Raw genomic sequence first — 144,179 nt, forward strand, 5'->3', positions numbered from 1 at the left:
AAGCAAAGGGAGGATAAAGAAGCGAACATTTACAGTGATGCTACATAATCAAACAGCAATGAGTGTAAGTATGCTGACAAAGGGCAAGAGGTACTGACAAGAGCAATGCAGACCCCAGTATTGTCGTGAGATCCTATGATCCTTTGAGCAAGGAGATTCATCTGAAATTAGTTTTCATAGAAGAGAGAAGGTAAGGCACATGCAGAAATTTAGGAGTTCAAATTTTGAATTGATATCGTAGATAGTACCTGACGCTGGGCTGTCAGCAGTTGTAATAGGGGTTTGGCCACTGGAGTAGGGGGAAAGTCTATTACAGTTGGGCCTGTGTTTTCTGTGGCTGCTGATCTATCTGATTTAACAGGTATCACTACCTTTTCCAAATACCTAGTTTGTACTCCTTGAGGATCTGCACTCACCCTCTTCCTTTTGGACATCTATTACGAAAGAACAACATTTGACTGGAAAAACATAGTATGACGACACATGGAATAGGTACAGAAAATGGATAGGTATGGCATATACTCTTATATGATGCTTAAACTAAGCAGATGGTGTAACAAAGTAGAAGTAATGCAAGAGGTCAGATGCAAAATATGTGCGACCAATACAACCTTGCCAAGTTAGAGCATGCACCTTGATGGGTGAATAAGATAGGCCATCCTCCACCATGCCAAGTTTGTTAGCCAGTGGATTGTTCCGCAATATTCCTCTCATGAGCCCATTCTCATATTCATTTTGATAATGTTGAATACCTGACATGCATGAAAACATAAAAACAAGTGAGATTATCTTTGTAATGCAGATGTGATTCTAATCCAATACTTCCTCCCCGTAAACCCCTTTGTGCTATCTCGGCAATTCTTCTAAGAGTTGCCATGCATGCTGTAATTTGGTGTGTGCATTAATATAATGTGGCCTACTACTCAAAACGTGAGAGCTCCAGAAGTGATGATACTTCGCAGATGACAGCTTCAACATATAATAAAGAAGAACAAGTCAACCTGACCTGACAGATTTAAAATATAGTAAGGGAGAATAACTCGACCTGACCAGTCGACCGCAAGAGAAGAGGATCATAATAAAGAATAGCAGAAGAGCAAGCAGATTGAAGATATTACAAGTCTTTCTATACAATGTCGGTTGGCCACCCATGATGAACCAGAGCGCACAGAGAAATACTATTCCTTCCGGTCTCTCCATATGTGGCTCACATGCATTTCGAAACTAAAGTAGGAACATTTAGCTGACCAATTAAACATCTCTCAGTTTTACTAATATTAGCATAATATCAGATTTGAATTTGTACAACTAAGCTTGTTTAGCTCGATGGGTGGAGCAGTGCTATTACGACACGAACCACGTAGGCTGATCGTGGTCATCATAAAATGGGGAAACCGTAAGCATGATGAGTATAGTGTTGACCGTGGCAGTGGGATGGCAGATCTGAAGCTGCAAACCGCACAAAGGGTAGTTAGCAACCGATATTTGCTTTGAAATAACAACTAAGATTTGGTATGGACAAGAAAGTACAATCAACAAGTGACAAAGAAATGCAATTCTGCTGTCTCTCTATATGTCGCGACATGCATTTGGAAACTCAAGTAGGACATTTAGCTAACCATTTAAATGTGTCTGTTAACTAATATCCGTATCATATCACAATCATATTTTAACAACTAAGCTTTGGAATTTTGAGTGTTGTGTTGTTTAGCTTGAAGGGTGGAGTAATGCTAGTATGACAGAAAGCACCTATGCAGATCATAGTAGAGTAGATAAAAGGGGAAAACCATAAGCATCAAGAGTAAAATCAGGAAAGTGGAACTAGCTGGACCGGTGGGTGGCGCACATGCTTTTCGAAACGAATATAGGAACATTAGGTGACCAATTAAAAGTTCTCTGTTTAGTAATATGAGCATCATATCAGATTCGTATTTCAACACGTAAGCTTTGGAATTATGAGTGGCATGCTGTTTCGCTTGATGGGTTGAGGTCTTGAGGAGTAGTGCTAGCACGACACGAAGCAGTGAAGCACCTACGATGATGGTAGTGAATATAAAGGGGGGAAACCATAAGCTTTACGAGTATAGTTACCGTGACATGGCGGATCTGAAGGTGCAAACCGGACAAAGCTACTTCGCAACCAATGTTTGCATACAACTAGGCACTATGATTTGGTACGGACAACAAAAGTACAGTAAACAATTTAAGATCTATTTTCCGGGTGAGATCAATAACTTAAGCACATATGGAAGAGTACCACCTCTCTTGCGATGCCGTGTAGGCCCCTGCTGATACGTTGAGGGTGCTGCGGGTGCGATGGCTGTCGGCGGCGGGGAAGAAGACTTTAGATGGTAGACGGCCGGGTCGGGGGATAAATCCTATTGCCGTGGACGAGGCGGTTGTAGGAGAGGCAACGACAAAGTGGACGGCAGCGCCGATGAGGCGAGACGACGCGATGAAAGGATCTTGGTCCGACGCCGTGGATGAGAGACGTCCATCTCTTGCAGTGGACGACGGGGTAGGGGTAGCAGCTCCGGCAAGGTGGAGGATGGGGTGCCGTCAGAGGAGGCTGGCTGCTGTGGGGAGGTTGTCGTGGCGCCGACGGTGTATGAATGGGGAAATGGAGGGGGAGGGGGGATCTCAAACTTTGGGATGCACTTGTCTGAAATGTGGGAAAGTTATGAACTTATCCCCCATTTAAAATTTCGGACAACACGTCGGTTGGGGATAGGACGGTAATCTCGCATCTCCCAAATATTTGCTGGTAACGATTTCACGCGAGGAGAGGGTGTTTTGCCGCCCACGGTTGGCGCCCACGGTGTATGAGCGGGGCTGACAGGTAGGGCGGTTGTGTCACGTCTGAGGGAAGTTACACATCTGTCCCTATTTAAAATATTAGCCTACATCGATTTCGGATGAGGAGAGTTTGTTTTGCCGCCCACCATGGATGAATGGGGAAATGGAGGGAGAGACATATGTCTTTCGGACAAGCTTGAATCAAATGTGTTTTGCCGCCCACATTTGGCGCCCACCGTGTCTGAATGGTCTCAGAGGCCGTCGTGTCACGTCTGATTGAAGTTACTAGTCTACCCCTATCGATAGCAGTACAAATCCGGTCGATAAGGATGTCAAATGTCAGGGGTAGACAGTAATTTCCATCTCGCAAACACTTGCTTCGGGCATCCCACAAATGATAGTGGCTGTTTAGCCGCTTCATTCAAAACTTGGGAGAATTAGCATGCACGTTTGCCCTGGGCCCTAGCAACTAAATCCAAATCCAATTTTTATTCGATTACGAATATCCATAGATAATTCTACATTTTGTTATTTATTTCTTCAAAACCACAACAAAGATTTATTCCACCTTTATATATGATTATGATTTAGAAATGTCGTGATCTTCGAATTCAGTAGGTTGGACACACTTTGAGTCAAACAGTTATATCATCCAATACAATATGCTCACATGAAAAACAGTTCACCTTAGTTAATCATACAAGTACTGAGGATTACCTCGCCTAAAAAATACGGATCATTACAACACATGGACAACATAGGGGGTCTTACAACATAATCCATTCAGAGACATGACACAACATGCAAGTACAATAATCTAATGACAATTTCAACTGCTATCTAAAGAAGAACTGGGATTACCCTGGGCTTCAGATAGCAGAAGCAGCAGGACCTCCTCCATCTTCAAATGCAACATTCTTACTTCCTCCAATTCCTGGGTTGCTTGCATAATGCGTGCAGCTAATTGCATAATTTCCAGCTTCAAGATTGAGATTACCTCATTCATGGCAGCCACAACATCTCTTTCTGCCTCTTGTAGAGCCTCAAGAACTATAATATCTGTGCTGAGACTGCTCTCCGGCGGTGTTGCCTCTGAACTGCTACCATCTGGTAACATGGATGGCGCACTACTTCCACAAATAGATTCTAGGGTTGTACATTGTGTACTAGTGTGAACGGGATCCTGAAAGGTTTCCGCTGGACATAAGTAAGTGATACTTATCGCATGATCCAGGCAGTAAGCTTACATGGTAAACGACATACGAATTATTGTCGAGCATGGCAAGCTATATTTAAATGGTTCGAAGCAGCATCAGCCGAAAAGAAATTAAAATGGTAAGATGAAACTAGGGATGTAATTGGCAAATAAACGACATCCGCCAGTCCCATCTAGTTAGTTTTTGCGAGCTCAAAAAACAAAACTCTTTTGAATTATCATACCACTAGTGGACTTTAATTGGGATTAAACGGGACCCAGTTGACATCCCTAGTTGAAAGGGAGTGTACCTCCGTTATATTTAAGTTGCCAAGGCATCTAAGCAGTTGAAATAATTTGAGAAAGCACTTAACAGTGTGGCCTCATATAAACTACGAAGACAGTCTTGTGATGAAGTTCAGAAGAAAAGTTAAGGACTCAAATGTACTAGGCATGCATTTCTTTACGATAGTAGAGCAGACACTGCTGACATATTGGCCAACTCAGGTATAGCGTAACAAGTAACAAACAAGCATTCGAATCAAGCAATACAGCAAAGCAGACAACTGAACTATTTGTTATTCTGTAGGATTACAGGTTGAGGGCACAAGCCAAGAAAGCAGCCCACACGCATTACATTTCACATGTACTAAAACACACTAGCTTACCATATGTTGCTGTGAAGCCTCACTGATGTTGCAATGTTCTTTGAAGATATCGTCAGCATCCCGTGGTTGCAAATCTACTTGTTGTAGTTTACACTGCACCCTCTATTTAGGTAAAATTAATTTTAATCGCATGCACTGGTTCGAATTTATCATCAATGGTTCATCTAAACTAATGAAAGAAAGGTGTGTGCATACACGACATTATATCTGCTTCCCTCTTTTTTTATGCTTGTTCGAGGTGACAGCCCCAAAAGAACAAATATTTTGCTTGATGGGGTTGGCAGCTCCATAATTAATAGTAGCATCAAATTAGTCATGCAACTTGGGAAGAGCAAGAACACACAAAAAAGTAATGAACAGAGGCTCGTAGCAGTGATGTAATAGCTAGCATCAGAAAATGTAGGGTAAAACGAACAAAAACCAGCAGAACCACATGCTACTTTGCTGATGTGTAATTAAGCATAGAGAACATGAAGCAGTCTGATGGAACCAACATGTGGCATTAGAACAACACCATTATCATAAATATAGCATGCAAGAAGTAAAATAGTAGGCAGTGATATCTATTAAGTACAGTAATACTTAGGACAAAACTAAAGTATATTAACTATATGTGCACTGGTATGTAATTTAGCACATGTAACATGTTCACTGCCAGAAGAATGGCCCTACAGGTGCAATCAGAGTAACGAGTCTCATGAAAAACAGAATGATGCCTGAAGAAATTCAAAGGTGCGGTGCTTATGCTAAGAAAGTGAACGTAGGCGCCGGCCGTTGGATAATAATACCTGATTCTTGGCGGCGTATGGGTATCATTGGCATACTTGATAGCTAAGGATCGTCGATGGTGCTCGTGTTGCGGTTGAGTTTGGGCCGGCTGTCGCCGTCGCTGAAGTGGCTCTGGTGCTACGGTTGCGGCGCCCGTCGACATACAAGAAAGCTCATCTGTGGTAAGTGAACAATTGCATGATAAAGAGAAAAACCTAAGGAGTACAGATCAAAATAACCTGATGAGGCTGCGGTGTCGGTAAAGCAGGGCCGGTGGAGTTGAATATGGCGTCCGTGGAGCAGGTCTGGTGTAGTTGACGAAGGCTTCGGCGGGCGCGTTGTACAGTGCTTTCGGTGAGGCGGATCTGTTGCGGCGGACGAGGTCTTGTATGAAGGGCTAGCGAAGGGATGGACGAGGGAGTCAGTGAAGGGTCTACACTATGGTGGACGAGGGCACCGGTTAAGCAGATCCGGTGCGGTGGACCATGATGGTGTACAAGCCAGTCGCTGAAGCAGCTCCGGTGAAATGGTGAGTTGGCAGTTGGGGGTTCCAAGGTGCGGAAAGTAGATCCGTCAGGGTGTGAGGTCCACCGCTGCGGCAGAGGACTAGATTCGGCGGCTTGCCATGGTTGGGGGGGTCGGGGAGGGGAAGGGGAGGGGCTCTGGGGAAGAATGTTGGGGGCAAAGAGGGGAAAACAATGGAGTTAGCAAAGCAGCCCTTTTCCGTTCATGTGGCAGGGGTAAAACAGGAATATCGCAGGGCCAAACTTTCGGGCGCGAGATATTTCGATGTGAGCGGGAAGTTTGAAAGCTTTTGGTGCCTGAAATTATATTCTGCTCTTGTACGGACGACTATGACATCAAGGCCGAGAATTTGTTTGTTTTGCACGCAAAAAAGTGCAAGTTTTGAAAATCAATGTCTCCAACTCGAAACTTAGATTGTCCATTCAATTCAAATATAGATCATTGAGCTACTACAAGCAAATACCATCATACGGTCCAATTCAAATGAAACTCCAAATGTGTTTATCCTAAATATGATGACAAAAGCAAAAATGTGTATGTTTATTAATAAAGTGGATGATTATAAAGTTTGAACATGCCCGTATGTGTATATCTCTAGGTTTGATATATGAATTTGAAATCACAAAATCCTGGCTTAAAAAATGTACCTCCCTTTAAATGAATTACAAAATCTAATGATGGAGTCGAATTCCAAAATTCCAATATTAGGTTTGTAATTCTGGTACATCAAAGTATATCACGCATGTTCAAAAGTATTGTTATCTCATAGTCCAAACTGTGAAACAAATTGATCAACCTTGAGTGCACACACTATTGACCATGTAGATCTCAATTACGCTAAAGTCCCTCAAATATAGACACCTCACTCTTTATCTGAAGCCAACCCCCCTTGTCGCCCACCCCCACCCTCGTCGACCCCCCCCACACACAGAAGTCATTCTCTCCCCCAAACACCAACACACGAGCACATTAACACCCCTCTCTCTTCTAAAGTCCGGACCCCAATATAGGTCTCTATCACTTTGTCTCCTGGGCATGCGCACATCTCTTCCCCCACTCTCTAGCTAGGTCTCCCGGCATCTCTCTTTCCCAAGCACACACACTATGTAGAGTATATCTTTCCCATACACACAAAACGTCGCCCCCAAACGTCTATCTCGCTAGTTATGTGGTTCTCGCACACTCACCTCACACACCACCCCCACTGCAAAACAAGCACACTTTGTCTCCTTGTGCACCACTCTCCTCTTTTTATCTCTCCCACATGCGGACCCGCCCCAGCTCCTCCCTGTATACATGTATGTCGTGACTCTTTCCATAGCTCCCTAATGTATCATCATTCTCGATCTCGCACAATGTTCTCTACACCATCTATTCTAGATCTCTCATGAAGTCCCTATCACACACAGGATGACTCGCTTCCCTTGCGTCTCCGTACATAGGCCAATTTCAAACAACATCAACATTGTCTCCCTATCTATACGCCATTTATGGACACAAACGCTCCCTCTCTCGCCCCCTCTCTTCCTCTCTCTCTCTCTCTCTCTCTCTCTCTCTCTCTCTCTCCGTCGCTAGCTCTCTCTCTCTCTCACACCCCTCTCCCACACACACTCGATGTCTCTTCCAAATAGTCTGCTCCCCCCGCCCGCACCCATGCTATCCCGCTACTACACATGTCACACCATTCCCCCTTCCATTATAGTAGGTTTACATCATTAGTGGTCTCTCTACTCCACATACACACACTCCCTCTCACACACAAACGCGCGCACAAACACACACAGACAAGCACAAACACCCATTAATCTGGATCCTCATCTCTCACCATGTCCGCATGTGTATCTCGCACACTCACTCTTTAATTATGTATATGTGTCTCCACGTTACACAACACAAAGCCCCATGTACATGTCTCTCTCTATCCTCCACACACATAGACACAAAGAATCTGTTATCATTGCCTCAGTCTCTAGACATATCACACACGCACACTATCTCTCTCTCTCTCGCAAACACGCTCAACAAGGGTTTCCCCGTGAATAACTTACCGTCTATTCATCAACAGCCGTGGCAGTATGGCGAACACGAGACGTGAAAAAGAATAAATCTACACGCTTAGACCACCTAGTGTGACTACTAGGACTAGAGCAAGCCAAAAAGCGCGCCACCATCACCCCCTCCTTATCGGCGACGGGAAAACCTTTGTTTTACACAGTCGAGAAGTCATTGTGCTAAGGCCTCACATGCTGAGGCGTTGAATAGAATGTAGATGCTAGTTTACGGAAACAAGTATCGATAATACGTTTGTATCTCCATACTTATGTTTCGTCTCTTATAAAAAACCGAGTTGGTGATGATGGTACGCGTGCCATCTTGCAATATAGACCGTCCACATTTGCCGAGAAGGCCTTCCCTCGTTCATCCTTATCTCCAACAACCTCATTGTTGAGCAATTAAGAAAGGAAGCCTCTGGAACAAACTGGCCTGGTGGCCGCTGCCGGCGTCGTCAATCCCCATGCCTCCGGTCAGTCCGACCACCAATCACCACCACGCCCCACTCCTCTTCACCTTATCTCCTATTTCTCAAGTTATCATTAGTTTTTACACATGGGATTACTCCCGCGTGGGTCAATCACAATGAGTGTTTTTAAAAAAAAATGCATCTTGATGTTCCGTGCAATGCACGGATCTTGCTAGCACTCCTATAGAAGACTAAGTTGGTGGTGATGGTGTGTCTGCCATCCGTCGTTTGTGACCATTAGATCTACATCTTACGACTGTGAGGTAAGTTGTTGCCTTTTCTCACAAACATCCCACTTGTCTACCAATTTGCAGAAAAACCCATAATTAGTATCTTAAAACCAACCACATCCCTCCCTGACCTCACCAAAACAGCCCAAGGAATATATTCTAATTGAAACATAATATATCTCTAGTGATATATGTATATCAAAATTAGAGTGTTTTGTATCAAGTTTGTGAATAAGTATTATTCTAGTTATGATTCGTTGCAACGCACATGAACATTGCTAGTATTTCCAACCATGCAATTGTTTTCCCTAGTATTCCATAGTTTCGAGTTTTCCATCAAGATATTAGTCACTCATGGTTGATATTTACTTTCAATCATGTACACAAATGCACTATGTAACTAGCCTTGCTTATTGGGTTCCAAAGCTTAACTTTCACTCCTACTTACAATATGTAGAGTATTTAACAAAAAACTACCACTTTCAACCAGCCCTAGGAAGAATCTATTCTACAAAAAATAGCAAAACCATACCCAAAATTTCTTAATCCATGCCAAAAACTACTACCTACCGATTAGGTTAGTCTAAACCCATTTATGACATGGTTGGCCCACACGCCCGTGCTAACGAGGCAGCTTAAACCAACACATTTTGTTTGACCGTTGACACGAGGGACCCACATCTGACCTTCTATCCTGTTATTCCCCCTCAAATCATTATTTTTCCTGAACATTACTTCAAACAGTACTGATGCGCGTTCGTCGGTGGCGCCGGTGATGAGCGAGTTGGCCGCCGCTCCACCAGACGGGCCGGACACCGCGCTCGCCTCCGCACGGGTTGGCAGGCTGGCCCGAGCGTGACTCACAAGCGAGCAAGCCGCCGCGCTGGCCTTCACTCGAGCCAGATGGCTGGCCTTAGTGCGGCGCGCGCGAGCAAGCCGCCGCGCCGCCGTGCCAATCTAGCTAGCAAACCTTGCAGACAAGTAGCTGGACGGAGCTATCTTGGCTAGCTAGCGGCCGCGAGTGCCGGACGGAGCTAGCATCCGGGCTGCCGCAAGATGGGCTCCGCACCGCCGGCGGTTTTGACCTTGCCTTCTGCCGGCGGTGGTAGCTGCGTCCCATGGCCGAGGATGACTAGGTGGACGGGCCGGAGGTAGGAGGTCACTCAGGGATTTTTGTGCAGACTTACAAGTAGGTCCCAGAAGTCATAACGCCTAGTCGAATAGAAGGCGTTGACTTAATGGGCGACATGGGCCCTTTTTGGATACTCTAAGTCAGAGGTTAGATTCTAACCCTGAACTAACTCTAACCAAAGTGGTGTTTGGATGGCAGGGTTAGATTGACAACAAATGTATCCAAACAGGGCCATGGGTTGAAACATGCCTATAACGGCACTTTGTAGAGTAGTCGTTTCTTGGTAGGGCTAGTTGGTAAGAGCATGTACAATGGTTGATAAGGTAGTCTTATCTTAAGTCTGCCACGTATGCAAGTGGTAGTAGTTTCTTGGCATTCATAGTGGTTTCTTGCATTATTAGGGGTTTCTTGTTAGGAACAATGTACTACTAGCGACAAAAGGCGATTCTAGGTTGCATTGTACTCCAACGAGTACTACTAGTGGTCGCTGGAGTCTATACTTTGTTTTGTGGGTTCGATCCCGGTCGAACGCACGACGGCCTTTTTTTAAATAGTAACTTCGCTACGAGCCAATATTATACATGGGTAGTTTGAGTTTTGAAGTCAAACGGACGTGCGGCACCACAATCTGGGTGCACTGGATAGCCTAGCCACGTGAACGGGTTTTCCTTCCCAGCATCTCGTGGCTCGCATGCTCACCCTAGCCGCACCTCGCTTGCAGCTTCCTCATCAGCTAGTAGCATATTTAAACTAGCGCCTCCCAATTAAGCCCGAGGAGCCGGAAAAGCCTGGCGAGGCATTGGGAACTGTGCAGTATCTATTTTTATTTTGAGATAGAGTTCGATCCTCAACTATTTCTCGCGATAGTATGTAAAGTTCTCTACTACTATTTTGTAGCTTGTGGCGTTGCATGCATGGACTTCACTCCATTATCGGCTCTACTATAAAAGAAATTCCTATCGACGTGTTTTTTTTGAAACGGAGGCAAAAGCTTTGCTTCATCTCATTCATAAAGAAGGAACTACTAACAAAGTTTGACGAGATCCATTACACCTCCACAAATGGAAGCAAAAAGCCTAGTCTCGCTGTATCAAATAACTCAAATGTTCTGCCCCCGCAGTAACCGTCGCTAATAAACAGGCTGCTAGTGTGTGCATGAGAGGAGCGGCTGAGTAGGCCAGCTACGTGAGAGGAGCGACTGAATAGAGCACCGAGAGTACCCACTAGGCCAGTACGCAGGTGTACTTGCCCTGCATTGATAGTACATCGATGGTTCTAGAGAACAGTAGTACCCTCCACTTCCAACTGTAGCTCCTTGGCCCTGAGATTCAAGAGTTCAAAACTGGTGCACTATACTAGAAGTACAGTACATAAAACTATTAGTTGAGAAAGTAGTACTAGTACTGCTACAGTACGAGTACGTACTCCTCCGTCACATAATGTAAGCCGTTTTTTGACACTAGTCGGCGTGTACAAAAAATAGCAAAAACATACCCAGAATTTTTAATCCACGCCAAAAACTACTAGCTAGTGCCAAAAATTTCTTACTAGTGCTATTATTTACGGTATAATGCAATCCCATAACGTCCCATAATGCTAGTACTAGTAGTAAATAATAGCCTCACCCCTTCGCTAAGGAACGATCTACAGTTGGAAGGGACGAGGCCCTGCGGTTACTACACTCTTATCTCCTCCTCGCCAGTTCCCCTACCCCCCGAAGAGAAGGCAGTTCGTCGCCGCTCCCATGGATTCGCCAGGCGGTTCTCCTCCTCGTCGCGGCTGGGATACCTTGGATGACGATCCTCTGCGAGAAATCGCACGCCGCTCCGACGTCCTCACCGCTGCAAGACTCGGTGCTTCCTCGACCAACTTTTTCAAGACGATGCTTAAAATGGCTTGGGAAAAGGCCATGCTTGTTGGTCTTCCATGCATCCTCGAGGAGAAGGTTCTTCTATGGGACAATCCTTCGAACAGTCCACCGCTCCCTGGCCATGGTTGCACGTTGACTCCGCTAGAGGTGCCGACGTTGAGAGGTAGTCGGATTTTGTCCGATGAGCATGTCAGTAATGGAGTTTGATCATGTAGTACTTAGTTATTCCATTTCCATCCCGTAATTTCTCCGCTGCCCACCGTCTTATATATAGGTCTGGGTCGGTGCCAACGAAGATTGGCTTGCATATCTCCGGCCGGATACCACCATCATTTTGCACAACAACCACAGCAGTGCGGCCGTTCCGGTAGACCCCTTCTCAACCATTAGGATCGGCCTTCCGAACTGGCTGGGCTTGAATACGTATGATGATGCCTACATGAGATTGAAGAAGATAGCAATTGCGAACCCGCCGACAAAGCGACACGGCTACGACGATTACTTTCTCATCACGGTGTTCGACATAAGGATTGCCGTCAATGCAAGAGGCAGTAACGGCAGAGGCTGGCGCATGTTGGTGGCGGCAGATTTGTACCCCTACACGTTTGAAGACGCCGTACGCCATCTAGGCCGCATCTTCGCGGTGACAAGCCAGGGGACTTGTTTCATCTGGTTGCCATCCTACGGTACGGGAGATTACAAACGGAATGCACAAACCATCATTTGCATCCATAACGGTACTCCATTATTTTGCAGGGACCAGTCATCCTGGATGTACATTTGCATCCGCGATTCGGTCTAACCTAGAACCTTGTAGCTGACTTTGGCATATTGGGATCAACTATCTTAGCAGTCATTACCCATGGTACCACTGATGTGCAACATGGTCACACAATCTACCATGATCAGACCGTCACCATCTACCCAGGTATTCCATTTTTTAACCCTCTCACCTTCTCTTTCATTGTTGTACTAGTACTCTACTTACGTACTAGTAGGAGTACTTTTTCCCTTGGAGGACGCGTATTGCTAGCTAGGCCCTTGAAGACTTAAACCCACTAGCTGCCACCATTTTTGTTATTCCATGTCTTACTATCTCATCCATGTATCCAAGAGTGGCTATATATAATAAGCCGGTTATTTTACTTCCTCTATATTGGAGTAGTACTATTTGTTGCACAGTATTACTGACCGCCATATTTGAGCACAACATTATTATGCATGGACCTTGACTATGTACGTCACCATGTGTCCAGATCTGAGATGCCGCGTGTACCAGATGAACGGCGCCGAGTTCGACCCCCGTGATGCTACGTGGGTGCCGAGGAACACTCTTGGAGAGTACTCGCTTTTCATTGGGGACAGCTACCCCATTGTGAAGCGGATGCCACCTTCCGTGCACGACACGGAAGGCCTGCCGTTCATGAAGCATGGTTGTGTCTTCAGTGCGCACCGCTGGATGAACGACATGCTGGGACATGTTATCCCTGATTTATGCCGCTTCAGTTTGGATGAGTTTCCATCATGTGGAACCGGACTAGAAAGCTGCGACAATGATTCCCGTTACCCACTTCTATGGATCGTGCCATCCATGAAGAACACCTGGGACTGGAACCTGGAGGAGGACATGTAGCCCATCTATAACGTGTAAGTGGAGTACGGGAAATTGTGAACGTTAGCGCTGTGAATATATGTAGACTACTCGTGCACAAATTTATCACATGAATTGGAGATGAACTTGTGTGGCATACTGGCATTTGTCCTTTAGAATTTATTACTAGTAAATGTGTTATGTGTACGTGCAACTTGTGTGGTTGTTGCATGGGCTCCAGCTCTTGGAGAAAAAAAGGTGGCACAGCTTTGGATATATGTGACATGGCGGCATCATACAGTAGCATCGTTCGCTATAGTTGTACTACGCTCCTACTAGGACGACAACTCCTATAAAACCTTGCGCTTGGCTCTTTGCCTCTTCGGGAGGTTCAACAGTTCGTACTCGTGTGAACCTTGCACTTGGCTCTTCGCCTCTTCGGAAGGTCCAACAATGATGATACTAAAGTACACATTATGCTTCTGGCAATCTCACACCGATTGAACTACTCCACGTCCACCGCGAGGGCGAGGGTGAGGGAGAGGGAGAGGGAGAGGGTGCTGTAGTCAAAACCCTCTCCTCGTCCTGCGAACCACCGCGCGCGTGGGCGAGGGAGAGGCGTAGTAAGCAAGCTTCTCCTCGTTCGGTGAGTTGACAGGACACATCAAAGCAGTACTAGTACTTGTCCATACTGCGCCTTTCCGGTTAATATGGCTTAATTTGAAACGAGAAAAATACACTGGCGGTCAACGTATGTAACAATACGCTCTTTACAGTCACTATATATAGTTTTGCGGCGATTATACGATCACTAGCTCATCGTAGAGCACCTTATTGCACCCTACTGACTGGCCACATAGTCGATGTGGCACTTTGTTGACTGGTTAAATTGTCACGTAGTTGGCAGAGCAATGAAACCTGTCCTTCATGTGCGTCCACTACTGGGCGGGCATGAAGGCCAACTGGATCGTCCTCATCCACCAATCCGGTAGTCCGTGGCGTCTCGTGGATATCTACACCCAGCGAGAGATCACCCTTCCATCTTTGGATATCGCGGCCATCGAGCCTCGTGGCCCGCCGGACACTCCTGCCTACTACGCACGAGACGCGTCGAGCTTTTGGCTCGACCTCTGTTTGCTGAAGGTTGTAATCTGCAAAGTGCCCACACCATCAGAAGACTACATGGATTACAAGCTCATTGTCGTCTTCAACATGGGATTAGTCTATCTCGAATCCGGTCGCCATACATGGTTATGGCTCATCGTCGATCCTCTTTACCCAACACTTATGTCTGATGCTATAGTGCACGATGGCATCGTTTATGCGGTCGACGCACAGATTGGCTGCCTATACTGGTGGAATCTATCGTCGTGTAATTGTTCTATCTCATCTCATCTTTACCTTAAGAATACGACTGCCTGTTCATTGTTACAAATTTAGAATATATAGTATGTCTATAACCACATCATTGCTATATGTTCCTCTCATTTCCTAGATTTTTATGACCACACATGTTATTGTTAGAGTTTATATGAGAACAATTGGTATCTTATGATTGTTAGAATAGATATTATGAGTATAACCTCATGATTGCTATATGTTACGCTCATTTCCAGGATTTTTATAACAACGCATGTTATTGCTTAGAGTTGATATGATAACTGTAGTAAGTGCTATGGTAAATATGTGTAGGCCCTGTCATATATGTTTTCCTCTCATTGTTACATGATGTTTGAACCATGATATATTGCTAGAATATGAAAGCCATTGGCTTATTATTTTTAACTTGGGGTATGATTATGACCACGTCATTGCAATTCTCTGTCTATGATATGTGTCACTGTTATAATAATCTTAATTCCACACATACTCTGAACATGATTGTTTATTTTTGTCCTTTTGGTCTCCAATTTGAATTGTTGCAGCAGACGCAAATGCGCTGGCATTCATGATTCCAGGACCTGGAATCATACTAGCCAATGGGTGGTGGTTTATCGCTCGTTCAGCTGATGGTGGTCATATGATGCTCATTTGCACGTACCAAATTGACCAAACCATTTCATCTAACCACATCCAGTACAATGCCTGGGGCGTTCGTGACATTGATGGCTATGGCCGCTTCGTGTTCGAGAAAGATCCCAGCTCCGTTGGGCCAGGCGTATTCAACTAAGGCGGGGTTACAGCCTCGGCAACCACTTCATGTTCCTCCGGCTCAATTATCCGATCATCCAACCAATCATTGATCATATCACCGGCGATGATTACCGTGCTATGCAACTTCCATTCGCCAGGGGGGACTGTGTTTACACATCATACCATGGGTTTCATGAATCACCATATCCAGAGATTCGTCGACACAGCTTGTTGCCAGATAAACTTCAGTGTGTGAAAGGCATCAAGCTTCCATGCGATGGATGGCTTTTGCGAACCCGACATGCGGCGATGCGGTTCATGCCAACATGCTTCGTACTGATATGTATTCTGCTGCTGTAGCACGACCCTCTTTTGTTGGATATTATGTATTGTTGTTAGTTTGAAGCACTCCTCTAGTTTGATGGATAGATACCTTTCTGGGATCAAGTGCATCCTAACTCACCTACGCAGGATGTACTGATAATGATGATGTATATATATATATATATCACTTAGGCTTCAAGTGTGTACTTGTTAGTTAAACCTACGGTTAAAATGTGACAATAAATACGACTAGTAAGTAGTACAGTAGCAGTACTAGTATACGTCGGTCAAATTATTCATCAGGTCCACACATTGAATTGACGTGACAACACGCTGCGTGTGAGGTGACACAAGAATCCCGGCGGCGTGTTCGGGTATTCTGGACTTCAGATTTGGAGTACCACTTATCTGTCGAAATATTTCATCATTCACTTAAAACAGTTGATTGATCATACATTGAGTACCATATAACTGGAATTAACCCATGCAAGTCGAAGAATGATTGGCCGATGCTGTTGGCTGGTGTCAAGTTCGATCCCACGGATCAGGAGCTGATCGAGCACCTTGAGGCCAAAGTGAGTGCTAATAGCGCGAGATCTCACCCTCTCATCAATTTGTTCATACCAACCATCGCCAGCGAGCACGACATATGCTACACCCATCCTAAGAAACTTCCAGGTAAGACACCGATCGGCCGTCTACTTGTACAAACATATTCCTTTGTTTATAGCTCTATTTTTCTTTTTAGACGCATACCTGGTGAAGCAATTACAATTTGACAGTTAATAAAAAGTGAAGCAAGTGACTGCAACATGCCAAAGATGTTATGAAAATGCCAACTACGTACACTAAAACATGTATTCGACAATACTGCAGGTATCACACTGAGTGGCCTAAGCAAACATTTCTTTCAGCGCAATTCCAGGGCGTTCAAAAGGGGCATGTGGACGCGTTGCAAGATATAGTCGGAGTGCGGCAAGCACGCGATGTAGCACAACACCGGCAATACCTTGTCGGTGATGGTCAACGGCCAACAGACGGGCAGCAAAAAGGTTCTGGTGCTGCACACCAACAAGAACTTCGACCAGCAGAGGACCAACTGGGTGATGCACCAGTACCACCTCGGGGACCTAGAGCAAGAGAAGGAGCGGGAGCTGGTCCTCTGCAAGATTTTCTACCAGACGAACACTAGGGCCAGGAGTAAAAAGATTATAAGTTAGTTTGGTACTTGTACTACCTTGTCGTCCGCACGTTGGTATTGTTGTTAACGATCTTTTGGTATGAACTTGGCATTTGCTTCTAACCATCATGCCGAGGGTCAACGTGGATATAAAGCTGAATCATTTGTTTCGAAACGAATTTTCACGCCTGATTTTTATTTGATGGGTAGCATAAGCACCTGCTGTTCAAATTCCCCGTTCTCCAAATTTGTTGAAACAAGTGCATGCTCTTATTATCATGATGAAAAAAAATATACCTGCCGCATCCCAGTTATCAGTCTGTACTAGCAGAATTCTCTTGTTTATTGAGCACGTATATTGTTTTTTCAGGTCGAGCAAGTTTCAACTGGGCTGTAGACTGCCCAGGCTTGGTTTTCTTTTTAATAGGCCCAACCCATGACGACAACGGGGCGCAAAGATCCAACAGGTATCTACTAGCCTCTGGCCCGCCAACGTCAGTTATATTTCGTCTTACAACATCCGCAGGCAGTTTTTTTACTGAATCAAACACACAGCCCAGTTCTATTTTCCTCTTGAAACGCATGTCCTACATCCATTTTCTAATCTCTACCTATAGTTTTACTAGTTCATATACACGTATCATTGTATTGAAAATACATAAAATTCCCTTTTCATATTTACATCCTTATTTTTGTTGTTGTTTTCCCTACCAGCGCTGATTTTTTTTACCACTGGTTTTCCCTTAAACCAACTCAATTGTCCCACGTCTTATTTGCTTACAAAAACAAAACAATTTTTCTGGCACATCAATAAGTTCTTAAAAAAATGTTTATCATTTCGGGATTACAAAAGTTTGGACTCCACCGAAGTATGCAAAATAAGGTTGAACTTTTTGACCGTGGTCCTGGGTAGAAAATGGGCTGTAATAAATTACTTAAGAATTAGCAAATGGGCTGCAAATTATTAAAAAATAGCAAATGGGCTCTATGTTGTCTGCCACAGATTTGGAGGCTGACTTCTGGGCCTACTAAGTTCATGCGTACACAAGGTTTATCAAAAAAGAAACTTAGTCAAGAATTGACACTACCAGCATCAGACCGTTAGATGTCAATCTAACGGCAATCGTGCTTCTTTAGTCTCTGATCTTCCCGCCCCAGCCGCCCAAACCAGCGCCATCGGAACCGCCTGCTCCCGCCTCCCTTGGACGGCTGTGTTGCCGGGCAGGCCTCACGGCCCCATCATATACTCGCATCCCTGGCCTGTCTATCCTTCTACTCACCCACACCTCCTGTTATTTTCCGGCGATGGCAGCCGAACCAGTCAACCCTCGTACTCTCCACTGAGTGGGCAGCCACTGCCGTGTCTTCCCCGGCTCCGTGTCGTTCCCTTCGTAGGCCTCGCCGTCGTCCACCGCCCTGGTGCTCTCGGCGCGGCGTGGTCAACGAACGACATCTATCGGAAGTGGACTCTATGTGGAGAGGCTGACAGCTGGGTCCACGGCTGCACACAAGGAAATGCCTCCTTATTACTCGCAAAATAATGATTCCTCCACCTGACATCTGGGACCCGCCAGAAGGGCCTCTGTATTTCGCGAAAAAACGTTCCCTCCGCTGACAGGTCGGACCCACCAACTATATCTTCGCACGCAAGGAAGTGCCTCCTTATTGCCCACAAAAAAATGAATACCCCCTGCCAGCTGGGACCCACCACAGTGGGAGGCTGACTTGTGGGCCTACTAAGTTGACGGGGATGGAGGGCTTTGTCAACTTAGTCAATATGAACGATTCTAGCTCCAGTGACCGTACGATGTCCATCCAACGGCCTTAGTGCTTCTTCAACCTCTGGTCTTCTTGCTCCAGCTGCCCAAAGCAGCGCCGGTCGTGACGCCTGCTCCAGCCTCCCGTGGCCGGCTGTGCTGTCGCGGACGCCTCACCGCCCCCATAGTACTCCCACCGCTGGCCAGGCCATCCCTCCACTCACCCACACCGCCTGTTATTCTGCGGCGACGGCAGCCTCACACCGCAGCCGAACCAGTGAACCCTCGTACTCCTCTCTGCGTGGGCATCCAGTGCCGCGTTTTCCCCGGCTCCGTGTCGTCCCCTTCCTAGGCCTCGCCGTCATCCACCGCCTTGGTGCTCTCGGCGAGGCGTGGTCAATGTGGTCAACGACCGACTTCCATCGGAAGAGTACTGTACGTGGAGAGGCTGATAGCTGGGTCCACGGCCACAGCCCAGTTTTTTTGTGATTTGCCAAGTAAGTCGCTTTGTCAGGCCTGTTGGGCTGCAAATCTTTCAAGACGAGGAGAGCTTCATTCGGCTGGCCAAGAAAATGGCCTATCAGTAATGAGAAATGGGTTGTACATTTTTTAAACACATCAAACCGGCAATTAGTTTCAAATTTCTTTTTTTCATTTCGAGATTTTAAATTGCATTGATTTTTATGCGTGGACAATTTGTTGGATTTTATATTGATATACATTTATTTTTAAAATCAGTTTGAATGTGACTCGAAATTTCGGGATTAAAAACAGTTCGGACCGCACCGAAATATGCAAAATTTCGTATAATTTTTTAACCGTGGCCACAATATGGGCTGTAATGCTAACAAAAAGAATATGGGCTCCAAAAAAACCTTAAGTATTAGCAAATGGGCTGTAAATTATTAGAAATAATGGCAGATGGGATGTATGATGTTTTCCACAGATTTGAGGCTTTCCTAAAAAAAAGGTTGATGCACAAGCAGCGACTGTTGGATGTCCATCCAACGGCCGTCGTGCTTCTTCAATCTCTGCTCTTCCTGCTCCAGCCGCTCAAACAAGCGCCGGTGGGACTGCCTGCTCTCTCCTCCCCGCGGCCGGCTGTGCTGCTGCGCAGGCCTCACCGCCCCACCGTACTCCCATCGCTGGCCTAGCCATCCCTCTACTCACCCACACCTGCTGTTATTCTCCAGCGACCGCAGACGAACCAGTAAACCCTCGTACAGTCGTACTCCCCTCCGCGTGGGAAACAACTGCCGAGTCTTCGCTGCCTCTGTGTCGTTCCCTTCCTAGGCCTCGCCATCGTCCACCGCCCTGGTGCTCTCGGCGCGGCCTGGTCAGCATGGTCAACGGCCGACATGCATCTGAAGTGGACTGTACGTGGAGAGGCTGACAGCTGGGTCCACGGCCGCACGCAAGGAAATGCCTCCTTATTACGCACAAAATAATGATTCCTCCACCTGACATCTGGGACCCACCGAAAGGGCCTCTGTATTTTGCAAAAAAACATTATTTCCGCTGACAGCTCGGACCCACCAGCTATATCTTCGCACGCAAGGAAGTGCCTCCTTATTCCGCACAAAAAATGAATACTCCCCCTGCTAGCTGGGACCCAGTATAGTGGCAGGCTGACTTGTGGGCCTACTAAGTTGACGGAGACGGAGGGCTTTGTCAACTTAGTCAATATGCATGATTCTAGCTCCAGTGACCGTACGATGTCCATCCAATGGCCGTAGTGCTTCTTCAACCTCTGGTCTTCTTGCTGCAGCCGCCCAAAACAGCGTCGGTCGTGCCTCGTGCTCCTGCCTCTCGTGGCCGGCTGCGATGCGGCAGAGGCCTCACCGCCCCCCTACTACTCCCACCGTTGGCCAGGCCATCCCTCTACTCACCACACCCCCTATTATTCTGCGGCGACGGTAGCCTCACACCGCAGCGAACCAGTGAACCCTCATACTCCTCTACGCGTGGGCATCTACTGTCGCGTCTTCCCCTGGCTCCGCGTCGTCCCCTTCCTAGGCCTCGCCGTCGTCCACCGCCTTGGTGCTCTCGGCGCGGCGTCGTCAGTGTGGTCAACGACCGACTTCCAGCGGAAGCATACTGTATGTGGAGAGGCTGACAGCTGGGTCCATGGCAGCCGCAAGGAAGTGCCTCCTTATTACGCGCAAAATAATTATTCCTGCGCCTGACAGCGGGGACCTACCAGACGGGCCACCGTATTTCACGAAAAAAGCGTTTCCCCCTTACTGCTGGGACCCACCAGCTACATCTTCGCACGCAAGGAAGTGCGTCCGGGAAAAAAAAAGATTCGCCCCTGACTGATGGGACCCACCAGCTATATCTTCGCATGCAAGGAAGTGTGTGACAGTCGGGACCCACCTAGTCGAAGTGTACATAGCGTTGTCATTCTGGTCGCAAACGTGTACATACATACTGGTCGGTACAGCGCGCACGTGTCGTAGTAGAGGCGCGCATGTAGCATGTACACGTACGTACAGCAGCCAGTGTGCAAGAAAGAAAATACTGCCAGGTACATACATACGGGCGGGGTCTCGAACGCCTACGCGCGCATACGTACGGCCAGGGCTCGTGTACATAGCTGGGTCGGAACGGAGAAACTGCATTGTCGTCGTGTTCATTGGGAGGCAACAGAATGCGTGGGAGCCAACCGGCTTGGACGGAACAACCGATGGAAACGAGGCCTGGCGTACCACAGAACGGAGCAAACGGCCTTGTGTTCGACCGGCCACAGTCAAAACGGGATCCTGTTCATCGGGAGGGGTCTGGCGTACTGCAAAACGGAGGAAACGGACCTCCTACAGTCGAAACGGGGGTCCTGTTGATCGGGAGGGGTGTGGCGTACCGCAAAACGGAGGAAACAGACTTGTGTTGGAGCGCTACGGTCAAAACGGGGGTCCTGTTCATCGGGAGGGGTGTGGCGTACCGCAAAATGGGACTCCACGGGATACTGTTCATCTCCACCGTCGACCCCCTCCAGCCTCCACGTGCTACTGTTCATCCACGGTCGACCTCCTCCAGCCTCCACCTGTGACTGTTCATCCACGGGCTCCTGTTCATCCAGGCTCCACCGCGCGCTACTTCAGCGGCTACTGTTCAACCACCCCTCTCCACGGGCTCCTGTTCAACCACCTCTCCACGGGCTATTGTTCATCCAGCCCTCCACCATCTACTGTTCATCCAGCCCTCCACAGGGTGGTCTTGTTCATCCAGCCCTCCACGGGGTCCTGTTCGTCCAGCCCCAACCGGCTCGATCGATCGGGTCATGTTCATCCAGAGGCAACACCATGGGGTCCTGTTCATCCACCCCCACCGGGAACTGTTCATCCAAACCCCCCAGCAACGCTCACTGTTCATCCAGAGGCAACACCATGGGGTCCTATTCATCCACCCCCACCGGGAACTGTTCATCCAAACCCCCCCGAGCAACACTCACTGTTCATCCAGAGGCAGCATCGATCGGCTTCAGTTAGCAGCAGTAGCGAAGGAATCGATCGAGCGGGTTCAGTTAACAGCCATCGATCGATCGCTCGGGTTCAGTAACGCGTAGCCTGCAGTGCAATCGCTCGGGTTCAGTTAGAGCCCAACGCCTCGCACCCATGCGCGTGCGTGTACGAGAGAAACACGCATCGCTCGGCCCCGACCACCCACCGTAACCGGGAACACCCCGATATTTTCCTCGCCCTCGCTTCTACCACGGTTTTTTCCGTCATGGACAGCCCAAAGAATGACATGCAGCTGCGTCTCCGGCCCGCCCAGGACGAAAATCCCATTTTCTGTCTTGATTTTTTGTCAAAGAAGTAGGACCCCACCACATCTACGATGATATCGGGTTCTCTCACAATTATCGTCATAGAAGTGTCATAAGTATGACAGAAAAAATTTCGTTCGGCCCAAAATGTCACAGATGTGTCTTTTTTTTGTAGTGCATGGATAAGTTGTACGGGGACGAAATCACTATAGATGCCGCCGAAGCTATCGCTCCTGCCAAGGAAAGCATGAAAGGGAATAAAGCTAGCAAGGACGCCAGCAAGGAATCCGGGAAGCGTACCTCTTCGGAGTTCGCTACACCTGTTGATGACTTGCCGGAGAGTTCTAACAGTAAGAGATCCAAGGCTGCTGCACCTGCTGTGAAGAAGGTACCGGCAGGCCTGGCTGGCACTGATGGTACATTTACTATCAGTGCCACCCTCGACGATATATAGGAAAGCACGCTCGTTGCCTCGCTCCGGGTGAATGTTGATGTGTTTGCTTGGCAACCATCTAACATCCCTGGTGTTCCCAGGGAGGTAATCGAGCACCACCTAGCTGTCTGCCCACATGACCAGGCCGGTCAAGCAGAAGGTCCAGAAGCAAGCTTTGGAGTGGCAGCAGTTTATTGCCGAAGAGATCAAGAAACTTGAGGCAGCTGGTCTGGTAAGAGGAGTATTGTATCCAACATGGTTAGCAAATCCGGTGGTGGTGCGCAAGGCGAATGGGAAGTGGAGGCTTTGCATAGATTTCATGGATCTATATAAAGCATGCCCGAAGGACCCATTCCCCTTGTCGTGCATCAACCAGATTCTGGATTCCACCTCCGGGTGTGATCTGCTTTCCTTCCTGGATGCCTACTCCGGATACCACCAGATCTTCATGTCCAGGGAAGATGAAGAGAAGACTGCGTTCATAAACCCATGTGGTACATGCTGTTTTGTACGGATGCCCTTCGGGTTGAAGAGCGTCGGAGCAGTATGATACGTCTCCAACGTATCTATAATTTTTGATTGTTCCATGCTATTATATTATCTGCTTTGGATGTTTTATATAGATTAATATGCTGTTTTATATTATTTTTGGGACTAACTTATTAACCTAGAGCCTAGTGTCACTTTTTGTTTTTTCGTTGTTTTTGAGCTTCGCAAAAAAGGAACACGACACGGAGTCCAAACGGAATAAAACTTTCGCGATGATTTTTCTTGGACCAGAAGACACCCCGGAGACTTGGAGATGAAGCCGGAAGAGTCGTGAGGCGGCAACAAGGGGGAGGGCCCGCCCAGGGGGTAAGACGCGCCCCTGCCTTGCCGCCTCCTCGGGACTCCTCTGACTTAACCCTTGGCCCTATATATTCACATATATTCCCAAACCACCAGAAGCATCCACGAAAACACTTTTCCACCACCGCAACATTCTGTTCCTGTGAGATCCCATCTTGGGGCCTTTTCCGACATCCTACCAAAGGGGGATACGATCACGGAGGGCTTCTACATCAACTCTATTGCCCTTCCGATGAAGCGTGAGTAGTTTACCCCAGACGTACGGGTCCATAGCTAGTAGCTAGATGGCTTCTAATCTCTCTTTGATTCTCAATACCATGTTCTCCTCGATGTTCTTGGAGATCTATCCAATGTAATCTTCTTTTGCGGTGTGTTTGTCGAGGTCCGATGAATTATGGATTTATGATCAGCTTATCTATGAATATTATTTGAATCTGCTTTGAATTCTTTTATGCATGATTTGATATCTTTGTAATTCTCTTCGAACTATGGTTTAGTTTGGCCAACTAGATTGATTTTTCTTGCAATGGGAGAAGTGCTTAGCTTTGGGTTCAATCTTGCGGTGTCCTCTCCCAGTGACGGAAGGGGCAGCAAGGCACATATTGTATTGTTGACATCGAGGATAAAAAGATGGGGTTTACATCATATTGCTTTAGTTTATTCCTCTACATCATGTCATCTTACTTAAAGCGTTACTCTGTTCTTCATGAACTTAATACTCTAGATGCAGGCTGGAGTCGGTCGATGTGTGGAGTAATAGTAGTAGATGCAGGCAGGAGTCGGTCTACTTGACACGGACATGATGCCTATATTTCATAATCATTGCCTTAGATATCATCATAACTTTGCGCTTTTCTATTAATTGCTCGACAATAATTTGTTCACAAACCGTATTATTTGCTATCTTGAGAGAAGCCTCTAGTGAAACTATGGCCCCCGGGTCTATTTTCCATCATATAAGTTTCTGATCTACTCTTTTGCAATCTTTTACGTTCCAATCTATAAACCAAAAAAACCCAAAAATGTTTACTTTCTCTTTTGTTTAGTTTTATCTATGTCTATCAGATCTCACTTTTGCAAGTGACCGTGAAGGGATTGACAACCCCTTTATCGTGTTGGGTGCAAGCCTTTGATTGTTTGTGTAGATATTGGTGATTTGTGCGTTGTCTCCTACTGGACTGATACCTTGGTTCTCTAATTGAGGGAAATACTTATCTCTACTTTGCTGCATCATCCTTTCCTCTTCAAGGGAAAAATCAACACAAGCTGAAGAAGTAGCACAATACAGATTGACTTTGAATCCCAGCTGCACAGGAATATTGAAGCCTACATGGATGATATAGTGGTCAAAACCAAGGATAGATTGACTCTCATTCAGGACTTGGAAGAGACATTTGCAAATCTGCGCAGGATCAACTTGAAGCTGAACCCAGAGAAGTGTGTGTTCGGCGTTCCTTCGGGCATGCTACTTGGATTCTTTGTGTCCCATCAGGGGATAGAGGCCAACCCCGACAAGATCAAGGCTATCGAGCAGATTCAAGCACCGAAGACAGTTAAAGACGTGAGGCGTTTGACTGGATTTGTTGCCACGCTGAGCAGGTTCATTTCCAAGTCCGCTGAGCGCGCCCTACCATTCTTCAAAATCTTGAAGAAAGCAGGGACCATGGAGTAGACCCCGGAGGCGGACACTGCGCTGCAAGATTTGAAGATCTATCTTTCCCATGTGCTCACCTTAGTTGCTCCCAAACCACAAGAGCCGTTGCTGCTATACTTGGCGGCAACCAATCAAGTGATTAGTGTAGCACTGGTAGCGCAGCGGGAAGTAGATGAAGCAGCAGCTGTCGGTGTCAAAGCTGGCCGATCTCGGGTAGGTGGTCCCGAACTGAGCGTTTGAGGATCGAAGGTAACAAGAGACAAAGGGGACACGATGTTTACCCAGGTTCGGGCCCTCTTAATGGAGGTAAAACCCTACTTCCTACTTGATTGTCTTTGATGAGTATAGGGGTTACAAGAGTTGATCCACCTCGAGATTGTAATAGCTAAACCCTACATGTCTAGCCTGTATGAATTCTGATAGCCTCTACGGACTAAACCCTCCAGTTTATATATACATCGAAGGGGCCTAGGGTTGTACAGAGTCGGCTTGCAGAAGAAGGAAATTACAGATCTGGATGCCGATCTTGCCATCCATGCATAGGAGAGTCCGATTCGGACACGGGGGAAGGCCTTCTACCTTGTATCTCCACGGCCCATCTGTCCGGCCCATATCACACAACCCGGACACCCGAGGACCCCCTAATCCAGGACTCCCTCAGGAGCCCCTGAACCAGTCTTCAATGATGATATGTTCGATACGCAGATTATCTTCGGCATTGCAAGGCAGGTTCCTCCTCCCGAATACTTCAAAGCAATCTTTTGAATAAAAGAATTGTATCCAGCTCTGCACGACAGTCACAACCCTCAACCACGGAGGCAAAATATTCAACCAAAATAATGTCTGACAACTAACAACTTTTTCGACGAAATGCCACGCCTGGCCTATTTAATGTTTCGAACCATTTTTCGCCTCCCGCTTCGCGTTTCGAGGCGCGACCTCTTGAAAGTGCGTTAAGTCGACTAAAGGGGGGTGAATAGGCGATTTTTACAATTTTGTCACTGAGGAATTTCAGGGTGAGGAAATTTCTAAGTCACGAACGACTAGCAGCGGAATAAGTACTCAGCTGCAAACATAACAGAAAAGAAGCACAGTCATCATGGTGAAATGAAGACAAGCATAGAGTACACAAAGCATAAACACATGATAAGCAGGCTGAAGAAAAACTGACAGAAGAAATTGAACTGAGGAAATTGAGAAAGTCTTTAGTCAATGTCTTCATACAGTAATGATCAAGCAGACAACACAGTAATGAAGAAAAGAAAGGGTTGAGGAAATAGAACCAGTTAGCTCGGTGAAGACAGTGATTTGATAGACCAGTTCCAACTGTTGTGGCAGTTGTACGTCTGGTTAGAGCGGCTATGTATTTAAACCTGAGGACACACAGTCCGGGACAAATAGTCCTCACGGTATTCTCCTTGAGCTAAGGTCACCCAGACCTCACCCAATCACTCATGGTAAGTCTTTAGGTGACTTCCAAACCTTCACAAACTCGGTCACTTGGCGGTCCACAATTTCCTGTTGGATGCTCTATACCATGACGCCTAACCGTCTGGAAGATGCACAGTCTTCAAAGGTAACAGGCGTTGGATCCACACAGGAACAATCTCTACAGTGATGCTCAATCACTTTGGGTTTGTAGGTGTTGGGGTTTGAGTTTTCCTCACTTGATGATTTTCGCTCAAAGTCCTCGAAGGATGGGATGCTCTCAATGACAAGTTTCAGTTTCTCTCGGAGCAGCCAACCTGCTAGTGGTTGTAGGGGGCAGCTATTTGTATCCCAGGGTGCAGCCCGACATGATAAGACATAAATTCCTTTCAATGATATGACTGTTAGGTGGATAAGATATTTTGGGCAGCTAGCGCATAGCACAACAACGGTCGGAAATTTCAGGTTCAAATTCCTCAGGGCTATCATGTTCCTCACTTGTAGGCAATCCGCACTAGCGAATTCCTAACTCCTTTGTCTGAAAAAATTCCTCAGAGACCAGAAGAACTTCATCTCTACCACTAAAGAAATTGACTGAACTGTATGAGATTTCCAATGGCTTCACTCGAATTGATAGGTAGTTGTAGGATTTTGAGATGAGCATCACTTGGAAAGTTTTCCTTAGTTTTTCCTCGACCCCATTTAACAGTACGGTGTTTCCTATGACTCAAGAAAGAGAAAATGAAACTACGAAAACAAAAGTCTTCACGCTTCATGTTCCTCGCATGAATATCAAGTCTTCATGGTCACACCAATTTCTTCACTTTCAAAGTCTTCAGAAAGCCAAAGTCTTCAGTTGAAGACATTCATTTTTAGGGGCCGACTTTCACTGTAAATATCAAACTCCTCATAGACTTATAGACCTGTGTACACTCACAATCACATTAGTCCCTTAACCTATAAGTCTTCAATAGACCAAAATCACTAAGGGGCACTAGATGCACTTACACGTCTCCTTGGGAACAGGCGAGTTTTAAGGCTTTGGGAGGGGGGCGCTTGACATTCACCGCCTATATAAGTGGATAAAGATCCCTCTTTTCACCCCACGCCTTCTTCCTTCTCCTGTTTCCCCATCCTCAAGGTCCAGCGCCCAAGCTTCAACCTTTCCCACCGCCACCAACCTCTCCAGCCATGTTTGGATATGGCTCGAAGGGCAAGTGGGAGGCTTCCTCCGTCACGGAGAAGGACGTAAAAGACCTCCGGGAGGCTGGGTACTTGTCTGCGGACATCGCACACAGGTTCCCTGCGAAGGAGCAAGTCATCCCACCCCAGAGCCCGGCGAAAGGGTGGTCTTCATCCCTCACTTCCTCCGCGGGCTAGGGTTTCCCCTTCACCCCTTTTTCCGCGGCCTCATGTTCTACTACGGTCTAGATTTCCATGAACTAGCCCAAATTCTTTCCTCCATATCTCGGCGTTTATCGTCGTGCGCGAGGTGCTACTCTGCATCCCCCCACACTTCGGCCTATGGCTAAAAGTCTTTAATGTGAAGCCGAAGGTGATCGACGGGCAGCACGCGGACTGCGGCGGCGCCATGGTGAGCAAGCTCCCCAACACCATTGGGCCTAAAGGGGCCTTCGTGGAGACCGTCAAGGTGTGGCAGCAGGAGTGGTTCTACAGCACCGAACCCCACGGCGCCAGATAGGCGGCCACTCCTGAGTTTAGATCTGGACCCCCTATGCGGCTCGCGTTGTGGACCAACAAGGGTCTAGACTGGGGGTCAACTGCGGAAGTGCTAACGCTGCAAAAGCGCATTAAAAACAAGATAAGCAAGAACAACAGTCTCACTGATGTGATTCAGGTGATGCTCTTCCATCGGATCCTCCCTTGACAACTCCGGCCGCTCCATATGTGGGAGTTCAATCTAGAAGGTCCCCGGACCCTGCAGTGCTTCTTCGGCACAACGCTCGAAGAGATCGGGAAGCTGCTCTTCAAGGCCCAGAAGACGTGGGCGAAGAAGACTGAGGACATCGGCCTCGACAGCGTGAATCTGGCCACTCTGATAAGCGTGTTATTCGAACATACACTTGGTCCATCAATTCTTAGGCATAATGAGTTTTCTGTCCCTCTCACAGGGCTGGACAACAAAGGCGGAGCGGATCAAGTGTTCGGCACCGCCGCCTGAAGATCCGGCCACACCCCAGCTCACGAAGATGCTGGTCCGGGTCCCTATCAGGCACTAGAGAAGAAGACCAAGAAGAAGAGCAAGGAGGCCAAGGGAGGCCTCCGCCGTAAGGGTACTTCGGATGCCATGTCCAGAGAGACGGAAGTCCCCTCCTCCCACGAGGTAGATGAAGACGAAGAGGAGGAGGAGGTGGAAAGTGGCTCTCCCCTCAAGGGGAGACAAAAGAAAAGGGCAGCCTCCACAGACCTGGAGGAGGGGGTGTCCAAGAGGGGGAAGATAACCCTCTCGGATGGTTCGGATTCGGATGCCGAACAGATCCCCAAGAGGCGCCCCAGGGCAAAGCCCCTGGCCACATTGTAAGTATCAAAGGATACTTTACAAATATCTAGTCTTTTATATTTCTAATATAATATATTATGTTGTGTGTATTTCATTCCTGCCCGCGAGCTCCCCCAACCATCGCTATCTGAGGGGAACTCTCTGGCACCAGAGATGGTAGAGAGCGAGACGCCTCCGCAAGCCTCTCCGCCAACCATCGCGGATGACACCAAGGTGTTGTCCTGAAGGGCCTCTCCGGGCCACGGAGAGGTGAGGGAGGCTGCCAGTATGGCGCATGAGGGTGAGGCCTCGGCTGCCGAGAACATGGGGGGTGCAACCCCCATGGAGACCGACGGCGGGGCCCTGACCAGTCCGGTCCCCAGTCGAACACTATTCCAGAGACCCATGTGGCTCCGGAATCAAGCGATCAACCCCCTTCGGAGGAGGGGGAGCGTCGACTCCGACGGCGACCTCCACTAATCCGGAGGCGCCGAATACTCTGGTGGAGGCACTATGACATGCTGCCATCATCGAGGAGCACCGCACCCTGATGGGTGCGGTGGTTTAGAAGGTTCAGTCTGCAAAGAGCGGGCTGAACGAAGCCTTCACCAGCCTGCTAACAGGCTTTGTGGTATGCGGCATAATATTCTTAGATGCTTTTCATATGAAGGAAATATGCCTGTATATAGATAGTAGCCCCTGAGACTCTGTTCGGTTTTGAAAAAGGCCGAATAGAGGATCAAGTATTAATCACAGGCGTCCCTATTGGCGGCGACCGCCCAGGCTGCTGAAGTTTCTGAACTCAAGCGGAAGCTGAAGCTGGCTGATGATGATATCGACCGCATTAACAAGCGGTTCGATGAGGCGCAAGGTATGTTTAAAAGATCTCTTACATGCCTGAAGTGATATGCAAATTAGGAGTTAATCTCATGCATTGCTATAATCATGATTGCAGGCAGTGCGGCCAAGGTCGAGACGCTCAAGAGCGCCCTTGCCCAAGCCGAGGAGTAGGTGAAGGCGAGCAAAGCGGCCGCTGATAAAGCGGTCGTGGATTTAAAGACCGAAAGGTCGTCCGCCGCCAGTACGAGGAGATGTTAGCCGAGGTAGAGCAAGAGCTCAAGGATGCCATTGGCAAGTGCGAAGCCTTGGAGGAGAAGAGTGCGGCCCAAGCGGCCGATCTCACCAAGGCCCTCCAAGAGGCCAAGGAGGCACGGTCTGAGTCCCCTCCAGACGCCTTTGTGGGCCTTCCGAAGAGTGCTGCCAACATTGCGCAATTTATCCGGGCCCAGGAGGGGCACACGACGGAGAACCTCTTCTGGTCACAGTTCCTAGCGCCGGAGCATCTGGCGCTATTGAACAACCAGATGATGCAATTGGCAGAGCTGCATAGGATGTCCGACTTGGAAATGAAGGAAGTCATAATCTGGCTTTGGCCAACCGAACCCATTCCGAGCAGCTACATTGGCCTGGTGAAGTGACTCGCCGACGCACTGCCCCGAGTTGAAGCTGTAAAGCGCTCGGCGTGCATAGAGGGTGCGCGGATGGCCTTTAGTCGTGTCAAGATGCACTGGGCGAAGATGAAGGCCACCATCGTGGCGACCGAGGGTCCACCTGAAGGCAAGGACCACCGCAAGCCGGAGCGGTATTTTGACGACGTCCTGGAGGGTGCCCGAATAGTAGAGGGCCAATGCTCAAAAGATATCATGTTTGAGTAAATGTAATATATTTATCCAGACTTGGCGGTATGAACCAGGGCCTGTAGTATATGTATGCTTTTGTCTGAAATTACTTTCCTCACGTGCGGTCATTTTTTAATTCTGAGAGTTTGCCAGTTGTTGGCTTCAGCCCCCATATAGATGCTACGGGGGTGTTCGGAATAGCACACAATCACATTTGACCAACGTCTTGGTCCGCAAAGGAGGTGTCTGCGCAGCGAACCAGGCAATCAGACTATGCGGCTTTATCACTTTCACTTAGCCATAGGAGTTGTCTGGACGAAGCCTACTCCTTCGTATAATACGGAAGAAAATGCAAGAGATTTATAGCAAGTCGCCGAATCACTGACCAGCTCTCGTCGTATCATGACAGTCAGTTTTCGGCTTTCTTTACTGAGGTGTTTGACTGGACGAACCAGAAACACAATCGCAGTAGTTCTCCCTTTACTACCCTAGCCGAACAAGTGGAACGTAAGGTAGTAATCACAGGAGTCGGGCAACCCAACTATTGACCAAAGACATGATTCGGAGCTGATGCATATAATGAAATATTCGGGACGCCGAAGTATACTCTAGAAGGGTTCAGACTTTTTGAAAATATATGTGGCATAATAGAGCCCCTGGAATTTAAGCCGTACCAAAGTATATATGGCTAACTGACGCAAAGAGGGAATACAGATTATGAAATAAACTAATACCGAACAAGGGTTGGTGAAAAACTGTTTCCATTATAATCTGATTGATACGTCAAAACGTGCTATTACAGATAATGCCATAAACATCAAGGCTATTTTACATGTCGAGAATTTGTTAAGCAAGGGAAAGATGTATACAGGGCCTAAAAAGAAAAGGTAGTCTTGAAGATCGCATGGACACCCTGCTGCATGTCTGCACCGCTTTCGCCTTGGTGCAAGATCCTTTGAGAGGAGCAATCGACGATCGTTTATATAAAAGGGGCCTAGGAAAGACCCCTTGTACGAACATAAAGCGATTAGCTTTTAACTAACCTGTAATATGAGAGGGGAAAAAAGGAAGGGGAAAGAGGTTAAGGTCCAAATAGGGTCGATCCACACTATGAACCTCGTCCGCAATGTGCCTCCATCATTGCCCAAGGTATTTTAAGTGCGTAGTTATGCACACGCGATACATATGCCGCTGTTAGATGGGGAGATTGACGGAGGCGGAACTGCTAGTCCAGCTCTGGATTCACCAAGCTGTCGTTCTACAGTGTAGGCCGAACTCGTTTAACAGTGTCCGGGGGCTTGATGGCCGATGAAGTGTTCGGCTTGATGAGGCCGCTCTGTACCTCAGGCGCCAGGGCCGCGGTATGCTCCTCGGTATGGAGGGAGCGCTCCATGTTGCCATTTATTGTGATGACTCTGCGCGGTCCGGGCATCGTGAGCTTTAAGTAAGCATAGTGCGGGACTGCATTGAAGCGGGTGAAGGCGGTTCGTCCGAGCAGTGCGTGATAGCCACTGCGGAAGGGGACAATGTCAAAGATCAAGTCTTCGCTTCGGAAGTTATCCGATGAACCGAAGACTACTTCCAACGTTAAAGATCCCGTGTAGCGGGCCTCTACGCCAGGTATCACTCCTTTAAAGGTGGTGTTACTAGGCTTGATTCTTGACGGGTCAATACCCATTTTACGAACAGTGTCTTGATAAATCAAGTTAAGACTACTCCCGCCGTCCACAAGGACTCTAGTGAGATGGAATACATCAATGATTGGATCGAGGACTGGGGCTGCCGAACCTCCATGACGGGTATTGGTCGGGTGGTCCCTGCGATCGAAGGTGATCGGGCAAGCCGACCCAGGATTGAAATTTGGGGCGACCGGCTCTACAGCGTAGACGTCCCTTAGGGTGCGCTTGCACTCCCTGTTGGGGATATGAGTGACGTATATCATATTCACTGTTTTTACCTCGAGGGAATTTCATTTGCCCCCGTGTGTTCGGTGGGCGGGGCTCATCATCATCCTCGCTTGGCGGCACTTTACCCTTATGTTCGTTATTTAACTTACCAGCTTGTTTGAAGACCCAACAGTTTCTGTTGGAATGATTTGCAGGCTTGTCCTGGGTACCATGAATCTGGCAAGGCCGATCGAGTATTTTGTCTAAATTGGATGGGCCGTCCCTGTTTCCTTTGAATGGCTTCTTCCGCTGACCGGGTTTAGAGCCGCTGAATCCGGTGTTGACCGTTATGTCTTCGCTTTCTTCATTGTTGTTCCGACGCTTGTGCTTGTTACGTCGCGGCCGTTCATTGCCATCCCTGGCTTCGCACGTGCTGGGATCGCCGGTATTGTTGCTTCTATGAGCTAACCAGCTGTCTTCTCCCGCGTAGAAGTGGGTCATGAGTGCGGTAAGAGCTGCCATAGATTTCGGCTTTTCTTGGCCGAGGTGTCGAGCAAGCCATTTGTCGCGGACACTATGTTTAAAGGCTGCTAGGGCTTCGGCGTCCGGACAGTCGACGATTTGGTTCTTTTTAATTAAGAACAGAGTCCAGAGTTTGCGGGCTGACTCTCCGGGTTGCTGGACTATGTGGCTAAGGTCATCGGCGTCCGGTGGCCGGATATAAGTACCTTGGAAGTTGTCTCAAAATGCATCCTCAAAATCCTCCCAGCTGCCAATAGAGTTCTCTAGGAGGCTATTTACATAGTGTCGTGCTGGTCCTTTTAGCTTTAGGGGAAGGTATTTAATGGCGTGGAGATCGTCACAGCGAGCCATGTGAATATGGAGAAGAAAATCTTCAATCCATACCGCGGGATCGGTCATTCCATCGTATGCTTCAATGTTTACGGGTTTAAACCTTTCTGGGAACTGGTGTTGCGTTACCTCATCGATAAAGCATAAGGGGTGTATGGCGCCTCTGTATCGGGCACGGTCGCGACGAAGTTTGGATGACATCCGTGTTCGGTTTTCTGCCCGGGTGAGGTTATGCTTATCACGCCAGACTTGATGGCAGTCGTCGCGCGTTGGAGCACACCCCCTTGATCCATAAACTGATCTGGCCTCACCGGCTTTATTGTACAGGTCATGGCGTAAGTCGTAGGTGTAGCCTAGAGCTGCTACCTCTTTGCCTCGATGGCAAGGTGGTGCGGGCTGGTGTTTAGCATAAGTAGCTGCTTTTGTCTCGCCCACTGTGGCACCCCGGCTCAGAGAAACCGGAACGCCCCGTATTCCAGCCCAGAGATCGAGGAGAAGTCTTCTGGAATACGGCACTTCTTAGCATAGAACAAATTAGCTCTTTATTACAAGCTATAATGATACAAGGGTTACATCGGCACGACGACACTACGCCTGCCACGGTTGCTCCATGCAAGCAGCAGAACAACACGATGCAGCGGAATAACTCTAGCAGCGGAACAACGACGACGGTGGTGAACTCCACTCCGCAGGGAGTCTAGCGGGAATGCTTATCCTAGCTCACAAACAAGGAATCCACGGCAAACAAGCAATCGAGTCCGGCATGACCTTCAAGTTGGCATGACACGCCAGGTCAGTACATTGAATGTACTTGGAAGCTCACAATAACCAGAAGCATTCAAGACAAACAGCATCATGGCAATTATAGGTTAAGCAGGAATTATCATGAGATCATCAGGGTAACATGGCATGAACAACATGAACGTGATACAACTAGAACAATATGAGCATGGCATGAACATATAAATCTGACGATACGAGCATGCAACATGGTGACACTATATGCACCACTTCTGCTCGGGTTACCTCGTAACCATCACATGCATCACTTGCCAACCTCGGACATCGGACGATCATCTCAGGATCAAATCAAGCTTGGTATAAACAATATCGTAGTAATCATTAAATGACCACAAGGAGCTTGATCTTTACCCACGATTCTCGCATAGCATCATGAATATCCAACAACTCGGTATCCTGGATACCATGGTGATCATTCATGGATCACAAACGGAACCACTCTTGGCCTGACGAGATACCTCGTAACCAAACGGTGATCATTCACGGATCACGTAACAAACTTATCTCATCATCGAACCAGGGTTGTTATTAAGCACATTATTATTATTACTATTGACCCATAGTGTGACCAAGTACAAACTGGGCCCTTATCCGCGGGTGCGTCTATCGATGGATTTTATACACACTCTGCAGAGGTTAGCACACTATACCCATACCGCGGAACCCATGGCCTCGCACTCCCATTCGGGTGGACCAACGGTGTTCCTACAAAACCGTCCTACTGCCATGACACTCTCCCGGCCACTCAGACCAACTCCTCTTTGGGCTAAGCCCTGGGTGGCCCCGTGCCTACCAAAGGCACCAAAGGCCACCGTCGTGGCAAAACATAAACGGTCCCAAACAGGGACAAGGTACAATAACAACAACAACGGGCACACAAAGCTTATGTCCGCCTACCTGATCAGGGTAGCACGTGCCCATAACCTTCCCTCGTTGGAGGCACCGACGATAGGCATGACAATAGACCCACTTAGGACCATCCCATAAAGGTAAGCGTGGTTGCACTGGTCAGCTCGATATGGTGGCACCATGACTCAGCCAACAGTTGTTCAAGTTCAATTTAATCTGGTTAAACTTGAATGCAATATGCTGAGCCATGATAAAATAACATGATGCAATTACAATGCATGAGCAAGATATCAACATGAGCATGCGGGTACAACAAAACTATCAACCATATCAGCAATGAATCATATCCAACTGAGCATGGCATAGTGGTGAGCATGAATATCACAAGTACAACACTACTCATAATATGACATGACCACTAACATCAACAAGAAATACCATGCAATAACACATCAACAGTATTACTGAGTAAACACTTAACCAACTAACAGCAAAGGAACAATGCATATCAACGGTACTCGGTAACCGACGTTAGTCATGCACCAAAGAACATGACCAACCCAACATATACTACTAACAAGCATGGCAATATGAAAGTAATACTAGCAAGTAGAATATGATAACAGAGTGCAAGAAAACATAGCATGACGGTAGTCACCGATGCATAAGCATAACCGAAATAACGACAGCATTAGCAAAACAAACATACAGATATTAAAGATTCAAGTTGAAAACCAATGCTACTGCATAGCATGCAAATGGTGGTTGTGGCTTGCCTGGGGGTGACGGAGACTCCGGGAAGAAGTGCTGTGAAGCCGCGGAACGAAACGTCGGACGGTTCTGTCTCGAAGGGGGCTGATTAGAGGCAAGGGAAAATGGTCATTTCCACTGTGGGACCACCTAGTGAAAATGTTACCAACAGAAAGATCTCGATGAGGCGAAGAAGTAGGCTTTGGAATCACCTCAAACGGAGTTACGGTTGCGGAGTTATGAGGTGTAGAAGATGAAGGACCAGTCTGTGAATATTTTCATCACCAACGGGTCCCCGAGAGGAAAAATAGAAAGCGCCTTCGGGCAAACACGTTTTCTGTAAGGGAAAGCGCATTTAGAGCCGCAGTAGAGGAAAATACGTTTCCAGAAGAGAAAACACATTCTTCCCAAAGAAGGAAAGTTATACGTTTTCATCAAACAAAAACGTACTAAGCAGAAACCGTTTCCACTTGCCACGTGGGATGAGGCGCCTGGGCCACTGGTGCATGGGGCCCAGGGGCAGGGGGAGGGGGTCGGGCGCATGTCATCTTCCTCCCTCTTTTCGCTCACGCGAGGAACAGAGGAGGAACGAGGCCAGGCAGGGGCACTCAGGCGAGGGGGCCAGCCGGCTCCGGCCATCTCCGGCCGAGCCGAGGCCACCAGCGGGTGCGGAGGCCATGGCACACCTGTTTGGAGGGTAAGGCAGCACCGGGGAGGAGTGTAGAGGAAGGGAGGGCGGCGCCAACAGAGGCGGTGGCGCTGGTCTTGGGGATGCGCGGCCCGGGCACTCCGGCGACGGGCTGAGGGGGTGGGGCGGATGAGTGGAGCGAGGGGAAATCGGTGGACGTTGTGGGAGGAGGAGAGGAGGCTCGGGTTGGCCGGAATCAAGCTGAGGCCGAGGCGGCCATGGAGGATGACGGCGAACAACGGCGAGATGAGGTGACTCCGGAGGGCAAATGAGGCGAGGGAGAGATGGTTGAGGTGCGGAGGGACTCGGGGCACGCTTATATAACCGAGGGGAAGGCTCTGGAGCATCGCTAGTGAGCTCGAGCGGTGCTCTAATGGTGGACAGTGGTTGGGCATCGCACGGGCATGGCGCTAGCAGCTCATTTATTGTGAACCACGACGAGGCACCAATGCAGGGCGACGCTGTCGAGCACGGGCGAGCTCCTGGACAACATTTGAGGTCGAGACGAGGAGGGAGACGACGAGCATAGTGGCCGGAATGAGCCAGAGCGTGAGTTTGCCATGACGCAAGCGTGATCACCGCGCGCACTGGAGCAAGCGGCATGCTTTGGCGTGGCCGACCATTTCCAGTAGAATGACCTTAGTGCCCTAGTTCTAAGTGAAGAAATAATTGGGTCCAGGGGCAAAGAAGAGATTTGCACTTAGCTCCAAAGTAAATCAACAGGAAGGTGTTTGTAACTTGTTGTCGTGACACCAGCTTGGTAACGTGGTAAATAATTTGTCTGGTGAGGATCACACGCTAAGGTGATTAGGATGGCAAAGTTTCAGCTTAAGAAGAGGAGTTTAGCTAGTGGTTGCTGTAGAAACCACCAGACTAGACAGAATTTGAAATTAGGATGATGCACTCATATGGAGAGGCAAGTTGAGCTGAAATTGTGCATGGCCCAATTATTTGAAGATATGAGGATTCCCAAAAAGTTTCATGCCATTTGGATGAACCAAAATAGCACTTGCTTCATATAGCTTTGCTCTAGACAGAAACTTGGAAAATTTGCACAGGGCAAATGGTGATATGGATTGAGCCAAATTTTGGTGGAGGGAGCTTATATGGATAGGAGAATGCCCTGGAAAAGTTTCAACATAATTGAAGCAATAGAAAAATATAGTGGCTTCACAAACTGAAAATCTGACCAAAAACTAGGATTTGGAGCCGGGCTCACCTAGATGAGTTACATGAGCTCATATTTGGTGGAGGGTCATGATTTGATCATATGATGGATCTGGCAAAAATTCAACTCATTTGGATATGCCTAGCTTGTACTTCCTTCACTATCATTCCCTCAGGCAGGAACTTTAAACAATTGCTCAGGAATATTTACTAGGCAAATTAAGTTGAATTTTGGCATGAGGCAATTATTAGGACATGAAAAGGTGTCCAAAAAGTTTGGGGTCAACTGGGCAAAGATAAATGGCACTTGCTTCACAATCTGCCACTCAGGACAAAATAGGAAAATAATTAATTGGGCATGATGGGAAACATGGCAAATGAAATATTTTGCCATATTTGAGAAAGTTATGAGCCAAACATTTTATGAGAATTATTTGGGAATTCTGGGAGTGATAGAAATATAGGTTGCTTCACAACCTAGGGGAAATTGGGTTATTCATTTAATATAAAAAGGAATATTCCCAATAAGAAGGATATTGGGTTAGGTCAAGGATGGAAATGACAAGGTCTTGGGAAGGGTTTGGGGATGACAAGCCACTCTGGAAAGAAAGAAGAGGTCATCTTCTTCAGTTTCCAGACCACCTAGCCACGGAAAAAGAAAACTCATGCAAAAAACCTCAGAAAATCAAAAGAAAAAGAAAGGGCCAAAAATCAGGCTGTGACAACTCTTCCCCGCTTAAAGAAATCTCATCCTCGAGATTTGGTTGCTGAAGGAACAAGTATGAATATACTGACTTAAGGAAACCGTTTCCAACTCGGGTATCCTTTTTCCTTAATACACTATTCCTACTGACTTCTTCATCCGACTTGACTGGCTAGCTCTAGGGAGGTTTGCTTTATTATATCCATATCTGACAGAACTTACCTTACATGTTCATGCCTATACTGGCTCCAATTCTTTTCGTATTTGCTGACTTTGCTAAGTGTGATTTGTTATCATGACTGAAATATATGTTCGTCTCACAAATCCGAGATTGATTTTCGATTGGTGTGGCTATACTGTCAAATCTTCCATAAATTGGTGATCAGATTATTCCTGATGAACGCGCAAGCTCTTACTCCTTGCATTGGGTTGCTCAAATTGATGCATTTCCTCCGGGCTCAAAATAGTGTTGTGGATCATAACCGTTCATTTGAATGATACTGATTTCCCGCGGAGTTTCTGAATCATCTTGACTGACTCCACTGTTTTGAGTTTTAGATTCATACCAAATATTTGATTGTCGTCTGATGTGATCAGCATAAGGGGTAAAATCATATATATGTTAATATCTGTAGACTTGACTGACGGTGGTTCTGGCAAAAGAATTTGGTTCATGACTGGTTGCCCTTTGATGTTTCACATAAGTGAGGGCACATGCTTCGAGACTGTTCTTCACCCTTCTGATTATTCATTTTGTCGGTATATCCATGGGGGTAGTAGGCTGTGTGAGGCTTTACTATGGTTGACGGGGTCAAACTGTTGAATGGCCCCTTGGTCTGACTTGTCGGACTCAAATATTCGATACTCACAAATCTGAGCACATATTGTTGACTGAGCGGGTTTTCTAGATATGGGGTCCTTACCAAAATTGAGTAGACCCCTTTGGTGAATATTCATGGTGATCAATACTGACTCAGACTGTCCGGGGTAACTACATCATGTGGTTCATGCAACAATTTTTATACCTACATCACCGGTCTTGCTCCTTCATTATTGTTTTCTTTGTCAAGATCCTTAGCTGAAAGAGCTTGGTAAAATTGCTTCTTCGTGTGGCCATAGATACTGTCGGGTGCAATATCCCGGCAGGCGTATTTTTTATCCTCATCTCCTGATATGATATCATCATTTAAATGGCAGGTTCATCATCTCTCAAGTATTAACCGTAGGGAACTGATCATCCGAACCCTTGCAAGAAATCAGCAAATAAATCAGTAGCCACCAGAACGGTCTTTACAACTTAGATCTGGGACATCACTGAAATAACTCAACCACGGCTCAAGACGGCCAAAAATCAGCTCAGAGCATGAGACCGTGTTGATAAGAAGAAAGTGGCAGTTCCCTAAGACAGCTGAAAAACAACTTAGAGCAAAGGGCCACTGTCACAAAAAAGAAACTCAACAGCTGTACGAGATGGCCGGAAAGCAGCCCAGAACTCATGACAGTTGTTGAATAGAGAAAAATAAAGTCGGCATCCACCCTGGTCGGCCAAAAACAGCTCAGAACACAGGCGTGGTGCCGTCACGAGAGAAATGTAGACACGGGCTCATCAGGATCATATTCCAGGTTCACAGGTACTTGTACAGGGCTCACTGTTGTCGTCAATCTTCAAAGTCCTTTGTCACACTGAGGTGTATATATGGCTTCCTTCGCATATATTTGGGAATCTGATTCCCGAGGCAGATTGGTGTTCTGACTGATTCTTGCTTCTGACCAAACTATTGCGGATATGGTTCTTGGGATTCACTGCCAAATGCTATCAATTTACAGTGTACTATCTTGCACCAGTGCCGTACTGAGGACGATTGGATGGCTTATTATGGGACCCCTTGACAGTTCGCCTTGAATAAAACTCCTCCAGCAAGGCCCAACCTTGGTTTTACCATTTGCCACCTAAGCCTTTTCCCTTGGGTTTTCGCGAGCCCGAGGGTCATCTTTATTTAAACCCCCGGGCCAGTGTTCCTCTGAGTGCTGGTCCAAACTAGAGCCACTTGTAGCGCCACCTTGGGGAAAATCGAGGGCTGGTTCTAGTTGTACGTAGTGTTCATCCGGTGTGCCCTGAGAACGAGATATGTGCAGCTCTTATCGGGATTTGTCGGCACATCGGGCGGCTTTGCTGGTCTTGTTTTACCATTGTCGAAATGTCTTGTAAACCGGGATTCCAAGACTGATCGGGTCTTCCCGGGAGAAGGTTTATCCTTCGTTGACCATGAGAGCTTATAATGGGCTAAGTTGGGACACCCCTGCAGGGTATTATCTTTCGAAAGCCGTGCCCGCGGTTATGAGGCAGATGGGAATTTGTTAATGTCCGGTTGTAGAGAACTGATCATTTGATTTAACTAAAATACATCAACCGTGTGTGTAGCCGTGATGGTCTCTTCTCGTCGGAGTCCGGGAAGTGAACACGGTTTGAGTTATGCATGAACGTAAGTAGTTTCAGGATCACTTCCTGATCATTTCTAGCTTCGCGACTGTTGCGTTGTTTCTCTTCTCGCTCTCATTTGCGTATCTTAGCCACCATATATGCTTAGTGTCTACTGTAGCTCCACCTCATTACACCTTCCTTTCCTATAATCTTAAATAGTCTTGATCTCACGGGTGTGACTTGTAACGCCCACGATGCGGCTATATCTCCCACGTGTCGAGGCACGACTTAGAGGCATAAAAGCATTGTAGGTATTGTCGCAAGAAGGGTCATCTTCACACAATCCCATGTAATGAACAAGAATGGGATAACGAGAGTTGGCTTACAATCGCCACTTCACACAATACATAAATATAATTCATACATCATCCAAAATCCACACATAGACCGACTACGGTCAAATCCAAATGAAAATAAGATAACCCCAAATGCTAGATCCCCGATCGTCCCAACTGGGCTCCACTACTGATCATCAGGAAAAGAAACATAGTAACGACCACGTTCCTCGTCGAACTCCCACTTGAGCTCGGTTGCGTCATCTGCACTGGCATCGTCGGCACCTGCAACTGTTTTGGTAGAATCTGTGAGTTGCCTATCTGTCTATCAAGATGCTAACGGATGTCACCCTCTTCAGGATGGCTCCGCCAACGCGTCAGAATCCGGAACACAATGAAGGGAGTCAGGCGAACCCTCCGCCACCACCTCCGCCCCCGGAGGCATGGCAAGCTATCATGGCAGCCACCAACGCCAATGCTCAGATGATTTTGCAACTCTTGCAAGAACGCACCCAAGGGCAAGGCAATCAAGGAAATCAAGGCCAAGGCAACAATCAACCTCACTTCTCTACCCTCAACCAGTTTCTCGCAAAGCAGCCCAAGTCTTTCAGCTACTGTGCCGAGGCCACAGACGCCGATGATTGGCTCATGGACATCAACAAGCATTTTGAATGTAGCAATGTCAGGCCTGAGGACTTTGTCAAGTTCGCTTCTTTTCAACTCAAGGATCAAGCTGCCGAGTGGTATCAACAATACAAAGATTCCGGAGGAGGTCGTGTGATTACCTGGGATGATTTCCGCCGAGACTTCAAAGCTCACCACATTCCACAAAGTGTTGTTGAGAGCAAGCGTGAGGAGTTCCGCAATCTCAAGCAAGGCAGCATGTCCATGTATCAATACAATACTCAATTTCAGAAACTCGCTCACTTCGCTAAGCAAGACGTTCCTGATGAAAAGAGCATGATCTATCAATTCAGAGGTGGCCTCAGAGAAGATCTGCAATTACCTCTCGTGCTTTTTGAGCCGACCAAGTATGATGATTTCTACAATATGGCACTGAAGCAAGAGGCTGCTCAGCTCAAGTGTGAGGCTTCTAAGAAGAGAGTCAGGGACGCAGTTCAATCTTCTTCTTCCTCACTAGTGGCTGCTAAGCAACAGAAGTTCTGGTTGCCTCCTCCTCCTCCGTTTCGTCAGCCTTACCAGCAGAAGAACAAAGGTGGCCATGGATCTTCCCACTCACCCAACCCTGGCTATCAGAACAAGTCTCAGAATCAAGCTTCAAAGTCGAATGCTCCTTATCATCGTCCACTCTCAGAGGTGGCTTGCAACAAGTGTCAGCAGAAAGGTCACTATGCTAACAAGTGCTTCAATCAAAGGCGCCTTCCGCCTCCTCCTCCTGTGAGATCTTCCAGCAATGAAGTGGTCAAGCATAATCCCAAGTCTGCAAAGGTGAACATGATGAATGCAGCTCAAGCGGAGGAATCTACTGATGTGATAATGGGTAATCTCTCAGTTAATGATATTCCTGCAGAAGTCTTATTTGATACTGGTGCTTCGCTTTGTTTCATGTCAAGACCGTTTTTTGCCAAGCATGATTTCACTTGTTCACATTTGGGTAAACCCATGGATGTCGTTTCTCCGGGTAAACGTTTGAGTTCTAGTTTGGTGGTTCCGGATGTTTCCATCAAGATGGGAAACTATAAATTTCTGTCTAAACCAATTGTCCTTGGTGACTCGGATATTGATCTAATTCTCGGGATGGACTGGCTTTCTAAGCACAAGGCTCAACTTGATTGTGATGCCAGGGAAATTCAATTGACACACTCTTCTGAGGATGTTATCATCTATGCCGCTCATGATGAAACCATTCGGTTATTTTCTCTCAATGAGAAGGGCGAGTTGAATGCCATCTCTCAGATTCCAGTCGTTTGTGAGTACCAAGATGTCTTTCCAGAAGAGCTTCCGGGTATGCCTCCTCAACGGCCAGTTGAGTTCGTTATCGATCTAGAGCCTGGCACTGAACCCGTTTGCAAGCGTCCATACAAGCTTGGACCCAAGGAGCTGAAGGAATTGAAGAAACAGCTCGATGAACAAGAGCGTCTGGGTTTGATCAGACCGTGTTCATCTCCATGGGGTTGTGGTGTTCTTTTTGTCTAGAAGAAGGATGGCACGGACCGACTTTGTGTCGATTGCCGTCCATTGGACAAGACAATCAAGAACAAGTATCCACTTCCCAACATCAATGAGCTATTCGAGCAACTTAAGGGTGCTAAAGTATTCTCCAAGCTTGACCTTCGTATGGGTTATCATCAAATTCGCATTCGTGAAGAGGATATTCCCAAGACAGCATTCAGAACAAGCTTTGGTTCTTATGAATATACTGTCATGTCTTTCGGCCTTGTCAATGCTCCTCCAACATTCTCTCGGATGATGAATTTCATCTTCAACCCCTATACCAATGAATTCCTCCTGGTGTATCTCGATGATATCTTGGTCTTCTCCAAGAATAAGAAGGATCATGCCAAACATTTGCGATTGGTGCTCGACAAGCTCAGAGAGTATCAATTCTATGCGAAGTTTTCCAAATATGAGTTTTGGCTTGATGAAGTTCTTTACCTTGGTCATATCATCTCTGCCAAGGGCATCGCTATTAATCCCGAGAAGGTGTCTGCAATTGTGAATTGGGAACCTCCTCAGAATGTCAACCAGCTTCGCAGTTTTCTTGGTCTTGCAAGCTATTGCAGAAGATTCATCGAGAATTTCTCTAAGATTGCAAAGCCTCTTTCCAACCTCCTCCAGAAGCATGTGAAGTATGTCTGGACTCCAGAGTGTGACGTTGCTTTCAATACTCTCAAAGAGAAACTCGTCACAGCTCCTGTCTTAACTCCTCCTGACGAATCCAAGCCATTCGAAGTTTTCTGTGATGCTTCTCTTCAAGGTCTCGGTGTTGTGTTAATGCAAGAGAAGAAAGTTGTGGCCTATACCTCTCGTCAGTTGAAGCCCAACTAAAAGAACTACCCCACTCACGATCTTGAGTTGGCGGCAGTTGTCCATGCATTAATAACATGGAGACATCTCTTGTTGGGAAGAAAAGTGGACATTTTCACCGATCACAAGAGTCTCAAGTACATCTTCACTCAACCCAACCTCAACCTCAGGCAAACTCGATGGGTCGAAATGATTCAAGAGTACAATCCGAGTATTGAATATACTCCAGGCAAGGCCAATGTCATTGTAGATGCTTTGAGCAGGAAGGCTTATTGCAACAACTTAATCCTCAAGCCATTCCAACGGGATCTTTGTGAAGCTTTCCGCAAGCTGAATCTCCAAGTTATTCCTCAAGGCTTTCTTGCCAACCTCATAGTCTCTCCTACTTTGGAAGATCAAATTCGTGAGGCACAACTCCTGGATACCATGGTGAAGAAGGTGAAACGTGGTATCGACAAGGGTCTTTCCAAATACAAGTGCTATCGCATTGATGACAGAGACACTTTATTCTTCGAGGACCGGATTGTGGTTCCTAAAGGTGATCTAAGGAAAGTCATTATGAACGAGGCGCACAATTCTCTTCTTTCCATTCATCCTGGAAGTACGAAGATGTACCATGACCTCAAGCAGTCGTATTGGTGGACTAGAATGAAGCGAGAAATCGCTCAGTTCGTGAATGAATGTGATGTCTCTCGAAGGGTGAAAGCAGAACACCAACGACCAGCTGGTCTCCTCCAACCTCTTGCTATTCCAGAATGGAAGTTTGATCATATCGAAATGGACTTCGTGACTGGATTTCCAAAGTCCAAGCGCGGAAATGATGATATCTTCGTTGTCATTGACAAGCTTACAAAAGTGGCTCATTTCCTTCCAATCAAAGAATCTATCACAGCAACTCAGTTGGCAGAGCTATACACCTCCAGGATTGTCTCCTTGCACGGCATTCCACAATTGATTTCTTCAGATCATGGAAGCATCTTCACTTCTATGTTCTGGGACACCTTCCAGAAGGCCATGGGCACCAACATTCGCTTCGGCACAGCTTTCCATCCTCAAACTAGTGGCCAAGTCGAGCGAGTCAATCAAATTCTTGAAGATATGCTCAGGGCTTGTGTCATTTCCTTTGGCATGAAATGGGAAGATTGTCTTCCATATGCCGAATTCTCCTACAAGAACAGCTTCCAAGCGAGTTCGGGCAAGGCCCCATTCGAAATTCTATATGGCAGAAAGTGCCGTACTCCTCTCAATTGGTCAGAGATGGGTGAACGCCAACTTCTTGGCAATGACTTAATCACAGAGGCTGAAGAAATGTGTAAAGTCATCCGTGAAAATCTCAAAGCCGCGCAATCGCGCCAGAAGATTTACTATGATAGCAAGCACCGTGATGTGGCTTTCCAGATCGGAGACCATGTCTACCTCCGCGTCTCTCCAATGAAAGGCACTCGTCGCTTCGGTATCAAAGAGAAGCTTGCCCCTAGATACGTGGGTCCTTTCAAGATCATTGGAAAAAGAGGCGACCTCGCCTATCAACTTGAGCTTCCCTCCAACTTCGCGAATGTGCACGATGTGTTCCACGTGTCATAGCTTCGCAAGTGCTTCAAGACTCCTGAGCGCACCATCAACTTCGAAGAGATTGATCTCCAAGAAGATCTGTCTTATCATGAGCACCCCGTTGCTATTCTTGAAGAAACTAAGCGCAAGACTCGCAACAAGTCAATCAAATTCCTGAAAGTGAGGTGGTCGCACCATTCAGGCCGAGAAGCCACATGGGAGCGTGAGGACCACCTCCGTTCCGAATATCCGGAGTTCTTTCAGTCCTATATCTCGGGACGAGATCCTCTCGTAGTGGTGGAGTGTTGTAACACCCCGGATGTAACTTTCCATATTTGTAACTCCAACTTTTGCCATTTTCGGCTATGTGTTATGATATTCCCTTCATGGTCGGGTTTTGTTTTTAGTTTTGCATTTTGTTCATGTCATGCATCTCATATCATGTCATCATGTGCATCTCATTTGCATACGTGTTCGTCTCATGCATCCGAGCATTTTCCTCGTTGTCCGTTTTGCAATCCGACACTCCCACGTGCACCGGCGCACCCCTCTTGTTTCTTCTCGTGAGCGGGTGTTGAATGTTCTCGGAATGGGCCGAGTCTTGTCAAGTGGCCTTGGTATACCACCGGTAGACCAGCTGTCAAGTTTCGTTCCATTTGGAGGTCGTTTGATGCTCCAACGGTTAACCGGGTAACCGCAAAGTCCTTTTGTGTGTTGCAGCAAAACCCCCCTCCAAACTGACCATTAACCCCTCTAAGTCACCTCCATGCTCTTGGTCGTTCGATCATGATCGTGTGGGCGAAAAGCGCACTCCATTTGGAGTCTCCAAGCCCCCTCTACCTATAAAAACACCTCCCCCTCCAAAATTTCGGGCAAAACCACCCCTAACCCTAGCAAATCGCCCTCCGCCGCCACCGGACACGTCGACCGCCGCCGGACGAACAGCGCCGCCGCCCCGAGCCAATGGGCGCCTGCCACGTGGCAGCGCCGCTGCCCGCCGACCGCAAGCCCGCCAGGCCCGGGGCCGGCCCCCGGGCCCGTACGCCGCCGCCCGTGCGCGCCTCCGCCTCCTCCCGCGCGGGACCCCGCGCCCGCCGCCGAACGCCGCCGCCTCCGCCGACCATCGCCGTCCGCCCCGACGCCGGCGCGCTGCCTCCCCGCGCCCGAGGACGCCGGCGACCGCGCGGCCTCGTGCTCCTCTGCCGCGGTCCCAACTCCGGCGCCTCCCCCGTTCGGTCGCCGCCTCCCTCCCCCGTCTCGTCTCCGCTCCGGCCGCCCTGCGCCCCGACTCTGGCCAGCTCCATCTCCGGCGAGCCTCGATCTGGCGAGCGCCAGATCCAGATCGGGCTAGGTTGACCCCCCCCCCCGCGAAACTCTTCCAAGCCCCGAAGATTTTTACAATATGTGGCTTTGTTCATTGCATCATATCTCATCGCACACTGCTCCGTTTTACGTGCATGATATATCGAAATGTTCGTCTTGTGATGCTCTTCATTTTGTTCATGGTGCTATGCTCGTTTGAGTCCATCCTGATGCCCAAATCTCGGGTGCAAGAATGCTATATGACGTTTTCTGCTGTTACTTATCAGAAGTTGGTGATTTGTTATTTTTGTTGCAATTGATGGGTGCATCTTATGAGCATGAGCTCTACAAGTGTTTTGATCTATGCCATGCCATCTTTACAGAGGTTTATGCCATGTATTTTTGTGATCTATGTGGTGACTAGCACAAGCATGCAAACTAGGCTTCGTGATGTTTCTGTTTCCAGGGACTTAGAATTTTGCTAAGTCTGTGTCTGCTGTTATTTTGTTGCTATGTATCCATGTGGCTACAGTGAGATCCATGCTTATTTTGGGCATGTTCACTAAGGATGTTTTGTAGATATAGTTGTGTCCTATCCATCCATGCCCTTGTTTGCAATTATGGAGTGCCATAGCATGTCTTACTCTTGCTCTACTTTTGCTATAAAATATTTTCTGGCAGAATGTTAACATGATATTCAATTTTGCCAAGGTTGTTGTAGTTGATCCATACATGCTATGAACATGCTCTTGCCATGGTTAGCTTCATAAACAAGCCATCGTGTTGTAGGTATACTTTTTTTGTCATGCTTTGCTTCGTGGTGAGTGAATCAAGCTCACCAAGATGCCCTCATAATTTTTGTTACTGCCATGCTCTGTTTTCTGCCAAGTCTGAAACCTGTTAACGAAAGTTGCTATGTTTACATGGTTGCCATCATATCTTCTGATCCTTTTTGGCTTATGGCCACTAATGGATTTTTGTCATATGCATTTCATAGATTCATGCCATGCCTTGTCTTGCTATGTTAACTTCCTGTAGCATGTCTTTTGCTTGCTCTGAACATTGCTACCTGATGCTGTTTATGCCATGTCTGTGAACCTGATATCTTTTGCACTTTTGCCATGCTTGTTTGAACCTGTTATGTTGTGATCTAGCCGTAGCTCAGTGTTCATCTTTTGTCAAGAATCTCCTGTAGATTACTGCCATATGCTTTTTTGCTATGTTGGCGTGTTGTAGCATAGTTACTTGATGTATTCTAAGTGCTATGGTGCTGTTAATTGCAAACCGTGCATCCGTTTCCGGTGATCTTTATATTGATTTCAACCGAAATCATCTAATCTTTCCAGTGGCATACTTGGTTTGCCAAGTTACTACCTTGTTCATCCTTTTTATTCCAGAGCACGCATATGCATCGCATATCATATCTCGCATATCATTCATGTATTGCATCATGTCGCTTGTGCATTTCCCGTGATTGATTGTGGTTCCGTTGCTTGTGTTCTTGCTGTGGGTAGAGCCGGGAGACGAGTTCGTGAACGAAGAACCTGTTGAGTACGCTTACGAGGATCAAGCTTTCGACAACTCTGAGAACCTTGCAGGCAAGATGACCATACCCTCAAAATCACTTCTATCTTTGCTTTGCTAGATGTTCGCTCTATAGCTTTGCTGCGCTACCTACCACTTGCTATATCATGCCTCCCATATTGCCATGTCAAGCCTCTAATCATCCTTTCCTAGCAAACCATTGTTTGGCTAAGTTACCGCTTTTGCCCAGCCCTTCTTATAGCGTTGCTAGTTGCAGGTGAAGTTGAAGTTGGTTCCATGCTGGAACATGGATATTTTTTTGGAATATCACAATATCTCTTATTTAATTAATGCATCTATATATTTGGTAAAGGGTTGAAGGCTCGGCCTTATGCCTGGTGTTTTGTTCCGTCATATCGGTATTATGTTCCTTGAGTTTGCGTTCCTTACGCGGTTGGGTGATTTATGGGACCCCCTTGACAGTTCGCCTTGAATAAAACTCCTCCAGCAAGGCCCAACCTTGGTCTTACCATTTTCCACCTAAGCCTTTTCCCTTGGGTTTTCGCGAGCCCGAGGGTCATCTTTATTTAAACCCCCGGGCCAGTGTTCCTCTGAGTGCTGGTCCAAACTAGAGCCACTTGCAGCGCCACCTTGGGGAAACTCGACGGCTGGTTCTAGTTGTACGTAGTGTTCATCCGGTGTGCCCTGAGAACGAGATATGTGCAGCTCCTATCGGGATTTGTCGGCACATCGGGCGGCTTTGCTGGTCTTGTTTTACCATTGTCAAAATGTCTTGTAAACCGGGATTCCGAGACTGATCGGGTCTTCCTAGGAGAAGGTTTATCCTTCGTTGACCATGATAGCTTATAATGGGCTAAGTTGGGACACCCCTGCAGGGTATTATCTTTCGAAAGCCGTGCCCGCGGTTATGAGGCAGATGGGAATTTATTAATGTCCGGTTGTAGAGAACTAGTCACTTGATTTAACTAAAATACATCAACCGTGTGTGTAGCCGTGATGGTCTCTTCTCGGCGGAGTCCGGGAAGTGAACACGGTTTGAGTTATGCATGAACGTAAGTAGTTTCAGGATCACTTCTTGATCATTTCTAGCTTCACGACCGTTGCGTTGTTTCTCTTCGCGCTCTCATTTGCGTATGTTAGCCACCATATATGCTTAGTGTCTACTGCTGCTCCACCTCATTACACCTTCCTTTTCGATAAGCTTAAATAGTCTTGATCTCGCGGGTGTGAGATTGCTGAGTCCTCGTGACTCATAGATTCTACCAAAACAGTTGCAGGTGCCGACGATGCCAGTGCAGATGACGCAACCGAGCTCAAGTGGGAGTTCGACGTGGAACGTAGTCGTTACTATGTTTCTTTTCCTGATGATCAGTAGTGGAGCCCAGTTGGGACGATCGGGGATCTAGCATTTGGGGTTATCTTATTTTCATTTGGATTTGAGGTAGTCGGTCTATGTGTGGATTTTGGATGATGTATGAATTATATTTATGTATTGTGTGAAGTGGCGATTGTAAGCCAACTCTCGTTATCACATTCTTGTTCATTACATGGGATTGTGTGAAGATGACCCTTCTTGCGACAATACCTACAATGCGGTTATGCCTCTAAGTCGTGCCTCGACACGTGGGAGATATAGCCGCATCGTGGGCGTTACACTTATGTTGGAAACCATCGAGAGTATCTTGCTGAGGAAGACTGGATATCGTGCTTCAGAAGCTTCCCCCCTTAAAGGCCTGTCTAGGGGAAAACTCGATGCCCTATACTGGAAGCTTTTTGGGGTTGCTTACTGCAGAAGACAAAGTACCTTGCATGGGAAGTCATCCATGTATCATACTGAGGAAGATAGAGGAATCTTGCATTGGAAGCTCCTCTGGTAGCTTGCGAGGAAAGACTGGGTTGCTTACACCAGAAGCTTCTCCTTGTGATAGTCGGACTGAATGCCACATATATATACCATCTTAATATTTCTGATGTTGATTACTTTTATGAAACGGGGTTTTGCTGGACTATCCTCCTCTCTGAATATTGAATACATGGCACATTCTTGCTTTCTTCCAGGTATATCGGGTTTCAAAGTCATCCTCAACAAAGAGACAACATTTGCATCTGAATTATACCTTTGACTGAGAATATTTCATCGAGCTTGCACATACTTTATCTTCTTCCTGATTTGATCATTTATGCTATGAAGGGTGCACACTGAGGGAGACTTTAGTATCCATACCGTTGTGAGAAGTGCATATTAATGCAAACTTGATTATCACCATCACAATCAGATATTTCTCATTTCACTGCGGTCGGTGGAGAATTCCATTCTGTTCAGCTGAATTTCCAAATATATGCACTCCTTGCTGACTCTTTGGGACCAACGTCGGTTGACGAGCAACTTTAATGAGGGAAAAAATATGTAACACCAAGGGCCCAAAGAAAGAAGCAAAAGAAACGACGGAAACAAAAACACATGGAGCATATAAATAATCAAGCAACATCACATATTAATGCTACTCACAACAATAATATGCATGCACACCTAAGCACACAAACCTCACGGAAACTCCGATATTACGGTCTAATATGTTGTGGCGGTGTGCACAAAAATGAATTTACATGTGGAAGGAGTTGGCGTAACCAAGGCTACACCAAACGCTGGTTGAACACCGGTCGCAACCAGATGGATACGGAGGCGAGGACGGACTTGGTGATTAAGTAGTGAGACACCAGGTCACGACCACATCATCAAGCGTACAAAAGGGAATCGTACATGTCCAAAGAAGGGAATGACGGGGCAATATAGGGGAGGAAAAGCAAGGCTTGCTGGCATTGCCCTTTTCTGATAACAAATAGCAGTAAGGGTTGTTGAAAGGACGAGATGGATGGCATGATTCGGGATAGAGACAAGTCTGTCACCGAAATAATAGGTGTGGGTGATGGAAAGATATCGATGCGATACCTGAGCATAACTCCTGCGAATGGTGTCTGGAACACTTGGCACCAGGGCATCACTCTGATGGGACAGAGATGATGCCAAATACCAAAGAGCAGGCATGCTAAGAAGGAGGGTGCAGGTAGTGGATCGAAACCGATGCCACCTACACTCACCATATTAACTGTTAGCGACTAAATAATAATCTATATGCATGCTATGCAACAAACAAATGCAGCAAACAAGTGCAACACACCAACGAGACTCCATACTACCGCTTTCTAACGTTCGCACGGGCTAGGGCATCCTACAGCCAGACCTGCTCTGATACCAATCCTGTGGCACCCCGGCTTAGAGAAACTAGAACACCCCATATTCCAGCCCAGAGATCGAGGAGAAGTCTTCTGGAATACGGCACTACTTAGCATAGAACAAATCAGCTCTTTATTACAAGCTATAATGATACAAGGGTTACATCGGCACAGCGACACTACGCCTGCCACGGTTTCTCCATGCAAGCAGTAGAATAACACGATGCAGCGGAATAACTCTAGCAGCGGAACAACGACGACATTGTTGAACTCCACTCCGCAGGGACTCTGGCTGGAACGCTTATCCTAGCTCGCAAACAAGGAATCCACAACAAACAAGCAATCAAGTCCCGCATAACCTGCAAACTGGCATGACACGCCAGGTCAGTACATTGAATGTACTGGCAAGCTCACAATAACCAGAAGCATTCAAGACAAACAACAACATGGCAATTACAGGTTAAGCGGGAATTAACATGAGATCATCAGGGTAACATGGCATGAACAGCATGAACGTGATACAGCTAGAACAATATGAGCATGGCATGAACATATAAATCTGACGATACGAGCATGCAACATGATGACACTATATGCACCACTGGCCTCGCACTCCCATTCGGGCGGACCAAAGCGTTTCGACAAAACCGTCCTACTGCCATGACACTGTCCCGGCCACTCCGACCAACTCCCCTTTGGGCTAAGTCCTGGGTGGCCCCGTTCCAACCAAAGGCACCCATGACCACCGTCGTGGCAAAACGGTCACAAACGGGGACAAGGATCCATACTCAACAATGGTCACACAAGGCTTATGCCGTCCTACCTGATCAGGGTAGCGCCCGCGCATAACCTTCCCTCGCGGGAGGCACCGACGAGAGGCATGACAATAGACCCAGTTAGGACCCCCCCCCATAGGGTAAGCGTGGTTGCACTGGTCAGATCGATATGGTGGCACCATGACTCAGCCAACAGATGTTCAAGTTTAATTTAATCTGGTTAAACTTGAATGCAATATGCTGAGCCATGATAAAAATAACATGATGCAACTACAATGCATGAACATGATATCAAAATAAGCATGGAGGTGCAACATAATCAACGAGTATAACAACAACATTTAATCATTTATCTAGATGAGCATGGCATACTGACGAGCATGAACATCACAACTAGAGCACTACTCATAGCATAACATGACCACTAGCATCAACAATAAATACCATGCAATAACATAACGATAAACTAGCATGCAAGCATTTAACCAACTGGGTTCAAAGGAACATGCATAACAGCGGTACTCGGGAAAGACGATAGTCGTGCACCGAAGACCATCACCAACATGTACTATTACCAAGCATTGCCAATATTAGCGTAATACAAGCATGAAGAACATAATAACAGAGTTCAAGAAAACATAGCATGACTCACCGATCCATAAGCATAACCGAAATACCGACAACAGTAGCAAAACGAAAAGGCAGTTATTAAAGATTCAAGTTGGAAACCAATGCTTCTGCATGGCTATCATGCAAATGGTGGTTGTGGCTTGCCTGGGTATGAAGAAGGCTCCGGGGAGGAATGCGGAAAGGTCGCGGAAGGAATCGCCGGAAAGGGTACTCTCTCGGACGGGGCTGATTAGGGGCAAGGGTAAAATGGCTATTTCCAGTATGTCAAACCATAGTGAAAATGGTACCAAAATTCCGGGCCTGAAGAGACGAAGAAGTACGCATTGGATTCACCTCAATCGGAGTTACGGTTGCAGAGATATGTGGTGTAGAAGATCAGGGACTTTCTATAAAAATAATATTCACAGCCGGGTCCCTGAGTGGATAAGACAGAGGCGTAAAATTAGAAATACGCTTTCTTACCAAGAAAACGTATTCTGGGCTGAAACAGAGAGGAATACGCTTTCAGAATAACGAAAACGTATTCTAAGCTGAAGCACCTAGAGAATACGCTTTCAGCTTATGAAGACGTACTCGCCGGAACTGTGCGTCCACTTATCCACGTCAGCTGGCGCCTCGTGCGACCGACAGGTGGGACCCGTGTTGACCTTATCTCTCTCCTCCTGGCCTCCTCCTTCCTCGCGCGCGCCCGCAGAGCAGAGGTGAGGCCCGACGCCGGTGACCGTGCTCGCAGCTCCGGCCACCAACGGCGACGACCGACCTACCGTTCGAATCAGCAGGCCGAGGGGGTCCCGTTCAGGTAGGATACAACCGCGGAGGAGAGCTCGGCGGAGCGGAACGCGAGCCACAGCGGACGGTGACCTCGGGCAGAAGGGGGCACGTGGCCATAGGCCACCGGAGGAGGAGCTGGTGGCCTGGAGAGGAGAGGTGTGACTAGAGAAGCGCCATGGTGAGGTTAGGAAGGTGAGTGAGCACTCGGTTCGCCGGAATCGGAGATGACTGAGGCAGCGACCATGATGGCGATGGTGAGGCAGAGGGGCTCCTCGAGCTCGCGGAAGTGGATGAGGAGGGAGATGGGAGTGTGCGGAGGCTGCTGGTGAGCTTGGAGGGCTCGGGGACGGGCTATTTATAGCCGAACAACGAGGGGTGGGAGAGCACGGCCGCGGGACACGTCGCCGGAGTCACGGACGCGTGTGCACGCGAGCTTGCTTGGAGGTAGGAGACGAGGGAGGCACAGGGGAGAGCTCACTGGGAGGTAGACGATGCCACGGTCACGAGGAGGAAACGGCCGAGCGCATTAATGCTATGTCGGCTACTGTGTTCTCGTGGGCGTTCGGCGGGGAGCACCGTCGAGGAAGCGGATGGAGGAGGCAAGGGCTCCAGAGGGACGGCGACAACGCGGGGAACACACTGGACATGGCTAGGCTCCGAGGGGACAAGTGCATAGACGGGGAGAAGGGGACAAAGACGCCAGAGCACGATTACTGCAGCCAGAGCACGTGCACGGGGAAAAAATCCATGCGGTCACCACATGACATGGCACAGGGAGGTCATGATGGGCTGGCAAAACTTGTCTGGTGGCTAGTCCTTGATCCCCAAGGCATCACAGAAGTTAAATACAACTAGAAGGAGCCAAGGAGATTAATGAGGGATCGTCTGAAGTTTGCTGCATCAGTTTTGGATGAGCACTGGTGATCAACAGGGACTTGATTGGGTCAAATGGTGTTGTCTGGGATTTAGGATAGGAAGTACTATGGTCCTGGAAAGTTTGGAGGGATTTGGACCACTAATTAATATAGTTGCTTTACAACTAAGTAATCTGGTCCAGAATGAAGATCACGATGATGCTCTCAAATGGAGAAGCCACTTGAGCTGAAATTTGGCAAGGCAGGGTTATTTGGCCATATGAAGATGCTGCAAAAGGTTTCACACCAATTGGATAAACCAAAATGGTACTTGCTTCACAAGCATTTCCACTAACCACAAACTTGCAAAAAATTTAGAGGGAAAATGGCTAGATGAAATATGCCCAAATTGGTTGGATATAGGTTATATAGATAGGAGAAGGCCTAGGAAAATTTTCAGACATAATGGAGCAAGATAAAATATACTTGCTTCATTAACTGAAAATTTGGACAGAACCAAAGAATTGATGCTCATCTCACATGGATGCATTGCATGAGCTCAAATCTTGTGGAGATATTTTATTTGATGATATGAAATACCATGCAAAAATTCAGCTCAATTGGATTAACCTAGCTAGTACTTCCTTCACAACCAATTCCCTCAGACATGAACTTTGAAAAATTGGTCAGGAATACATACTAGGCAAATTAAGTTGAAATTTGTCATGAGGCATTTATTTGGGCATGAAAAGGTGTCCAAGAAGTTTGGAGTCAATTGGGCAAAGATAAATGGCACTTGATTCACAATCTGCCATTCAGGACAGAATAGGAAAAGAATTATTTGAGCATGATGGGAAACATGGCTAATGAAATTTTTGCCATATTTGATAAAGATATGACCCAAACAATTTATGAGAATTATTTGGGAATTTTAGGAGTGATGGAAATATAGGTTGCTTCACAACCTAGGGCAAATTGAGTTATTCCTTTAATAAAAAAGGAATACCCCCAATAAAAAGAATATTGGGATTTGGGCTAGGATGAAAATGGCAAGGTCTAGGGAAGGATTTGAGGTTGACAAGCCACTCTGGAAGCAAAGAAGAGGTCATCTTCTTCCGTTTCCAGACCACAAAGCCACAGAAAAAGAAAACTCAAGCAAAAATCTCAGAAAAGCAAAACAAAAAGAAAGGGCCAAAAATCAGGCTGTGACATGGTATCGCCTACGTGGTCTCTCACTAGGGTTGGGACCGCGGGCGGCCCAGCGACGAGCACACCGAAGCTGCTACCTCCAACGCTGCTGCCGTGCCGCCCGCGCACCCACCTAAGGCCTTTTCCACTCGTGCAAAGCATCCAGGGCGGAAGCTTTGTGCGGGGACGGGTAGGGGACCCTATCTCAACAAAGGTGTGGCCACGCCCTTCTTCCCCTCCCCTCGCCATGACAAAGGCACAACACCAGAAGACAGGGGAGGGGAGAGGGGGGATCGGTGTGAGCCTGCACCCCAGCCCACATCCCTTTTTTATAGGGAGAACGAAGCCGGGGGCTGGCTCCCCCTCAGGGAAAAACAACCGCCGTCCCTCTCCACCAATCCAAGAAGACGGGGCCCCTGCCATGACGCTCTCCCGCACCACGTTCCTCTGTTACCTACCCCACCCAATCCATGCAGCATAGGTGGCAAGTGATAAGAACGTGGTGGGAAGAGTGAATTGGCGGTTACTCCCCGTGCGTTAAAGTCATTCACGGGCCATTACAGAGATGGTCCCACTATAATTGGCGTTACGCGACACGCGGGAAAACCGGAAATCGATCCGAGCTCATATTAATGAAGAAGCAAAGAAGATCTCAAATGACGAACTACCGCAGCCTCCTCGCATGTGTACTAGACAGGGCCTACCCCGACGATGCTCGGCAACGCGTTCAGGCCAGGCCCAGCAGCTCCTGTCGGTGCAACAAACCCCAGGTGTGTTGCCCAAACTGTACAGAGGCTCAAGAGCAAGGTTGCAGCATCCAAGACCAAGCTAAGCAGAAGAGATATGCTCTTTGAGAAATCAAAGGGCGGATCAAGAAGACTAAGACCAGCTAAAGGAGCAAGATACTGATGGAAATATGCCCTGGAGGCAATAATAAAGTTGTTATTTATATTTCCTTATATCATGATAAATGTTTATTATTCATGCTAGAATTGTATTATTCGTAAACTTAGTACATGTGTGAATACATAGACAAAACAGTGTCCCTAGTATGCCTCTACTTGAATAGCTCGGGTGGCACCCCAGCTCAGAGCAACCGGTTTACCGTGCATTGCCAGCCCAGAGACCATCTCTTCTGGCAACACACAACATCTTGGTACAGAAAACGACCACTTTATTGATGCTAGCGGATCAAAGTTTATATTACAACAGGTAGCGAGGCCAAGCAGCACCCACGGTGCGGCTGAACAATATGTACATTATTTAGTGAACATAAAGGGGCCTCGATCATAACAACTACACGGCAGCGGAACAACGTCGTAGCGGAACTCCATAGCACAGGGACCCCGATGTGGACACGATCTAGACTCGGACAGCACTCCTTTCCAACGAGACTTTCCTGAAATCTGGCATGACACGCCAGGTCAGTACATTGAATGTACTTGCAAGCTCACAACAAACATAAGCATAATGACAAACAATATCATGATAATTAACCAATTATTAATAATGCAACAATATAGCCAACATGCTGTGATCATGCTCATGTGAGAAAAATCCTCCGGACTGGCTTACCAACGGTGATCGCTCTTGGATCACAAATGTACCACTCTCATGGTCTTAACTAGGGATATCTCGTGATCTTTCCGGTGACCACAACCACGACCAATATTTGGTCTCACACGGTGATCCTTCCGGCGATCACAACCCCGACCAACACTCGGTTTTAAACAACAAGATGACCTTCCCGCCATCATCAAAAGTGCAAAGTTCATAACTTAGTGTGCAAGATTTATTAAACGTTGACCCATGGTGTGACCTACTTTCGAGTGTGTCCGTAACCATGGACTCGGCTATCGATATATTAATACACTCTGCAGAGGTAGCGCACTGTACCCACACCATGGAACCCATGGCCTCGCACTCCCAATCGGGTGGACCAACGACATTCCGACAAAACCCCTCTAGTGCCATGACACTCTCCCGGCCACTCCGACTCTCTCCCCACTGGGCTAGCCTGGGTGGCCCCGTGTCTACCAAAGACACAACGACCACCGTTGTGGCCAAAACAAAAACTGCCCCACACGGGGACACGGTACCAAAAATCTCAACAACGGGCACACAAGGTTATGTCTGCTTACCGGGCCAGGGTACCGCACGCCCATAACCTTCCCTCGTTGGAGGCACCGACCAAAGGCATGACAACGGACCGAATAAAGGCCTTCCCATAAAGGCAAATGTGGTAGCACTGGGAAAAACTCGATTCAGTGGCACCATGACCCGATCAATGGTATATATTCAAGTTGAGTTATTATCAGGTTCAACTTAAAGTGAAAATAACCGGTGTCATAGTATGCCATGAAATGCAACACTAACATATGCATCACATATCAACGGAAATGACTGAGTCAACTATATCCACACTAAGCATAAACATCAACAACTCATGACACTTCTCTGGTTAGGATTAAACCTTACTTCAAACAGAATCTTTTCTAGAAACTTTATTATTTTTCTCATGCAAGAAAAATAACTCCATATAATTACTTATATCCATAACTATATTACTCTTTCATAAAAAAATTAATTCTAGTTTCTTTACAAACGTACTTAGCTTTAAACTTTCTGTAAATCAAGCATATTAACTTAAACAAGCAACTAACAGAATATAAATAACATAATAGTGATTTAAATGCATGGATTAAATCATTCATTCAAGTAGGAAAATCACAAATATTGTAATGGCACCATGAAAATGTTGCTCTCGCTTGCCTTAGTGCAGATGAGATTCACAAGCCTCCTGGTGATCCTCAAGACAAGCCTCACCCTCTAAAAATATTTATAAACACAAAAAGAAACCATCAAGAACCCTTCTAAAATTCACCAGAAAATCTAGACAGCTGGGAAAAATCCCATTTTTGGTGAGCTGCTAGATTTCTTTACAAAGACCACAATGCAAAAAGAATCAATTCATTTGGACTTATGGTTAAAGAGTTTTGGCTGTTTGAAGCTCTCTGGAAAAATATGAAATTTGAATTTAAATAAAAACAGACTGGGGGTGACGTCGAAGGCGTAAAGCCTCGGGGCGCCACCACTTGTACCGCTTCGCGCGCGTCGTGAGTGGCTGACTAGCGGACCCCGCTAGTCAGGTGAGGGGGAGAGGGAGAAGGAAACAGAGGACGGCGTGGCTTCGCCGGAGCACAAGCCGGCGACGACACTACTAGGAAAAGGCTAATTAGTGGCGCACCTGTTTTTGCCATTAATGGCGCACTATAGGTGCGCCACTATTATCACGCCATTAGTAACAAAATAGTAATGGCGCACCTCTGGTGCGCCATTAGTATCCCAGATAGTAATGGCCATTACTATGCCTATCTGGTGCGCCATTACTAAGTAGTAATGGTGCACCACATAGAAGTGTGCCATTACTAACAAAAAATTTTCAAAAAAAATTTCAGAATTTTTTCTTTCAATTTTTTTTTTAAATTAATTTTTTTCATTTTTTTCTTAATCTCACGTCACTATGGCTTAATCTCAGGTCAATATGCTTTAATCTCAAGTCTAATCGCACTCCGTGGTCAATCTTCCCCAAAGGTTACCCATCCTAATCCAACTCGAGCACGCTTAACTTGACAGTTCTATCCAACCCCAGCACCATCTCACTTCACATGCACTTGTTGATATATCTATCATATCAATCCTATTAAACCTTGTTGATGTCTAGGACTTTGTTCATGTTCATGACTGTGATGAAATTCTGAAAAAATATTTCAAACTTCCCGGTCATATTACGTATCATATTTTGAAAAAAAAACTTCCAAAAAAAATATTTTTGAAACCAATTTTTTTCTGTTACTAGTGGCGCAGCTAGCAAATGGTGCGCCACTAGTAAGTTTGAATTTTTTTTCATTTTCCCCCCTCTAGATCTTAAAAGCCCCGTATCTTTCGTTCTGTTAGGTTTTTGGGGATTTTGAAGATGTTGAACGGGGTTCAATTCGTATGTAACTTTTCGAGTAGATGATTTTTCATATAAAAAACTTAATAATCTGAGTTCGTATGCAAAAGTTATGCCCATTTTACTAAATTCCAGAGAGATTTTGCAAATAAAGTCGAAATTCATATTTGTAAATTTTCCCAACAACTAGACCACATATCACATGGGAAACTTATTTTCTTTTATTTTTTGACATTTCCATCATTTTCTTTTATTTTTTTAAACTGAAAAGGCGGTCCATGGGGGGGGTGCATTTAGCACCAGGGTTACTAATGGCGCACCTGGTGTGTGGTGCGCCATTAGTAGTTTTGAAAAAAAATGTTAGTAGTGGCGCACCATGGGATAGTGCGCCATTACTAGTTTTTTATATGATATGTGGGTGTGGTGCGCCATTACTATGTCAACTAGTAATGGCGCACTATCCCCTGGTGCGCCACTGCTAACAATTTTTTTATTTGTTTTTCAAAACTACTAATGGCGCACCACACACCAGGTGCGCCATTAACAATATGTCAATAATGGCGCACCTGTATCTGGTGCGCCACTGCTATATAGCAGTGGCGCACCACATACATGGTGCGCCATTAATGTCCATATCAGCTATAGCCCTTTTCCTAGTAGTGCGAGGGCTTCTTGGCCAAAGCTAGAGGGAGGGATCGAGAGAGGAGACGGAGGCGCACCTGCCCGTACCCGTAGAGTAGCTAGGGGTGGTCGGACGGCGTCAGAATCAACCTCTCTAGCGGAGGCAGAGAGCGGAGGTCGCCGGAGATGAAGATGACGGTGAACAAAGGTGACTCCAGGGTCTCCAACCAGGCGGAACAGCACCATCGTAGAGCGGCGGAGGCCCTGGAAGGGTTGCCCAGGCCTGGGAGAGGCTGGAGCTATGGAGATGATCCGAGGGGATCGCCGGCGAGCTCAAGCTCGGGGACGGCGGCCCGCGGCCTGCCCGGCCGAGCTACGGCTTCTGCAAGATCGTGGAGTGTGTGGGAGGTGTGGATGGTGCTCGAGGAGGCTGGGAAGGGCGCCAATTATAGCCGAGCATCAAGGGGGGTTCGGGCTCCGCTGGTGGACACCAGGACACGGCGCCCGGCGACAAACGGCGTCAGTGAGAGGGGGAGAAGGCGACGCAGCTCACGCGGGGACTGTGGGCGAACGGGGACGAGCACAGGGGCACTGGGGTGACGGCGAGCACAGTGCGCACCGCACTGTTACGTTGGCCGGACCGTGCCGTGCCCGTGCTCGCTGCGGCGAGCTCCGGCGTCGGCGAGCGCCAGGAGGGAGTTAAGAGAGCTTGGACGAAGAATTTGGCGAAGTTTGGCAAGCTTAGGCAGTCGGGGCAGCGAGCACGCGAGCAACAGAAGCTCGGGCGTGACGCAGAGCGCGTCGACCCGCAGGTTGGCATCGTGTACACGCGTGGTCACAGCGTGAACTCTTCCCTCAGGCCGACCTAAGTCCAAATTTCATGTCTGGCTTGTTGTTCATGGTAGTTTTGAAGATGACCACGCTTTGGTTTGGACCCAGACGCAGTAGGATAGATTTCAACTGCCTAGTAAGTTTCTGATCAGTAACTTTGAGAGCTTACTGTGCTTAAACTACTGGGAGTTGAGAGCGGGGCTTTGGAGGTTAGCAATCATCTACTAAGGTGATGATGCACAAGAAAAATCAGCCACAATGGAGCAAGTAAAATGGTAGTTGTTGTAGAAACCACCATTTTTGTCCAGAACGGAAAATATTTTCTGTAGCAAAAATATTCCAAAAAGTGATGAAATATTTTTGCTCAGAAAGGTGCCCTAGGGTTCAAAGAATATTTGTGAATTTTCTCAGATTTTTGTGGGCAAGAAAAATTGGTGTTGCTTTGGAGCACATCGAGCTAGCTAGGGTTTAAGAGAGGGAAATGAATATTTTTCATTTAAGAAAAATATTCCAAATATTATTTTGAGGTGAACCAGAGTGGGAATGATGCTTAGAGAGGGAAATGGGACACTTGGGTGAAAGCCAAGGGGTATCCAAGTGTTTAAGTCCATATGAAAAGATTCAAAACTCCAAATTTCAAATTCAAACCAACTGAAAATCAGGCAAAGAAAAGAGGGCAAAAACCAGGCTGTCACAAACCTCCCCCACTTAGAATGAATCTCGTCCTCGAGATTCGGTTGCTTGGGAAAACCATTCTATATAATGTGACTTTAGAAATTCTTCCTGTTCCCACGTTGATTCTGACTCTGTGTGATGCTCCCACTGAACCTTGTAGAACTTCCTTACTTTACTACGAGTGACCCTTTCCATCTGATCCAAAATTTTAACTGGTCCCTCTTCATATGTTAAGTCCTTTGCCAACTCTATTTCAGTCATAGCAGTCTTTTTCTCAGGCGGCGAGATGCATCGCCTCAACTGTGAAAAATGAAACACGTTGTGCATGTCTGACAATTCAGGGGGCAGTTCCAACTGATATGCAACAGTACCCACTCGTGACATAACTAGAAATGGACCAATAAATCTGGGTGCCAACTTTCCACGAGTCTGGAATCTCTTGATTCCTTTCATAGGAGTGACTCGGAGGTATACGTGTTCTCCGGGTTCAAAACTGATATGTCGGTGCTTTGCATCATAATAACTCTTCTGTCGAGATTTGGCCAATTGCAATCTGTCTCTGATTTCCTTAACTTGTTTCTCAGCTTCCATCGTGAGATCTGTTATGAAGATACGGCTATCTCTAGTTTGAGACCAATTTAAAGGAGTGCGACACTTACGGTCATACAAAGCCTCATATGGTGACATCTTTAGACTGGTCTGGAAACTATTGTTGTAAGAGAACTCGGCATACGGCAGACAGTCTTCCCATTTAGGTCCTTGGGCCAAAGCACAGGCTCGCAGCATATCTTTGAGTATTTGGTTTACCCGCTCTGTCTGTCCATCAGTCTCAGGATGATAAGCGGTACTGTATTTCAGTGCTGTCCCCAAGGCTTGATGGAGACGTGACCAAAAAGCGGAGGTAAAAAGTGAACCTCGGTCAGAAGTGATGGTTCGGGTACTCCATGCAGACTGACTATTCTGGATACATACAGTTGTGCAAGTTGACCCGCTCTTTATGTGGTTCTGACCGGGATAAAGTGAGCAACCTTGGTTAAGGTGTCCACTATGACCCAGATTGCATCACTGCCTCGCTAAGTCTTAGGTAGTCCTGTGATGAAATCCATGCAGACATTATCCCATTTCCATTGTGAAACTGGCAATGGTTGGAGAAGTCCGGCTGGCTTCTGATGCTCCGCCTTCACCTTGTTGCATATGTCGCAACAGGCCGCAAAATAGGCAATGTCTTTCTTCATTCCATCCCACCAGAATATTTGTCGAAGGTCTTCATGCATTTTCGTACCTCCAGGGTGAATGGAATATGAAGATTCGTGTGCTTATGATAGGATTTTCTGCTTTAAATCCGCTTGATTGGGTACACAAATCCTTCCAGGGAAGCGGAGGGTACCAAATTGATCCTTCGAGGAATCTGAAGTCTGTCCTGCTACCATATTCTTGGCACGTTTCTGCAGGACGGTGTCAGCTGGCTGGGCCTTGCGGATCTCTTCCTCAAGTGTGGGGGCCACTTCCAAAATATTAGCAAGGCTGACATCAACTATGACCAGGTTGAGCTAATCAATCTCCTCTTGAAGTTCAGGAGGCAAGGCTTTCAATATGACATTTAGGCTGACAGGCTTTCGACTGAGTGCATCGGCAAACACGTTGGCCTTACCCGGGTGGTAATTTATTCCAAGATCATAATCCTTGACTAACTCAAGCCATCTTCGTTGACAGAGATTTAAATCTAGCTGAGTAAATATATACTTGAGACTTTTGTGATCGGTAAAAATTTGGCACCTCTTCCCGATGAGATAGTGTCTCCAAATTTGTAGAGCATGAACCACCGCGGCCAATTCCAAATCATGAGTAGGATAATTTCCCTCGTGGGGTCGTAGCTGTCGCGATGCATAGGCTACTACCTTGCCGTCTTGCATAAGTACACATCCAAGTCCTTGTCTGGAGGCGTCACAGTACACATCAAAACTGCGGTAGATATCAGGAAGAGTCAACACAGGTGCAGCCGTCAGCCGTATCTTTAGCTCATTGAAAATTTTCTCACAGTCCTCAGTCCATTCAAACTTCTTATCCTTTTTGAGTAGCTCTGTCATGGGTTTAGCAAGCTTGGAAAACCCTTCAATGAAACGACGGTAGTAACCAGCTAATCCAAGAAAACTCCGGTTCTGTGATACGGTTGTGGGTGGCAACCAATCGAGCACATCCTTTACTTTGCTTGGGTCCACGGCTATACCTTCGGCGGATAGCACATGTCCAAGAAATCCAACTTGCTTGAGCCAAAATTCGCATTTACTGAATTTGGCGTATAGCTGATGGTCGCGGAGTCGTTGTAACACTGCTCGGAGGTGTTCTTTGTGATCTTCTTCACTTCTTGAGTAAATAAGTATGTCATCGATGAAGACTACCACGAACTTATCAAGGAAGTCCATGAATACTTTGTTCATCATATGCATGAAGAAGGCAGGTGCGTTGGTGAGACCAAAGGACATAAGTGTATATTCATAAAGACCGTATCGAGTGGTGAATGCGGTCTTAGGAATATCTTCCTTTTTAATCTTGAGCTGATGATATCATGTCCGTACATCAATCTTGGAGAATACCTTGGCCCCACTGAGTTGATCAAACAAGTCATCAATCCTTGGCAGCGGATATTTGTTTCGATGGTGACATCATTCAGCTGACGGTAATCCACACACATGTGGAGGCTGCCATCCTTTTTGTCCACGAAGATAGCAGGTGATCCCCATGGTGAAGAGCTGGGACGGATATATCCTTTCTGGAGCATTTCATCAAGCTGTTTCTTTAGCTCCACTAATTCTGATGAGGGCATCCGGTAATACTTCTTGTATAATGGTGCGGTTCTGGGCAAAAGTTCTATTGCAAACTCAAGCTCTCGATCTGGTGGCATGCCTGGCAGCTCTTCTGGAAATACATCAGGAAACTCACTGACCACAGGAATTAATTCCAATTCAGCCACAGCGGTGAAGACCATTTCTTTCTTGGGTATGCTTCTGCGAGCATAGAATTTGGTAGTCTGCCCCTTCTGACTGGTCAAAGTGACTTCTCGGGTCGCGCAATTTATGCATACTTGATATTGAGTCAGCCAATTTATATCCAAAGATAACATCCAACGTAGCAGACTCAATGATTATCAAGTTGGAAAACAGACTCCGTTGATATTGATTTCCAGATTACAGCAGACCAGATTGCTCTTGATTAAGGATCCCGGGGTTTGTACCAGCATATTCTTGCCCAAAAGTGAACAAGGAAATTTGTTTTGGGCAACAAAACTCCGAGAAATAAAAGAGTGGGAAGCCCAGAGTCAAATAAAATTACTACAGGTATGTTATTAACAGAAAACATACCAATGACGACTTCGGGGTTCTCTTGTGCTTCATCGGCGGAGAGGTGATGAACGTGTCCAGTGATGTTTTGCTGGTTCGGGCATGATTCCATAAAGTTGACTTGTTGCCTGAATAGAGCATTCGCCTTGCTGTTCTTGGGACACTGTCTGGCATAATGTCCAGTTTGCCCACAACTGAAGCAAGAATTGTTGCGCTGGCGCTCTTTGTGCACTGGGTTGGTCACGACATTCTTGACTTGGGTGGTGGTCTTGTTAACATTATGTTGCCAATTGGGCTTGTATTCCACCTGAGTCTGCTGCCAGGTACGAGCCTTTTGCACGGGTTGCCCATCCTTCTTTGTCTCAAACGTATGCTTGTGGTCGTTGTTAGCAGGCCTATTATCCGATACAAGCTTGTTTTCCTTTCAGCAATGAAAGCCTTGTTCACCAGAGTTTGGAAATCTGGGAAATCAAACATACTGAGGGTACACCGGAGTTGCGGGTTTAATCCACCAAGAAATCTGTCCATCTTTCTTTCTTCAGTGGCCACGTCATAAAGGGAGTAACGTGACAGATGATTGAATTTTTGCAAATATTCACCCACAGACTGATTTCCTTGGAGGAGTGCGAGAAATTCACGCTGCTTAGTCTTCATAATTCCAGTAGGGATATGATATTTCCGGAACTGATCCTTAAATTTTGACCAGGTGATTTCTTCATCAGCAGGCCACATGGCTTTTATATTTTCCCACCATATGGCAGCAGCGCCTTCAAGATAATGAGTTGCAAATGGAACTTTATCATCTTCTTCAGTACGAGCAATCTCAAGTTTCCGCTCAATGGTTCGCAACCAATCGTCTACATCCAAGGGGTCAATAACCTGACTGAAACTGGGAGGCTTGGTCCTCTGAAAAACTGACAACTTGGAGTGATGACCGTTCTGATTTCCATTATGTCCAACCATAGCTTGCACACTTCTTAAAATTTCAATCAGATCATTATTCCGCCTTTCCTCAAACATACGCAGAATTTGCTCGGTGGAGGGCGGATTTGGCGGTGGAGGCGGTGGTGGAACGTACGGCTCGGGGGAGTGTCCTGCCTATCGTGCGGAACGACGAATAGGAGTACCGTCGCGAACGTTGCTACTGCTGCCTCCCCGCGGCATCCTATTGTGGATTTTTCCCAAGACAACGCAACCGAGATGATAAACATTCAAAATGAATTGGGCAAAAGCTAGCAACAAAAGCCCGAGAAAAACCGAAATGACGAAGAAAATATGGCGAATAAAATAGAGTTCCAACATAATTATACATAGACTCATACGTGAAAGATAAAGAACATACCAGGTTCAACTACTCTCATACATGAAATGGAACCTCATGACTCGTACGATTACACTCGTACACCATCCCGACGGCTGCGAATACTCAGAAGCTCTACTGCTCTGCTGGCGCTGCGGGGTCCTCTCCTGAAGCGGACTCAGATCCTGAACTGACGAGGTTAACAGAGACCTCCGGGTTAAAGGTAACACGGCGACGCTGCCTCGAGGACTCTCCCTCAGGGGCAGGTGTAGGGTGAAGCATCGGGGCTACAGGAGTAGTAAGAAGTGAAACCCACTCAGCAGGGGCACTGAGAGGATTCATAGCCGCGGCGCCCGAGCTACTCAGAGGAGTAACTGGTGAAACAGGGGAACTAGAACTGGCTGGAATATAAGGAGTAAATCCCAGGGAGGATGGAGCAGTGGCAGACCTAGTAGAGACTAAAGCAGAGGCTAAAGCAGTACGAGCGCGAGTCAGCTCTCGAGCCAGCTCGTGGATCATAAGATATCTAGCGGTGATATAATGAGCAAGGTGGCTAGAAACACTATCAGACTCTGGATCAATGACAGGGAAACGGACACGACCATTGTCGTGCAGAGAAGGAAGGTAGTGGAAACCTGGGTGGTTCTGCATCCGGACCTCGTTGTAACGAAGCTCGACAAGGACCTCGAATGCAGCAAACTGGATAGCCTGAGAAGCGGTAGAAGCGTAACCGCTCCGAGAGGTATGAGTGTAAGTGCTGGAATCGGAACTGGCGCGCAGAGTAACCACTGCGTGATACTCATACACTGAGTCCGCTAGACGCTCCCGGTACACACGATAGACTGGATCATCACCGAGGGGGTACAGCCGATGCCACACGTTACGAAGGAGATGCGGTGACATGAATGGCATCAGCTGCAACTGGCACGGATACGACACCAGAGCCATCTACACTCACAACCATTAGTAGGTTAGCATAAAACTAAAACAAGTGCATGCATTGCAACAACCAGCTACAAAGGCTACTAGCACTCAACTTAAACTCGTATCTAACGTCCAGTTAACACGTCATAGTCTAGCATGGCCTACAGTCAGCGCGGCTCTGATACCAAGCGTTGTGGCACCCCAGCTCAGAGCAACCGGTTTACCATGCATTGCCAGCCCAGAGACCATGTCTTCTGGCAACACACAACATCTTGGTACAGAAAACGACCGCTTTATTGATGCTAGTGGATCAAAGTTTATATTACAACAGGTAGCAAGGCCAAGCGGCACCCACGGTGCGGCTGAACGATATGTACATTATTTAGTGAACATAAAGGGGCCTTGATCATAACAACTACGCGGCAGCGGAACAAGTCGTAGCGGAACTCCATAGCAAAGGGACACCGATGTGGACACGATCTAGACTCGGACAGCACTCCTTTCCAACGAGACTTTCCTAAAATCTGGCATGACATGCCAGGTCAGTACATTGAATGTACTTGCAAACTCACAACAAACATAAACATAATGACAAACAATATCATGATAATTAACCAATTATTAATAATGCAACAATATAGCCAACATGCTGTGATCATGCTCATGTGAGAAAAATCCTCCGGACTGGCTTACAAACGGTGATCGCTCCTGGACACGGCACCAAAAATCTCAACAACGGGCACACAAGGTTATGTCTGCTTACCGGGCCAGGGTACCGCATGCCCATAACTTTCCCTCGTTGGAGGCACCGACCAGAGGCATGACAACGGACTGAATAAAGGCCTTCCCATAAAGGCAAATGTGGTTGCACTGGGAAAAACTCGATTCACTGGCACCATGACCCCGTCAACGGTATATATTCAAGTTGAGTTATTATCAGGTTCAACTTAAAGTGAAAATAACCGGTGTCATAGTATGCCATGAAATGCAACACTAACGCATGCATCACATATCAACGGAAATGACTGAGTCAACTATATCCACACTAAGCATAAACATCAACAACTCATGACACTTCTCTGGTTAGGATTAAACCTTACTTTAAACAGAATCTTTTCTAGCAACATTATTATTTTTCTCATGCAAGAAAAATAACTCCATATAATTACTTATATCCATAACTATATTACTCTTTCATAACAAAAATTAATTCTAGTTTCTTTACCAACTTAGTTAGCTTTAAACTTTCTGTAAATCAAGCATATTAACTTAAACAAGCAACTAATAGAATATAAATAACATAATAGTGATTTAAATGCATGGGTTAACTCATTCATTCAAGTAGGAAAATCACAAATATTGTAATGTCACCATGAAAATGTTGTTGTGGCTTGCCTTAGTGCAGTCGAGGTTCACAAGCATCCTGGTGATCCTCAAGACAAGCCTCACCCTCTGAAAATATTTATAAACACAAAAAGAAAACATCAAGAACCCTTCTGATATTCACCAGAAAATCTAGATTGCAGGGAAAAATACCATTTTTGGTGAGCTGCTAGATTTCTTTACAAAGAACACAACACAAAAAGAATCAATTCATTTCGACTTACGGTTAAAGAGTTTTGGCTGTTTGAAGCTCGCTGGAAAAATAAGAAATTTGAATTTAAATAAAAATAGACTGGGGGGTGACATCGAAGGCATAAAGCCTCAGGGCGCCACCACTCGTACCGCTTCGCACGCGTACTGAGTGGCTGACTAGCGGGCCCCGCTAGTCAGTTGAGGGGGAGAGGGCGACGGAAACAGAGGACGGCGTGGCTTCGCCGGAACACACGCCGGCGACGAGGGCTTCTTGGCCAAAACGAGAGGGAGGGATCGAGAGAGGAGATGGAGGCGCACCTGCCCGTACCCGTAGAGTAGCTAGGGGTGGTCGGACTGCGTTGGAATCAACCTCTCTAGCGGAGGCAGAGAACGGAGGTCGCCAGAGACGAAGACGACGGTGACCAGAGGCGACTCCAGGGGTTCCAACCAGGTGGAACAGCACCACGGGAGAGCGGCGGAGGCCCTGGAAGGGTTGCTCAGGCCTGGGAGGGGCTGGACCTACGGAGACGATCCGAGGGGATCGCCGGTGAGCTCGAGCTTGGGGACGGCGGCCCGCGGCCTGCCTGGCCGGGCTACGGCTTCTACAAGATCGTGGAGTGTGTGGGAGGCGTGGATGGTGCTCGAGGAGGTTGGGGAGGGCACCATTTATAGCCGAACGTCGAGGGGGGTCCGGGCTCCGTCGGTGGACACCTGGACACGGGGCTCGGCGACGAACGGCGTTAGTGAGAGGGGGAGAAGGCGACGCAGCTCACGCGGGGACTATGGGCGAACGGGGACGAGCACAGGGGCACTGGGGTGACGACGAGCATAGTGCGCACCGCACTGTTACGTTGGCCGGACCGCGCCCGTGCTCGCTGCGGCGAGCTCCGGCGCCGGCGAGCGCCAGGAGGGAGTTAAGAGGGCTTGGACGAAGATTGTGGCGAAGTTTGGCAAGCTTAGGCAGTCGGGGCAGTGAGCACGCGAGCAACCGAAACTCGGGCGCGACGCAGAGCGCGTCGACACGCAGGTTGGCATCGTGTACACGCGTGGTCACCGTGTGAACTCTGCCCTCAGGCCGACCTAAGTCCAAATTTCATGTCTGGCTTGTTGTTCGTTGTAGGTTTGAAGATTACCACGCTTTGGTTTGGACCCAGACGCAGTAGGATAGATTTCAACTGCCTAGTAAGTTTCTGATCAGTAACTTTGAGAGCTTACTATGGTTAAACTACTGGGAGTTGAGAGATGGGCTTTGGAGGTTAGCAATCACATACTAAGGTGATGATGCACAAGAAAAATCAGCCACAATGGAGCAAGTAAAATGGTAGTTGTTGTAGAAACCACCATTTCTGTCCAGAACAGAAAATATTTTCTGTAGAAAAAATATTCCAAAAAGTGATGAAATATTTTTGCTCAGAAAGGTGCCCTAGGGTTCAAAGAATATTTGTGGATTTTCTCAGATTTTTGTGGGCAAGAAAAATTGGGGTTGCTTTGGAGCACATTGAGCTAGCTAGGGTTTAAGAGAGGGAAATGAATGTTTTTCATTTAAGCAAATATTCCAAATATTATTTTGAGGTGAACCAGAGTGGGAATGATGGTTAGAGAGGGAAATGGGACACTTGGGTGAAAGCCAAGGGGTACCCAAGTGTTTAAGTCCATATGAAAAGATTCAAAACTCCAAATTTCAAATTCAAACCAACTGAAAATCAGGCAAAGAAAAGCGGGCAAAAACTAGGCTGTCACAGCTCGTTAACCAAAGATGGTTATGTTTCCTAACCATAGACATGTGTTGTCATTTGATGAACGGGATCACATCATTAGTGAATGATGTGATGGACAAGACCCATCCGTTAGCTTAGCACTATCATCGTTTAGTTTATTGCTATTCCTTTCTTCATGACTTATACATGTTCCTATGACTATGAGATTATGCAACTCCCGAATAACGGAGGAACAGTTAGTGTGCTATCAAACGTCACAACGTAACTGGGTGATTACGAAGATGCTCTACAGGTGTCTCCGATGGTGTTTGTTGAGTTGGCATAGATCGAGATTAGGATTTGTCACTCCGATTGTCGGAGAGGTATCTTTGGGCCCTCTCGGTAATGCACATCACTATAAGCATTGCAAGCAATGTGACTAATGAGTTAGTTGCGGGATGATGCATTGCAGAACGAGTAAGGAGACTTGCCAGTAACAAGATTGAACTAGGTATGATGATAGTTTGGCCAAAATCATATAGTTTGGCTATGCTTCATTTTCGTCACACAAATATGCTCTGATCATGCACAACCCTGATGACAAGCCAAGAAATTCTTTAATACTTTAGTAATCTCAAAAAAATTAAACTTTCACGCAATACATGAGCGTGAGCCATGGACATAGCACTATGGGTGGAATAGAGTATAATGATGGGGCTTGTGTGGAGAAGACAAAAAAGGAGAAAGTCTCACATTGACGCGGCTAATCAACGGGCTAGGGAGATGCCCATCAATTCATGTCAATGCAAGGAGTAGGGATTGCCATGCAACGGATGCACTAGAGCTATAAAAGTATGAAAGCTCAACAAAAGAAACTAAGTGGGTGTGCATCCAACTTGCTTGCTCACGAAGACCTAGGGCATTTGAGGAAGCCCATTGTTGGAATATACAAGCCAAGTTCTATAATGAAAAATTCCCACTAGTATATGAAAGTGACAAAATAAGAGACTCTCTATCATAAAGATCATGGTGCTACTTTGATGCACAAGTGTGGAAAATAGGATAGTAGGATTGTCCCTTTTATTTCTTTTCCTTTTTTGGGACCTTTTTTTGGCCTTTTCTTTTTCTTTTTTTGGGACAATGCTCTATTAATGATGATCATCACACTTCTATTTATTTACAACTCAATGATTACAACTCCATATTAGAACAAATATGACTTTATATGAGTGCCTCTGGTGGTTTATCGGGATGGGCAATGAATCAAGAGTGACATGTATATGAATTATTCATGGTGGCTTTGCCACAAATACAATTTCAACTACATGATAATGCAAAGCAGTATGACAATAATGAAGCGTGTCATAATAAATGAAACGGTGGAAAGTTGCATGGCAATATATCTCGGAATGGCTATGGAAATGCCATAATAGGTAGGCATGGTGGCTGTTTTGAGGAAGATATAAGGAGGTTTATGTGTGATAGAGCGTATCGTATCACGGGGGTTGGATGCACCGGCAAAGTTTGCACCAACTCTCAAGGTGAGAAAGGGCAATGCACGGTACCGAAGATGCTAGCAATGATGGAAAGGTGAGAGTGCATACAATCCATGGACTCAACATTAGTCATAAAGAACTCACATACATCTTGCAAAAATCTACAAGTCATCAAAAACCAAGCATTAAGCGCATGCTCCTAGGGGGGTAGATTGGTAGGAAAAGACTACCGCTCGTCCCCGACCACCACTCATAAGGATGACAATCAAAGAACACCTCATGTTTCAAATTTGTCACACAACGTTTACCATACGTGCCTGCTACGGGGCTTGCAAACTTCAACACAAGTATTTATCAAATTCACAACTACTCAACTAGCACGACTCTAATATTACCATCTTCATATCTCGAAACAATCATCAAGTATCAAACTTCTCATAGTATTCAATGCACTTTTTATGAAAGTTTTTATTATACCCATCTTGGATGCCTATCATATTAGAACTAATTTTATAACCAAAGAAAATTACCATGCTGTTCTGAAGGACTCTCAAAATAACATAAGTGAAGCATGAGAGATCAATAATTTCTAAAAAATAAAACCACCACCGTGCTCTAAAAGATATAAGTGAAGCACTAGAGCAAAATTATCTAGCTCAAAAGATATAAGTGAAGCACATAGAGTATTCTAATAAATTCCGATTCATGTGTGTCTCTCCAAAAGGTGTGTACAGCAAGGATGATTGTGGTAAACTAAAAAGCAAAGACTCAAATCATACAAGACGCTCCAAGAAAAACACATATCATGTGGTGAATAAAAATATAGCCTCTAGTAAAGTTACCGATGGACGAACACGAAACAGGGGATGCCTTCCGGGGCATCCCCAAGCTTAGGCTTTTGGTTGTCCTTGAATTTTACCTTGGGGTGCCTTGGGCATCCCCAAGCTTAGGCTCTTGCCACTCCTTGTTCCAAAATCCATCAAATCTTTACCCAAAACTTGAAAACTTCACAACACAAAACTCAACAGAAAATCTCATGAGCTCCGTTAGTATAAGAAAACAAATCACCACTTTAAGGTACTGTAATGAACTCATTCTTTATTTATATTGGTGTTAAACCTACTGTATTCCAACTTCTCTATGGTTCATACCCCCGATACTAGCCATACATTCATCAAAATAAGCAAACAACACACGAAAAACAGAACAATCTGTAGCAATCAGATTTGTTCGAATACTTCTGGAACTCCAAAACATCTGAAAAACTAGGACAACCTGTATAATTTGTATATTGATCTACTACAAAAAGAATTAGCAATTTATCATGTTCTGGTGAATTTTAACAATTATTTTTTGTGAGCGCAAATTTTTTGTGTTTATCAGCAAGAGCAAACAATTATCACCCAAGAAGATCCTATTGGTCCTACTTGGCACAAACACTGATTAAAGCATCAAAACACATCTAAACAGAAGCTAGATGAATTATTTATTACTAAACAGAAACAAAAAGCAAGAAACAAAAATAAAATTGGGTTGCCTCTGTCGGATTTCGGGTTCTGGCAAAACCCTTGAGGTTCGAACACTGGGGTGCGCACGAAGATTTCCCCCTACCTAATCACGCCCTCTGCCTCACCGCGATCTCAAATTCTCGACGAACTCGCAACACAAACGACACGAAATTTATACTGGTTCGGGCCACCGTTGTGGTGTAATACCCTACTCCAGTGTGGTGTGGTGGATTGCCTCTTGTGCTGAGGATGAAGAGTACAAGGGGAAGAACAACCTCCTGAGGCGAGGTGTTCTTGTGCTTGGTGGGTTTGAGGATGATCTGAATTCCGTCTTCTCCTACTGTGGTGGCTAGTCCTATTTATAGAGGCCCTGGTCATCTTGCCAAATATTGAGCGGGAAGGGATTCCACAACGGCCAATTTTAAGGGGGACAACTAGTACAAGCTATCCTGACTAAAGGTGGTCTTCGCCTACCAAAGGCTCTGGTGGTGACCCCGTCTTGGGCTCCACGGTGACCTTCGTCCTGCCTTCCTACTGGTCTTGGTCTCGTTGCACTGATATGGAAACCTTTGCCTGATGCCTCGGAACTCCTCGCATGCACTTGCCTCCTTAGCACCAAAGAGGAAACGAGGACACTGTGCACGCTGGCGCCCGCCTGGCCTTTGTCGTCATGGCTTACGTCATTGGAGCCTCGCGAGGTTCGCCTTGCCTTGATCTCTCTGCCCCTCGCGAGCCAGCTTGGTGAAGCCGCTCCCGAGGAGGTCTTGTGTCGTCTGCCTCGCGAGGCTTGGCCCCTCGTGAGGGTCTTGAGCGTTTCCTGGTGAAGACGGGCCGTACTGGGCCGCGGGTGGAGCCACGCCGTACTGGGCCGCGGGTGGAGCCACGCCGTGGGCCGCAGGCAGGCAAGTCTGGGGACCCCCGTTCCCAGAACACCGACAGTAGCCCCCGGGCCCCAGGCTTGCTCAGACTTGGCTTTGTGGCGAAGCCAAATGGCAAGTGCGGAGCGCCGCGAGCCCAAACAGCCTGCGGCCTTGGTCAACGCGTGGCAATTGATTGGACGTGGGCGTCTCCACTTCCCCACGCTGCCTCGGCAACTGCCCAACTTGACGAGTCCCTGCTGCATGCAAAAAGGGGTTATCATTACCTTCGATCGTGGAGGTCGACGGTTGGCCTCCTCCTGCTATAAATGAGGAGGGGGCAGAGCCCCCATCGCCCATCTCTTCCTGCTCCGCTCGCTTCTCCTCCTCTGCTCCATTGCCAGTAGCGACACCATGGCACCAATTCAAAGATTCTCGGCCACGGAGAAGGGAAAAACTCCCCGCGACGAGCCCGGGCCGCTTTCGCCGAAGAAGAGGCTGGTCCACCATTGTGACGTAGTCGTCAGGCAGGAGGTGACAAGGCCTTGGTACGAGCGGCCACCTCTCGGGTACCCGCTGCCTTTATACGCCCAAGCCGAGGGCTCAGGAGGAAGAGGCGGCGAGCAGCACCGCCCGCACCACGGTCGTGGTCGCCGCGTCATGGTGGTGCAAGCCGTCGCCCCAGAGGCCCACGTCGTGGACTCCTCGGGCGAACTCGTGCTGTGGGCGGTGATGCCTCCGCGCTCCTGGATCCGCTTCCCCCAGTTCTTCTCCACCGAGATGCTGCCGAGCAGGCCCCTCGAGCTATGGCTGCAGCACGCCGACTGCGACGCCCCGACGACCGGAGCGGAAGTTGAAGCCGTCTCCCCTGGCAAGATCTTCATGACCCGTGGCTGGGGCGAGGTCACCCGGGTTTGCCGCGCAGAAGGTGCCCTTGCGATCCACTTCAGGTACGATGGCGCCTCCACCATGTTCTTCAAGGTCTTCGACGTGGAAGGCCGTCGCTTGGAGTGCTGCCCCGGAGAGGGCCGCTTGAACGGTGCTGCGGCAGGAGCTGGGCTGCCGCCCACCTCGCCAGTGACTCATCTAGCAGCAGTGGCGCCGCTTGGGTGTCCAGCGATTCTCCCGAGCCCTACGAGACTGCGGAGACGAGCGACGACAGCTACGTGCCCCCGAGCTCTCGCCGGGCTCGGAGCAAGGCCGCAGCATCCGGCCGCCGCCGTCACTGATCTGGATGGGGTTGGCGTCGGCCTCCCATGGCCCACTATTGATAATGGCGTCGGCTGTGCTGCCGTGTGTAGATAGGGCTCCTTGAATTTCCTTTCTTTTGTTCCCTGCGAGGAATCGAAACAAACCCTATGGGGGCGTGTAAAGAACATGTAATGTCTTTTGTTGGCACTATCCTTATTATGAAATTGTGCGAGCGCGTGTCCTGCTTCGGCTCAGTCTCCCCTTTCTATCCTCGCGACGGCTTGGTGCTCTACGCTGACAGGTCCTGGTCCCCAGGCAGGCTGCAGCCGTCGCTAGTATGCCAGGTCGCGATGCCGTGGTCAAGGCCAGGAGGTGAGCGGCCCGAGGTCCAGTAAGAGCTCCTGAGACGCGATGCTCAGGAGGTCCCCTTTAGCGCGCAAGCAGCCACCGAGAGGTAAGAAAGGGGGGCAACGTTGCCCTGGCAGGGCTACAGCAAGTGAGAATCCCGTGTCGTAGCGATTAGTTGGTCCGAGCGCGAAACTTATCTTGGCAGTCTGGAGTCGTTTCCTCGCGTTGCACCAGACTTGTGCGTCGGCGGTCGTGGCGCAACTAGGTTAGGCCCGTGCGTGCTTCCCCTTCCTCCCCACACTCTCCTTCGTGCTCTGTGTCCTCTGGTCCCGGCCCTCGAGCGAGCTCAGCCACCGCTGGTATGCCAGGTCGCGATGCCGTGGTCAAGGCCAGGGGTGAGGGCTGGAGAGCCAGTAGGAGCTCCTGAGTCGCGATGCTCAGGAGCCCCCCTTTTAACGCACAAGCAAATCGCATGGGAGAAGAAGGAGCCCGCGGTACCGCCCGCTGTTGTCCTCGGAAGGTTCCTGTAAGTCAGCGCGAGGAGGGACACAGATTGCCATTGTGATTGTCGGCCGACCACTGGTAGCTCCGTAAGAGAATGAAGGCACTGAGGGCCTGGTGAGGTGACGCGCGCGGGGCGTGCCGCGGGCCAGAGCTCAACCGCTCAGATTTATCAACATTGCAGGGACGGACCCAAGCACAAGCGCCGTGCCAGCGTGAACAGCTCCCGTGGTAGGTGACAATCAAGCAGGTGATAACCATAGATAAATTATGCATGGAACGCGAGCTAGCTCAGGTAAATGCAAGAACGATACATGCCACTGGGCTGGACCCGAGCGGCTTGGGGATGATGCAGCCCGAGGGGCGCCCCCAATAGAGTAAGCTAAAGATGTAAAGGGATACATGCCACAGGGACGGACCCACGCGGCCTGGGAATGATGTGGCCTGAGGGGCGCTCCTAGCTAAATAAACTTGGAAAACGTCACCTGGTTCTATTGTTGAAGGAATGTTGGGGAAGCTGAAGACTCATAGTGAAGGGGTTGCTCCTCACGAGCCATCGGGGCCCTGAGCCTCGGGAGGCTCTGGGGGTCCAAGCGGTTCCTTGAGGACCGTCTCCATCTCCACCTGGACCGCGTGATGCCTGGCCTCCTGAGCCGCCAGGATGCTCCGCAGGTTGCGCTGGAAGGCGGACGCCACGCTCGGCAGGCCAAAGGGCATGCGAACGTAGCTGTGAGGCGGCCCCTCGCAGCATCCCACGCGTGAAGGCCAGAAAAGCTCCTGAGATGCGGCCCTGTTGAGCCCTGGGATGTCGATGCAGACGCGCAACCCGCCATCCTCACCTGGATGGGGAGTCGCGCCAGGTGAGCGCTGGTTGCCGCGCATGGCTCTTGCATCCTGCAGTTCCTGAGTGGTCTTGGCAATGAACTCCTGAGCGTCGGGCGCTCCTCGTCCGCAGTCCTCTTGAGGGAAACGTGCTGCGAAGCACGCCTCCACGTGGTGCCCGAGCGCCTCCCTCGTGATGTTGGCAAGGTCGGAGGCCCTCCAGGAGAGAGCTCCCGAGCCTTGCCCGAGGAGGGCACCAGGTGCGCCTTCCTATGCGAGGGAGGGAGGCGCCCTAGGCGCAGGCGCTGATCCTGACGTGGCTCCACTTGCGGCGCCGCTCTCCTGAGGCCTTGAGCGGAGTAGCTGCTTCTTCTTCTTGGGAACGACCTTAGGAGGGTACTGTGCTGCATTGCTGTCGGGGTCTTCGATTGACGCTGCTTGGAAGGCGCGCTCGAGGGAGTACACCGCATCTCTTTCTTCGTAGGGGACTGTGATGATCCCGCCGCTTCCTGGCATCTTGAGGACGTTGTAGCCGTGGTGTGTCACTGCCATGAACTTGGCCAGGGCTGGATACCCGAGTATGGCATTGTATGGCAAACAAATGTGGGCGACGTCGAAGCCGATGAGCTCGGTGCGGTAATTGTCGCGCTGTCCGAAGGTGACAGGGAGGCGGACCCGCCCTAACGGCATGGTGGAACCGTCGGTCAGTCTTGAGAAGGGCTTGGTAGGCTGAAGCTGATCATAGGGCACTTGAAGGCTGTCGAACATCTCGACGGACAGGACGTTAAGCCCTGCGCCGCCGTCGATGAGGGTCTTGGTGACTTGCACGTTGCTGATGACGGGTGAGCAAAGCATCGAGAGAGCGCGAGCGGTGGCCGCGCACTTGAGCTGATTTGCCGAACTGAAGGTGATGCCGCATGTGGACCACCTAAGCGGGCGTGTGGCCTCGAGCCTGGGGAGGACTGCGTTCACCTCGCGAGCAAACTTCTTGAAGATTCGCTGATAGGCTGGGGCTTGAGCTCCACCCAGGATGCAGGCGATAGCCCGCGGCTCCTGGAAGCCCCCAGCCCCCTCGTCCTGATGGTGGTCGTCGTTCCTTCTTGGTGGTGGCGGAAGCGGAGGAAGACTAGCGTTGCCCTGGGGGCAGTCCTCGTGAGGCTGATCCCTCCAGGTGCCCTCGTGAGGCTGATCTCGCCAGCGGTCCTCATGAGGCCGGTCACGCCACTCCTGGCGAGGGCCACAGTCGTCCCAGCGTTCTCCGCCACGTCCTCCTCCTCGGCCGTAGCCCTGGTCGTTGCGCTCGGGGCGTCGACCGAGGCGTCCATCTTGAATGGCCCTGAGCTCTTGACAGTTGTTAGTGTTTTGGCTGTGAACGTTGTGGAAGGCAGAGAACGGCCGGCTGCACTTGGATGACTCGGGCTGGTCCCGGCCGCGCTTCGTGTCCGGCTCTGCCGAGACTATGGCCACTCCCTTGCACTTCACGTCCTTGGCCTTGGCTTTCTTCTCCTCCAGGTCGGCAGCTGGGAGCTCGAGGAGGGAAAGGCGCCCTTCCTCAGCCCTCGCGCACTTGGTCGCCAGGTTGAACAACTCCAAGGACGTGCATAGCTCCTCGTGGATGGTGAGCTCCTCCTTCATATTGACGTCTCGGATCCCATCGGAAAACGCGGAGATGATGGCCTCGTCCATCACCTTGGGGATCTTGAGGCAAACATTGTTGAAGCGCTGGATGTACTTCTCGAGGGTCTCCCCTGGCTGCTACTTGACACGGCGCAGATCACCCGCGGCCGGAGGGCGGTCGTGAGTGCCCTGCAAGTTCGTGACGAAGCGGTCGCGCATCTTGTTCCAGGAGGAGATGGAGCCGGGAGGCAGGTTCAAGAGCTATGAGCGGGCACCATCCTTGAGAGCCATGGGGAACCAATTCGCCATGACTGTTTCATCGTTGTTGGCCGCCTCGATGCTCAGTTCATAGAGCTGCAGGAAATCCACGGGGTCGGGGGTGCCGTCGTAGCATGGAAGCAGGACTGTCTTGAACTTGCCCGGCCATGCGACGCTAGGCAGCTCAGGAGTGAAGGCGCGGCAACCAGCGGTGGCCACCGGGATCCTTTGTTGATGTGGAGCCTGGCCTTGATGCCCACGCACCGCCACTGCAGGCGGCGCACGGTCTTGTCGTAGTGGTGCTGGGAGCGCGGGAGCGTTTTCTTCTGGACGAGGAACTTCTTGGCAGCTTCCTTCTTCATGCACGGGCGCCCGATGCGGTGGGTCGTGCCGGGGGGCCGCACGCCTTGGAGCCAGGATGCCGTCTTGGTGCGGAGGTGATGGTGGTAGCACTCCATGAGCCACGTCGCCCGCAGCTGGCGGAGGGCGAGGCAGCGATAGGGATGGCGCAGGGGAGCCCCCTGCGGCGCTGACGAGCTCGGCGATGCGGTCTAGCCAGTCCTCGTAGAGGTCGTCGATGGGGCGGTAGCACAGGAGTTCGCGTACCATGCATGGCGTGGCCTGCGCGTCCGTGGGAGAGCGACGAGCGTGAGACGACGAGCCGGACGGGGTCAGCGACGGAGTGGTGGTGCGACCGTCCCGCCGCACTGAGGGATGCAGCGAGGACGCTTGCTGCTCGTTTCCTGCCGGGCGGGTGATGGCGTTGGCGGCAGGTGATGGAGAACGACGGGGAGGCCCACCGACGGGAGCCGTCTGAGCAACGCGGGCGGCGAGGGCGGCCCGGCGCTCAGCGCGAGCTCGGCGAGCGTCCGCCATGGATGCGACGAAGCGACAGGACGCGGATCGACGGAAGGAAAGCTTCGGCGCACCCCTACCTGGTGTGCCAAATGTCGGATTTCGGGTTCCGGCAAAACCCTTGAGGTTGGAACACTGGGGTGCGCACGAAGATTTCCCCTACCTAATCACGCCCTCTGCCTCACCGCGATCTCAAAGCCTAGCTCGACGAACTCGCAACCCAAGAGACACGAGATTTATACTGGTTCGGGCCATCGTTGTGGTGTAATACCCTACTCTAGTGTGGTGTGGTGGATTACCTCTTGGGCTGAGGATGACAATACAAGGGGAAGAACAGCCTCCTTAGGCGAGGTGTTCTTGTGCTTGGTGGGTGTGAGGATGATCTGAATTCCGTCTTCTCCTACTATGGTGGCTAATCCTCTTTATAGAGGCCCTGGTCCTCTTCCCAAATATTGAGCGGGAAGGGATGCCACAATGGCCAATTTGAAGGGGGACAGCTAGTACAAGCTATCCTGACTAAAGGTGGTCTTCGCCTGCCAAAGGCTCTGGTGGTGACACCGTCTTGGGCTCCACGGTGACCTTCGTCCTGCTGATCTTGGTATCGTTGCACCAATATGGAAACCTTTGCCTGATGCCTCGGTACTCCTCGTCTGCGCTTGCCTCCTTAGCACCAAAGAGGAAACGAGGACACTGTGCGCGCTGGCGGCCGCCTGGCCTTGGTCGTCATGGCTTACGTCATTGGAGCCTCGCGGGGTTCGCCTTGCCTTGATCTCTCTGCCCCTCGCGAGCCAGCCTGGTGAAGCCGCCCCCGAGGAGGTCTTGTGTCGTCCGCCTCGCAAGGCTTGGCCCCTCGCGAGGGTCTTGAGCATTTGCTGGTGAAGACGGGCCGTACTGGCCCGCGAGCGGAGCCATGCCGTGGGCCGCAGGCAGGTAAGTCTGGGGACCCCTGTTCCCAGAACGCCGACAGCCTCCCAACAAGCGCTATTATTTAACGCCCCTAGCTAGGCATAAAAGCAAGAATAGATGTAGGTATTATCATAATAATGGTAAGGCAAATAGTGTAAACTCATCTCGTATTCCCTACGTTCATTAGCAAGTTTTCTTTGAGGCAAGCAAAAGTAATCAAAAGGGCTAAATTCAATGGGACAAAAGTCCCCAAGATCAAGCTCGGGAGGTATGGGTTCCTCCTTTGGCCCCTTTTATTGCACAACTAATTCATCATTATAGGAATTCTTTTGGCAAAAAGTCATGAGACTTTGTTCCAGAGAAAAGCCTAGCCCGTTGTTCTGAATAGCAAAATTATCATTAAGATCAGAAATTTTATTGACTAGAACATCGGTAGGAACCTTCTTTCTAAGGTTTTCATTATAAGCAACATGATCTAAAGATTGCAAACGCATTGTATCTTCTTGATTAAAAAGGATAGCCTCTATGGGTGGACGGCCGACATCCACCCTATAGTGCGCAAAAATTTCCTTGGCTTCTTTCATAATAAATCTGAACTCATGTGCCAAAAAGATAGTAGCTACGCGTTTGACAGAAGAATGCTCATATTGGAAAATTCTAAGAAAATCCTTTGTATGGAATGATGCATATGCATAAATTGTCTTTCAAGTTCAACTATGAGCAAAGATATAGCATCCGCAAGACTACTAGTTCTATGAAGAATTGACCCTCCCATAGTGGGCAAAGCACCGACACAAGTAAAGAAATCTTGAATAACTCCTTTTCCAATAATATTACCACTACCAATCCGAAACTTTTTAGTGTGTAAAATAGTAGGATCTTCACGAGGATCAACAAAAGCATCAAAGTTTTCCATGTTATTACCACTATCCTTATCAATGATAACCTCCCCAGTTTCAGACATGATGGCAGCAAATCACACAAAGAACGAGCACACAAAAAGGTAAGCAAAAAGAGACGAGCGGAAAAAGAGGGCGAATAAAACGGCAAAGATGAAGTGGGGGAGAGGAAAGCAAGAGGCAAATGGCAAATAATGTAATGCGAGGGGGAAGAGTTTGTGATGGGTACTTGGTATGTCTTGACTTGTGCGTAGATCTCCCCGGCAACGGTGCCAGAAATCCTTCTTGCTACCTCTTGAGCATGCGTTTGTTTTCCCTTGAAGAGGAAAGGGCGATGCAGCCAAGTAGCGTAAGTATTTCCCTCAGTTTTTGAGAACCAAGGTATCAATCCAGTAGGAGACTACACGCAAGTCCCTCATACCTGCACAAACAATCAAGAACCTTGCAACCAACGCGATAAAGGGGTTGTCAATCCCTTCACGGCCACTTGCAAAAGTGAGATCTGATAAAGATAATTAGATAAATATTTTTGGTATTTTTGTTGTATAGATTGAAAAGTAAAGATTGCAAAATAAACGGCGACAGAAATAGCTAGTTGGCGGGAGATTAATATGATGGAAGATAGACCCAGGGGCCAGAGGTTTCACTAGTGGCTTCTCTCAAGATAGCATAATCTACGGTGGGTGAACAAAGTACTGTCGAGCAATTGATAGAAAAGCGCATAGTTATGAGAATATCTAGGCATGATCATGTATATAGGTATCACATCTGTGACAAGTAGACCGAAATGATTCTACATCTAGTACTATTACTCCACACATCGACCGCTATCCAGCATGCATATAGAGTATTAATTCATAAGAACAGAGTAACGCATTAAGCAAGATGACATGATGTAGAGGGATAAACTCAAGCAATATGATATAAACCCCATCTTTTTATCCTCGATGGCAACAATACAATACGTGCCTTGCTGCCCCTGCTGTCACTTGGAAAGGACACCGCAAGATTGAACCCAAAGCTAAGCACTTCTCCCATTGCAAGAAAGATCAATCTAGTAGGCCAAACCAAACTGATAATTCGAAGAGACTTGCAAAGATATTAAATCATGCATATAAGAATTCAGAGAAGAATCAAATATTGTTCATAGATAATCTTGATCATAAACCCACAATTCATCGGATCTCGACAAACACACCGCAAAAAGAATTACATCGAATAGATCTCCAAGAGAATCAAGGAGAATTTTGTATTGAGATCCAAAGAGAGAGAAGAAGCCATCTAGCTAATAACTATGGACCCGAAGGTCTGTGGTAAACTACTCACACATTATCGGAGAGGCTATGGTGTTGATGTAGAAGCCCTCCGTGATCGATTCGCCTTCGGTGGAGCGATGGAAAAGGCCCCAAGATGGGATCTCACCTGTACAGAAGGTTGCGGCAGTGGAAATAGGGTTTCGTGGTGCTCTTGGATGTTTTCAGGGTATATGAGTATATATAGGCGAAAGAAGTAGGTCGGTGGAGCCACGAGGGGCCCACGAGGGTGGGGGGCGCGCCTCCCTACCTCGTGGCCGCCTTGTTGCTTCCTTGACATCCACTCCAAGTCTCCTGGATTGCGTTTGTTCCAAAAATGATCCTCGCGAAGGTTTCATTCCGTTTGGATTCCATTTGATATTCCTTTTCTGCGAAACACTGAAATAGGCAAAAAAACAACAATTTGCACTGGGCCGTCGGTTAATAGGTTAGTCCCAAAAATAATATAAAAGTGCATAATAAAGCCCATTAAACATCCAAAACAGATAATATAATAGCATGGAACAATAAAATATTATAGATACGTTGGAGACGTATCATGTGCTGTCAAACGTCACAACATAACTGGGTGATTATAAAGATGCTCTATAGGTGTCTCCGATGGTGTTTGTTGAGTTGGCATAGATCGAGATTAGGATTTGTCTCTCCATGTATCAGAGAGGTATCTCTGGGCCCTCTCGGTAATGCACATCACTAGGAGCCTTGCAAGAAATGTGACTAATGAGTTAGTTACAGGATGATGCATTACGGAACGGGTAAAGAGACTTGCCGGTAACGAGATTGAACTAGGTATGAGGATACCGACGATCGAATCTCGGGCAAGTAATATACCAATGACAAAGGGAACAATGTATTGACCGATAAAGATCTTCGTAGAATATGTGGGAGCCAATATGAGCATCCAGGTTCTGCTATTGGTTGTTGACCGGAGATGAGTCTCGGTCATGTCTACATAGTTCTCGAACCCGTAGGGTCCGCACGCTTAACGTTCGATAACGATTGATATTATGAGTTTATGTGTTTTGATGTACCGAAGGTAGTTCAGAGTCCTGGATGAGATCACACACATGACGGGGAGTCTCAAAATGGTCGAGACATAAAGATTGATATATTGGAAGACTATATTCGGACACTGGAATAGTTTCGAGGTGTATCGGGTATTTTCCGGAGTACCAGGGGGTTACCGGAAGCCCCCGGGGGGTTATTGGGCCTCATGGGCCTATTGGTGTAAGAGAGGAGGCAGGCCAAGGTGTGGCGCACGCCCCCCACCCCTAGCCCAAACCGAATTGGACTAGGGGGCCGGCCCCCCTTTCCTTCTCTCCTCCCTCTCCTTCCCCCTTCTCCTTGTTGCAATAGGAAAGGGGGGGGGTCGAATCCTACTTGGAGTAGGATTGCCCCCCATGGCGCGCCTCCTCCCCCTCGCCGGCCTCCTCCTCCCTCTCCCCTTTATATACGTGGGAGGGGGGCACCCCAAAGACACACAGAAGTTTCTCTTAGTCGTGTGCGGTTCCACCCTCCATAGAAACACACCTCAGTCATATCGTTGCAGTGCTTAGGCGAAGCCCTGTGCCGGTAACTTCGTCATCAGCGTCACCGCGCTGTCGTGCTGACGAAATTCTCCCTCGGCCTCAGCTGGATCAAGAGTTCGAGGGACGTCACTGAGCTGTACGTGTGTGCGGATCGCGGAGGTGTCGTGCGTTCGGTACTTGATCGATTGGATCGCGAAGACATTCGACTACATCAACTGCGTTACTTAACGCTTCCGCTTTCGGTCTACGAGGGTACGTGGACATACTCTCCCCGCCCATTGCTATGCTTCTCCGACATAGATCTTGCGTGATCGTATCAATTTTTTTGAAATACTACGTTCCCCAACAGATACCACTAAGGAAAAACCTCCCTTGTCGGGCAGGCGAGCCTGGCGAGGTCGAGATTTCCCTGGAGGCAAGTCTCAAGACTGCCCCGACAAGCTTGCCGGGAACACTGAGGGAGATTGCCCCGCCAAGGCTCCACCGCTCCACCTCATAGCAACACAAGTCACCGTTCGGTGCGGTGTCGAGCCCCCAAGTGACTAGATGGCTGTTATTTGGCACGTGGCAGCCATTTCCACAAGAAATCACCTCCAAATGACACCCATCTAGGGACGCGTCACGCAGGCAGGCGAGAAGGTGGCCGAACGGCGCGTCAAGGCTTGTCGGGTTACGATATGATTTGACACTAAACGGTGCATTTAATGCACCTTGTCCTGTCTACAGAGTTAGGTATGATAGCATAGTTTGCTATCTAATCAGTACGCAATGACTGATTTTCCATTGTGGTGACCCCTTGATCTATGAAAGAAGGGTCGTGACAACCTTAGAAAGGATTCAGACCCTTGTAAACTCATACGTGCGTAGCTACTCTCGTCCCGAGGCAACCTTGCCGGGCTAGAGCACTGCGTCTCCACCACGGTCCTCTCATTAATCCACCAAAGCAGGAATAGGGTTTTACGCCTCGCGGTGGCCTGAACCTGGGTAAAAACTACCCGTGTGATCGCTGTCGTGCTGCTCTGCACCCTCCGCTCTTTGTGCAATCTGTTGTTCCCACCGCCGAACCAGAGGGGGCTGATGGCCCCATCGGTGGTCGTGTTTTCCCACGACATGCGGCCCTATCGAGCTTTCGGCGTGTTAACGGCCTCCTAAGAGCCGTTGTTACGATGGGCCACGTCGATTGGGATCCACTAAATATTAAGTTGACCATCCCAATCAAGGCCCGCTTTGACTACCCATGTTTGTTCATTCGGATGGCGTCCAGGTAATGTTTTGGCCTGTTGGCCCCCGTTCCAATGATATAGCATATACAAAGAATTATCATACTCTATACTATCGCCTCTAAAAAACCTACACTATACAATAAAGAGACTAAGGCATAGAAACGAAGAATAATCCTACACTACGCAATAAAGAAATTACAGCAGATTATACCCACTGGCATTATAGTTCGGCACCAGTGATAATAAAGTGTACACAAACAACAAATTACATACACTAGGTAATAAAGCTCATAGAACATGGACACACATCAACATAACTTACCATTTGAACTATAATATGTTCAGAAAATAGGATTGGCCGGAATTTAGATAGCACAAATTCCAGTATGCAAAATCTCCAATTCCTTCGTGGTTACCTCAGTGTCTTGTTTCATTTTTTTGACTCCTGCATCTAATGCCTGCAACTCTAGTCTCAACATGTTGATTGCATGTTGAGAATCATGTACACGTTGTCTTGCCACCTCTACTTGATGCTCGAGAACATCAGCACATTCCAATTTTGATCCATAGTCATTTGGTAACGGCCATGCCACACCGCTCTCAGATCTTTGTGTTGATGTCACTTCATCCTGAAATGTTTCTGTAAGTACACATGACTAGGGCAAAAATATAGTTACAATAGTAAAGCGAGCAAGACAGACTATTTTGTACAAGGCAAAACAGGACTAACAACAGTGTACACGTCATGAAACATAAGGAGGTGATATTTTAAAAACTATAAAAATGGTAGTCTGTGCAGCCCGCATACAGAAATCTCTCTTAGCTCACCAGACAAGCATGATCTTGGGGCCAAATCCGAAACCAACTGCACTTACACCCCTTAAACGTTATTCTCATAACAAAACCTCCTTATTCTGCCAACACTTACAGCAACAAAATCCGAACTGAACCGCGCAAGCAATAAAAAAATTAACACCCCCACCTCGCTACTCTCCCCCTGGTCACCAAACCTCCCGACCCCAGCCACCACGCAGCGCCACCACGCTGCGCCACCCGCCCCGGCCACGAAGCACCCCACGTCGGCCACCACCCCGCGCCACCTCCCCACCGCACCTTCTGTTGGCGCCTTGCCTTCCCTGATCCACCCTCCCCACCCTGGGTGTGCCTTGTTCGTAGCTTTCCAACGGAGCATCACACGCCTCGTTTCGACACACGGTTGAAAAACTGGAGCGAAAATAGTACCGAAAAATTCAAAAAAAATTGAAAAACACAATTCCGCGATTTAGTAAATTTGAAAATGCTCTTAAACCATAAGGAATTAGAGAAAATAATACATATGAAAAAGATGTGCCTCAGTGATATCTTTCCAACGGTATATCATTTGCTTCATTACGGGGAGTGGTTTAGAAGAAAACGCGAAAATTCGCTCGCTGACATTCATCGGGAGCCGCACAATTTTCGAAGTTGCTCTTAAACTATGATGAATCTCGAAAAGTGTTGAACATGGAGAAGTTGCGCCTAATCCATAGCTTCTCAACGGTATATTACACACGTCGTTCCGACAAACGGTTAAAAAATTAGAGTACATGGGAACCGACATCGTACGTATTGAACCTGGCTTGGGGTCGGGTATGGTGTTCAATTTGTAATGTAGTTGGTGCCCCATCGAAGTTGTGCATTGGGGATTTGAACACATCACACACCACCCATACATATTTTCGGACCGCATGCAGGGTACATGGGGTCTTCTGATCGACCACGTCTCCCTTGTGCGGTATTTTGTGACAACACACATATCTGTGGGCTCCCAGGGTCTATCTATGTCATCCCTTTGACCAATAACGAGGGGTATGTGTTGGCCATGTAGACCAAATGCAGTTTGAGCACATGCATTCTTAGGATTCCCTCCCACACTCTCGGATTGCTGGGATTACAATAGTGTTCTAGTTCCAGGATTAGAATAACTATTTGGATCACAGCTAGCCCCATAAGGGCATTACTATTTGGATTACACCCGCTGCCCCCGATCCCCACCCTGACCTCCCTCGATCCCCTCCCCCATGCGCCGCCACCCTCCCTGGATCTCGCCGCCTCGTGCGCCTCCTCCCGCTGGGCAACCTACCCAAGGCGCCACCACAGCAGGTCATCGCCCCACACCACCCCCTTCCCTCGGCACCGTCCGGATCCCACCAGGCCGCCGCTGGAACCCAACCATGCGCGCACCACCTACCGCTCCACCACACAAGACACCGCCCGGACACCGCACGGGCTGCGCTACCACCACTCCCACCTCCGTTGACCCATCCCGCATCGCGAGCTGAAGCCGTTCACCCCACGGGGCTTGGGCAGTTCATCCCAGACAGCGAGATGGATCCCGCCAGCCATGGATCTAACTGCCACCACACGCCGACGGCCACGGATCCCTCTGACGCGCCTCCGTTCGCGCCGCCTCTGCCTCCACAAGTCGTACCACCATGGCCACTTGAGCTACCATGGCCCCAGCTCCCATCAACGCCTTCACCCAAGCGCCACCGTACTCACTGACGCCAGCTCCTTCCCCCTCCGGCACACTACCTAAGCCCCTCTTCCCAGCTTCACCGCGATCCAGGGCCCCCGTCCCCCGTGTAACACCCATGATGCGGCTATATCTGCGACGTGTCGAGGCACGACTTAGAGGCATAACCGCATGGTGGTTTGTCGCAAGAAGGGTCATCTTCACACAATATATGAATTAAACATACATCATCAGAGGACAATCAAGGTCCGACTACGGAACCAAAATAAAAGAAGACAACCCCAAATGCTAGATCCTCGATCGTCCCAACTGGGCTCCACTACGGATCAACCGGAAACGAAACATAGTAACGACCAAGGACCTCGTCGAAAACACACTTGAGTTCGGTAGCATCACCTGCACTGGCATCATCGGCACCTGCAACTGTTTTGGTAGTATCTGTGAGTCACGAGGACTCAGCAATCTCAAAACCCGCGAGATCAAGACTATTTAAGCCTATGGGTAGGATGGGGAAATGAGGTGGAGTTGCAGCAAGCACTAAGCAAATATGGTGGCTAACATATGCAAATAAGAGCGAGAAGAGAAGCAACGCAACGGTCGAGAAGCGAGAAGTGATCAAGAAGTGATCCTGAAAGTACTTACGGTCATACATAACCCAAACCGTGTTCACTTCCCGGACTCCGCCGAAAAGAGACCATCACGGCTACACACGCGGTTGATGCATTTTAATTAGTTCAGGTGTCAAGTTCTCTGCAACCGGATATTAACAAATTCCCATCTTCCACACAACCGCAGGCACGGCTCTCGAAAGTTTAAACCCTGCAGGGGTGTCCCAACTTAGCCCATGACAAGCTCACGATCCGCGGAGACAATCCTCTATCGCGGGACACCCCGAGTATCCTCGGAATCCCGGTGCACAAGCCCTTCGAGGAAAGGAAAACTATCCCAAGGAGATCTCCCGGTGAGTGGAACCCGTGTCCAGAGCCGCGCACTCCCTATCTACGGACTCATCCGTCTATGCAAAGTGGACGATAGCCAAAGAATGGCACCGCCGACTGCTAGGTAGGTGGACCAACACTCAAAAGAGCACTGGCGCGGGGGGGCTGAATAAAGATGACCCTCGGGAGGGCGACTCCCAAGGGAAAGAAAATAGGTGGCAGGCAAATGGAAAACCAATGTTGGACCTCCTCGGGAAAGCTTTACTTTAGGCGAAGAGACAAGGGGGGCCCATAACACCCCGACTGTGTTAGGAACGCAAAATCAAGGAACATAACACCGGTATGACGGAAACTAGGGCGGCAAGAGTGGAACAAAACACCAGGCATAAGGCCGAGCCTTCCACCCTTTACCAAGTGTATAGATGCATTAAATTAAATAAGAGATAATGTGATATCCCAACATAAACATTTTCCAACATGGAGCAATCTTAAACTTCACCTGCAACTAACAACACTATAAGAGGGGCTGAGCAAAGCGGTAATATAGCCAAACAACGGTTTGCTAGGAAGGTAGGTTAGATGCTTGACATGGCAATATGGGAGGCATGATAAACAAGTGGTAGGTAGAGCGACATTGTGATAGAATGAGCAACTAGCAAGCAAAGATAGAAGTGATGTCGAGGGTAATGGTCATCTTGCCTGAAATCCCGCTAGGAAGAAGAACGAGTCCATAAAGAAGACAAACGGACGTAGTCGAACGAATCCTCACAACTCCGGAACGAAACCGAAGCTAACGAGAGAAGCAAACCGGAAAGAAGCAAGCAACATGGTAAACACACAAGCATAAACATGGCATGATGCACAACCAAGGATGATGCATGTACGGTTTAAAGAGGCATGGCATGGCAAAGTGCACAAACCAAACTACAAATTAAGTGGAGCTCAATATGCAACGAGTTGCATATTGACGAAACACCACATTCAAGTTATTTAGTTCGCTCCTGTTTATGTACCCAACAATATTAAATGTTATTCAACATGGCAAGGGGTGAATCATAAGTAAACTAACTATTTAGGCAAGTTTAAATGAGGCCGGAACAACAAACAACAATTCCGGAAAATCCCCATGTCTTTTTTTTCGAATTAGCTACTATTCTGCCCTGAAACATATTTTAATGTTATTAAACAGTAAAATAAAGTGCATCAAGTTAATCTATGCAATTTTCCACCCCATTTACATATAAAGTTTATTAAATTTGGAGCTACGGTTATTTGGTTGTGAAATAATACATTTTAGCATGGCATTTAGCAAATTAAATGCAAACATCATTTTAAACATTTTAACATGGATGAAAGTTGGATATTATGAATCTAGATGAATTTCTAAGCATTTTCATATATGAGTCATTTTAAGCCGATGCATGGTTTGTGAGTTATTAAATGTATGATGTATGAGGGGTTTTCTGCAAATCTGTCGTTCACTGGATTAATAGGCAAATTCGTTCAGGAAAAAAAACAACACGGGCCGAAACTGGCTAGCCCAACATGCACAGGAGAGGGGCGGGTGCTGCTCACCCTGGGCCAAGGCCCGACTGGAAGGAGAGGAGGCCTGGCGCTGGCTGCGGGCCATGCAGGTAGATCGGGGCGAGGCAGGGCGTAGTTAACGCGCTCGGGAGCGCTGACCCCATCGTGGAGAATATCAGGTGCTCCGGTAGCACCTGATGATAAGGTGCTCCCAGTGCATCTCGGCCGTTGGATCATCAATCGAATGGACAACATTTGGTCAATGCGAATTTTGTAGAAAACCCCAAAACATTTTTGAAATGACACTTGAATCCACATCCCGTGAATGTTGCCAGTTGGATCACGATCCAATGGCCGAGATGCTACCGGAGCACCTGATATTCTCCCGACGCCATCAATGCAGGCGCGCGGCTGGAGACGAACAGGGGCCGCCCACAGGGGAAGCAGGGCTCAAAGAAGGTCGGCTTGGCGTCCATGGTAGCAGGGGACTCGGGAACGGCGGCGAACTTGGCGCGGTTGCTGGGTCCGCGGAGGAGCAGGTGGGGAACGCAGCAGGACGACACGTCCACGGCGCAGGCGAGTGGTTCGAGCTCCTCTGCTCGAACGAAACAGAGGAGCGGCACGGCGAGGGACTTGACGTGACTCCGGGAGGGTCCGGCGAGGCGGATCTGGCGGGGCAGAAGCAGGCGAATCTCGGCGAGGTCGAGGACGCAGGGTCGACCTCACATGCAGCCAAAAGCGACGACAGGGACGCGTGGGACTCCGGCGAGCGGCGGGAAGGAGCGGACGGGCGGATCCGTGCGCGGGAAGATGGATCCGGCCGGTCTTGGAGGAGATCGAGGCGCAGGAGCAGCTCGAAGCAGAGGGCGATGGGACTTGGGCCTCCATGGCCACGGCGGAGCTCCTGCAGCTGCTGTTCCAAGAGAGGAAGAGAGGTCAGGAAAGGGAATCAGGCGGCGTTGTACTCATCTGCTGGCTATGGTGAGCTGCGGCTTGCTCGGGGACAGAAGGACGGGTGCCACGGGAGGAGTTGGATGCTCGGGGTTGCTTGTGCTGCTCAACATTGGGAGGACAGAGAGGACAGAGCAAGGCGGTGGTGGAGTATCTGGGCACGGGGAAGTGGCCTAGTGGTCCGGTGGTCGGTGGCTGGCCTCGGGAGGAGCTCGCGCCAATGAGCGTCCCGGTGAGTGGATGAATTTGTGGGTGGTTGCGAGTGATGGGGATCGAGGAGGTGAAGGAAATATGCCCTAGAGGCAATAATAAAGTTATTATTTATTACCTTATTTCATGATAAATGTTTATTATTCATGCTAGAATTGTATTAACCGGAAACTTGATACATGTGTGAATACATAGACAAAACAATATGTCACTAGTATGCCTCTACTTGACTAGCTCGTTGATCAAATATGGTTGTGTTTCCTAGCCATTGACATGAGTTGTCATTTGATTTATGAGATCACATCATTAGGAGAATGATGTGATTGACTTGACCCATTCCATTAGCTTAGCACTCGATCATTTAGTATGTTGCTATTGCCTTCTTCATGACTTATACATGGTCCTATGATGATGAGATTATGCAACTCCCGTTTACCGGAGGAACACTTTGTGTGCTACCAAAGGTCACAACGTAACTGGGTGAATAAAAAGGTGCTCTACAGGTGTCTCCGAAGGTACTTGTTGGGTTGGCGTATTTCGAGATTAGGATTTGTCACTCCGATTGTCGGAGAGGTATCTCTGGGCCCACTCGGTAATGCACATCACTATAAGCCTTGCAAGCATTGTAACTAATGAGTTAGTTGCGGGGTGATGTATTACGGAACGAGTAAAGAGACTTGCCGGTAACGAGATTGAACTAGGTATTGAGATACCGACGATCGAATCTCGGGCAAGTAACATACCGATGACAAAGGGAACAACGTATGTTGTTATGCGGTCTGACCGATAAAGATCTTTGTACAATATGTAGGAGTCAATATGGGCATCCAGGTCCCGCTATTGGTTATTGACCAGAGAGGTGTCTCGGTCATGTCTACATAGTTCTCGAACCCGTAGGGTCCACACGCTTAACGTTCGTTGACGATATAGTACTATGAGTTATGTATGTTGGTGACCGAATGTGTCGGAGTTTTGGATGAGATCACGGATATGATGAGGAACTCCGGAATGGTCCGGAAGTAAAGATTGATATGTGGATAATAGTGTTTGATCTCCGAAAAGGTTTCGGAATCCATCGGAAGGGGTTCCGGATGTTTCCCGAAATGTTTGGGCACGAGAACACTTTATCTGGGCCAAAGGGGAAAGCCCACGAGGTTTTTGGAAAGCACAAAAGGAAGTTTTGCGGAGTCCAGGGGCCAGACGCCAGGGTCCGTGGTGTCTGGGTCCAGACGCCGGGAACCCTGGCGTCTGGCCCTGGAGTCCGAGAAGGACTCTTGCCTTTCGGGTGAAACCGACTTTGTGGAGGCTTTTACTCCAAGTTTCGACCCCAAGGCTCAACATATAAATAGAGGGGTTGGGCTAGCACCCAAGACATATCAAGAAACACCAAGCCATGTGCTGGCAACCCCGTCTCCTCTAGTTTATCCTCCGTCATAGTTTTCGTAGTGCTTAGGCGAAGCCCTGGGAAGATTGTTCTTCACCAACACCGTCACCACGCCGTCGTGCTGCCGGAACTCATCTACTACTTCGCCCCTCTTGCTGGATCGAGAAGGCGAGGACGTCACCGAGCTGAACGTGTGCAGAACTCGGAGGTGCCGTGCTTTCGGTACTTGGATCGGTCGGATCGTGAAGACGTATGACTACATCAATCGCGTTGATATAACGCTTCCGCTTACGGTCTACGAGGGTACGAGGGTACGTAGACAACACCCTCCCCTCTCGTTGCTATGCATCACCATGATCTTCCGTGTGCGTAGGAATTTGTTTATGTTACTACGTTCCCCAACAGGAGGGGCATGGGGGAGCGCTGGTTGGTGGATTGGATCGGGATGAGATCCCGAGGAAGACAGTGGCGGCGGCCGAGAGGGATCGATGGGACATGTCCCTAGATTTTAGGGTTGGGCCAATATTTATATCAGATGAAATTAGGTTAGGGAGTATCACGTCCCTACGATCATAATCTGACGGCTGAGAAAAATATAGGTTAGGAAGTCCAATTAAGAAAATGGAGATGTTTTATAGATGTTTGGGGACGATCCGGACCCATCGGTAATGCGAGCCTGAGTCGGGTCCGGACAACTTTCGGACGCGCGTGAGGGGTTTGAGTATTGTGTAGAGAGGGTCAAACGGTCGGGCAACAAAAGAATGGTCGGACTGAGAAAGGTCAACAGAGGCGATGAAGATGCAATAATGAATGCAACAAACAAATAAAACACACGGCAACAACGAAAAACATGGAAGCCGTCTGGAGCGTCGGTCTTGGGGCGTTACAACACTCCACCACTACAAGAGGATCTCGTCCGGAGATCTAGGATGGCACCGGAGAGAAGCGGAAGAGGAAGAGGTAAAACAAAGTTGCTTCTATGACAAACGAGTGAAACCACGAACCTTGAGAGGTTGAACAAATTGAAAGAAAGAATACCATGGAGATGAACGAACTGAAAACACTCCGTTGGACAAGGAACAAGGAATATGGCGAGAAAGAAGAGCTTAAGTGACAAGATAGACGTTGAAACCACTCCGGTTGAAACAAGATGTACAATGAACGATAAAGAACAATTACGACAACACTCCGGTTGAAATGGAAGGGATAGAATATGAACTTGGCAAAATGAAAGCACTTGGATGAGACTCTGGTTAAAAGAGGAATGATAGACACAACACTCCGGTTAAATGGATAAGCAAGAAAAGAACATGATCCTCACAATTCGAGATGATGAGTGCATAGAGCAACATCACCATGCCTCTGGAAGAAAAAATAGAAGACAGATAATTGGAATAAAGGAATGGAGAAGAAAATGCCAACTTCTGCCACAAATGATCTTAGAAAGCACCCTTCCAAGAAGGTTAGAACGGAGTTGTTGGAAAACCAACAACGAAACGAATAAGCTTGTAGTGGGCTTATGGAAAACTTCTCAAAATTGAGGCAAAATTCTGCCACTACGGAAACAACTAATATAATTGATAACACCAACGAGATGAAAAAACTTCTTTCACCAAGAGGATAGGAGAAAACTTGGATCATTGATAAGCACCACAATAGCAACATTCCTTAGGCAAGGCTTTAGGTGAAATAAAAGCCAAGATAACTCCAATGAAGAGATTGATGGGTTGCAAAGGATCTCCTGAACGAAGAGAAAATGACGGGTTTAAATATCTCATTCTTAACAACTTGCGAATCATGAAACACGAAGTGGAATTGTCAAGAATGACATAAGACCACCTCAAAAGGTAGAAAGAATTGCACTTTGGGATGCACGATGAAGAATGCTTGAACTCCTCAAAACAAGACATGTGTTGAACACCATGTTTATTTTAGAGTATAGCTTGGTGGATCTTAACTCCGAGAGAAAGCTTGAAGAAAAATTGAAGAATGAATAGAATCCTTGACGAACCACCATGTAGAGCCTCCATGAAGAAATCCGGGAATAAAAGGATGCTACAAAGAAAGAGAACTGGAAAACACAAGGTGAAGCCTTGCGATGATTTAGATGGAGCTTCCCGACGAGATAATACGGAAAAATTTGGAACTCCGGAAAAGAAAAGATGAAGCATCTTGAACCGAGAAATGTGACATGATGAACAACTCCGGAAAGAAGAAATGAACAACTTAGAACTGAGAAATTGATACCATTACGAACTCCGGAAGAAGGAATTAATCACTTGGATGAAACAAGAACAAGAATTATGTTATGCTTATCCTTCACCAATTTAGATTGATGACAAGCAACGGATTTGGCATACTACTTATTCTCGTAGAAAGGATTAAGAGAGATATAGCGTAAACTTGAGAAAAGTCTTCAACGATCCGCCGGTAGGATTTGGAAAGAACGAATGAATTGATATGATAACAACGGGAGAGAAATCTTGAGCGAACCACTGTAAGAATTGTAAACGAACGAAGTAAAGGGATGAATCACCAGTAAGAATTTGAAAACAAACGACGATACTCGGGGAACTTTAGATACAAGAGAATGAAGAGATCATGAGCTGACTAGGGAATACTGGAGCGATGCACCGGTAAGATTTGGAGAACGAGAGCTGAGAGCTGAAAGCTGGAATGAGTAATTATGAGAGGATGGCAACAAGTTAGAACCATGCATCTTTGAGAGAACGGATAAGATTGAAGAGAAACTCTTCTTCGGTCTTCAAATGTTGAGAATGATGACGAGAAACACCACCATGAATTGTTGAGGTACTCCGGAATGACAATTAGAAAGATTGAACCAACAGTGAATAGAATTTGGAAGATCTTGGAGAAAGACATTTGACTGATGATAACTCATTCTTACATCAAACTTTGAAATGAATTTGGGAATAGCTTCGGAAAGAATTAGAAGAGTCAGGTAAGATCCTGGAAAAGACCTCTGGGTTAGGGCCCACTCAAAAGAAACACCGTTGAACGAATTAAAAGAGAGATTGCACTTGTTGAATTAAATGGCTTGAATGAGATAACAACCTCGAAATAGTTAGAATTGATGCGGAGTGGAAACACAAATCTTCTGAGATATCTTCGGCACTCCGGAACAATTGAATAGAGAGAAGTGGATGATTAAGAGGTGAACCGGCATAAGAAAGCATTTGAAACAAGGAATGTGATCAACATTGAAGGCTTGAATTGACGGCAAAGGCATGGATCACGGACGGCAAACCTCTTTGTCGTCCGCCAGCAGGCGGCAAACTATCCGTCTGAACACGTGCCAGCAAAGGCCTTCTTTGTCGTCCGCTTCCTGGAAACGGACGGCAAAGGATTTTGTTGTCCGCCATCCGTGGCCAGCAGACGACAAAGACAATGGACGGCAGTGCGGTGGCATGAGAGCCTTTAGGGGGTTAACGGCGCTCTTTGCCGTCTGCCAGCAAACGGCAAAGAGTCAAAGCTCTTTGCCGTCCGCTGACAGACAACAAAGAGCTCAGCTAGGCAGTACTGGGAAGCTGCCACGTGGCCAGCTATGCCGTCCGCTGGCAGACGGCAAAGTGATTTGAATCTTTGCCGTCTGCTGGCAGACGACAAAGTGACCAAATAGGCAGCCAGTGCTCCCAGGTTGTATAGGTAGCTGCCACATGTCCTCTTTGTCGTCTGCTAGCAGACGGCGAAGCTCTTTGCCGTCTGCTAGCGGACGGCAAACAGGCTACATATCCCCTGTTTTTATTTGAATCCATTTAATTTCACAGGGATTCACACGCAGATATACATATTTTTTTTCACATGCACAGCAGACATATGATGTATCCAACACATAGCTCCATCCATGACAACATACATACATAATAAGAAACAGAGTTCCATCCATACATATTACAGTAACATCACAATGTTCATCCAACACATTGTTCCATGCATCCATATAACAAGTTCCACTTTTTTCATCAATACAAACGAAAAAAAGAAAAGGGAAACAAGCACTCCATCCATGCAAGCTTCCATGTAGTCAATAAAATCTGCAAAATGGGAAACAAGAAAGTTAGAAGAAGAAGACTAGAATCAGAAGAAGAAGAAGAAAATGAAGAAGAAGCAGAAGAAGTAAGCATACTTAGGTAAAATGGAGCTGACCTAGCCAATTGTGCCATTTTTGAGTGAACTAAGCATATTATGCCATTTTTGATATAACTTAGAGCTAACTTCATTTTGGAGAAGAAGAAGAAGAAGACTACTTCTTCTTCTTCTTTTTCTTCTTCTTCTTTTCTTCCTATTCCTTCTTTTCTTCCTCTTCCTAGATTTTCTTCATCTTATTATGTCATTTGTGGACTAAATAGGCTAAATAAGAAGAAAAATGCCATTTTTGAGCTTACCTAGCTAATTATGCCATTTTTGACCTAACTAAGCATATTACGAGATATAACTTAGAGCTTACTTCATTTTGGAGAAGAAGAAGAAGAAAACTAGAAGAAGAAGAAGACTAGAAGAAGAAGAAGATTAGAAGAAGAAGAAGACTAGAAGAAGAAGAAGAAGAAGAAGAAAGAAGAAGAACTTCTTCTTCTTCTTCTTTTCTTCTTCTTTTCTTCTTCTTCTTGTCTTCCTATTCCTTCTTTTCTTCCTCTTCCTTGATTTTCTTCATCTTATTATGTCATTTGTGGACTAAATAGGCTAAATTATGTCATAAATGGACTAAATAGGCTAAATAAGAAGAAAAATGCCATTTTTTAGCTTACCTAGCTAATTATGCCATTTTTGACCTAACTAAGCATATTATGCCATTTTTGATATAACTTAGAGCTAACTTCATTTTGGAGAAGAAGAAGAAGAAAACTAGAAGAAGAAGAAGAAGAAGAAGAAGAAGAAGAAGGAGAAGAAGTCTTCTTCTTCTCCTCCTTCTTCTTCTTCTTCTTCTTCTCCTTCTTCTTCTTCTTCATCATCTTTTCTTCCTATTCCTTCTTTCCTTCCTCTTCCTTGATTTTCTTCATCTTATTATGTCATTTGTGGACTAAATAGGCTAAATTATGTCATAAATGGACTAAACACGCTAAATAAGAAGAAAAATACCATTATCACGGAGGTGTAGGAATGGTCGGGGCTGCACCAGTGCCAGACGGAGGTGAAGGACCGGTCGGGGTTCCGGCATTGGCAGAAGGAGTGGTCGATGCTTGTCGGGAGCCATGCTACACCAAAGATCATTTCCAATAATGTCTCGTTAGCAAGTTCGCAAACTAAAATGTGAATAGTAGTAAGCAACGACCATTCAAATCTAACTCATCGTGGTCGCCGGAGCAATCTCGGGCATCGGCGGAGGGGCCTCACCGTTTTTCTCGCACATCGTCTGCACATTTGGTTCTCACGAGTCAGTCATATTAGATAGTAATGCGAACATTACGTGCATGATTGGGCTAATATGCACAAGAAACGTACCACGATGAGCTCGTATAGGGCCCGGTTAGCGCTGTCGTTCTGGTTCCTCTCCTCCTCCAACAGCTTAGCCGTCCTCTCCTCCATCTCCCTCTCCCTCTACGCCGCCTCCCTTTGTGCCTCCCTTTTTGCCTCCTCCACAAGCTCCTTCGTCTTCAATCTCTCTTTCTCAATAATAGCCTGCAACACACCACTCCTCGTTAGCATTGTAATCATCGACGGACGCACACACAATGTAATGGAGGAAAGGTGAGAGAGTCCATATAACTAACCGCCATTGCGATCTCCATGGGCCGTGCACGAGGCGTTATCTCAGGATCAGAGCTACTCAGCCGCTTCTTGATCTGCGGGAGAGTCTTAGGACAACGTATCAGTCCATCACCAATGGCTAGAGAGCCATGGGACCCCCCGCCACCAGATATCATCACCAGCTCTGTATCAAAAGGATCCTGGCTCGGGTTAAATTCCTCCCCTTTCCTCGCCTTCCCCTCGTGTCTGTACTTCACAAGCTTGTGGTGGGAGGTCTTGTTGGTGAAGCTCTCTGGATCATCTAGGTCTAACTCCATGAATGGCTTGGCCTTCTTGTATGGGGCCATATGGGCCATGCCATAGCGGTCGAATAGACCTGTCACAGGCTTCTTGTGGTGGTGCGCCTGAGAGAGAGGAACAAAATATTAGTTAAGGGCTCAAGCTAGCATGAAGAATGATATTGCTATGTAAATAGGTCATTGGAGCTAAGAAAGGTTATTATGTCATTTTTGAGGAAAATAAGCTAAGTTTAGGTCATTTTCGAGGTAACCAAGATTATTATGCCATTTTTGACCAAAGTATGCTAATTATGTCATTATTGAGCTATCCAAGGTTATTATGTCATTTTAGAGCTAACTATTGCATATTAAGTCATTTTATAGAGCTATCTAAGGTTATTATGTCATTTTAGAGCTAAATATGTAATAAATGAACTATCCAAGGTAGTTATGCCATTTTTTAACTAACTAAGAATATTAATTAAGTCATTTTGGAAGGGATAAATGCTAACATGAAGAATGAATTGCACGAATCATGTAGCAAACCACATACCCAGTTATCCCCGTACTCAAACAGGTTGGAGCTCCCTTGATGGTGTGGCACACCTTCCATTTGGTCGCGCTTATCCTTGGCCCTTTGGTGTTCAACTTTCAATTGGGGAGAGCACCACGCATCCACCAACTCCTCCCAACAGTCCATCTTAACCACACACCATCTCGGGGGCACCTATGTGAGCCAAGAGAAATTTCTGCGCTACGCCTACGAATCAAATCAAGAAAACTAAGTTCAAGGCCTTAAGAATAGGTAATTACCTGCATGTACTTCTCCTGACTCAGAAACTTGTTGCGACACTTCTGCTTGCCCCTCCTATTACCCTTCGAGGCGTAGTAGTCTCGAACGGCCTGCACCCGAGCCTCGTGCCTTAAGTTCTGAAGTAGGCGCTTGCACTCGTTTTCGACAACCATACACGCGGCCTCCTGCTCTCCCTCTAAAACCCTGTAGAAGGTCTGCAATCAAACAAGACAACACTGATTAGTACAATCACTAGGTAGTGTTGATTTTTAATTCTGTAAAGGAGAAATTACTCAAAACCGACGGAACACAATGTCGGCCACCGTCTCGCACAAGACACCATCGACCCTCTCCTTCGGCGGGGCCGGGGCAACCGAGTATAGCTCCCAGGTCAGTGCTAGCTGTGGAACCTGACCCTCACCGGGCAACGTGACCCACCCAGGGAACTGCTGCCGGCAAAGCACACCAAGGACCTGGTTGGTCCTACGGGCACCACAGGGGCGTACCCAGCCCCTGCAGTATGACAAGGCCAACGTATTAGATATTAACTTGAAGGAACATGAAGGCAAAAGGTTAAAAAATAGTAAATGCACTTACTTCAACCCTTTAGGCGCAATCAACCACCTCTGGTCGGGGGTCGTCGGCACGGGCGTGAGCTTTGTACAACCACACTTATAGACCTTCTTGCCCTTCTCAACCAACTCGTCGTCGTTGTAGCTATCGTCTGAAAAGGTGTCCTCACTACCATCCTCCGAGCCACTAGTCTCCGGAGTCTCGTGGGCGGAAGACCCCGTGACCGGAGTCTTCTGGGACGAAGACCCCGTGACCGGAGTCATCTGAGACGATGACTCTGGGACCGGACTCACGTGGGGCGAAGGATCGGCGACCCGAGTCTGGTGGGGGGAAGGATCAGCGACCGGAGGCTCATGGACCAGAGTCCGAGACGGGTCCACGTCAGACGGAGCACTCCTTTGGTCGGGTGAATCAGCTGAGGGTGGCGGCGAGGAAGGATTAACAGCCTTCCTACCTCTCCCGCTGCCACGTCCACCTCTAGCAGGCTTCTTCGTCCTCCCCCGACCTCTCCCAGCCGAAGAAGAAGCGCCCGCCGCTATTGTCTACATACTGTCTAGCAGCGCTCTCCGGAGGGGCTGGGCTGGAATAATGGAACCACCCCTCCCAGTAGCGCTCGCAGGAGGATCGGGGCGCTCTGGACCCTTGCCCACCATCCTGTCAACAGCTGCAATGACAAAAAGTAAACGAAATTAGTACAACATAAAAAATTTGGATACCTGACATGAACATAATAATATGTATATAATTTAAGTGTATCATAATCATGACCATAATAAAAATACACCCGATCAACACAAATATATATGGGGTCGGGGTGTGGTGTCAGGGTGTCGGGGTGTCGGTGTCGGGGTGTCGTGCCGGGGTGTCGTGTTGGGGTCGGGGTGTCAGGGTGTCAGGGTCGGGGTTGGGGTGTGGTGTCATGGTGTCGGGGGTCGGGGTAAGGGTGGGTATGGTGTCAGGGTGTCGGTGCTCGGGGTGTCAGGGTGTCGGTGGTCGGTGTCGGGGTCGGGGTGTGGTGTCAGGGTGTCGGGGTGTCGGGGTCGGGGTGTCGTGCCGGGGTGTTGTGTCTGGGTGGAGGTCTCAGGGTATCGGGCTCGGGTTCGGGGTCGGGGTCGGGGTGTGGTGTCAGGGTGTCAGTTGGTCGGGGGTCGGGGTCGGGGTGTGGTGTCAGGGGTCGGGGGTCGGGGTCGGGGTCGGGGTGTCGTGGCGAGGTGTTGGGGCGTCGATCGGGTGTCGGGGGTCGGGTCGGGGTCTCTTTTTTCCTTTTCTTCTTCTCTTCTTCTTCTTGTTCTTCTTCTTCTTCTCCTCCTCCTCTCCTCTTTCTTCTTCTTCTTCTTCTTCTTCTTCTTCTTCTCCTCCTCCTCCTCCTTTTTCCTCTTCTTCTTATTTTCTTCTTTCTTCTTCTCCCTCCTCATGTTCCTCCCTCCTCCTTCTACTTCTTCTTCTAAACTAAAACTAAAACTAATCTAAAATAAACTAAAATAAACTAAAACTAAAACTAATCTAAAATAAACTAAAACTAAAACTAATCTAAAATAAACTAAACTAAACTAAAACTATAACTAAAACAGAAACTAAACTAAAAGAAACAAAAAGAAACTAATTAAACAAAAAACATCTGCGGCGGGGAGGCCGGACGGCCGCGGCGGGATGGGGCGGGGACGGCGACGGGGCGGGGACGGCCGCGGCATGGCTGCCCGACATGGAAGAGGCGGCGGGGCCATAGTGGAGGTCGGGGAGGGGTGCGGGGCGGCGGGGCGGCCGGCTATGCCGGACGGGGTTGGCGGCGGTGGCGCGGGCCGGTGTGGGTGGCGGATGGCGACGCAGGGGAGGGGGCGGGGGGGGGACGACATGGAAGGGGCGGTGGGGGTGCAGTGGAGGTCGGGGGACCGCAGGGGAGGGGTGCGGGGCGGCCGGCTACGACAGACGGGGTTGGCGGCGGTGGTGCGGGTGTGAGTGGGAAGGAATGAGAGAGTGGAGAGAAGAGAGGGGGGCGGGACGGCCGTTAATGTACCCGCCTCTTTGCCGTCAGCCAACGGTCGGCAAAGTTTCTTTGCCGTCCGCTTGCGGACAACGAAGAGGTGGGGCCGGTGGGCTTGAGTTGGTTAAACAATAACTGGACCCACCCACCTCTTTGCCGTCCGATAGCGGACGGCAAAGAACCTTTGCCGTCAGCCAGCGGACGACAAAGAACTGGCTGATGGCAAAGACTTTGTTTGCCATCAGCCACATCTTTGCCATCCGTTTTCTTGTGGCTGATGGCAAAGACCTTCTTTGTCGTCAGCAAGCGGACGACAAAGATTGGGCAGACGACAAATAAGCTAATTCCGGTAGTGATTGACGAAAAAGAATGGAGAGACTTCCCATCAATAAAGTGGATACTTGATTAAGATGTATGAGTCCTTGAAGAAAAAGGGTGGAAGGGCAGGAAAAACAAAGACAACTTGGGACGGATGAAACAAATAACGTTGAGAAGACTTTGAGTTGATCTTGCGGATGGGAAAAATGATAGGATCCTCTTGAAGAGAATCACACCGGTTGGAAAGAATTGACATGACAACCTCGATGATCAAGAAGGATTGGTATTCACATAGAAGCGTGAGAACACCACTTAGGGAAGGTATGGAATCAACACTTGACATTTAAGCAACTCGAATACCACAACTCAAAACAAAACAAAGGATTGGCTTGCAAAATAAGCCGGAAACAAACATATGATATATGCCATATCATATCATGTGTCTGTTGGAAAGATATTCTAGGAGCTACTTGAATTCCCACTTATAAACTCCCGAAACTTTCTGGTTATGCAATCAGGTGTTGGGGATACACGGGAAGCATAATATCTCACCCAAACTAACAATACCTACATCCAGCTGTATCCATCCTTCAACACATAACCAAGAAACCTTCGGAAATCGTGTACCTCAACCTTCGAAAAGCATCTGTTATACAAGTTATGGCAATAGTCCCGAAGTCCCGCCCAGTACTGGATGGCATCGAGGTTATCTCACCAACAACTTCATAAAAGAGAAATTCGATGTCAGTGAACTTAGGTATTCCAGAACTACAACGATAAATTGTGACGACAACACCTCAGAGCTCGACTCCCAGGGTCACTACCACAACCCCTAAATGTCAGGAGGCACCAAGAACAATGTTCTCGTCACAAGAATATCGGAACGATTCCAAGATACCCGCGTGATCGTAAAAACAATTTCATGAAATTTGAGGAGAGGAAAGTCAAAACTTCTACGTTAGGAGGCCTCACCAGAGCGACGAAGGGACTGAGGAGTAAAAAGAATCCTACTCTCCGATATATATAATCCTAAGACTCAAAACATTTTGTTCTAGACTCAACAATGTCAGTGATTCGATCAAGCAGGGGGCTCCTAAGTCAGAGATGGCTCTGATTACCAACTTGTAACACCCACGATGCGGCTATATCTCCCACGTGTCGAGGCATGACTTAGAGGCATAACCGCATGGTGGTTTTGTCGCAAGAAGGGTCATCTTCACACAATCCCATGTACCGAATAAGAAAGGGATAAAGAGTTGGCTTACAATCGCCAGTTCACACAATATATGAATTAAACATACATCATCAGAGTACAATCAAGGTCCGACTACGGAACCAAAATAAAAGAAGACAACCCCAAATGCTAGATCCCCGATCGTCCCAACTGGGCTCCACTACTGATCAACCGGAAACGAAACATAGTAACGACCAAGGACATCGTCGAAAACCCACATGAGTTCGGTGGCATCACCTGCACTGGCATCATCGGCACCTGCAACTGTTTTGGTAGTATTTGTGAGTCACGAGGACTCAGCAATCTCAAAACCCGCGAGATCAAGACTATTTAAGCTTATGGGTAGGATGGGGTAATGAGGTGGAGTTGCAGCAAGCACTAAGAAAATATGGTGGCTAACATACGCAAATAAGAGCGAGAAGAGAAGCAACACAACGGTCGACAAGCTAGAAGTGATCAAGAAGTGATCCTGAAACTACTTACGTTCATACATAACCCAAACCGTGTTCACTTCCCGGACTCCGCCGAAAAGAGACCATCATGGCTACACACGCGGTTGATGCATTTTATTTAAGTCATGTGTCAAGTTCTCTACAACCAGATATTAACAAATTCCCATCTGCCACATAACCGTGAGCACGACTCTCGAATGTTTAAACCCTGCAGGCCTGTCCCAACTTAGCCCATGACAAGCTCACGATCCGCGGAGACAATCCTCCATTGAGGGACACCCCGAATATCCTCGGAATCCCGGTCCACAAGCTCTTTGAGGAAAGGAAAACTATCCCAAGGAGATCTCCCGGTGAGTCGAACCCGTGTCCAGAGCCGCGCGCTCCCTATCTACGGACTCATCCGTCTATGCAAAGTGGACGATAGCCAAAGAACGGCATCGCCGACTGCTAGGTAGGTGGACCAACACTCAAAAGAGCACTGACCCGGGGGGCTGAATAAAGATGACCCTTGGGAGGGGGACTACCAAGGCAAAGAAAATAGGTGGCAGGCAAATGGAAAACCAATGTTGGACCTCCTCGGGAAAGCTTTACTTTAGGTGAAGAGACAAGGGGGGCCCATAACACCCCGACCGTGTTAGGAATGCAAAATCAAGGAACATAACACCGGTATGACGGAAACTAGGGCGGCAAGAGTGGAACAAAACACCAGGCATAAGGCCGAGCCTTCCAACCTTTACCAAGTGTATAGATGCACTAAATTAAAAATAGATAATGTGATATCCCAACATAAATATTTTCCAACATGGAGCAATCTTCAACTTCACCTGCAACTAACAACACTATAAGAGCGGCTGAGCAAAGCGGTAACATAGGCAAACAACGGTTTGCTAGGAAGGTGGGTTAGAGGCTTCACATGGCAATATGGGAGGCATGATAAACAAGTGGTAGGTAGTGCGACATCGTGATAGACCGAACAACTAGCAAGCAAAGATAGAAGTGCTGTCGAGGGTAATGGTCATCTTGCCTGAAATCCCCATTAGCTACTATTTAGGCAAGTGTAAATGCGGCTGGAACAACAAACAACAATTCCAGAAAATCCCCATGTCTTTTTTCTCGAATTAGCTACTTTTCTGCCCTAAAACATATTTTAATGTTATTAAACAGTAAAACAAAGTGCATCAAGTTAATCTATGCAATTTTCCACCCCATTTACATATAAAGTTTATTAAATTTGGAGCTACGGTTATTTTGTTATGAAATAAAACATTTTAGCATGGTATTTAGCAAATTAAATGCAAACATCATTTTAAACATGGATGAAAGATGGATATCATGAATCTAGATGAATTTCTAAGCATTTTCATATATGAGTCATTTTAATCCGATACATGGTTTGTGAGTTATTAAATGTATGAGGTATGAGGGGTTTTCTGCAAATCTGTCGTTCACTGGATTAATAGGCAAATTCGTTCAGGGAAAAACTACACGGGCCGAAACTGGCTCGCCCAACATGCACAGGAGAGGTGCGGGTGCTTCTCACACTGGGCCAAGGCCCGACTGGAAGCAGAGGAGGCCTGGCGCTGGCTGCGGGCCACGCAGGCAGATCGGGGCTAGGCAGGGCGTAGTCAACGCGCTCGGGAGTGCTGACCCCATCGATGTAGGCGCGCGGCTGGAGACGAACAGGGGCCGCCTACAGGGGAAGCAGGGCTCGAAGAAGGTTAGCTTGGCATCCATGGCAGCAGGGTACTCGGGAACGGCGGCGGACCTGGCGCGGTTGCTGGGTCCGCGGAGGAGCAGGTGCCCCACATAGCAGGACGACGCGTCCACGGCGCGGGCGAGCGGGCGATCAACACGGGCGAGCGGTTCGAGCTGCTCTACCCGAACGAAACAGAGGAGCGGCGCGGTGAGGGACTTGGCGTGACTCCGGGAGGGGCCGGCGAATCTCGGTGAGGTCGAGGACGCAGGGTCGACCTCGCATGCAGCCAATGGCGACGACAGGGACGCGTGGGACTCCGGCGAGCGGCGGGAAGGAGCGGACGGGCCGATCAGTGCGCGGGAAGATGGATCCGGCCGGTCTTGGAGGAGATCGAGGCGCAGGAGCAGCTCAAAGCAGAGGGCGACGGGACTTGGGCCTCCATGGCCATGGCGGAGCTCCTGCGGCTGCTGTTCCAAGAGAGGAAGAGAGGTCAGGAAGCGAGAGAGGGAAAGGGAATCGGGCGGTGTTGTACTCATCTGCTGGCTATGGTGAGCGGCGGCTCACTCGGGGACAGAAGCACGGGCGCCACGGGAGGAGTTGGATGCTTAGGGTTGCTGGTGCTGCTCAACATCGGGAGGACGGAGAGGACAGAGCAAGGAGGCGGTGGAGTATCTGGGCACGGGGAAGTGGCCTGGTGGTGCGGTGGTCGGTGGCTGGCCTCAGGAGGAGCTCGCGCCTACAAGCGTCCCGGTGACTGGATGAATTTGTGGGTGGCTGCGAGTGATGGGGATCGTGGAGGGACATGGGGGAGCGCTGGTTGGTGGATTGGCTCGAGATGAGATCCTGAGGAAGATAGTGGCGGCAGCCGAGAAGGATCGATGGGACATGTCCCTAGATTTTAGGGTTGTGCTCATATTTATATCAGATGAAATTAGGTTAGGGAGTATCACGTCCCTACGATCGTAATCTGACGACTGAGAAAAATATAGGTTAGGAAGTCCAATTAAGAAAATGGAGATGTTTTATAGATGTTTGGGGACGATCCGGACCAATCGGTAACGCCAGCCTGAGTCGGGTCCGGACAACTTTCGGACGCGCGTGAGGGGTTTGAGTATTGTGTAGAGAGGGTCAAACGATCGGGCAACAAAAGAATGGTCGGACTGAGAAAGGTCAACAGAGGCGATGAAGAAGCGGCAACTGCGACCGGACCACGAGTTTTATGAAAACATGCGGATGCAATGCGGAAGATGCAATGATGAATGCAACAAACAAATAAAACACACGGCAACAACAAAAAACATGGAAGCCATCTGGAGCGTCGGTCTAGGGGTGTTACACCCCGCCCCTCCGGCCTTCTTCCCCGGAGCCGGCGGCCGCCTTCCTCCACAGAGCCAGCGGTGGCTCCGCCTTCCTCAGTCGTGCTTTCCGTGGATGTTCCCCGCGGTCATCCACTGCACCGTTGGTGCCCTCGCTGGCATTGAGAAATAAAGGACATCAGTGAGAATGTTTGTGTTGTATGAGCTGACGATGTTTGTTTCAGTGCAGGGAAATCAAAATACTTCGTCTCCCTCCACACGAGCAGTCCGTCGCCTCGCAAGCTAGTAATTTGTTGCCGATGCAGGCCAAGCTGCTCCTGTTTCGGTTAGCCGTCCTAGGCCCTACCGCCGGCTCCCTCGAGCTCTGCCGCCCTTCTGCTCCATCCTTTGCCCATGAACTGCTGGACCCCGAGCTCGACCAGCCTCAGACGTGTGTGCGAGCATGCACTGGTGCCCTCTATTTGTGGTGTGTTCGTGCGTGCACTGTTTTGGCTGCGTACGTGCGTGGTGTTGTGTTGGAAAGTTCATGTACTCTATCTTGGGAAGAGCTAATTCATTTTGAGTAATGATACTGCCTCAATGCCGTCTTCTCGAATCAAACATTTAGCTTGCTGTGCGTTTGGAGAAAAGAATAAACAAGATAACACAAATCGGCATTGGTTGGATCAAGTGAGAGAAGATGCTAATTTTTTGGTGGAGAATTGTAGTAATGCCAAGTTAGTGCTTGTTTTGTGTATAAAAAAGGATTACGTACATGTAATTACTGTAAGACCAGGCCACTGGAGATTTTGTTTCGCAGGTGTGCAGTGTCTTTTCGCTATTGATCCTTATGGTCAATGATCTCCAAATTTTACTGTCTTTACTCTGTGTGTGCAAGAAGTTCATATATACGAAATATAAAAGTTCAAATATGTAAAAGAGAAAAAAAGTTAGTCTACAAAATTTACTTCTAAAAAGATCATGTAAATTAGCACAGAAGTTCAAATATAAAATCAACAAAACATCACACATAGGAAAAATGCCTTTTTCAATTTCTTAAATAAATAAAACAAAGAAGTTGAAATTAAAAATAACAAAAATAGTTTGATGTTTATAAACAATGGGAAGTTCTGTCTTTATAAAAAAAATCATTATTTCCGTGTGTGTGGTGGTGAGGTTGACGTTCAGAAAATGTGTGGTGAGGTTCAGAAAAACATGTGTGTGATGGAAAAATTCACTACCTTTTTTAATTGGGACACAAGTAATAGCTTCTTTTTTGCAAATACAAGACAAAAAATGCATGTGTATTTTAGTAAGATAAATAAAACAAATGTTCACGGATCTTCCCATGAAAGTTAATGCATATAAAAAAAGAAATTCGGAAGGTCAGGGGTCACGAAGAGAGAAGTTCATGCATGAGTGTTGAGGAAGTGTTCTAGAAAAAGGATAACACTGAAACATGCACAAAAAAATAAATAAAACCAAAAAGAAGGTCAGATTAAGTTAATCGAGACGTTCGCTGTTTATGTAGCTAGAAGAAAACCTAAAAAAATGGTAACTCTGAAAGTTCACATTAAAAAAATAAAGTTCGAAAAAATTGAAAAAAAAGAGACACATATTTGTACAAGGATTTCCCCCTTTTTGAAAATCCTTATGTATTTCTTTAAAGTTCGAACAACACCATTATGAAGTTTAAAAAATGGTGTAGTTCAAAGTTCAAATAAAAAAACGGAGTTGTTCAAAGTTTATTACTACATAAGGATTTCCCCATTACTAAATAATAATCCATGAAGGCCAAATAAAAAAATAAAGCAGCTCCCCATTGTACAAAAAAACCTAGAGGTTCAAATTTAAATAATGGGGAAGTTCAATGTTTATTACAATAATGGGGAAGGTCAAATTGAAAAAACCGAGCAGTTCAAAGAGTTTATAAAAACATATTTTCCTTCTTTAAAAAATAAGACCTAGAAGTTCAAATTTAAATAATTGAGAAGTTTCATATTTATTACATAACTAGGAAATTTCCCGTTACTAATGAATAACACCAAGAAGTGCAAAATAAAAAAAAAAGTTGTTTAATGTTTGTAAAAACTCAGATTTCCCCAATGCTAAAGATTAAAACCAAGAAGTTCAATTCCGAAAAAACGAAGTAGTTAGATGTATATAGAAAAACTCAGGTTTTCACGTTACTAGAGAATAATACCAAGAACTTCAATTGGAAAAAGCGGAGCAGTTTGATATTTATTAGAAAAAATGAAATTTTCTAGTTACTAAAGAATAAAACCGATAAGTTCAATTTCAAATAACGAAGAAGTTTGATATTTCTAAAAAAACCTCCCATTTTCATATTTCCAAAAAATACACAATGAAGTTCAAAATAAAAAAGGTAGAGCGATTCAATGTCTATAAAAAAACTCAAATATTTTCACATAACCGAGAGAAGTTCAGATTGATAAATGCCAGAAGTTCATGTAATATATGGTGTTCATTTTTTGTTAAAAAGAATGAAAAAGTAAAGGCTAAAAGTTTTGTTGCTAGAAGTTCAAGTGCTCAGCCCGGGAAAGTTCCAAAATTCTTTTGAGAGAGGTTCACCGTGTATTTAGATGTCCAAAAACACATACAAAATATGTTGTTTTTGGTGTTTTAAAATAATTCTGAAACCAGAGAGAAGTTCAAAGTGATAACAACCGGAAGTTCACGTACTGCATGGTGTGTGTTTCGTGTGAGAAAAATACAATAAAAAGTGTAATTTTTTTGTTGCTAGAAGTCCAAGTACTCGGCCTGGGAAAGTTCAGAAATTGGTGTCAGAGAGGTTCATAATGTATTCAAAAACTTTCCAAACGGTATATCGTATGCTCTATTCCAAAGGGTATATCACACGCTCTATTTCGAAAAACGGTTAAAAATTTGGTGTATGTTGTTCAGAATTTATATTGTGGGATGTTCGACCTCCAATTACACGTTTTAAAATGGCAAGAAATGGCGCCAGACCTTCAATTGTTTGTAATTCGACGTATAGACAAAAATGCGACAGAAGTTCATAGTGAAAACAACGAGAAGTTCAAGTACTGCAAGGAATGCATTTCATGTGAGAATAAAAGTATAGAAAAATAAAATCTTAAGAGGTTTGTTGGAAAATTTCAAGTGCTCTGTTCGGGAAAGTTCAGACATTCTTGCGAGAGAGGTTCACCTTGTATTTCCATGTTAAAAAATACAAAAAACAAATTTTTTTGCATTTTAAAATAATTCTCTCAATCCACAAAAAAGTTCAATTATTATTTGGGAGCAATTTGATTTCAAAAAGAAAATAAAAAATTCAAATTATATAAATGGAAAAAGTTCATGTCCTACATGGTGTGTGTTTAATATGAGAAAAATGAATTAAAAGGCAAGGTCCAATTTTGTTGTTGTTATAAGTTTAAGTCCTCAGTCGGAGAAAGATAAAAAAATATAGTGAGAGAGGTTTGTACAAAAGAAATATCATTTGTGTAACACTCACGAATGGATGAGAAAATTGCAAATGAAAATACGTCACAGAAATTCAACATGAAAATAGCAGGAAGTTCAACTACTACACTGAATAAATTTCAGGTGAAAAACTTTTAAAACCGTCGTGAGTATGAAGAAATGATCAACACGGGAAACTTGCGTGTTTACAACAGTTTTCCATCGGTATATCACTTGCTCAATTCCAGTGAGTAAATGGAGAGCTACTAGAAAAAAAGCCCATCAAAACAGAGTGAATTTCAAGTACACACGCCAGAAGTTTACGTTCTTCACGCGGTGCATTTTTGAAGAATCTATTTTGCAATAAAGGCAAAACACATGATTTCACCATTTTCGAAATTACTTGAAGACGGTCGGGAATCAGAAAAAACCATCAACATGAAAAAGTTTCGCATTTTCCGTAGCTTTTCATGAAGTTTGTAAAAATTACGGCGAGAATATGTTTTTAGCCATTTTCAAAATTACCATAAAACCATAATGAGTTGGGAGAAACAATATATACCAAAACGTTTCACATTTATTCAAGCTTTCCAACGCCATATAATTTGCTGCATTCGGACGTACGATTAAAAAAATAGATCGAAAATACAAACTCGGTGGCACTTGGACTGTTTTCTAAATTACTCTTAAACCATTCAAAATTAGAATAAACTTTCAACATGAAAGCGTAGGGCTTTTCATAAGATTTCCAACGACAGATCATTTGCCTCAATTGGATTAGCCATTTAGAAATGGCGTGGAAAATACGAACTCGGTTTTTCGGTTTGCGAAATTTTACGATCTTCCAAATTACTCTCTAACCATAGGGAATTAGAGAAAACTTTCAACATGTGGAAGGAGCGGTTTTGCAGCAGCTTTACAACGCCATATTATTTGACTCATTGCAATAAATGGTTTAGAAATGCGAATGAAACTACTATTCATGTTTTTTGTATGAAGAAACAACGGTTTTCAAAACTGCTCTTAAATCGCTTACATTTTGCAAGAAAATTAACTTGGGTTATGATACTAGTGTCCATAGCTTTCCAACGGTATATCACAAGCCCCATTTGGGAAATGTTGGCGGAAGTTCAAGCTAGCACAGGGGGAAGTTCAGGTCAAACAACTCAGGCAGTAAAATTGAAAAAAAAACGCAATTTTATCACGACCCGAGAGCAAAATCCGCCAACGAGCAAGATTCCTATTTAAAACGGGCATTTAGTTGCTAAAAACCATTTCTAGATTACACTTACATCATATAGAACACGACTAACCAGAATAATTCGCGTGGGGAGACACAGTTGCGAAGATAGCCCAAAGGTCGGGTTCTTACAAAGGGAACTTCAGGCGTGTAACTCAGGAAGTTCATGTTGTGATCAGAATAATATTCTGGTCCCGTGATCAGAATAGTGTTTATGTGTATATAGGGTGGGTCTATTATGATAACACCCCTTAAGAGTCTTAATCTGCTAACACCCAGCTTATTCTGCTAACACTTGGGTGCTGCTACATCCACCTGACCCGGACCGCAAGCTACTGGAGAAAACTGCACTAGGCCAACCCTCTCACCCCACTTTTTAGTTTCTACCCCGCGGCAAGCCACACTCTAGCCTACCATCATCCACACCACCACCCAGCGCCCCACCAACCCCACGCCTCTGGCGCCCGACTGCCCACACCATCGCGGTGCGCCACCACCTCCCACCACCGCGGTGCCCCACCACCCACACCCCTCGGGCATGCCACCACCCCGCGTAGCCCCGCCCCTAAGTCCATGTACCACGTCGTGGCGCTTCGGCTTCGTGCCCGGATCCAGTGAGGCTACTCTGGATCTGGGGAATAATCCCCGCGGCACCTGCTTCCCAACCTCCTCCCCCAGCACCACCGCCCTCCCACCAGACAGCCACCTCTCTCAAGCCTCCTATATAGCCACTATCTGCACCAACGCCGCTGTGCTCCATGGCCTACGCCGTGACCTCCCCGATCGACGCACCTCCCGTCTGCAACCAATGGCGTCGGGAGTGGCGCCGGCGGCGTTGTTCCTCCCCAACCACCCTTCCCCAAGCCGCTGCTGAATGGGATCCGGTCCAACTGGCGCCGGATTTCTAATCGACCACCGCCGAGGCCTCGCTCCCTACTCCATGCAAGGATCCCGGCAAGCGACTCCCGTCGGCCACCACCACTTCAATCTCCTCCACCCGGATCCCTCGGCCGCCGCTACGCACGACGCCAAACCACCGTGCTGGCCGCTCAGCTTCTTCCTCGCCACCAGCCATGCTGGCCGCCCAGCTTCTTCCTCGCCACCAGCTGTGCTACACCCATGTTCCTCCGACGCCACCAATCGTGGCCCCTGGTGAGCTCCAGAGCCAACTCTACCATGAGTCCACGACCAACACCGGCACCATCCTAGTCGACGTCCCCGTGTTGTTCGCGTGGTGCGCTCGTGCAGTCGTGAGCGCGTGTGCTTGCAATCCACAGCGTCTGCAAAAAAAGTTTGCCTACATGAATCGTTCAGTGAGATACAGGTTGTTCCCCTGTCTTTACCCCCTCTTCCACCTACAGGAGCAGTGAGCCATGGCCAATCCCAGTGAATCCTCTCTCAAATGTTTTGCGTAATCGATGGCGGCCCACACAAGTGCAGCTCGCCTCGGCTTCGATATGTGGTTCGGCCGCTCCCATGCTGCAGTGTGGTTCCCGACGTGCAGTTTGAGCCGTGGCAGGCGGTTTGGTTTGCACATGACTGGTCAGCATGGACCCCCAATTGATTTGGATTTCTCTTTGTAAGGAGTCTTCTCTAAAGATTACATGGTCATGTGTAGTGAAGTTGGGATGCAGTCTATTGATGCACTACTTGCGGTTGGCGCCACTATTTGTGTCGCAGTTCACTTCGCCCCCACGTGAAGTGCACTCCTTGCCTGTGGTGTCGTGTGTTCAAAAATAGTAAAAATTGCATCGGCACTTGCAGTGCACTTCGTCGTCATGTGCAGTTCCCTGTGTCGCCATTGCAGTGCAGTTGCCCGTCTTTTTAGAAGTAAAATGTGGGTGTAGTTGTCTACAAGTAATGATGTATGTTTTCAAACTTGCTTTGTTCTCTCACGTAGTTCGCTATTAAACTCCTTCATGGTTAATTTGGTAAATGGAAAACAAAAACATCTCAAAAAGAAGCTCACTTCTAATATTAGCTGTAGATCACTCGCTCAGTCCCTGCGGTCCACTCGTTCGGTCTATGTGCGTAAAAAATAATAAGTATGAAAAAAGACAAAACACCAAAAACTCATGAAGTTCACTTACTCCCAATGTGAAGTGCAGAAAAATATTACCGAAAAAACAAAAATGTAATGTGGTTCACTTCTCGATACATGTTGCGGTTCACTTACGTCCGATGTGAGAAAATTTATGCCTAAATAAAACAAATCATGTACTGCGCTTACACGTCTGATGCAGTGCAGTTTTCAGTCTGTAGAAGTGTGTATTTCTATGTGATGAAGTTCACGCATCAATTGGGGTGTCGCGAAAAACAAAGTGTTCGCATTTTTGTAATTTTAAAACTGCTCTTAAACTGTAATGAATTAGAGAAAGTAATATATATGAAAATTTCGACGATATCTTTCCAACGCAGTATCGTTTGGATCATTCCGACGAGCGGGTTGAAAAAATTTACAAAAAATGGCCACTGCCTCTCATTGTCAGCCGCACGATTTTAAAAATTAACTTAAAACCGTAAGGAATATCATAAACATTTGAACATATGAAAGTTGCGCCTTGTCCATAGCTTTTCAGCGTATATTACACGCCTCGTTTACAAACGGTTAAAAAACTGGAGCGAAAACAGCACAAAAAATTAGAATTTTTTGAAAAAACAGAATTCCGCGATTTAGTAAATTTGAAACTGCTCTTAAACCGTATCGAATTAGCGAAAATAATAGATGTGAAAAACATGCGGCTCGATGACATCTTTCCAAGGGTGTATCACTTGCTTCATTCCAACGAGCAGTTTAGAAGAAAACGCAAAAAACGGTCACTGCCACTTGTTGTGCGCCGCACCGTTTTCAAAACTGCTCTTAAAGCATGAGGAATTTCGAAAAGTTTTCAACATGAAGAAGTTGCGCCTAATCCATAGATTGTCAACCATATATTACATGCCTCATTGTGATAAACGGTTAAAAACACTAGAGCAAAAAGGTACCAAAAAAACACTGCGAGCAGTTTTTATTTGATACGAAGTTCACTAGTCTCTGTAATGCAGTACCCTTGCTATAGAAAGTGCAGTGCCCTCGCGTTAAGCATGTAGTGCGGAAGTTTTATCAGAATAGTTATTCTACTAATATTAGTAGAATAGATCGGCTGTATATACACACACTAGCAAAAATGTCCGTGCGTTGCAATGGGGGAATGCAAAGTGCGAGAATCAGGCTAGTGGCATAGATATTCTATTGGTGCAATACTTGTCATGTATTTTTTACCATTAAATCACTCTTCTCTCTTAATTAAAATATACCATGAATAATATTTGCTCTCCTACGTAGCTCAGAATTAAATGGTTCAAAAAGCTTTAGCGATTTAGTTCGGGAAATCAGCCAAAAAAGTTAATAGTACTCCCTCTGTTTCCTTGACGTTTTGGTGGTTCATATTAAAATACCAAAACGTCATATATTTAGGAATGGATGGAGTACTTCTAAAATTATGCATAGAAAAACTTGTGCCGTTGTTAACATGTTTGTTACCACAAATTATTTTACAGTGTAAGATTATACAAATAACAATATATGTCCCAACCTTTTCTCAACACACGACAGAGTAGAGGCCATCTACACAATGTTAAAGAATGAGAATGAACATATCTTCTTTGCTGAATGTAGCTTCACGAATCAAACCTCAAGAATCCTAGAAAAATCAATCATAGACTTCACATGGAATCAAACTTCCTATGCAGATGAATTGTTGCCTAAAACTGCTAGAAAAAACATGTTCAACTGAATTGTTTTCGACACTGGATCAACTCATAATTTTACTTATACATTAAAATGTATGATGCTTATAAGCCGATACAATTTTTTAGAGCAGGTAAAAAAGAATGTACAGGGACTGTCGGTAGCATAATTAATGGTTACATGAAACATCTAAAATTTTAAGAATCAAACATGATCTAAGGAAGTGACACACATCTGCAAGTATCTAATAAGAAAATCCATATGAAAGATAACCTCCATTGATTGTAAAATTGCGAGTTCCACTCCTTTGCTTCAATAGCAACGACCACTTAGTCCAGCACATCCCCTTTGTCATAGATCAGTAGAAGGCAAAAACGGATACACAACTATACGGGCCTACTCCTATCATAGTTTACACATAGAAAAAAAATTGAGATTACATATGGCTACATAATAAGATTCCTTTGCATCTTTGTGTTCTTACTTTGAAATATGGTAGCAGCAAATTGAAAGATTCTAATGTGTTAGTTTTGGCACAACGGGCTTCGGCCTCCAGGACATCCAGCTGCCTATCTGCAAGCAATTTTTGAATCATCTCTGGTACACACAATGTGCATAGTTAGCGTGATTATAGCATTGTAGGCAACAAAAAGGAATCCATATGTAATCTGAATCTTCACTGAACTTTTTAGGTTTGACCATCCAGGACCTCGATCACAAAAAAATTTACAGCTCAAACTTTTACCCTTACCAGTCTTACATCATCCATGGCAAATCCACCACATGCTTGGCTTCACATTGAGATGGTTCACACATTCATCTCACACGACTTGTCACACTGCATATCCACGAACCAATTCAGTTAATGTTTGACAATTGAAAAAAATTCAGAGTAAATCGACAGATGCATGAATAAATCAATCGATGCGTTGCAACGGGAGAAAAAAAACATCACAAACACGCCACCAAGCTCTAGGACCTTCGCATACGACATTTCAATCAAGCATACCAGGCGGCCATACAATGGGCTGCACGATGATCTTGCACACTTGCGGCTCAACCGGCGATGTCTGCGGCGGGTCAAAGCAGCGGCAGAGCAGGTGCGACACAGATGCCACGAGCTGCTTGGCCACCTTTCCTCAAAATACAACACAACAACAAAGGAAACTGCGCACTTGAGAACTTACCTACAATAGAGATGATTAAAACATTCAGAATACAAATTTGGCTATCCATTACAGTGGGAGATGCAGTGTATATGACGGCGAAAGTGGGCAAGGGAAAAATAGGAAATGATTAAATGTATTTTAACCTTATGACAACATCCTTTTGCCCTGCATCACATATAGTAATAATGTCACAATAATTCTCTTGACGAGAACGATTCACATGTGCTAGCGACCCGCAAAGGATGGAGAAAAGAAGGGAAGAAGAGGGAGGCTTGTATTGTGGCACCCGGCTCAGAGGAACCGGAACGCCCCGTATTCCAGCCCAGAGATCGAGGAGAAGTCTCTGGAATACGACACTGCTTGACATAAAACAAATCAGCTCTTATTACAAAGGATAATAGTACAAGGGTCCGATGTTACACAAGATCACATCAGCACGGCGACACTACGCCTGCTAAGGTAGCTCTATGCTAGAAGCGGAACAACTAGTAGCAACGGGAAACTTCTAGCAATGGAACAACGGCGAAGGTGGTGAACTTCACTCTGCAGGGACTCTGGCTGGGACATGATCTAGCTCACACAATCAGGAACCTCGACAAGCAATCAATCAATCATGAAATCACCTGCAATCTGGCATGACACGCCAGGTCAGTACATTGAATGTACTTGCAAGCTCACAACAACCAAAACCATCAAGGCAAGACAACAACATAGCATTAAACATGTTAATTAGATTAACAGCTACCATGATGCGAATGCAACTACTAAGCATGATATGAAACTACTACAATTCTGATAAACCAACATCTCAAATCTCAATAACCATCTCACTCTTGGCTATCCGGCCAAGCCATATACCATCTCGATCACCTCGTGATCCACCTTATCACCTCGGGATCAAAACATCCACATGATCACCTTGTGACCACATCACAAACTGAATGATCATCCTCGAGATCATCTCAACATCATCACCAGCATCCTGCCAAACTGTTACTACTCACAATATGAACATATAAATCACCTATAAGTCATTCTGTCATCATGAGTGTTGATCGAATGGTTGACCTAGTACGAACTTGTGCCCATGACCGAGGATGCGGCTATGGATAGACTAAGCACACACACTCTACAAAGGTTAGTTCACTGTACCCACACCATGGAACCCATGGCCTCGCACTCCAATTCGGGTGGACCAATGGCGTTCCAATAAAACCGATCTACTGCCATGACACTCTCCCGGCCACTCCAACCAACTCCCCTTTGCGCTATGTCATGGGTGGACCTAATGTCAACTCGTGACATCCAACGACCATAGTTGTGGCAAAATAATAAACGGTCCCAAACAGGGACAACGCCGGCTACAACCACTATGGGCACACAAGCCTTATGTCCGCCTACCTGATTAGGGTACCGCACGCCCATAACCTTCCCTCATTGGAGGCACCAGTGAGAGACATGACAATAGACCGCATTAGGGCCTTCCCATAAAGGCAAGCATCGTTGCACTGGAAAAGCCCGGTTCGGTGGCCCCTGACCAACTTAATGACGGAATTTATCTCCAAAGTACATCTTCGATACCGATACCCCGGTATCATTTATCAACCTGTGATCCAAGTTATAGTAATATCAAACAAATAATCCAAAGCACAATATCATCATATCAATATACTCCGAGAGCAACATATCACTACTATCATGATGAATCCAAGTACCAAGATACTACTAATCCAATAACAAGATCAAAATATTAACCTAAGACCCACATGATAGCATCAAATCCAATATAATACTCCAAAGCAATAATATCAGATATGAACATGAAAATAATCATAATATAGGCCACTAATAATCCAATGGCCACATGTCATCCTCATAAACTGCAAAATATTAGTCCTAGAACTCCAAGCAACATTATGGCAATAGCAAGATCAAAATAACTGCAAGAAATGCCATGAACAAATCATACATAGCTAATGCAATATTTTAAGCAAGTTTAAATAAGTAAACCATGTCGCTGCATTGCAATCATGCAAATGGAGGGTGTGGCTTGCCTGGGGTGGAGAGGTTCACCGGGAAGAAGTGCGAGAAGCTCGCGGAAAGAATCGTTAGCAAACGTTCTCTCTTGGAGGGGGATGAATAGGGGAAATGGCATAGTGGTCATTTTCAGAATGTGAAAGCATCATGAAAGTTACACCAACAGAACGGGCTGGACGAGATGAATAAGTGGGCTTTGGAACCACCTCATTTGGAGTTAGGAGCAAAAAGTTATAAAGGTTTTTCTGCCAGGGACTTATCTGTGATAAAATCATCACAAACAGGCCCTTAGCAGGAAAAACAGAACGCGCCTTTTCCGAAAATACGTTTTCCAGAAAGGAAAACGCATTCTGGCCCGAAGAAGAACTGGAATGCGCTTTCGTTAAGGGGAGGCGTAGTCCCAGGAGTTCATCTCCAATTATCCAACGTGGCAGCGGCGGGGCCGGGGCTCAGGTCGCTGATGTGTGGGGCCCGCCGCATCTCTCTCTCTCTCTCCTCCTTCCCTTCTTCCTCCCGACACACAGAGGAGCAGCAAGGCCGGCCGACCCCGACGACTGCCGGAGCTATCGGATGTCTCCGGCGACACTCCGGCCATCGGGATGCTGAGGGAGGCACCACACTTCATGTGGGCTACCGCACGAACTCCAGGGAGCACTCAGCCAAGCGGGACGCCAGCTGCGGCGGACGGCGGCTTCAGCTGCAGCGTCCTAGACCACCAGAGCGGGAGGAAAAGAGTAGAGAGGCTTCGGTGGTCTCCGGGAGTGCCATGGTGGTGGCTAGATAGAGAATGGAGCTTCGGTTCGAAGGAATTTAGGGGGGAAGTGGCGGCGGCCATGGCGGCATTGGCAAGCGAGGAGAGCTCCTACAGAGGGATGGATGGGTCGGGTGGTGTTGGGGAGTGGGTTGAGGTCGCTGGTGAGGTCGAGGGCGCCCGGGGCTGCTTAAATAGCTGAGGGAGGAGGAGGGCCGACCCAGTTGCCACTGTGGGCATCCGGCCAAGGCTCTGTAAGGCTCAGCGATCACGGGGACGGCGAGGTAACAGTGAGGTGGTGCTGGGAAGGCTAGCGGGGCAACGTAGTGCCAAGAGGCACGGGGAGGATGCGGCCGAGACGAAGATAGAGACAAAAGGACCACTATTTGCCGGTGGGTACACGGCGGTGAGCGCTGACGCGGAGTTCTCCGGAGGGGCAGAGTGGTCCAGGGAGAAGAGGACGACACGGACGAGCTATTGGACAAGGTTGGGTGCACGAACGCGGTGAGCAGAGGAGGGGCCCGAGAAAGAAACCAACCAGATCGCGTCCATGGCATGCAAGAGAGGTGGTCACCACGTGAACTTGTGAGTAGAGGAGGCAACGGGCTGGCAAATGTTGTCTACGGTGAAGTCCCTCCAGGGTAGGTTACAACTGAGTTTGAATCTCGATTAAAAATGCCATGGTTGGATGGGAAGTGACCTCCGAAGTTTGCTGTTGTAAACTGTTGCATGAAATTGTGATCAACAGGGGAAACCAAGTGATGAACTAGCATGTCTCAGAGGTTGAGGGTAGGAGGGAGAAGGGTCCTGTGAAGTTTTGGGGGATTGGGACCAAGGTTTAATAGAGTTGCTTAATAACTGCTTAATCTGGTTCAGAATCAAGATGTGGATGATGCACTCACATGGAGTCTCAACTTGAGCTCAAATTTGTTAGATCATGATTAGTTGGACATGTGATGATGTTGTAAAAAATTTATACCAAATGGACTTGCCAAAATGGTACTTCCTTAATAGCCATCCCCTCTTCCCAGAAACTTGAGAAAATTCTAGAGAGATATGGGCTTGATGAACTGATCCCCAAATTGGTGGAGAGAGGTTTTATGGTCATGAGAATACTCTGTTAAATTTTCAGACAAAATGAAGCAATATAAAATATACTTTGCTACACAACGTGAAAATATTACGAGAATCAAAGATTGGATCCTGTGCTCACATAGATCAAGGGATGGAGCTAAAATTTGGAGGATAGTAATGATATGAGCACAAGAAGAGTCATGCAAAATTTCAACTCATTTGGAAACTCCTAGCTAGTACTTCCTTCACAATGACTTCTGTTTGACAAAAACTTTGAAAAATTGCTGAGGAAGATTCACTAGGCAAATGGAGCTGAATTTTGGTATGGGACAACGATTTGGATGTGAAAGCGTGCCCAAAAACTTTGGGAGAAAACAAGGAGAGATAGGTGGCACTTCCTTCACAGAAAGCTACACTAGACAGAAATGAAGAATTAATATTGGGGAATTATTTTTGGGATAGGACGGGAAAGTTTGGGAATATTTGAGCAACATATGACCCAAAGAAATTATGAGAATTGTTTGGGAATTTTGGGAGTGATAGAAATATAGGTTGCTTCACAACCTAGGGCAAACAAGACTATTCCATTAATAGAAAAAGGAATATTCCTGAGAAAAAAAACTTTCAGGGTTGGGCTAGAAATGGAATGGCATGATCTTGGGAAGTTTTTGAGAATGATGAGTGGCAGTGTGAAAACCGGCGGACCTCGGGTAGGGGGTCCCGAACTGTGTGTCTAAGGTCGATGGTAACAGGAGACAGGGGACCCGATGTTTACCCAGGTTCGGGCCCTCTCTATGGAGGTAATACCCTACTTTCTGCTTGATTGATCTTGATAAATGTGAGTATTACAAGAGTTGATCTACCACAAGATCATAATGGCTAAAACCCTAGAAGTCTAGCCTGTATGATTGTGATTGCCTCTACGGACTAAACCCTCCGATTTATATAGACACCGAAGGGAACTAGGGTTGTACAAAGTCGGTTACAGAGAAAGGAATCTTCATAACCGAACGCCAAGCTTGCCATCCACGCCACGGAGAGTCCCATTCGGACACGGGAGAGAGTCTTCTGTCTTGTATCTTCATGGCCCATCAGTCCGGCCCATGTCCAATAGGCCGGACGCCCGAGGACCCCTTAATCCAGGACTCCCTCAGTAGCCCCTGAACCAGGCTTCAATGACGAGGTGTCCAGCGGGCAGATTGTGTTCGACATTGCAAGTCGGGTTCCTTCTCCGAATACTCCAAAGCATCCTTCGAACACAGAAAACGTGTCCGGCTTTACAAAACAAGTACCACATATATACAACCGCAGAGAGTATAATATTTCACGAGTCCAATCTGCTGACAACTTTTGTAGCGTGACGTCATGTGCCTGCCCGGTCATTATTTTGAACCGTTTTTTAGCCTCCCGCTCCATGTTTCGAGATGCGGTTTTATTGGCATGTCTTGTCGAAGCAGAGATCATGTCCCCTTATCGCGGGATACTCATCAATACGGGCGTGGGTAATCCAACTGTGTCGTCTGCACGACCCTTGGGGAATAGGCGAGTTTTAAGGCCAGTGGGGAGGCACTTGATATTCGTTGCCTTTATAAGGAGATAAGGATTCACCCCTTTCACCCATGCCTTCTTCCTCTCTGCCCATCCATTCTCGAGCTCCAGCGCCCAAAATTCCACCCTTTCCGCCTCAGAAAAGCACTCCAGCCATGTCCGGATCTGGAGCGCAGGGCAAGTGGATGGTTTCCTCCATCAAGGAGAAGGACATCACCAAGCTCCGGGAGGCCGGGTACTTAGCCCAGGAAATCGCCGACCGGCTTCCGGCCCAGGGGCAGATCATCCCCACCCTGGAGCCCTATGAGAGGGTGGTATTGATCCCTCAGTTCGTCCGCGGATTGGGATTCCCTCTTCACCCATTTGTCCGCGGACTCATGTTCTCCTACGGGGTGGATTTCCACGATCTGGCCCCCAACTCCTTCCTCAACATCTCGGCATTCATTGTCGTGTGCGAGGCCTTCCTCCGCATTCCACCCCACTTCGGATTGTGGCTAAAGATCTTCAATGTGAATCCAAAGTTGGTGGGTGGCCAACATGCAGAGTGCGGAGGCGCCATGGTGAGCAAGATGCCCAATGTCACATGGCCCAAAGGTACCTTCATGGAGACCGTCAAAGGGTGGCAACTGCAGTGGTTCTACGTCACAGAGCCTCGCGACGCCACCTGGGCCGTGGCTCCCGAATTCCAGTCCGGAGCCCCGATGCGGCTCACCTCCTGGCTAGAGAAGGGCCTGGGCTGGTCTTCATTGGACGAGCTGACAGCGCTTCAGACACGCATTAGGAGCATGGTCGACAAGAACATCAAGCTCGTCAATGTGATCCAGGTGATGCTAGTTCACCGGATCCTTCCATTCCAAAGCCGGACTTGCCATTTGTGGGAGTTCGATCCGGTCGAGCACCAGACCTTGCAACAGTTCTTCGGAACTACGCACGAAGACATCTGGAAGGTGCTCTTTAAGGCCAACGAGACATGGCCGAAGACGACCGAGGATCATGGGCACGACCTGGCCCATCACGCTAGTCCGGTAAGTCTTTCGTATTTCAAGGTGTATCCTTTACTTGCTTACTCAAGGAAGATGCCTAAGCTTTCCTATTTTTTTCAGGGCTGGACAAAGAAGGCGGAGCGGATTCAGTGTCCGGCTCCGCTGCCCGAGGAACCTGCTATCCCGCTTCTGACGAAGATGCTGGTTCCGGCGCCCTACCAGGTGCCGGAGAAAAAGGCCAAGGAGACCAGAAGTGGCCTCCGACGTAAGGGCACTTCGAACGTGACGTCCGAAGACGCCGAGACCCACTCCTCCCCCATCGAGACGACGAGGAGGAGGAGGAAAGCAACTCTCCCCCTGAGGGGGGAAGGAAGAAGAGGGCGGCCTCCACGCATCTGGAGGATGAGGCGTCCAAGAAGGGGAGGGTCTCCCTCGCGGACAACTCCGTGTGGGACATCGATAGCAGCTCCGAATGGCGCCCTGGGGATAAGCCCCTGGCCGAATCGTAAGTACTCAAAGATGCACTCATATAGCCGGCTCTTTTACTTCATGGTTTTAACATGTCAAATCATGTGCTGCAGCCCGGCCCACTTCGACCTCCAGCGATCCTCATCTACACGGAATTCGCTGGACCCGAAGGTGAATGACAGCGGGTCCCTTCCGCCGGCCTCTTCTCCCAAGGCCATGGATGACACCGAGGTGTTGTCCCGAAGGACCCCAGGCCAGGGAGAGATGCAGGAGGCCGTCAGGGCAGCGCCAGAGGGTGAAACCTCGGCCGCCGGACACATGGGGCAGCAAATCCCCATGGAGACTGGCGATGGGGGCCTGATCCAATTCGGCCCCCAGCCGAATACAATTCCGGAGACCTATACGGCTCTGCAATCAGGCAAGCAGCCTCCTTCGAAAGAAGGAGGTGCGCCTATTCCGCCGGTGACCTCTGTCCATCCAGAGGCACCGGATAATCTGCTGGAAGCGCTTCAAGGCGCCTCCATTGTTGAGGAACATCGCATCCTTATGGGTACGGTGGTTGAGAGGGTTCGGTCCGCGAAAAGTGGACTAACCGAAGCTTGCACTAGCATTCTAACAGGCTTTGAGGTAAGCGACGCAATTGAAAAGAATGTCATAGTATAGACAGTAGCCCCTGAGACTCTGTCCGGTGTTCGGAAAGAAAAGCCGGACAGGTCTATGTGACTATGTAGGCGTCGTTGCTGGCTGCGACCTCTCATGTTGCTGAGGTCTCCGGACTGAAGCAGATTCTGGAGCGGGCCGAGGAAGAGCTCGGCCGTGTAAAAAAGCAGTTAGAAGACAAGCAAGGTATACAATGACCTTTTGTAAATCCAGAAAGGATGAATAATTTGTGCTTATCATTGTGCCCTGATATTTGTTAGGAGCGGCGACCGAGGTGGAGACCCTCAAGAAGGCGCTGGCCGAGGCCAAAAAGAAAGCGGCAAAGGAGCAATCCACCCGTGAAAAACACGAGGCCAGATTTGATGAGGTCCAGCAGGAGCTCCAGGACGCCGTAAAGAAATGTGAATCCTTAGAGTGCAATATTGCAGATCAAGAGACTGAACTCGCCAAGGCTTGCCAAAGTGCACAAGATGCCCGGGTTGAAGCCCAGGGCGCCCTCCAGGAAATCCAAGAGGCCAGAAAAATCACGGCGGGTAAGGCCTTCATTATGTAGAGCAAATATGTGAAGGAGAGGTATCTCTTACTAACCTAGATTTGGAGTTCTCCAGGAGCATTTGCGGATTTACCGCGCAGCGTTGACGACGCTGCAGAGTTCTTCTGAGCCGAAGAGGGGAGCTCGACGAAGAAGCTGTTCTGGTCGATACCTTGTGCCAGATCATTTGGTGCCCTTTAGCGATCAGCTAAAAAAGTGAATCGAACCGCATAGGGTGGCCGAACTAGCCATTAAGGATTTAATAATCTGGCTATGGCCTACCGAAGCCATACCCAGCAGCTACTTCGAGCTCGTGAAGCGGCTGGTCAATGCCTGCCCCTGGCTTGATGTCATCAACCGGTCAGTCTGCATCGAGGGTGCGCGGATGGCCTTCACCCGTGTCAAGGTGCAGTGGATGAAGATGAACGCCGTCAAGCTCGCGACCGAGGGACCGCCCGCTGGCAAGGAACACCGCATGTCCGAGCGGTATTTTGATGATGTCCTGGAGGGATCCCGCATTGTAGCAAAGCAATGTGCTAAGGACATTATTTTTGAATGAATACATTCATGTTATCCTGTCCTGTATGGTGAAACAAAGCTGATATGTAATATAATGCTTGTTAGTTTTTAAAATTTTACCTCCTGTGCGGCCATTTTGTTAAATCTGAGAGTCTGCCAGTCGTCGGCTTCAGCCCCCATGTAGGTAGTACGGGGGTGTTCTTGATGGAATCTAAACACTCTTGATCCAAGAATTTGGTCCTTGAAGGAGGTGTTTAGTGCAACGAACTAGGCAATCGGATTATGTGGCTTTATCACCCTCACTTAGCAATAGGAGTTTGACAATAAAAATGTAGGCCCAGCCCCTAGTTAGCATTTAATCCGGACTAGTGTGATGTAAACACCTGATCAGATGAAGGCCGATTCATCGCATAATGCGGAAAAAATCGCAAAAGATTTTTAACCTCCGAATAGCTGACTAGCTCGCGCCGCATCATGACAGTCAGTTTTCAGCTTTCTCTACAGAGGTGTTTGCTCGGGTAAACTACAAACATAATTCCAGTAGTTCTGCCTTTACTACCCTAGCCGATAGAGTGGAATGTAAGGTAGTAAGCACAGGAGCCGGCCAACCCAACTATTGACCAAAGACATGATTCAGAGCTGATGCATATAACGCTAAAATTTGGGGTGCCGAACTATACTGTAGAAAGTGTTCGGACTTTGTTGCCGTAGTATGGAGCATAATGAAGCCCCTGGCGAATCCAAAGCGTACCAAAGTGTACGGGTGCAATCGATAAGAATAGTGAAATAAAATAAAGTAGTAAGCTAATGCCACATAAGTTGGGCCGCAAACTGTTTTCATTATAATTTGATTAATACGTCAAAGCGTATTTGTACAAATAGTGCGATAAGCAACCGGGCTATTTAACATGCCAAGATAAAGGGGGAGCTTGCCTGCGGGTCCTCAAAACAGGTAGAATGATCATCGAGAAAAACAACTAGAGATTCCTCCCACACGTCTGTGCTACTTGCCGCCTTGGTGTATCCGTCCTTCGAATGGATCGATGAGCAGGCCGCCGCGAGGGGCCTGTGGAAAAAAACTGAAAAGGATAAAAAGAAAAGTGAAAGTATGTGTGTCCAGGGAAGGTCGAGCCGTATTATGGACCACAGTCTGGTTCTGCCTCCGTCTCTGCCCATGGTATTTTGAGTGCGTAGTTATGTACGCGCGGTACGTATGCCGCCACTTGGCCAGGACTGAGACGGAGGTCGAATTGCTAGTCTAACTCCTGACGAGTCGGACTGTCATGCTGCGGAGTAGTCCGGACTCGTTTGACAGTGCCCGGGAGCTTGGCCGCTGAATTAAGATTCTGCCTTAAAAGGCCGCTCTGTACTTCCGCTGCCAGGGCCGCGGTGTGCTCCTCGATACGGAGGGAGTGCTCCGTGTTTCCATTGACTATTATGACGCCGCGTGGTCCGGGCATCTTGAGCTTGAGATAAGCATAGTGCGGCACTGCATTGAATCAAGCGAATGCGGTTCGTCCGAGCAGTGTGTGATAGCCACTGCGGAAGGGGACGATATCGAAGATCAATTCTTCGCTTCGGAAGTTATCCGGGGATACGAAGACGGCCTCCAATGTGATTGAGCCTGTGCAGTGGGCCTCTACACCTGGTATAACTCCTTTGAAGGTAGTTTTTGCGGGATTGATCCTTGCTGGATCGATGCCCATTTTGCGCATTGTATCCTGATAGAGCAGGTTGAGGCTGTTGCCACCGTCCATGAGGACTCCGTGCGGCGGAATCCTTCAATTATTGGGTCGAGGACTAGTGCGGCTGAGCCGCCATGACGGATACTGGTCGGATAGTCCCGGCGATCGAAGGTGATTGGGCATTACGACCATGGATTGAGTTTTGGGGCGACTGGCTCTATCACATAGACGTCCCTGAGTGCACGTTTGCGCTTCCTCTTGGGGATATGGGTAGCGTATATCATGTTCGCCGTTTTTACATGAGGGGGAAACCTTTTCTGTCCCCCTGTGTTCGGTGGACGGCGCTCCTCGTCATCGTCCTCACTTTGCGACCCCTTCTCCTTGTTCTCGGCATTTAACTTGCCGGCCTATTTAAAGACCCAACAGCTTCTGTTGGTATGATTTGCTGTCTTATCGGGGGTGCCGTGTATCTGACAGGGACGATAGAGTATGCGGTCCAAGCTTGATGAGCCCGGATTGTTCCTTTTAAATGGCTTCTTCCGCTAGCCGGACTTGGAGCCACTGAATCCGGCGTTGACTCCCGTGTCATCAGTATTGTCACCATTGCTTCGACGCTTGTGTCTGTTGCGTCGGGACTTGCCGTTGCTATTTCTGGCTTCAGAGGTGCGAGGTTTGCTTCCATTGTTATTGCTATGGGCTAGACAGCTATCTTCGCCGGCGCAAAAGCAGGTCATGAGTGCCGTTAGGGCTGCCATGGACTTCTGCTTTTCCTGGCTGAGGTGTCAGGCGAGCCATTCGTCGCGGATGCTATGTTTAAAGGCCGCTAGGGCTTCGGCGTCGGGACAGTCGACGATCTGGTTCTTTTTAGTTAAGAACCTAGTCCAGAATTTCCTGGCTGACTCTCCGGGCTGTTGGACTATGTGACTTAAGTGTTCGGCATTTGGAGGTAGGACGTATGTACCTTGGAAGTTATCGCGGAAGGCGTCTTCCAGGTCCTCCCAGCTGCCAAGGGAGTTTTCGGGCAGGCTGTTCAATGAGTGCCGAGCTGGTCCGTTGAGTTTTTGTGGGAGGTATTTGATGGCACGAAGATCGTCACCGCGTGCCATATGAATATGGAGATGAAAATCTTTGATCCATACCGCGGGGTCTGTTGTCCCATGATATGATTCGATGTTCACGGGTTTAAACCCTTCTGGGAATTCGTGCTCCATTACTTCATTAGTGAAGCAAAGGGGGGTGCGGCGCCTCTATATCGAGCAATGTCACGATGTGGCTCGGATGGAGTCAGTCTGCGGTTTTCGGCCCGGGCGTGATTATGCTTGTCACGCCCAGCTAGATAGCCGTCGTCGCGTGTCGGGGCACACCCCCGCAATCCATAGATCGATCTGGTCTGTCCTGCTCTACTGTTCAGGTCCTGCCGCAGGTCATATGTATATCCCCGACCTGTTTTATCTCTGCCTTTACGGCGAGGTAGTACGGGCTGGTTTTCCGCTTGAGTTGCCGCTTTGTTCCGGCCATGTGGTGGTCGATCAGCCGCATTACGCGCCGATGGTATGGGCTCAAGTGCCTCGTCATCAAATTGAGGTAGCAATTTGCGCTTTGGGTAACTTTTGGTTGGGCGCTCGAGGCCGTATTCCTCGGCTGCCAAGACATTAGTCCATCTATTGTTGAGCAGATCTTGATCAGCTTGAAGCTACTGGTGCTTTTCAGGCTCCTTGCTGTGGCTATTAGCCGGCGCTTAAAGCGCTCCTGCTCGAGAGGTTCCTTAGGCACGATAAAATCCTCGTTGCCAAGGCTCACCTCATCCACGGAGAGCGGAAGATAATTATTGTCCTCCGAGTCTCATTTATGGCCTGTTTAGCAGGGCTGACTCGCCCATCTTCCCGTTCGTCCTGTTTGGAGGTTGGCTCAATGGGGTCTTCATTGTCTTCGGCGTCGTCTAGAGTATTGTTTTCTCCTATGCCGGTATTGCTGTCTTTTCCACTGCGTGACTTAGAGTGGCGCCGCTGTCGTCAGTGCTATGGCTGTATCTCAGGAGGTTTATCCTCGACTGGGTCTTCTTTGTCATCGTCGTTAGCTTCTTTGGGTGTATCCACCATGTACACGTCATACGAAGAGGTGGCCGTCCAGCATCCGGTAAACGGCGGGTTTTGGGCCTACTCTTCTCCGCATCGTCGTCCATACCGTCGATGTCTTCGGAGCCGTAATCGAGCATGTCAGTTAAGTCCTCGATAGTGGCTATATAGTGGGTGTTGGGTGGGACGCAAAATTCCCTGCTCTCAGCCCCTAGTCCGGGCTAGGCATAGTTCGGACGTTGCTCCTCTGTAATGACAAGGGATCGCATTAAGTCCAGAGCCTCACATAAAGGCGAGGTTTGGCCCGAGAGAAAAGTGCCCGTGGAGTACGGCGAGAGGGAGACTCTTTGGCCGAACTCACACGATGCTGACCCCGAGGATTCGGAGCCAGTGTCCGGGGAAGGGTCCGGCTTCATGATGGTTGCCAGCGACACTACTTCCCCCGGTTCTCCCACAATGGGCCTAGTGGCCGCAGATAATCCAGTGAGCTCAGGGAGCCCGTCTTCGGACCTGGCGATAGGCTCCGGATCTAAGGCCAGAGCGGAGGTTGGGGGCACGAATCCTTGGAAGATCAAGTCTCGTCGGATATCAGTGACATAATCCAGATTTCCAAAACTAATCTGTCGATCTGCTCTAGATGGCCAAGCGAGTTGGCCCGCAGTGCGAAGCCACCGAACACCAAGATCTGGCTGGGGACGAAAACCTCCCCCAGGGCAGCATTGTTGTAGATGATTGATGAAGCCATCGAACCTTCTGGTACGATGCATCAGAACTCTCAACGAAACCACCAATGTCGGTGTCAAACGGGCGCATCTCGGGTAGGGGGTCCCGAACTATGTGTCTAAGGTCGATGGTAACAGGAGACAGGGGACACGATGTTTACCCAGGTTCGGGCCCTCTCTATGGAGCTAATACCCTACTTCCTGCTTGATTGATCTTGATGAATATGAGTATTACAAGAGTTGACCTACCACGAGATCATAATGGCTAAAACCCTAGAAGTCTAGCCTGAATGATTGTGATTGCCACTACGGACTAAACCCTCCGTTTTATATAGACATCGAAGGGAACTAGGATTGTACAAAGTCAGTTACAGAGAAAGGAATCTTCATATCCGAATGCCAAGCTTGCCATCCACGCCAAGGAGAGTCCCATATGGACACGGGCGAGAGTCTTCTGTCTTGTATCTTCATGGCCCATCAGTCTGGCCCATGTCCAACAGGCCGGATGCCCGAGGACCCCTTAATACAGGACTCCCTCAATGAGCCACTTGAGAGTAGAAATGATGATGATCTCCCAGGTTGCAACGCCACAGAACAACTCCAAAAGGAAAATCAAAGCAAAAATCAAATAAATCAAAAGAAAAAGAAAAGGGCCAATAAACCAGGGTGTTACAAACCTTCCCCCCCTTAAAGAAATCTCATCCTCGAGATTTGGTTGCTCAGCGCACATGTATGACTTGAGGACACCGTTTCCAACTCGGGTATCCATTCCCTTTATATGTTGTTCCCCCTGATTTTCCCATGATTTGCTTACCTTGCTCTGGGGTAGTTTGCTTCACTTTTCCCAAATCCTACCATATTTTTGCTCATATACCAAATCCTTTTGCTGATGTTGATTCTTTCATATATGTGCTGATATCCAAAGGATCTGAGCATAAATTTCCTTTTTCATGAAAACTTTTTACTTCTGCCACCGGGTTGCCCAAACAAATGCATGTATTCCGGGGTCAATAAGTGCTGAGAATCATGGCCATTCTCCTGACGGGATCTGACTCTCGTAGGTGGTACTGAGTTATCTTGATTTGTTTCTTTGTCTCGAACAGGAGATACGCACCAAAGATTTAACTGCCTTCTGTCATGGGCAATATAAAGGGGTATGGATTTGTAGATGTAGCATACATCAAATATTAACATCTTGAGACTGGCCTGACAGTGGTGCTGACGAGAAGATACTTTTTATGACAAATTGTCTGTGTACTTGGTTCAACCAGTGGGTATACCTGGTCTGAGCTAATTGTTCACCTTTTGAATTTCTCGTGTTGTCGATATACCTGTCTGTGTTAATGGGCTGTGAGATGCTTTAACACTGTCGCTGAAGTAAAACTGCGGAGGTTGCAAAGGAATCTTTGATCTGACAGAACATACTTGGATATTCCGCACTAACCATTTCAATCGGGTTAGTGGAATATGAAGTCCTTGTATAACAGAGTAGGCCGCTGAGAGTATGTCTTTGTGGATCCATATGGCATCATGGCCTCTAACTGACTTGGGTATCCGGACCCTGATGGTCATGCCAAACTTTATCATACCTTTGCTTTCGGTTTCTTGTTCTGCCGATGATTTTGTTTGTCACTATACCTTACTGAAATATCTTGGCCGCATAGGTCTTTGATTCTTCGTGCAACCATGACTGTGGGTAGTACAATATTTTGAACATTATTCCTTTTGCTTGTCTTCTGACCTGGCCCCGCACATATATGACATGTGCTCGGGGCTTGTGGCTGTACAAAGCTCGTTGTTGAGGCCAACCATACAAGAGGGTGACAAGGTTTCATGAGATTTCCTTGTCAGGTGCGGGGATAATGACCTTGATAGCCTTAGTCAAGACTGTTGATGTTGCATTATTAGCTCCTGAACTTGTCGATCCTTTCATTACATGAGATGTATCACTGCTTACCTTTGCATGACTCATGAGTTTTGTTGAATCCTTATCTTCCTTAGGTAATTCCGATTGATCAATGTTGTGTTCTTGAATGAGTGACTTGCATGTCTGGCGATACATTCCTGCCATATATGTGGAAAGATATGTAGTCGAACACTTGATTTCTGAAGAAGGCCTATGCCTTCACTGATTTGTGCTTCTAACAAAACGTTGCGAAATCTGATTCTTGAGCTGTACTACCATATACTGCCAACTCACCATATAATCTCTAAGGACGGTGCAATAGTGTTGTACTGACGCGGACTGAGTGGCTTACGAGAGAAGCCATCCGAGTAGCTTGCTGAGGAAGACTCATTAGCCTCTGCTCGAAGCTTTTGTCTGGGTAATGTGCAGAAGAAATCTCGATAGCTTACACACGAAGCTTGACCTGAGTATTGTGCTAGAGAAGCCTGGGTTACATACTTGAGAAGCTTCTCCTCGGGTTGCTTGTTGGGAAAGATACATTTCCGTTTGTCAGAAGCTTTTACTGAGGTATCTTGCTGAGAAAGACTGGGTATCTTGGACTGGAATCTGTCCATATATTGTACCGAGGAAAAATTGAGGAGCCTTGCACCATAAGCTTCTTTCGATAGCATGTGGAGGAAGACTGAGTTTCTCAGATCCAAAACTTCAAACTGTGATATGCAGACTGAAAGCCATACACACACATAATATTTTGTGGCTGATTACTTGCATGAGAAAACTTGTTTGACTGTGGTCCTTGATCATAGCACATTCTGACTTTCTTTCAGAGTATAACATATTTCAAGCAGCATTCATTGCTGAACCAAACTTTGTATATGACCCATACCTTTGAATGAAAAATATACCGTTGATCTTGCACCTGACTTGTCTGCCTGCTGGCTGGATCATTACTGTGTGAGGATTAAGTACTGATGTGGACCGGATTTGTTTAGCTAAGCTTCTTCCTAATATTTGGAATCCGTATTGCTTCTTCAAGTCCAGTGTCGGTTGATGAGGAACTTCCATAAGGGGAAATAAAGTAACACCAAGTGCCCAAAAAGCAAGAAGCAAAATAAAACTCAACTAAACAAGAGCACACAAAACAATCAGTTCGCACACAAACAAAGGCACATTTTACTTGTAGCGCCCAAGATGCGATTCTATCCCAATCACGTGATGAATTCATGATTGGGGCACAATTGCATTTCGAGCGCATAGCAAGGTGGACATCATTACAACATACCATGTACTGAATAGATGAGAATACAAGATAAAGGCTTACACTCCCACAGGCTACAACATGAATACAACAATTCATCAATACATAACAATCATCATACAAAGGAGCAGGAACCGACTATAGATGAAATCAAACAGAAAAAAAGAATGACATCCACCCTGCTAATCCCAGGCTCCCGACCCGGAACCTATCCCATGATGGAAGAAGAACAAGCAGAAGAACTCCAAACAAGCAAGCATCGCACTCGCGTCAGATCATCGCATTACCTGTACCTGCAATTATTGTTGTGGTAATCTGTGAGCCACGAGGACTCAGCAATCCCATTACCATGTGTATCAAGACTAGCAAAGCTTAATGGGTAGGGAATGGATAAGTGGTGAGGCTGCAGCAGCACTAAGAATTGTATGGTGGCTAACTTACGAGTACAAGAATAAGATGAGAATCTACGCAACGGTCGGAAACTAGTAATGATCAAGAAGTGATTCTGAACTACTTACGTTCAAACATAACCCAACCATGTTCTCTTCCCAAACTTTTTCGAAAAGAGACAATCATGGTTTCCATATGCGGTTTGTGTATTTTAGTTCGGATCTAGTGTCAAGTTCTCTACAACCGGATATTAAAAACTCCCATCTGCCACATAACCGCGGCCACGGCTTTCAAAGGATTAAACCCTGAAGGGGTGTCCCAACTTAGCCCACGACAAGCTCTTACAATCGACGGAGGAAAATCCTCCTCCCGGGACAACCCGATCAAGCTCGGAATCTCGGTTCACAAGACATTTCGACAATGGTAAAACAAAACCAGCAAGACCACCCGGTGCGTTGATACCCCGATAAGAGCCACACGTATCTCGTTCTCAGCACAACACCATCTATGCTAAGTGGACGATAGCCAAAGACCTCGAGTTGCCCCAAGGCGGCACCGTGGACTGTCGGATCTAGGGTTCCAGCAAGACCCTCAAGGTTCGAACACTAGGGTGCGCACGAAGATCTCCCCCTACCGAATCACGCCCTCAGCCTCACCGGTATCTCTAAGCTTTGCTCGACGAACTCGCAACACAAGGGACACAAGATTTATACTGGTTCGGGCCACTTTTGTGGTGTAATACCCTACTCCAGTGTGGTGTGGTGGATTGCCTCTCGGACTGAGGATGAACAGTACAAGGGGAAGAACAGCCTCCGGAGGTGAGGTGTTGTTGTGCTTGGTGGGTGTGAGGATGGGTTGGATCTAGTCCAAGATGAGGTGGCTGAGGCTCAGTTGCCTCCTACTGTGGTGGCTAATCCTATTTATAGAGGCCCTGGTCCTCTCCCCAAACATTGAGCGGGAAGGGATGCCACAACGGCCAATTTGAAAGGGGACAGCTAGTACAAGTTATCCTAACAAAAGCAGTCTTCGCCTTCCAAAGGCTCTGGTGGTGACGCCGCCTTGGGCTCCATGGTGACCTCCATCTTGCCGTCCTGATGGTCTTGGTCTCGTTGCACTGATATGGAAACCTTTGCTTGACGCCTCGGCACTCATCGCCTGCCCTTGCCTCCTTATAACAAAAAAGGAAACAAGGACATTGCGCGTGCTGGCGCCCGCCTGGTCTTGATCGTCATGGCTCACGTCATTGGAGCCTCGCGAGGTTTGCCTTGCCTTGATCTCTCCACCCCTCGTGAGCCAGCCTAGTGAGGCCGGTCCCGAGGAGATCTTGTGTCGTCCGCCTCGCGAGACTTGGCCCCTCGCGAGGGTCTCGAATGCTTGTTCGTGAAATGAGCCGTACGGGCCCGTTCGCAGAGCCACGCCGTGGGCCGCAGGCAGGCAAGTCTGGGGACCCCCATTCCGAGAACGCCGACATGGACTACTAGGTAGCTGCACCAACACTCATGAGGAGCACTGGCCCGGGGGTTGATTAAGAGACCTCGGGGGGCGATAGGTCCCTATGCAAGTTTTTAGTTGTTATTAGGCAAATGGTAAACCAATGTTGGGCCTTGCTGGAAGAGTTTTTTTCAAAGCGGACTGTCAGGGGGGCATAAACCCAAACCGTGTTAGGAATGCAAAATCAAGGAACATAACACCGGTATGACGGAACCTAGGGCGGCAAGAGTGGAACAAAATACTAGGCAAAAGGCCGAGCCTTCCACAGTTTACCAAGTATATAGATGCATTAATTAAATAAGAGATATTGTGATATCCCATGATATCCATGATCCAACATGGAACAACCTGCAACTGCACCTGCAACTAGCAACGCTATAAGAGGGGCTGAGCAAAGCGGTGACATAGCCAAACAACGGTTTGCTAGGATGGTGGAAAAGGTTAGCAGCTGTCATGGCAATTTGGGAGGCTTATAACCAAGTGGTGGGTAGCTCGACATAGCGATAGCATCAACAAAACTAGCATAGAAAAGATAGTTGTAAGATCCAGAGTAACGATTATCTTGCCTGAAATCCCTCTAGGAAGAAGACCGAGTCCATGAAGTAGACGAAAGGGCGTAGTCGAAGGAATCCTCACAATGGCAAAGAAACCAAAACTGTCGAGAAGAAGAAGAACCGGAAAGAAGCAAACAACATGGTAAACAACCATCACATAAACATGGCATGATGCACAACCAAGAATGATGCATGTCTGGTTTAATGAGGCATGGCATGGCAAAGTGCAACAAACAATACTACAAGTTAAGTCGAGCTCAATATGCAACAAGTTGCATACCGACGAAACACCACATTCAATTATTTAGTTTGCTCTCGTTTATGTACCCAACAATATTAAATGTTGTTAAACATGACAAGATGTGAATCATAATAAAACTACCTATCTAGGCAAGTTTAAATGAGGCCGGAAACAACAAACAACAATTCCAGAAAATCCCCATGAGCATATTTTGAATTTTCTACTGTTCTGCCCTATATCATATTTTAATGTTGTTAAAAAGTAAAATAAAGTGCACCATGATAATCTATACATTTTTCTACCCCATTTACATATAAAGTTTAATTAATTCGGAGCTACGGTTATTTAGATATGAATTAAACCATTTTAACATACTATTTATGCAAATTAAAGTAAACAACAATTTTGAACATTTTAAACATGGATGAGAGTTGCATATTATGAAAGTACATGAAATTCTAAGCATTTTACATATTTAAATCATTTTAATCCGATGCACGGTTTGTGAGATATTAAATGCATGAACATGGAGGGTTTTTCTATAAAACAGTAAATCTCTGGATAATAGACAAATTCACAGGTAGGAAAAAAACGTGCACTGGGATGAATCTAGCTGGCCCAACAAAAGGGAAAACAATGAGGCGCTGGGGGTGGCCTCACCATGGGCCTCGGCCCGGTCGACGCAGAGGCTGGAGGAGGCCGATTCCTGGGCTGCTAGGCGCGCAGCAGGACCGAGCGATATGGGGAGGCGCGGTCAAGCGAGGCAGGACCAGGCGCGGGTCAACGCAGGGGCGGCGCGCTCACCCTCCCGCTCGAAGCAGAGGATGCAGGGGCGACGATCACGGTGGAGAGGACCACGGAAGAGCACACGAACACGAGGGGGGTGAGGCAACCGATAGGAGGGCTTGATCCACAGCGGATCCGGTCGGACACGGCGGGTTTAAGGCGGAGGTCGCCGGAGTCCTGAACATCAAGAGGGAGAGAGATGTGAGAAGAGAGCAACCATGAGAGGAGGACGACGGAGGAGGTGCTGCTGTCGTGGCTCACCGGCGGGAGGATGGCGAGGACGACGCAGGGCGGCGGGGTTGAGCAAATCCGCCGAGGAAATCGGAACTGGTCGAGGACGACTACGTCCGGGCGTGGGAGGCGAGGATGGCCGGCGCAAACTCCTTGGGGGATCCCTGTTGCATGAACAGAGAGAGCAGGTGAGAGAGGGAGGAGGGAAGGAAGAAGAAAGGGACATGCAGGGGCGCGGGCGATGAAGGGTGGTGTTCGAGACTGCTGCTACTGCTTGGGTGGCCGGCAGCCATCGGCGCGATGCGGGGCATGGAGGAGCTCCTCTCCTCCGGATCAAACAGGGAGGATAAGGCAGCGGGGCCCTGGTCTGCGGCGAGGACGGTCGAAGGCGGCGGCCTCAAGCAGGGGAGCTCGGGCTCCTGGATCGAGAGGGGGCGCAGGAAGGATGGACCCGAAGGGATGCACTGGTTGGGTGGCGGCGCAAATCAAGGAGATGGTCAGAGGCTGCTGGTTGGCTGGATCGGATCTGGGAGGATCCCGAGAGAGAAGGGAGTTGGTTGGGTGGTGGCGAAAGGAATGGGATGGATGGGACGGCTCCTCGGATTAGGGTTAGGCGTCTATTTATAGGAAGGGTTAGCTTAGGGGCTACTCGGTGTGTCTGGGGAAACGACACCTGTGGGATCACGGGGAATCCCTACTAAGTTTGGCGGGCGCGGGGCTGTGGAAAGAGCAGGTTTAGAAGATCAACGCGGGGGGTTTATCTAGGTTCGGGCCGCGAGTGACGCGTAATACCCTACTCCTGCTGGTTTGTGTTTATCTGGTGTTCTTGGACTAGCTACAAAGCCTGCAGGGTCGAAATAGTCTGAATCCTCTCTCAGTACGCCACTGGCCTCCTTTTATAGTCAAAGGGGCTGCCACAGTGGCACACAGGAGGTGGAAAGTTATATAGTGTACAAGCTTATCACCTGACATCACAGGACAAAACGCATTAAATGCGCTACTTAGGTGTCCTCTTGCTTTATCGGGGACGGCAATGAAACCCGTCCCATCCATCGCTGCTTCGCCTTGCTCCGACACGCGTCTAGGCCAACGAGGCATGAAGTGCCATGTAGGCTGGCAGGCTGCTGAGCTGGTGTGGTGGCAGGGTCTTCACGAAGATCTGCATGCCATCACGCAGGTGCTTGACTAGTTGGCTTAGGAGCCACGTATTGCCACGTGGGTACTTGCTTAGATGGTGGGTCAGCCGCTGAGCTGGGGTGGTGACGGGGCGGCAAGGCCTTGCCGCGGTCTTGCTGATATTCCCGGCAAGGGTCTTGCCGGGCCCTGCGGGCGCCCTTGGCAAGAGTCTTGCTGGGGCCTCGTGGGTATCTTTGGCAGGAGCCTTGCCGGGGCCTCGTGGGCATCCTCGGCAAGGAGCCTCGTTGTTGTCTTATTTTTTGGTTCTTATCTCTGCCTCGCAGGCCCTTTGTCTTCACAAAGATCTGCATGCCACCATGCAGGCGCCTCCCGAGCCTTGGTTCCAATGTCGTTGATGGTGTTGGAACCCTTAGGCTCAAGGGTGGCGGCCTCGCTGGTGTTGGTCAAGTTGCCCCGGCAAGGCTCTTGCCGGGGAAAGCCCATCTTATCCCTTTGCTCCTCGCGCCTCTGGCTTGGCGTTGCTCTGATGGTCTTGTATTTTTGCGTCCTTCCTCTGCCCTGCTAAGTGTGGCCATAGGCGCGGCTCTAACTGCCCGTGCACAAGTAAAGGGGTACAAAGAGGGCCCCTACTTTTGTACACCGACAGGAGCCCCCGGGCCTGGGCCACATATAAGCGCGGAGCGTTAGTGGGCCAGGCCTATAATGGTGCGCGGGCGCACGAGGCAGAGTTTTTACTGCAGTAATTCCCTTGCTCGTTGCGCTTCCCCACGACACGCGTTGAATGCGTGACGTGGGGGTCGTGCGTGGGATGACCGCAACATGCTTGCGTCATCCCGTTGCGAATAGTAAAGAGGCGGCCTGCGTTTTCCCTAAAAAAGAGGGAAAACTGTAGGGCCACTGCTCATTTACTCTCTCAGCCTTGGAACTGCCATTCCACGTTTCCCATTGCACCCGCCTTCTTCGCCACATACGCCACATGCATGGTGCGGGGTAGGTGATGGATGCGCGGGATATGAGGAGATGCGCGATGGCCGATACTTATGCGCCTCTGATTGGGCGAGGAGGGCGGTCGATGACCCCGCTCGCTGCCAACTTAATGAGCCGGATTTGAACGGGCTCTTCAGAGGTGTAGAGCCGGTCTTTAGCCTTCCCCGCTTGGCTATAAAAAGGGACTTGTGAGGAGGAGCGGAGGCATCGTCTCGCGCCTTCCCTTCGCCTCCATCTTCCATTCACTGCCATGCCTAGAGGGTGTGGTCACGGCCGTTCTCCCTTGGAGGCGACTAGGTCTTCCTCCCGCCAGAGGATCGCGGCGGTCAAGGAAGACCCAGCCATCCAAGGCGAAGGCCATGCTCGAGGTGGAGGTGCCGGACGGGCCCGCGGTCGGCGAGGCGGTCGAGGTAGAGGCGGTCGCGGAAGGGGAACACCTCCATCATTGCCATCTCCGTCACCATCTCTGCCACCGTCTCCTCCTGCTTTGTCGAGCGGCCATGTTAGGGACACGGCACTAGAATTCATCCTGCAGCTGCATGAACGACCGCGTAGCCGCCTTCGCCATCCCGAGGCATTCGCGAGGGTGCTAGAGATCGACCAGCGGCCGAGTATAAGGCTTCACATGAAGGGGTGTTGCAATGGTGATATGTGGGTGAACACGGGGTTCCCCGCCCCTCATGTGATGTTCCTTCGTCGGGGTTGGAAGACCTTCGCACGTGCCCACTGCTTGATGAGGGGGCACGTTCTCCTCTTCAAACTAGTGGAGAGCGACTTGCTCTTCGTCAAGGTCTTCGGGCGCTCGGGACACAGGCTAGGGTGCTGCACGGAGAGATCGCCGACGACGAGAGCGCCTCCCCGAGTAGCGACGAGGAGGGAACCTGTTGGGAGGACAAAGGGGACGGGTCCGACTAGGCGTCGGACGCCCCGTCCCTAGGCGGAGCCGACAGCAGCACCATCTGCACCTGGCCCTCTAGCTCCTTGAACTTCTTGGGGCCGTCGCTTTGGCGGCTGTCACTGGAGGGCTGGAGAAGACGAAGAAGGCGGGTGGCGGGCCGTCAAGTCGGAGTATGATGGCGTCGATGCCTTCGTCGCGTATTGTCGGCCCACTGCCTCATCTTTCGGCCTCTTCCCCTGCACTGTAATCACCAGCCTTCTTCTAGGCGGCCGCGGGGACGTTCTCTTGGTGTCTTCTGTTGCCCGTACCTCGCCTAGGTGCTCCTATTGCCCCCTGCCATCCCGATCCGCTTCCTGTGGAGAGGGACAAGAAAGGGATTATGGGCATCTTATCCTTATTTTAGTTCTTAAGCCTGCGGGTACTTGTTGGATTAAAACCTTGTAATCCCCTTGCTCAAGATCACACTCTATATGAATTGTACTTGTTAACAACGTACTAATGAAGAAAAGGGGTGTTTGCCGGGTTATTTTGTGCACTAGCGAGGCCCACACCAAGGATCGAATCCTTGTTATTTTAAGATAAACATCGTTACCCGGCAACAGACTTTGCCGTCCTCCTTCTCTATAGCTTGACTACACTCACGCCCTCGGAGGAGGTAGGGAAAAGTAGGTTTAGGCCCTTCGTTTGTTCCCTTTCCATCACACTACAACCAAGTTCCGGCCCAAAGAATGGTTCTTGGGCACGGGAAAGAGGGAGCAAAGATGAGGCAACCAAGTTCCATACGGAAGTGTAGAGTGGGGGATGAAAGACTTATTTGATTCTGCAGCCCCCAGCAACCTTGGCTTGCCGTGGTCAGACCTCTGGATTCTGCAGCCCCCGGCAACCTTGGCTTGCCACGGTTGGGGCGTCGGCCTGTTTCCTCTCCCCCAAACAGCTCAGCAAAAACGCCCGCGCATCCTGCGCACCAAAAGATAGGACGGGAAGGAACAGAGAGACGCACACTCAACCTCTATGCTAGTGGTTAGTCGCTGCTAAGCACTATCGACCCTAACAAAGAGAGAGACTCAACCTAGCATCCATGCTAAAACTTAGGGCGCCAACGCTTCATTTATTTATGCTCAGGGTCTGCGCCTGGCTCTGTACATAGGGTTACATGCCTTGCCGGCAAGGCTAGTAAAAAATGGGGGTTGCCGGGGCTCCCGGCAACCGCGCCTTAGGGGTAACAGTTGCGAAGATGTTCGATATTCCAGGAATTGCTCACCGGAATGCCATCTTCGGTCTCCAACCGAACTGCGCCGGGCCTGGTGACTCGTATTACCCGGTAAGGGCCTTCCCACTTTGGCATCAACTTGTTTGAATTCTTGGCGGATTGAATTCGCCGAAGAACAAGGTCACCTTCCTCAAGGCTTCGGGCGTGAACCTTGCGACTATGATAGCGGCGCAAGGCTTGCTGGTAGCGAGTGGCTCGCACAGCAGCCCGAAGACGATCTTCCTCAAGGAGCGTCGCATCCTCTTGACGCAATTGCTCTTGCTCAAGCTCATTATAAGTGAGCACTCGAGGTGACCGTATATGAGTTCCATGGGGAGAACTGCTTCTGCCCCGTATACCAGGGCAAAGGGTGTCTGGCCAGTAGCTCGATTTGGCATCGTTCTGATCGACCAAAGAACCGTTGGCAATTCATCAATCCAGCGCTTTCCGCACATGTGTAGCTTGTCAAAAGTTCTGGTCTTGAGGCCCCGCAACACTTCTGCATTCACGCTCTCAGCCTGGCCGTTACTTCTGGGATAAGCAATAGAAGCAAAACAAACCTTGCTACCGAGATCCTGAATGTACTACATGAAAGTGCGGCTTGTGAACTGTGTGCCGTTGTCGGTGATGACCCTATTGGGCACACCAAAACGGCAGACTAGCCCCTTGAAGAACTTGACGGCTGACTGTGCCGTCACCTTTCTCATCGGCTCCACTTCCAGCCACTTTGTGAACTTGTCGATTGGGACGTACAAGTACTCAAAGCCCCCGATAGCACGGGGAAAGGGGCCCAGTATATTGAGCGCCCAGGCCAAAAATGGCCAGGAAAGAGGGATGGTCTGAAGAGCTTGAGCCGGTTGATGAAGCTTCTTTGAATGGAACTGGCACGCTTCACACTTGGTTACTAGTGCCATCGCATCCTGGAGAGCGGTAGGCCAGAAGAAACCTTGTCGGAATGCCTGGCCGGCAAGGGCTCTCGACCCTATGTGGGAGCCACACATGCCTCCATGTATCTCTGCCAGCAGCCTCAGTTCGTTTTCCCGAGGAATGCACTTCAACTTCACACCGTTCTGTCTCCTTCTGTATAGGGCATCATCCACAAACTGGTACATGCTGGACTGACGGGCTACTTTCTCTGCTTCTTCCTGCTCCTCGGGGGGCTCTCCTGTTTGGAGGAAACGGACGGTGGGCTGCGCCCATGCCGGAGCCTGGAGCTCGATGGCAAGGACTAAAGGCACATCTTCGACTGTAAGGGCAGCTACCTCTACGACCAGGGCTTGAGGCCCTGCCGGGGGTTGCTGCTCTCCGGCAAGCTTGCGACACCCTGCAACGTCCTTGCCGGCGGCTCCCGGGAGCTCAGCGGGAAAGTACTTGCCGAGTCCCACCTTCCTTCGTTTGCTCTGTCCTGCTGATGGTTCAACAGACGGCCGAGTTAATTTAAGCACAAAGGTACCTGGTTCCATAGGCAACTTGAGAGCAGCGCGTTTTGACAGGTCGTTAGCAATGCCGTTCTCCGCTCGGGGAACATGCTCTGCTTGCAATCCATCAAAGAGCTCTTCCAACTTCCTCACTTCATCCACATAGGCCTCCATCAACGGGCTCTGGTAATCTTTGTTCACTTGCTTGACGACGAGCTGCGAATCACCTCTGATGATGAGCTTCCTGATTCCGAGGTCTGCCGCGATCCTCAGACCGACCAGCAATCCCTCGTACTCTACCCTATTGTTCATTGACTTTTGCCAGGGAAAGTGCATCTGGATTACGTACTTGAGTCGCTCCCCGGTGGGTGCGGCGAGTAGTACGCCAGCACCAGCACCTTGGAGTGAGAAAGCTCCGTCAAAGTACATAATCCAGTCACTGCTCGTCTCCTTGTCGGGAAGGGTGGTCTTTTGAATCTCCTCGTCGGGCGTTGCGGTCTATTCTGCTATGAATTCTGCCAAGGCTCGGCTCTTGATTGTTGAAGTACTTTCAAACTTGAGGCCAAAGCTCGACAGTTCCAATGCCCACTCCACAATCCTCCCAGATGCATCTAG

This window comes from Aegilops tauschii, chromosome 6 (genome assembly GCF_002575655.3).
Source record: "Aegilops tauschii subsp. strangulata cultivar AL8/78 chromosome 6, Aet v6.0, whole genome shotgun sequence".
Lineage (NCBI taxonomy): Eukaryota > Viridiplantae > Streptophyta > Magnoliopsida > Poales > Poaceae > Aegilops > Aegilops tauschii.